The sequence below is a fragment of the Arvicola amphibius genome, chromosome 6, assembly GCF_903992535.2.
Source record: "Arvicola amphibius chromosome 6, mArvAmp1.2, whole genome shotgun sequence".
In the NCBI taxonomy this organism is placed as follows: Eukaryota; Metazoa; Chordata; class Mammalia; order Rodentia; family Cricetidae; genus Arvicola; species Arvicola amphibius.
In genome coordinates this window covers 151429200-151556646 of record NC_052052.2, presented here as the reverse complement: position 1 = coordinate 151556646, position 127447 = coordinate 151429200, and the positions used below count along the sequence as shown (strand labels likewise).

At 42.6% G+C, this 127447-nt stretch overlaps 4 protein-coding genes across 13 annotated transcripts; 2 read left to right on the top strand and 2 right to left on the bottom strand.

Moving 5' to 3' along the window:
- The first annotated feature begins 6940 nt into the window (after positions 1 to 6940).
- Mxd3 (MAX dimerization protein 3) lies at positions 6941 to 10671 on the top strand. The gene is made up of 6 exons (XM_038335199.1): positions 6941 to 7065; positions 7281 to 7386; positions 8022 to 8051; positions 8177 to 8291; positions 10041 to 10224; positions 10305 to 10671. The coding sequence occupies exons 1-6, from the start codon at positions 6996 to 6998 to the stop codon at positions 10418 to 10420; spliced, it is 621 nt and encodes a 206-aa protein (XP_038191127.1). The 5' UTR covers positions 6941 to 6995; the 3' UTR covers positions 10421 to 10671.
- A 255-nt stretch (positions 10672 to 10926) lies between these two features.
- On the bottom strand, positions 10927 to 14009 carry Prelid1 (PRELI domain containing 1). 2 transcript variants are annotated; one of them, XM_038333237.1, is made up of 5 exons: positions 13737 to 14009; positions 12935 to 13160; positions 11818 to 11931; positions 11661 to 11739; positions 10927 to 11465 (listed from the first exon to the last, which is right to left on the bottom strand). In XM_038333237.1, exons 1-5 carry the CDS (start codon positions 13826 to 13828, stop codon positions 11269 to 11271), a joined length of 708 nt encoding a protein of 235 aa, XP_038189165.1. In that variant the 5' UTR covers positions 13829 to 14009; the 3' UTR covers positions 10927 to 11268. The 2 variants fall into 2 exon arrangements, with proteins under 2 accessions (XP_038189165.1, XP_038189167.1); XM_038333239.1 differs by having other exon boundaries at positions 10927 to 11408; positions 13737 to 14006.
- A 32-nt stretch (positions 14010 to 14041) lies between these two features.
- Rab24 (RAB24, member RAS oncogene family) lies at positions 14042 to 16154 on the top strand. Its single transcript, XM_038333240.1, has 8 exons — positions 14042 to 14466; positions 14546 to 14614; positions 14824 to 14902; positions 15008 to 15075; positions 15157 to 15256; positions 15448 to 15498; positions 15625 to 15687; positions 15801 to 16154. The coding sequence occupies exons 1-8, from the start codon at positions 14350 to 14352 to the stop codon at positions 15863 to 15865; spliced, it is 612 nt and encodes a 203-aa protein (XP_038189168.1). The 5' UTR covers positions 14042 to 14349; the 3' UTR covers positions 15866 to 16154.
- A 1613-nt stretch (positions 16155 to 17767) lies between these two features.
- On the bottom strand, positions 17768 to 126610 carry Nsd1 (nuclear receptor binding SET domain protein 1). 9 transcript variants are annotated; one of them, XM_038335597.1, is made up of 24 exons: positions 126516 to 126606; positions 123221 to 123334; positions 122391 to 122480; positions 103090 to 103225; positions 96282 to 96454; positions 91915 to 94459; positions 74371 to 74495; positions 72663 to 72933; positions 70016 to 70125; positions 65514 to 65589; positions 57457 to 57575; positions 56481 to 56624; positions 51488 to 51611; positions 44359 to 44559; positions 43202 to 43381; positions 40475 to 40631; positions 38435 to 38640; positions 37371 to 37483; positions 36448 to 36717; positions 34571 to 34687; positions 32634 to 32775; positions 29163 to 29269; positions 25635 to 25839; positions 17768 to 23964 (listed from the first exon to the last, which is right to left on the bottom strand). In XM_038335597.1, the coding sequence occupies exons 2-24, from the start codon at positions 123248 to 123250 to the stop codon at positions 22361 to 22363; spliced, it is 7245 nt and encodes a 2414-aa protein (XP_038191525.1). In that variant the 5' UTR covers positions 123251 to 123334; positions 126516 to 126606; the 3' UTR covers positions 17768 to 22360. The 9 variants fall into 9 exon arrangements, with proteins under 9 accessions (XP_038191525.1, XP_038191524.1, XP_038191522.1 ...); XM_038335596.1 differs by lacking the exon at positions 126516 to 126606 and adding an exon at positions 125305 to 125411; XM_038335594.1 differs by lacking the exon at positions 126516 to 126606 and adding an exon at positions 124461 to 124641.
- Between the last annotated feature and the right edge of the window lie 837 nt (positions 126611 to 127447).

The window sequence follows — 127447 nt, the reverse complement described above, 5'->3', positions numbered from 1 at the left end:
TGTCCTTTGCAAGGCCAGCAGAGACATTTGCACACGCAGCAGGGACATGTGGGGGAGCCTGTGTTGGAAAAAGGACGTGTCTGTGGAGGGGACACTTGTAAGGTCAGAGTGGTCATCCGCCAGACGATCCAGCTAAGGGAGACGCTCTGCTGTCTGCCACTCCAGCCTCCTCCCGCCAAGGTCACATACAGTGGCAATGCCTTGTGGCAGTCATCCACAAAGACTCTTGAAAGCGCCAAGGATGAGCAAAGACCATACGGGTTCCAGACTTGCTCAGCTCACCCAAGCTGCCTGTCTTGCTTAACTTCTATTGTGAGAAGACACCAAGGCCAAGGCGACTTACAGAGAAAATGTACTGCCAGGCGTGGCGGCACACAATCAGCACCTGGGAGCTTACAGTTTCAGAAATCTACAGTCCGTGACCACCATGGCAGGAAGCAGTGCAGCAGGCATGGTGCCGGGAGCAGCAGCTCTGGTCTTGACACACAAGTATGAAGCCCAGCAAGCTGACTGGGGTTTTAAAACCTCAAAGCTCACCCCTCCCCCCGCCCCCGTGATACGCCTCCAAGGCCACGCCTCCTAATTCTCCTCCACCAGGCATTCAAATACTTGAGCCTGTGGGGGCCATTCTCCTTCAGACCGCAACACTGGCTCCACTTGAGTTTCAGGCAGGTCCTCTCTCAAAGTCAAAGTGAGCTAGGAGTTACCTTTTTTCCTTCTACACCAGAAAACCACCAGACTGCTTCAGGCTTTGCCTACAGTCTAGAGCAGCTCAGGAAAAAGCTAAGCAAGCTGAGTAAGCTTCCCCTTTCCACACAGCCCATACCCAGGTGCCCATACTCGGCCATTCACTTAGGCTAATCCGCTCAGTCTGTACTTAGGGCCTAAGAGCGGGCTGTGGGGCAAGGGAACTATAGAGCAGAATGACCTTCCCTACTGACCTTTTCCAGGTGTCTGCAGTGGAGACTCTGCCCTCTGTCACGCTTCCTCCCCGGGAAGATGATCGTCTTGTGGGGTCCAGTTTGTCCCATCTCTAGCTTAGGACTAGTGGCCTCAGCCTGCCCTGATCCTGGAGAATTCCCTCCAGCCTAAGGCATTGAGGCACCCGGTTCTTCTAGAGTCCAGTGCTTACTCCCCGTGGAGCCAAGGGCTGACTGGGGGTTCTGTGGTAGAAATATGGAAGGTCCCCTTGCTCAAAAGGAACCCTCGGTGTGCTGGATGGGTCAAGGCCACTTCCAAGTCCTTTTGCACCATCTGTAGTCTGAGATGTGACCTCGAGCAGAGGTCTTCTCGGGTTTCACATGAGAGACCTCCAGAAATGTAACTGGGTGCTGCTGGTCATCTTGGGTGAGGTCACTGAGCTCCTCTCCTGGCAGGCACAAATAGCTGGAGACTGAGCCGTGAAAGCGACGTTACCAGTTTGGAATGGAAGGACCCTAGGCCAGAGTCCATAAGCGGACAGGCGTGTGAAGAGCTCTTGGGTTCTCCCCTTCCTGCTGTTGGTCCTGTTTAGAGACCCGCCCCATGCCTTCTTGATGCCTCTCCATTGCAATGTATTCCTGAACAAGAAGCCAATGCCTTAGGAGGCCCATTTTCTTTTTCTTTTCTTTTTTTTTTTTTTTTGGGGGGGGGCGATGTGTGTTTCGAGACAGGGTTTCTCTGTAGCTTTGGAGCCTGTCCTGGCACTTGCTCTGTAGACCAGGCTGGCCTCAAACTCACAGAGATTCATCTGTCTCTGCCTCCACAATAGGAGGCCCAATTTCACTTTCCTTTTCTACCTGTCTCCCCCGACTCTCGTTCACACAGATCCCATGAGGGAGGAGGGATATTACCCCAAAAGTTGTCCTTTGAATTCCGGATGTGGCTGTGGCACCCCCATGCTTGTGTGTGTACACACACACACACACACACAGAGAGAGAGAGAGAGAGAGAGAGAGAGAGAGAGAGAGAGAGAGAGAGAGAGAGAGAGAGAGAGAGAGATTTTAAAACAAGGAAAAAAACTGTTTCACTATTGAACCTACAGCCTAATGGGAAATGAATCGGGGGGGGGGGGGGTGAATGTTAGGAATTACTGCATTTGTTGTGGATTGCAGTAGCCAAGCACGGTAAGCCTGGTGTGCCCAAAGAGCCCCGTCGCTGTCCTACGGGGAGGCTGGGCCACACCCTGCCCTTTATCTAGAGCGTGACTTTCCCTTCTAGCTTCTGCTGATTCTCCAGTCTTAGCAGTCCCTTGGCTTGCAGACACACTGATGCAGCTTCTGACCCTGCGGTCACGTATCCATCTTCCTGCATAAGTGTTTGTCTCCAGACTTCCTGTTTTGATGAAGACACCAATTATATCTAACCACACTACAGTGATTTCTTTAATTCTACACGGGCCCCATTTCCAAGACAGCGACAGCTGCTGTAGGACTGCAGCATGATCTTTTGGGAAAACACTTGAACTTGATTAGTGGTTAGAGAAGAAATTTCATGAAGGAGCTCAGAAGATGGTGAACATGGAGCAGGGAAATGATCTGGGGACTGGAGAGGTGGTTCAGCAGCTAAGAGCATTTAACTTAACTGCTCTTGCAAAGGACCTGGGTTCAGTTCCTAGCACCCACGTGGTGACTCATGACTACGTGTAACTCCAGACCCAGGAGGTTAGAACCCCTCTTCTGACCTCTGCAGGCACCAGACACACACGGTACACATGCATACATACATGCAGGCAAAACACTCTCACACATAAAACAAATACATCTAAAAATCTGCAGGGCTAGGACAACCTCTGTTCTGGTTTGAAACAAGAAATTTCAGTAGAGCTGGTCCTCCGTCCCTATCATCTTTGGATTCCGCATCTCTGCATCTGACATACTGCGGATGGTGCTGTAGGTAATTAGACCTACTGAGGCTGCATCTTCATGGGCACATGGACTTTTCCTTCCTATTTCCCCCTAAACAATACAGTATAGCAACGACCAAGTTTGCATTCCTGTTGCTGTGATAAATGTTCTGACTGACGGCAACTTGGGGAAGGTGAAAGGGGTTGCTGTCACCTCACTGGTTACAGTCACAACTGAGGGAAGACAGGGCAGGACCATGGAGGAACACGGCTGACTGGCTTGCTCTCCATGGCTCGCTCAACTGTCTTTCTTACACAGCCCAGGCACACCTGCTAAGGGATGGTACTGCCCACAGTGGGCTGGACCCTCTTACAGCAGTTAGCAATCAAAAAAATGCTTTGCAGCCTTTGCCACAGGCCAATCTGATAGAGGCACTAAATGCCGAGGAGAGCATCCCAGGCTGGGGCAGTGACGTCAGGCAGGAGGGGCTAAGGTGCTGGAGATGGGAAATGTGGGATGAGACAGGAAAGAGTTCTTTTTTTTAAGGAAAGAGTTCTTGCTGTTGTTTTCGCAGGCTGCAGATGGAACTCCTGGCCTCACACATGCTAGACAAATGCTCTAAACTAAATTCCACCCCCCACAGGAAACACTGGTTATTCTTGCTCTTCATTCATTCATTCATTCATTTTGGTTTTTTGAGACAGGGTTCCTCTGTTCTCTGGCTGTCCTGGACTTTGCTCTGTAGACCAGGCTAGCCTTGAACTCAGAGACCCGCCTGCCTCTGCCTCCCAAGTGCTGGGATTAAAGGCGTGCACCAGCACCCCAGTTATTCTTTTTTTTTTAATAGGATCTGCCTTTTTATTTATTTGTTTATTATGTGTACAGTATTCTTCCTGCAGGCCTCATTACAGATGGTTGTGAGCCACCATGTGGTTGCTGGGAATTGAACTCAGGACCTTTGGAAGAGCAGGCCATGCTCTTAACCTCTGAGCCAGCTCTCCAGCCTCCACCCCAGTTATTCTTGATATTTCAAGCTATTGGTTTGGCTCATTGGGTCAGGTCACATCTAAGAACATGTGAGGTGCCAGGTTCAGCCCCCAGCACATGCACACGCGTGTACACAGAGTCAGTGTGACTTAGGAAGTGTAACATGTAGAAATAAGACGTGACGTGCTGGGAGAAGACCGGCAGGAAGCCAACGGAAAGATGCACACATGCCTATCGAGCCATATCAATCCAAGGTAGACTGTGATAATCCAAAGATACATATTTCCTAAAGGAATCACCTAAAGGTCACTTGAAGGGGCTGGAGAGATGGAGCAGCAGTTAAGGGCACTGGGTGCTCTTCCAGAATCTGGTCTAGGTTAGATTCCCAGCACCCATATGGTGGTTTACAACTATCTGTATCTCTAGATCCAGGGACTCCGACTCTTCTGGCCGCCAGGGCACCAGGCGCACATGCATGCTGGCAAAATGCTCATACACATTAAAAGAAGAATAATAAGCCGGGCAGTGGTGCCACACACCTTTAATCCCAGCACTCAGGAGGCAGAGGTAGGTGGATCTCTGTGAGTTCAAGGCCAGCCTGGCCTATAGCATGAGTTCCAGGACAGGCTCCAAAGCTACAGAGAAACCCTGTCTCAGATTTAAAAAAAAAAAGAAGAATAAAAAAAAGTCCACTTGAAAGAGGTAAGAAGCCACATCAAGAGTCACTGTGCTGTGCCACCCTGACAGCCTGGGGTGACATTCCCAGAGGCTATAGCTGGGTGCTACTGTCCCACCAGCATGGCTGCTTGCTTTTCTCAGTACTATTCTCCTCTGGTAGAAGGGCTGACCCAAGGGATGCTGGTGTTTTTAGAGGGTGCATGGACGGAGGGAGGCCTGGACCCTTCCTGGAGGACCAGGCATCTGAGCGCAGCTGGTAGAGGCAGGGAGGCAAGGGCAGGATCTGCTGAGGTGGCAGCAGCAGGGGCACTGTCAGCTCCAGCTTGGACCCACCACAGGCTTCAGCAGGGCATCGCTTAGGCTAAGGAAGGCTGTTCCACAGCAAGGGACGGCTGGGAGGGAGTTCAGCCGCTCAGCCAGGTTCCCATACCCTGATTGCCAGCTCCTCCACCCGCAGAGAGGACAGTGCGGGGTTCTGGGGTGGAGCAGCAGGACCATCCCCTCAACTATCTGTAGGATGAGATGGAAGGCAGCCTTCCTTGAGAATCCCTGTCTTCTATCTCACCCAAGGCACAAGTCCATCGTGGACTCTAGAACCTGACAAACTGCCACAAGGGATGCCCTCCCCACTTACTGTGACTGGCAGGGCCATGGATGCCCCTGGGTAGCACAGGACCCAGCGGATCGAGGGCCAGAGGCTCTTTCTGCTGATGGATCACAATACTGGGGGTTCTGTCGGTCTGTGGCCTGCAAAGTACTTGCTGGAGCATTTTCTTATGGGAGCCTCCCAGCACCTTGCCCTTGAAGTGTTTTGCCTACCTGGTGCTGGCTGGTGGCCCTGACCCACACCCACGGGAGGCCTCAGGCCAGGCTGACCTCCACCACCGTTCGGCCATGCTGTTCCCCACAGCTCCCAGGATGAAGTGGCCGCTCGGTTCCTACTCAGTGCCCACCTTACTTACATTACCAGGTCTTCCCTCTGCTGGAACTTCTCTGGGAGAGCCGTTCCGTGTCCGTTCTGCTCAGACCACCCGAGTGCCAGATGCGTGATGAGGTTTGTGCCTGCACTGTGTGTACTGTAGACAAATGGAATTAGTGTTTGGGAGGGAGCATCAGCAGGTCATCATCTCTGGTTACACAGCAAGTTTGAAGCTAGGTTGTTGGACATGAGACCCTGTGTTAAGAGCCTCCTCACTCTTTTTTTTTTTTATTTTATTTTTTTTTTTTTATTTTTTTTTTTTTTTTGAGCCTCCTCACTCTTTACGACGTCTGATTGCTGATGGGAATTTTAGGGGCCATCCACCTGTCCCATGTCCGGGAAGCCCTTCAAGGTGTCTATCTCCACAGCTAAAATGTTTTTCTTTCAGAGTACAAACTCTTACACAGCACGGCAATTCTTAGCTAACAGTTGATTTCTCTGGCAGACTTTTAAGAGCGCCTCTTTGGAAGGGGCCTGATTGGCATGTGCCTGTGTTTCCCTAGACCATTTCATAGTCTCCCCTCTCTGCTCTAGCGGACTCTCAGAATGCCCCACCCTTCCTGACTCATAGGTGTAGTCACCCCTGGTGGTACTGCTCCAGGAGCCTTCACCGCAAGGATAGCAGTCTTGTTCTAGAAGGGCCTCCCAGGGGCGGTCTGTCTGGTTGCAATGGCTCTAATGAGAGACGGCTGCTTGGTTTCTGGGAACTACATAGGCATTAGCTCTGACCCCTCCGCAACTCTGTCTCAGGGTCCCCGAGTAGTCACACTTAGCAGTGACGGGAGAGGAGCCCGATTCTGTCACTCCAGAACCCAGGGCCAGACGGTGTGCTTCGTGCCCTGGTTTGGGAAGCTGCTACCTACCGACGTACTCACGATGACATTCGCTTCCCTGCATATGACAGACAGGAGAAACCGGAGAGATTCTCATTCCAGTCAACGGGTGGAAGCTGAGGACCCACGAGGGGCAGATGCGGGACGGACCTGACCGTGTCCTGCGCCCGCGCCCCTCCGCAGGCGCGTGCGCATCGCCGTCCCTCTCCTCTCGCCCCCGCCCTCATCGTCTGGGTTTTCAAATTTGAAACCTGCGGCTTTTCCCGCCCGAGCCGGGGCCCCGCGGCGGGAGAGGGCGGGGCCGCGCGCCAGCCAACCCCGGCTCGGAGGCTCGCGGCCCGCCCCGAGGATGCGGCCGCGCCCGCGCGCACGTGCAACCCGGACCCGAGCGACTGCGGGTGGCAGGAGTGCGGGCAGCTCGCAGCACCCAGTGTCCAGGCTGTCCGACCCGGCCGAGCGCTTGTCACCAGGCGTTGGAGCCGTGGACCGGGACAGACTGGGCGGGAAGAGGCGGGACGGGCGGGACGGGCGGGGCGGCCGCGGTTCCCAGGGGCGGGGCCAGGGCGGGGCGGCCGGGGGCGGGGCGGGCCCTGTGTTTGTGGCACCGTGTCAGTTACATTGAAACAAAAGTGGTTCGGCGGCTCCCAGGGCCAGCATCCCCGGCCCTCCCGCTCGCCGGCGGCTGTCGCCGACATGGAACCCGTGGCCAGCAACATCCAGGTCCTGCTGCAGGCGGCAGAGTTCCTGGAGAGGCGCGAGAGAGGTGAGGACAGACCCCGCGCGCGGGCTGGAGTTGGCTCCCAACTTGGACAGAGTACGGCTCGAGGGCAGCTGGCGCGCTGCCGCCAGCACATCCACAGGAGTGCGAGGGCGTCAGGGCAGGGAGTGACTGGGGAAAGGGTCCTGGCGCCAAAAACCTTTCCTTGATCACGCCGTGCCAGGGGCTCCGGCTGACGGGCTGGGTCCTCTCTCTGGCAGAGGCGGAGCATGGCTACGCGTCCCTGTGTCCACACTACAGCCCCGGGACTGTCTACAAGAGAAGGAAGCGACCCGTTCAAGCTCCTGGTGCGCTAAACAGTGGACGGTGAGCAGGGATGGGGCAGTGTGGGGAGGGGCGCTAGTTCTCAGCTGGCGCATCTAACCCTCTTCTCACTTCCTTGTTTGCCCTTTTGGGCCAGGTACCCTACTCCATCTGCCTCTGTGTGTGTGTGTGTGTGTGTGTGTGTGTGTGCGCGCGCGCGCGCGCGCGTCGCGCTCGCGCCCACTCACGGACTTCTAAAGCACCATTGATGTGGCTAGGAACTGTAACAAGACAGTTACACTTCCACTCACACTCCTGAACTCTCTCCCCTACAGGCTTCTGCTTTTCTGACCTTTTGCATATGCCGTTCCTTTTAAATGTTTTTCCATCGACTGGCTTCTCTGACAGACTTGTTTTTGGACCCAATGTCATATCTGTCCAGTCACCCCCTCTTACCTGGCTGTCAGGGGAGACCCCACAACTACCCCGGGGCAGGTGTCCTGTATCTTTCGGTGTATGTGCCTCTGATTCCTCTGTCACAGCCTGGGATTTTGGTGCCCTAGATGAGCCCGGGTTGTCACAAAAAGGCTCACTTGGCACAGATATCTGTAGTGAATTTTGAGCCGCCCAGTAACCTGGGGCTGAGGATTTGAACAGTACCAGCTGTCCCTCACTGCCTCTCCTCTTGGCATTTGCAGGTCTGTGCACAATGAGCTGGAGAAACGCAGGTGAGTTCCAGCCTGGCTCTGAGAACCAGGTCCCAAGGACCGTTTCTCTCAGACCCTCCCCCCTTGCCATCCCTCTGGCTGGTGAGGTGGGGCTGGCAATGCCCTCCAGAACTCTTTCCCTGCAGGAGGGCCCAGCTGAAGCGGTGCCTGGAGCAGCTGAGGCAGCAGATGCCCCTAGGGGTTGACTGTACCCGATATACCACACTGAGCCTGCTGCGCCGGGCCAGGATGCATATCCAGGTAAGGTGTCTCCAGTGTGCTTGTTAGACCGAATGGGATGGTGTGGTGTGGAGGGCCTGGCTGGAGCTTTGGGACCTGCCCCCATCCTGTGTGAAGTGAGACAACTGTTTCCGAATCTCTCAAGTGGGAAGGAAAGCAGACAGCTGGGCTGTTCTGAGGCCCTGTAAAGGTCCCTTTTCTTATGGTATCACTTAGGTCCTGGCTGTGAGATCTTCCACTAGTCCTGTTTAGTTCTACAGAGTATATGACTGTTGAAAATACTGTCGTGAGCCATGTGATCCAGTGGACTGTAGAGGGCTGGTACCTGCCTTCTCTCAGCAAAGGACAGAGGTGAACCACTAGCTGGTCCAACCTGGCCTTGCCACTGCTTAGGTGGGATTGCAGGCCCCCTGGTGGACAAGAGTGGGTATACAGATGCCAAGGCCCAGGCTGTGCCAGCCATGTGGGCATTTTAGAAGCTCCCTTGGAAACAAAAGAGGGTTTTCCCTGCCTTCCAGGCCCATTTGATGAGATAAAACAGATACTGCCAGACTGGAGGCACAGCAGCCGAGGCAGATTCAGGACCACAAGACTAATGCCTGTCCTGCCTTAGCAACAGTTCATTGAGCACCACCGTCGGGCTCTCGCCAAGGGCCATGGCAATCAGTGCCATCAGCAAACAAATCTTGGCTGTGGGACAGATTGTTGTCACATAGGTGCATGCTGTCACTTCCATTATTCTGGTTGTCACATAGGCTCTGATTTCTCCCATGAAGTTCCTTTGCCCTCATTTTCAGGTAGATGAAACGTGCTATTCAGGTGTTGAGTGGCACATGGCAAGCCCCGGGCGGCAGCCCTTCCTGAGTGGCATCCCTTCCCGGGCAGCATCTCCTGAGCTTCCTTCCCCTCTGGCTTGGTGTCTATCAGGCTGCTTTCAACTCTGTATGTAGACCTACCGAGGCTCATCTCCAGCTGGAAACCGTGGCAGGACAGTCTCAGTACCTATTTCCTATGAAACTCAAGCCTCTGTCTAACGCAGGCCTTGCTTTTTTGGGCTCCACAACATCATGACAGCGTTCTTAGGCTTCTCTCACTGCCTACCACAGACAAACAAAGCTTCCCAGGGTTCCTCTGCCTTGGTGGTAATCCAATGCCACATCTTAGTCTACATGAGCACACACATCCTTCTGTACCTTGTTTCGAGTGTTCTGGTTTATTCTCATTTTAAAAAGCAGAAAATCATTTGTATGGGAGGAGCAAACCCAGAGCCTTACACATGCTAGGCAAGCACCTTACCACCGAGCTGCTTGCCCAGTGAACTAGTAGCCTCTAGTCCAATAATTTAAAAGTAGTTGGCAGTGCTTCAAAGTACACTTCACATGAAAAATTTGGCTTTTTACCATTTAAATGGAGAGACTGGAAGAGCTGGCTGGGTCTGTGACCATGGACGGCAATGGGCTGCAACTTAGGCATGGCCATATCCTTTAGCCAGAGTTTTGCCTGTCAGGGTGCCAGTCTCCAAGTTTGTGCTGATATTATATTTTACTCTATTATGTGACAAGGCCCTAAAGGCATTGGAGATCCGAGTACCGTGTCAGGCACAGCCACCTAGACAGATCTTTGTACTTCAGGAGATGGCCCTGAAGGACATGAAACTAGCATGGGTTGGTCTATGTGGCTGCCTGTCTGGCATAGTCAAAGGTCCTGGTGGCCACAGAAAGGCCAGTCCCTGGGCAGCTGACCCGAGTCCCTGCCCCTGGGGTTCTGCAGAAGCTGGAGGAGCAGGAGCAGCAGGCCCAGCGGCTCAAGGAGAAGCTTCGCAGTAAACAGCAGAGCCTACAGCAGCAGTTGGAGCAGCTCCAGAGGCTGCCCTGGGGTGGAGAGAGGGACCGGCCGCGAGCGGACAGCCTGGACTCTTCCGTTCTGTCCTCTGAGCGCTCAGACTCAGACCAAGGTGAGTGCTGTGGCATGTGGGCGGGGTTCCTGCTGGACTGTGGCAAGTGGGCGGGGTTCCTGACTGGCTTCTCTCTGCAGAGGACATCGAGGTGGATGTGGAGAGCCTGGTGTTCGGGACTGAGACTGAGCTGCTTCAGAGCTTCAGCGCCGGCCAGGGGCTCAGCTACTCACACAGCACCGGTACCTGGCTATGACGTCAGCTGCCTCTCTCTCTGGACTGAGCCTGCCAGGCAGGGGAGCCCTACACAAGTCCCAACGTCTGCTTAGAGCCACTTGTTGGGAGACCACAAAGACCCTTGTGTGGGAACAGGACTCTGCACTCTGCTGCACAGCTTGAGCCTGGGCCACCTTCCCTATCCCCCAGGGCATTTTATGTAGCCCTTGGCTCCGCTTTGCTGCCCCCCACAGGGACAGGAAGCCTGTAGACCTCTTGTTCCTGGGCAAAGCCCCAGGCCCCACATACATTGCACAGTATTCTCATTAAAATCCTCTTTCATAAGTTCCCGTCCATGGCTCTGCCTGATGAGATGGAGGAAGTTCCAGCCACAACTGGAAAAGAGGAAATCAGATCGGTCGCTGCCAAACATGGTCATGTGCTGGGCAGCACACACCCAAGACAGGCGGAGGCTGCGGGGGTGCCAGGCAGTGACGCGACCTGCCTGAGGTCAAGTTCCAAACCAATGCTGTCTGACTCCACACCTGGGCCAAGCAATTCACGTGTTTATTGAGTGCCTGTTATGTGCTAAATATTGTTCAGGGTACTTGGGACACATCAGAGAATAAAACAAGGAGCCCTGCCCTCGTGGAGCGCACAGTCTATCGTGTGTCGCTGCTCCACCTATGTACTGCTTGTGACCCTGGGCAAGTCACTGCACCTCTCTGCCCAATGGGGTAAAAGGAGGCTGGGCTCAGTAGACGCTGAGCCGGGTGTACTGCAGATGCGGACCAGGACACCACCTGAACCCACCACCCAGACAGCAGAGAGGGCTGGAGGCGCATCTTTAATAATCAAGTACAGTGAGAAGGGAGAGGAAGGGAGCAGCTACACGAGCTGCTGCTGCTGCTTGGTGGCGGCCTTGTTGGCCAGGTCCTTGGCCTTCTCTGTAGCTGCCAGTGCCGTCTCCTTTGCTTTTTCTTTGGCCTCTTTGGCTGTCTCAACGAGTGTTCTGGAAGGAGCCTCCCCTGCGGCAAACAACAGGAGGCTGGCTTCAGATGATGCCTGGAAGACCCATTCGGTACCTATCCAACCAAGGCTTCTTAGGAACAGAGCCACTGTCCTGATTCTTGACCCTCCCACCCTTGCAGGCACACAAGAACCTCAGGCTCAGATCAGGGCAGTGATTGGCCCAAGGCATTGGTCAAGTTGAGGTAGGATCATCCCAGCCACTGCTAGTGAGGGTCCCTTAGTTCCCAAGCAGTGTCCAGGGCTCTCACCTTGTAGCTTGGCCAAGATGTACTCAAAGCCCTTCATCGTCTTGGTCACATTGCTTTTGAACCGGGCAAGGCCAAATTCCTGGCAGAAGAAGGAGGAGTATGGGAGAGCTGCTCAGTGACCCAGAGCCCGGCGTGGCCCAGCTCCCAAATGTCTTACCTGGACAGCTCGAGAGACACCAAATAAGCTGGAGGAGACCCAGGCTTCCCGACGGATTTCGGTCCAGCCGCTGTTGTCAGAGTTCACACAGTAAACACATCGTTCCTCCACCACCTGCACAGGGAATCCAGGAGAGCATCTTGTAGGCGTGTCCATTGCTTTGCTCACTTGCACAGACTCAGACCCTGTCTCTATTGTGCCTCCCAAGCCAGTAACACACTCCAGCACTCAATACTGGGTGAGTACTTGCCCTATGTTCTAATAGTCAGGCTGGAGAAATGGCTCAGTAGTTAAGAACACTGGCTGTTCTTCCAGAGGACCTGAGTTCAATTACCAGCACCCACATGGCAGCTCACAACTGTCTGTAACTCCAGTTCCAGGAGATCTGTCATCATCACACAGACATGCATGCAGGCAAAACACCAATAATTTTAGACAAATAATTTTAGCTGGGCAGTGGTGGCGCACACCTTTAATCCCAGCACTCGGGAGGCAGAGGCAGGCAGATCTCTGTGAGTTCGAGCCCAGCCTGGTCTACAAGAGCTAGTTCCAGGACAGGCTCCAAAGCTACAGAGAAAACTTGTCTTGAAAAAAGACCAAAAAAAGAAAAAGTCTTGGGGATCAGCTGGCATTCCAGCCTGATCCTGGGCTTTGCTTGGGGTATATAGATTCAGCCATGCACAGTGTTTCCAGTCTACCTTCTGAATTCTCCCCTTTGAGCTTACACACTTACACACACACAGCCATCTGATAATAATCACAGCTTTCATTATCAAAGTGAGTGGCAACTTCCTGAAGAACACAAAGATAGCAGTCACAAACACACCACTGTGCTGGTTATCCGTCAAGTTGCCGCCTCCTGTTCTGCCCAGCACCACTCCTGAAAGTCCACCATCTATGTATGTACTTCAAACAGTAACCTAGCGTTCTGTGTACAGCACTTGAAACAAGTTCTGAAAAGAGGTGTCTTCCCCACCATCTGAGAGCCAAGGGAGAGGCCTAGAGAGGCTGCAGACTTTGCTCATTAGTATTCCAGACCTGCTTCAGGCCACAGGGCTTCCCACAACTGCCTGAGACCTGGAGGGCAACTATTTTAAGGGACCAAAGGAGGTCTCACCATCAGCCGGGCGTGGTTGATGTTCCAGGTGAAGGTGGTCATGGTCTGGTTCTGTGGGTCCACAATCGAGTCCTCCAGGATGTACACCGAGTGAGCAACGTTGGCAGGAAAAAGTCGCTCTGCCCAACGTGGCATCCTGTTGGTCTTGGTCAGGAGTCTCCGAGACAGAAGCTTCTGGTCAGGGGTCACCTCCCGGTGTACTATGTCTTCCGTTAAGACATGTTTGCTGCGGGTGTTAAAATAAAGATGATTCTCAGAAGTCTGCTCTTGATAAACTGTCTACGGGTTCCCGTCTGGAGCCTCCAGGTTATGGTTTCCTGCAATCTTACTAAGTGATCTGTACCTGGGTTCAAAGTTAAGGGTATACTGAACCGATCCCCGGGCAAATTCCAACCCCCTCCTCCTCCCTGACCTGGTTTCAGACGTTTTTCCAATCTCCAAGATTTGTACCACTAGGGAGCGCCAAGGGCAGGTGAGCAAGCCATCGCCAGGATTCCCAAACCCCAAGGTAACTCAACTCCTGTACCGCCGCCTTTTCCAGTCTCAACACCTTGAGACCACAAAATAAAAATCTAGATCCTCATATAATCCATAGCGTATACAGTCTTCTTCGAGGACCTTGCAGGCTTGGCCTGGTCCTAATCTTAACAAGGACTTTGTGCTCTAACTGTGGCCACAGTTCCAGAGACACCACGTCGGATTCGCTGTCCTGACTTTCCCGGCTCCAATACTCAAGGACAGCCTCCACTCCAACCTTCAGATGGAGAAAGGACGGCCATTCGCTCTACCCACCGCCACGTACCTATAGGGATTCGGGTACCGTTGCCAGAAGGCAGCGAACACTTGGTCCCAGGAACTTCGGAGCACGCTCTGGCCCAGGAAATACTTCACCATCGTCCCGACCCGGACGGGCTCAGCACCCGTGCAGCATCAGGGTGAAGAGCCCGGGGGTGGGGGGCACGTGGCTCGGTGCACGCCCGCCAGGCTCGCAGCTCAGTCACCGCCGCGCCGCGCCCAAGTCCCTACGGCCGCCATGAGGGACTATAAGACTGCGCGACGCTTCCGGCGCCGACCGCGTAGGTTCGGCCACTTCCGGCGCTCGCACACGTGATCGGACGTCCCGCCCCCTGGCGTCCAGTTCCGGAGGTGCTGGCTGTAGTTAGCTGCGGGGACCCCAGTTTCAATCGGTAACCCCGGCTCGGCGGAGCCTCAGTCGCAGCAGCGTTCGCGCGGGTGAGCCGTGCAGGGCTCGGCGGCGCGGCGGAGGGCGCTATCCGCGTCCCCGCGCCGCGGCTCTGCTAGGGACGGAGTGCCCCGGCCGAAGCTCCGGGGGCCTGCGACGTGCGAGGCCCTTGGGGTTAGGGTCTGAGGCTTGCGTCCGCGGACCCTGACGTGAGTGAGGCGGCCCTGGGAGCATGAGCGGGCAGCGCGTGGACGTCAAGGTGGTTATGCTGGGCAAGGAATACGTGGGCAAGACAAGCCTGGTGGAGCGATACGTGCACGACCGCTTCTTGGTGGGCCCCTATCAGAACGTAAGTGCACCCCTCCGGGCCAGGCACGGGAAGAAGGGGGCCGGCCTGCATTCGACTCTTATCTCTTACCTGGTTGCAGACCATTGGGGCTGCCTTCGTGGCCAAGGTGATGTGCGTTGGAGACCGGACGGTGACTCTGGGTATTTGGGTAAGTCCCTTGAGGATATAGTGTTGAGCAAAACCATTTCCGAGGTTTAATGTCTTGCCTCTTAAACTAGCCAACTGGAGCCTTATAGAGGTCGTTTTTCCTTCCCCACACCCATTCAGTTATCTAAAATTTTTTTAAAAAAATGGGGGTTTGGAAGACGCGGGCCTTGTTCGTAAGACTTATGAAGGAGCTTACCTTCACCCCCCCAGGACACAGCAGGATCAGAGCGCTACGAAGCCATGAGCAGAATCTATTATCGGGGCGCCAAAGCTGCCATCGTCTGTTATGGTAAGGGGTTGGATTCTGTCCTGTTTTAAGGGTTGGGTTACAGGCCAACAACAGAGGGGGACCACTGATCCTTGATTGTGTCTCCTGTCTGACCCCTACACCAAGACCTCACCGACAGCAGCAGTTTTGAGAGAGCCAAATTCTGGGTGAAGGAGCTGCGCAGTTTAGAAGAGGTAGGTGGCCAGATCCCACAGATCGGCGTCAGGAACTCTGTTGGTCTGTGGAGATAATCTCAGCCTTGTCTTCTGCTACAGGGCTGTCAAATTTACCTGTGTGGCACTAAGAGTGACCTGCTGGAGGAAGACAGGCGGCGCCGTCGTGTAGACTTCCACGATGTCCAAGATTATGCAGACAGTAAATGTTCTAAAGCCTTTGAGGGTGGGGGGCAGAGGGTGGGTGATACCTGCTTGAGTGGATTACAAGGACAGCAGACCCTTGGCTGCTTTCTGGCCTTCTTGAACCTATGGGATCCAGGACACTGAACTGTTAAACTACATTTAGGTCCTGATTCCCAGGTATAAAGACTTAGTCACTTCTCTTTGCAGATATCAAAGCCCAGCTCTTTGAAACATCCAGCAAGACAGGCCAGAGTGTGGGTGAGTGCTGTCTTGGGGCCTGCCAGCAGAAGGCAGGACACTGAAGGAAAAAAGGTTCAGAGGGCTGGGTCACTGGGAGTTCTCAGGGCTGCTGGCACCAGGCCTCACTGATCCTTTGCTTGCCAGACGAGCTCTTCCAGAAAGTGGCAGAGGATTACGTCAGTGTGGCTGCTTTCCAGGTGATGACAGGTGTGTACTCCCCACCTATTAAGATATCCTCTAGGCTCATGGACTCTAGTCCTGCTGGTGACTATCTGAGCACCACCATAATAGTGCTGAGCGGCCACCTCTCTCTCTGACAGAGGACAAAGGTGTGGACCTGAGCCAGAAGGCAAACCCTTACTTCTACAGCTGCTGTCATCACTGAGCCACGACTCATCTGGCCTGGGAGAATTAAATGAATTCCCCCAGAGGGCTTGAACCCAATTCTTGTCTGGGCTGGCGTGGTCAAGTGTCTGAGCTACTCCAGGTCCCCATGGCAGCAGAGGTGGCACCTGCCTGTGCTGGCCCATGGAACGGAGGCAGTATTGGGCAGATTGTGGGCATGAAGAGGGATAAGGGCTGATTTGACTCCCAGGCTTGTGTCCTGGACAGAACTTCTGTCCACAGATTATTTAACTAGCTTCTGAACTGTAAATAAAATTGATGCACTGTGACTCACAGCCCCTTCCCTGTTGTGTGCACTGGGTGCCAGAACACCTAGTTGTTCTGGGGCTGCCTGCCTGGCCTCACTTCCTCTAAGATAGCATTTGGAAACCAAATAGCTAGTCACCGAAATCATGGAGAAGCAATGGGCTCTTACGTTCCGTGTGTGTGTGTGTGTGTGTGTGTGCGCGCGCGTCTGCGCGTGCATGCGTGCGTGCGTGCATATAGAGCAAACCCCCAAGGCTTCTAACATACCAGTCAGGAACTTTATCACTGACTGATAATAGCAGTTTCTTTTCTCTTATGGGGATGAAATAGGCTTAGAGGCTGGGATGGAGGAATACAAACTCTTTTAAGAGCAAGGAAAGCACATAAGTTATACCCACAGGTGAAAGGCTCAAAGTTTGGCCAGCTCAACTTCTTGTGTCATGTCTAGACCTGTGGCTCAGGGCTGTGACTCAGTCCTAAGCTTCCCAGGATTGCCCTGTAAAATATTTAACAAGAGGCAATCCATAGTTCTGCAAGTTAAAAAGACTTTATGGATGCAATTTAGCTTTTAATTAAAAAAAGAAAAAAAAAAAAGGACTTGAAACTGGGTGGTGGTGGTGCTCACCTTTAATCCCAGCGCTAGGGAGACAGTCAGGTGGATCTGAGTTTGAGGCCAGCCTGGTCTATAAATTGAGTTCCAGGACAGTGATAACACAGAGAAACCCTGTTTTGAAAAATAAACGAAAATACCCACACACACCATTAAAAAAAAAAAAACTAAAAACAAAGCAAAAACAACAAAACACAAAAAACGAAACCAAAAGGATTTGAAGACAGAGTGATGGCTTGTCTTTAATCCCAGTACTCAGGAGGCAGATGGGCCTCTGAGTTCCAGGCCACCACAGCTACACAGTAAAATTCCCACCCCCTGTAAAAAAACAAAACAATATAAGAACCCACAAAACCCTAAGTAAATAAGTAAAAAGAGAAAAAGAAAATTGAGACAACTGCTAATTTGTTCAGGATCAGAAATACACTGAAAAGCTAGATGGTAATGTAAAAAGGGCTAACACTTCCTGTTTAAACAGAAGGAAGTGTATTGCAGCCCTTTCCAGTTAAGTGTGAGGGTGTGACGCCAGTTCAGGGCCCCTCTGCCTTTGAAGATTTCAGAAATACCAACCTGGTCCTATTCCTGCCCAGAAGGCATTTTGGGACCATTTTTCTGACATCTAAGCACTAACTGGGCAGTCAGGAGACAGACTAGTTTGAGGTGAGTCTGGACTGCACAGCATAGTGAGACTGCCTCTAAACAACCCAGTGCACCGGTTTTATTTCTCTTTAATTCCTCAAAATGCCCTTGAGAGTGGTGGTGGCCTTTACTTGCAGCACTTGGTATAGTTCAAGGCCAGCCTGGTCTGCAGATTGAGTTCCAGGACAGCCAAGGGCTACACAGAAATATCTTGCAACTCCCAATGGAAAGGAAGGATATTAGGTAGCCAGTGGAACTTGGGAGGTCAATTTTCAAGTTCTTGAAGGCCTCAGGCTCAGGTTGGCTCCAGCTCTTACCCCAAACCAGTCAGTCCTCTGTCTTATGCTACATCTCCCCAGAGACAATAAAAACACAGGGCAAGGGCCATAAGAGTAAAGTTAAACTTTACTTTACAGTAATTTTTTCTATATACAAAGAATTACAGTACATGTTTATGGGGACTCCTAGCACAGGGTTCCCCTCTTTTTCACTAGGAGGTTCACTTCCAGCTGACAGTCTGTTGGGGGGGGGGGGGGAGAGAACACAGTGATGGACCTTGGCTGAACCCTTTTCCCCATTTAAAAAATAGAGCTTTCTAGTCAGCTTTCTTCGCCAAGACCTAAATAAAAAGCTGCTTTTCCATGAGCTCCTAGGTGCTGTACTCACCCAACTTCCACACTCACCTACATACATAAGGCGGCACCACCACAGCCTGGAGACCACCTCTTCTGTCCACCCTGGAATGAGACACCAGGACTCTCCTTGGTTTCTCTGCTCTGCTCCCTGTGTCTACCTGTCAAGCTGTGCTGAGCTCCCAGAGGAACTCCTGGAGCCCCTCATAGTCTGATGTTCTTAAAGTCACAGGAAGGCTACTCTAGGGTAAAGACCACAAAAGAGTTTTTGTTTTGCTTATGTTGGTAAGAAAACATCTCTTTTGAGGTTGTAGTTGTCTAAATAAAATAAACTCTCCCAATGTTCTTAAGAGACATTGCCCTTATAAGCAATTGAGATCCTGCCACGAGAGGGGAAGAGGTAGAGAAGCAGAAGGTAGTGGATACTCCACACCCATAGTTCTCTTCTAAACTGTCCTAGGCAGGATGGGACAAAGGTGACCCTAGCCCTAAGAAACTCAGTGGCCATCATCTGGATTTGGGATCATCTCTTCACCTCTGGATCGTACTAAAAACTCCAGGGTTGGGTTGGCAGGCATCAATGACACTGCCTGCCGCCTATCTCTCATAGAGCTGAAAGGAACCTACATAAATTATCTTCCCAGACGGGAACCGGGTTTCTCATGTCACCACTTCCCCAACCCTTGGCAGTGCTTATTTAAACCATGAGATTAGCACCATCATTACATTGTTTTGTGTACAAAGCAATTATTTGTATTTCAATTTACACTATAGAACTGCACTGACCTAGGAAGCTCAGCTGAAAACAAACTGGTCATAGCCAATCAAAGCTCCTGCAAAAGCTACCTAGGTCTAAATGACTTGGGATACTTTTAACATTAATCACTCAATTTTAACAACAGGAAATTCCTGCTGCTGTTCCTGTCCTCTGATCTAGGAGGTGAGGACACTGGGCCTCTTTTCATTCAATGACAACATCCCCAAGAGGATAACAATATCCTGACAATTTTTAGAAAACTTAATTTTTTGGAGCCGGGGCAAGACCCATCTGATTGAATGCTCTCCTGATTGCCCTGCATGGACAACCTAGACATCCTTCCTGTCAGCTGAGGAACAACACTGGGATACAGTCTCAAAGTTCAGCTTCAGTGATCTGACAGTGCAGAGCCACGAAGGCTCACTACTACTGCACTTCAAGCCCAGACTGTGTATGTGGGATAGAGGATATAAATACCAAAGATGCAGAATTCGCTAAGAAAAATTGACACAGTTATGTAAATAATTTCAAACTCAGTAATTTTAGGGAAGCAGACACCTAAAAAATTTGGGGGGGTTGTAAATGGTGGCTGCCTTCTATTAAAATGGGTTGGCTCCAACAGGAAGAACAAATGAAGATGCAAATTTCAACAATTCCCCCCTTTTCCTCCTTGAACTAAACAAGAAGTGTAGTCACTACCTAGGAGCATTTCTGCCTTTGGCTTGTCCCTGGAAAGAACTTCCTAGGTGCTGTCTTCACAGGTAGACTCTCTGGCAATCCAAATTTCAAGCACTCAGCCAAATGCCAATGCCAAAATACCACCTGTCCAATGATCAGAAGTTTCTAATAAGATTTTCTGTGCTGCCAATTCACACCCTCAAAGAAAGGGTTATTACAGGATTCAAACGCAGCCCAGAAGAACTGCAAGGTCACCCTCTTTCCACCATCACACTTAAGTCCCTGCTCCCTAAGCACTTGTTACTGAAGGACAGTAACCAATACCCAATTTTAACACGACTCATGCTGTTAGCTGTGGGTCTCTGCTCAAATGTCTAGTTCCTACTCAACAACCTGAGAATCTTTCAGTGGCCCTGGATAAAACGTGCCTGTCATTAGAAGGGTTGTTTCTCACCCATGCCCCTCACTCCCTCCACTCCACAAGTACACAGCTCAGATGTTTTCCCAGCAGGTCTGGAAGGAAGGCTCCAAAGAATGGCGGTGAATGAAAATATCGTAACAAACACAAGTGGCCAATCATGACCCCATCCCTCCCTCCTGTTCTGTGAGATGCTTCTAGACAGCTGTCAAAGCCAATTAACTACTGAAACCTATTTTAGAGAAGTTAAGTCAAGACTAAACTTCACTTAAAATTTTTACATAGCCTGCACCCCCCACCCCCCAATTCACAGTTTATTTCATGAAACAGAGCTACGGTAATCAAACACACAACATAGTGAACGGAGACTCTGACAGTGCAGTGCAGACATCTGTTTCTGATCACAACTACAGATGGCAGGAGAGCAAAGGGCACAGGACTGGCACCAAGCGAACCTACGCACACAACCTAAGAAATCAGGCAAGGGGCCTACTAGCTGCAGTTATATACTTACATTCTCACACATGATAAATATGCAATATAGTGAACTTTAATGTCCTGGGTGAATTTCTTTAAAAATATTTTTTTCATGGTTTAAAAATTTTTTAAAAGAAAATAAGATGCTTTATGTTTTCTCTTCCTTTTGAACACAGAGCTTTTCTTACTCTGATGATGTGGAAAGAGAGAAGGAAAGGGGAGAACTAGGCAGGCGTAATTCAGAGAGGAGATTCTGAGGTCTCAGAGAGGTGCAGGGACTAGCCCCCAAACTCGGGCCAGCCCTGTCCTAGCCTCATCCCTCTGCCTGAGTTCAAGGGTTTTTACCCCAGAGACAGACTTGGGGAAATAAAAGCAGACACTACTCTCAATTTTTATATAAAGTACAAATGCTTCCGTAACCACTACTGTTCTTTCCTTTTGAAAAGTGATGGGAGCTAACCTCAACAGGAACTTAGGAGGAACCTGGGGCAAACAGAATCCTGTTGAGGGTATAAAAGCTGTAACTGGGACAGAAAGGCCAGATGTTTTGACTAGGAGATGCCATTTATTAGCTAAAGATACTAAGTTGGCAAAGCAGACAGGTAAACAAACACATGGTCTGAGGACAAGGGGCAGGGTAAGTGTGAGAGAACTAGCCAAACAGCACTTTCTGTTGGCAGTTTGTGAGCTGGGGAAATGGAAGGGCAGGGTAGCACCAACAGATTCCCAGCCCTTGGGCCCCAGCTCAGGGCAGCAGTAACAGATAATCAGCAGTTATGAGGAGTTGTCTTAGATCGGACACTGCTCCAAACACGTCTCTCCAGTCTTGGGGAAGGGATCTGGCTTGCCATTGAGCTAAGTGACCAGGCATGTGCTCTCTGTAACAGAAAGCACAACAATTTGCAGGGAGGTGGAGAGGGTTCCCTCCCTTCAGGTAGGAGGGCATGAGACTGGGAGAAAACTTCCATCAGTATCTGACACTCTTCTTGAAGGTGGTATGTCTTGCTAGGAGTTTGCCAGAAATTCCCTATGTCCACTGCCCGAGACTGAAATCTGAAAGCACCTGAGTGTTTGAGGAAATGCGGATGGGGTAGGTTCTTAGAAAAGGATTATTGGTAGAAAAGAAAGGTAAGCTTGCCAATTTCCTTTGTCCACTTCTGGGATACTACATTCTCAGAAACCAGCTCCCTCTAACCTGATGCTCTTCCAAGAACAAATCTTCAGACTGCAATACACAGGTAAAGAGTCCCAGTCAATAGCTCGTCTTGGCCTTGATGTAGCACCCTTCCATTTACAGAAAAGAGCTTTGCAGGCACGCACATGCATGCACGGTCCAACCAGGAAACATATTCAATACAGACACATTCTGGGCCACACACGCACACATACACACAAAAATATTTGAGAACAAACCTGGAAACCCATGGCCTAGCAGTACTTTCTGTTGTTTCCTGGTCAGAGGTCCTTGAATCTGCTTGGGGACCCAAGTAGGCAAGTCAGGCTCATTGGGATCAGGCTTTATATAATTCTGTCTTACACAATGACTAGCCTCCTGACCTAGCATACAGCAATACTCAGAAAACTGCCAGTGATTTGAATGAGCATCAGATCCTCCTAAAGGTTTATCAGGTGTTCTCAACGGGGCACTGCTGGGCCAGGGAAGTAGCTTTGTGAGCCTCTATACTTTCCAACTTGACCAGTGGAATTGAATTCCATGCTTGATTCCAGAGTGGACTTTTTATTTTAAGTTGACCATATGTAAAAGTTAGGGCAAAGAGACTCAAGTCTGTCTGTCTCCTTGACCGGGGCCCGACGATTTCCATACATGGTTCACACAACCACAAGTCCCCATGGGCTAATGCCATGAGAATTCTGAGTGTTGGGATATAAGGAAAGAAGAACAGTGGAAGTATTGGGCATATGTCTGTTTTTTAAGAAGGAAAAGGAAAGAAGGATTATCCCCCCAACCCCAACGGCACCCTGGGGACAGCTTGCCTGGTTATGTGATATTTACTGCATTATTTCTGTTCTGACTCTGCACATTTGCGACTAGAAGGAGCCTGGTTAAGAGCTTGAATTGTATTTTGCTCTGGTTTTGGGTCTTGCCCTCTTCCAAGGGACCAACAAGTTTGTGCCAATGTCTGTGTGCCCCCAGTAGACCAGCAAGCTTGGGCTAGTGTTTGTCCAGCCACTATGGGCCAGAGCCCTGCCCCTGGTGAGGCTTTTCCCAGGCCCCAGGGACTCTGTTCTGTGGTTGTCAACTTCTTCTCTTCATTGGGGAGAGAAGCTGGGATCTTCCCAAGAGACCTGAAGGACTGCCCACTCTTGGCAGTAAGTCCTCTAGATAGCTGCTTTCCCTGTTTAATGAGGCTGGGTGCTGTGCTGGGAGGTCCTGGGGTCTGCTCAGCTCCCACAGGAGCTCTTCCTGAGGCTTGAGTTGCTGATTCATATAAAAAAGCCTTGGCAGAAGGTGGAGAAAGAAGTCTGGCCTGGGTGAGTGACTTAACAGCTTGCCAAGGGTGTTCTGAAGGAGCTGCTGCTTTCCCAGCTGGCGGAAGGGACTCTGACACGCTGCTTTTCTCCATAGCTCGTGGCATGTGCCCCAGACCTTTGCTAGATGGCCATGAGCTTGACTCCAGCACTGGCATCTTTTCATCAGCCTGTGGTGTGACTTCATGCGGAGAACCAGCCCTCTCCTTTTGGCGAGGAGTTAGGTCTATGAGATCCATCACTAGAGCAGGTCTGTGCTTTGACTGAGTGTTCTGGTCCACAGGCCTCAGTGCTTTTTCTTTAGCTACCAGAGACTGGACCACAGCTGATAGTACTTTCTCAGGAGGAGGAAGTCTCTGGGTCAAAGAGGCATGGGATTTGTCTGGGGGCTTATCAGAAATCTGGGGTTTGGGACTGCTGGTAGTCAACAGTCTGTCTGGTGGTGAAAGTCTCAGGCCAGTGGCGGCTGGGGATTTCTCCACTGACTGGGACTTTGGGCTGGCAGCACCTATGGATTTATCCAGCCTTGGGTCAATCATTCCCAGAGGTCTTTCCAGTGGCAGGGACCTGACTGAGGGTGAGGAGCTTGGCTTGGTCATTGAAGAGGCTTTGTCAGATGGTTGAGGTCTTGGTCCTTCTTTAGCAGGTGGTCTGTCCTGTGGCCTCTGGTTGGATACCAAGGATTTGGTCCCTGACCCAGCAAGGTCTCTAACCCTATCTAAAAAGTGGGAGCTAGACTCAGTTCTCTCAGGTCTTTCAGGTAGCAGGGCCCTCTGACAAGTCCCTGTCAGGGCTTTTTTGGAGACTGGCAGCGTCTGGGTGGCGTCAGTAGGTGGCTGATCAGGCATCTTGGGTCCCTGAGTAGCCATTCCTGATGACTGCTCTGTCAGATGAGTGCTGGGGCTGGGAGGCAGTTGCCCTGGAGGCGGCACATACTCACGGATCTCCCCTGGTTCCAGAGGGTTGGGCCCACAGGGATCATGTTCAGTACAAGACAGACGCCCATCGAGCTTGGAAATGAAAAGCATCCCTTCTCGATGCTGCTTGCAAAAGGAGCTGGGACACATCTCACAAAAGGAGGCTGCTTCCTTCCCACATACGTCACACTGGTGCCAAGGACATTCCCACTTCCCTGAAAACAAGAGTGAAGAGAAGCTTAGGGAAAATAGATGCAGGTGAGATGAGCCGCGGCTCTGAGACTGGTCCACAGCAGTGGCTGCAAAGCCTCCTCAAACTGCCACATCTTCAGAGTTTGTGCCACTCACCTGCCATTACTCCTTCCCCAGAATTTCAGCTTCCTCTTCTGCACAAAACAATATATAAAATAACAGCAAAGAATCAAGGTTGAGTAACTAAGTATCAACTAAACACAAGCAAGAGACTATTTCTAGCATGAGCTGTACAGGGGGGGAAACCAAATAAACCCCAAAGTTCCTCTTAAAAGAAACAGTCATTACTACTTCCACATTTTTTTCCCAAATTCTGGTTGTTTTGTATTATTTGAGACAGGGTCTCACTATGTAGCCCAGGATTGCCTTAACTTACAATTCAAGGTATATATATCACAATGCCCAGATCTAGACAGCTTTTAAAAATACAACTCAAAGAGGAACATTCCAGCTTTTTAACATTCTTGCTTATTTTGTTTTCAACAGAAATAGGGTAAATTTACACATTACATAAGTAATAAGGGAAGCTGACTCACCTTTGCTGAATTCTAAGTCTTGAAACCAGCAAGAAACTTTATCTGGATTGTCCATGTAGAAACAAGGGAAAAGACCTAAAACTGACCTAAAACTAACCTTGTATCTACTTACTTATAAGGCATGTAAGTGTTCCCATCTCCAAATAAATTATGCTAGAACTCACTGATGGAACACAAGCAAAATCATGACCTGTGCCATGAAACAAGGTGATCCTGAAAAAGATTTACTTCTATTTCCTGGTACTAACATTTCAACACAAAGGCTCTGACCTTATTCTACTTGACTTTCTGTTCTATCATGACCCTGGACTACACAACAGGAAGGAAAATCAATTTAGATTTTCACACACCACTGACTTCTACCCTAGAGCTCTCCACTCGGCATACTGTGGAAGCAAGTATTAGTGATGTGTTAGCATCCCTTTAAACAGCTTCATTTGCATCTGTTGTTTGTATTGTATTTCACCAGAGCCAGCCTGACCAAATGGCTACAATCCTAAGACCCAGTCACTGCCCAAAGGATATTAACTTTTCCCAACACAAACTCCTAATTACCCCATCTACCTTAGCAGTTGTCTCATGTGTAAATTTATACAACTACTTCATCTATACAGAAAAAGTCTACATTGTAAGGTAGACTCTGGCAGAGTTGAGAGAAACTGTGGGTAAAAGCTGTTGACAAATCTTTCATTGATCCGAATATCTAAAGTCTCTACTATGCCTCACTCTCCCTTTGGCAGGGAAAGGTGATTTAGTGGCCTTGGGGTCAGAACACCTGTCTTTGAATTATCAGCAACAAGTAATCTCAATCTTCATTTGCATTTTCCCCATGCACATGTGGACAGAAAACAATCTTTATGAGTTGCTGGGAAGATGAAATAATGTAAATGGAAATAAAACACAACACATTTCTGTTTTCTTTCCTATAATCTAGGACTCTAGGCCTTTGTTGTTCCTTTATCACCAAAGAACATGGACAGCCAACAGCGGGCTTGCGCTCAACAACAGTGTCCTCTGTCACACCGAAACAAGTGGCATCAGATCCTGAAAACTCTGACAGAGAACAAGGAGTGCTGCGAATGGACTTTGGCACCAACCTGCTGGTCGCTTGGTCAGATTGAGACAGTCAGCATGGTAAACTTTCGGGCAGCCTGGCTTCTTGCAGGAGACGAGCTGACCAGCATCCCCACAGCTGAAACACTCATCCTCTCTCTCCTTTGTAACTTCACCCTGGCTCCTGCGCTTCCCGTGCTGCTTCTTCCTGAATTTCCTGGACTTTTCTTCAGTGACAATGGGTTGATTCTGGAGGTCAGATATTGATCAGTCAACACCCTGACAACAACTCAGGTATGTACTCTTCACTAGATTAACTGTCCTTTCAACCCCAGCTTCTCCTCTGGAAAAGATAACACTCAAGAGACTGCTGTAAAGATAGAGAAGATACAGGAAGGCATGCCCTATTCATGTTAGCTTTGACCGCAATCTTAAAAACCAAACAGTACGGGGGCTGAAGAGGTGACTCCTCAGCAGTTAAGAGTCCTTTGCTCTTTCAAAGGACTTAGGTGTGATTTCAATCATCCACACTGCAGCTCACACCCATCTCTAACTCCTAAATCCAGGGGATCAGATACCCTCTGCTGGCCTCTAAGGGCACCAGGCATGCAAGCCTTGCATAGACACACATGCAAGTAAAACACCCATCACATAAAATTAAATAAAATTTAAAATGTATATATTATAATAACTTTGTGTTTTAAAAATTGTCAAGCTTTGACCGTTGGGAATGTTTCTCAATTGGCTCTATCCTTGTGATACAGGCCTATCTCTGTGTATTTTAGCATTTCTTTGATTAAAAAAAAATTTTTTTTATTTTGAAACAGGATATCTGTCATGTAGTCCTAGCTATCCTGGTATTTGCTATGTTGATCAGGATGGCCCCCAAACTCAAAGAGATCTACCTGCTACCCACCCACCTGCCCAGCTGCCCTTCCCTATATAATCTAACCATTTTGGTTACCAGGCCATTTCATCTGCTCCCTGTTCCCCTCCCTTCCCTCTCCCAGATGTTCCTGCTTCTGACTACGCTCTCCTTTTTATCTATAATAAACTTCCTTGTCCACCGTATCTAGGAGCAGTCTTATAGCCTTTCTTATTTTTTTCATTCACCACCCTGATAAGATGTTCAATCAGCCAAATTCCTACATAACAAAAAAAAAAAAAAAAAATCCACACCCAGAAAGAAAGAAACGCCCCAGCCTTGCAGTTTTGGGGCTATAAAATAAAACATTTCTCCTGTGTTTGGGGCTATTCTCTCAAACCCCGTTTTAGGGGAGATAGCGCCGACAGAAAATAAAGCTTGCTTAATATAAATAACCAGAGAGAGAGAGAGAGAGAAAGAGAGAGAGAGAGAGAGAGAGAGAGAGAGAGAGATTGCGAAATTGAGATCACCTGCATCTGACTCAAAAGTGTAGGGATTAAAGGTACATATGAATATGCCCAACATTTTGGTTTTTTATTGTTTGACATAAAAATATTTATGTCAAAGCTGGGCAGTGGTTGCTTGCCTTTAATCTCAGCACTCAGGAGGCAGAGGCAGGAGGATCTCTGTGAGTTCAAGGCCACCCTGGGCTATACAGAGGGAGTTCCAGTACAGCCACCAAAGCTACAGAGAAACCCTGTCTCAAAAAACCAAAAATCTTAACTCCATCCACTTAGTGTGTGTGTGTGTGTGTGTGTGTGTGTGTAGGTCAGAGGATAACCTGGAAGGACTCGGTTCCCAACTTCCACCTTTAGGTCTTTGGAGACTGAATTTAGATCATTAGGCTTGGCAGCCAGGCATGGTAGTGCACACCTTAATCTCACCATTTGGGAGGCAGAGGCCGGTGCATCTTTTTGAGTTTGAGGCTACTCTAATCTACATAGTGAGTTCCAGACCCTACATAGTGAAATCATGTTGCAAAAAACAAAACAAACAAAAAACCCTTCACGAAATGAAAAGGAAACCATCAGGGTCCTGAGAGATGGCTCCACAGGTAAAGGCAATGGTCTCCAAGCCTGCGCACAAATGACTCCTATAGGTTGTAGTCCTCTGAGCACCCTATAGCACTCATACACACACAAGATCAATAAATCTAAGAGAAAAACAAATGAACAAACAAACAAGCAAACAACGACAACAAAAACCCTCTAACAGAAAACAGCAGCCAGGGATGGGTTTGCACACCTGTAATCCCATCATGGAAGTGGCAGGCAAAGAGAAGACAGACTCAAGTTTAAGGCTATGCTGAAAAAGACAGTGAAAGTCTCTTCTAAAAAAGAAAGATGGGGCTGGAAAGGTGGCTCAGTGGTTAAGAGCACTGGCTGCTCTTCCAGAAGTCCTGAGTTCAATTCCCAGCACCCACATGGTGGCTACAACCATCTATAATAGGATCTGATGCCCTCTCTGGCATACAGAGCACACATAAACAAACAAACAAACAAACAAACAAATAAAATTTTGCCAGGTGGTAGTAGCGTACACCTTTAATCACAGCACTTGGGAGGCAGAGACAGGTGTATCTCTGTTGTTCGAGGCCAGCCTGGTATACAAGAGCTAGTTCCAAAGCTACAGAGAACCCTGTCTTGGGCTGGAGAGATGGCTCAGAGGTTAAGAGCATTGCCTGCTCTTCCAATGGTCCTGAGTTCAATTCCCAGCAACCACTTGGTGGCTCACAACCATCTGTAATGAGGTCTGGTGCCCTCTTCTGGCCTGCAGATATACACACAGAATATTGTGTACATAATAAATAAATATTAAAAAAAAAAGGAACCCTGTCTCAAAAACCAAAAACAAACAAAAAGAGAAAGAGGGCAGGAGGCACTGAAGATAAGCACTGGCAATTCTTACAGAGGACTTGGGTTTGATTCTAAATGGCCACAAGGAGATTCACAACCATTTTTAGTTCTACTTTCTAGGGAGGGGCTCCAATGACCTTTGGTGACCTCTCTGAGTATTAAATGCATGTGATATAGACATCTATACAGGCAAAACATACATACACATAACATAAAAGACAAATCTCCTTAACAATTACAGCATTGTAACTCAGTTAAATGTACATAAATAAGCACAGAAAGACAAAATAATATTTATATTTTGTTAATCTCTATATTTTTTGGTGGTAAACCCACGGCTCAGCATGGGCCAGAAAGCATTCTACCACAGAGCTACATCATCAGTCTAGAATTCTATTTTTATATATGGTATTATAGTGTAGTAAATTTTGCTAATACCTGTAGGAAGCAAAAAGAAGACAACTACATACCCAGGGAAATCTAGGTAGCTTCCTGGAAGGTGTGGGGTGAGCAGAGACCAAAGTAACCTATTTCACTGTTTTAATTTGGTAGACTTTTTTTTTGGTTGGGGGGAGCTAGAAAAACACTTTTAAGTCAAAATTGGTAAAAACACTACAGCAACATCAACTAGATCATGAGACTGCTCAGTAAACTGTTAGTGGCACTACTAATAATCAATCCCATTATTTCAAAGCAAAGCTTCTTGAAATACTCATCCCTAGCACTGCACCTAACAATGCTACAGGAGAGACACATCATTGCTGCTAACAGAGAAGTTTTGAAATTGGTACCTTTGGCCGCACACCCAGGAAGCCACTGCAGTTCGGGGCTCCACATTTGCAGACAGTTTTTCCATTCCCAAGACATTCTAGGTTGTAATTGAAGGTAAGTTCAGTGCCTGCATAAAGACCACAAGAATATTAACATATATAGTTATATTATTTCTTAATTATAAATGACAATAATGTCTAATAGAATAATTTTATTTTATTTTTATTTTTTGTTCAAAAAGGGTCTCTATGTAGTCCAGGCTGTCCTGAACTCAGAGATCTTCCTGCCTCTGCCTCCTGAGTACTAGTATTAAAGGTGTACACTACCACACCAGGATGAGAGTAATTTTAAGAGAAAATTTTAAATCTGTGTTATTCATTAGCTAATGTGACAGAATTTATTTTATTTTGTTGGTTTTCTGAGACAGGGTTTCCCTGTGTAACAGCACTGGCTATCTTAGAACTCGCACTAAACTAGGCTGGCCCAAAACTCACTGAGATCTGCCTTCCACCTCTACCTCCCAAGTGCTGGGATTAAAGGCGTGCACCACTACAGACAGTATGTAACATAAATTTAAACAGTAAGTGATATTTAAAATAAATTTTTTTTTTTTTTTTGGTTTTTTGAGACAGGGTTTCTCTGTGGCTTTGGAGTCTGTCCTGGAACTAGCTCTTGTAGACCAGGCTGGTCTTGAACTCACATGGTTCCAGGAATCCAACTCAGGTTATCAGGCTTGGTCAGCAAGCTTTTACTTACTTAACCATCTTGTCAGCCCTGATATACATTCTAACAGTGAGACCAAGAGAGGTTTTCATTAGATGCTGGAAATCATTACTTCTTTCTTTAGCTGAACAGAATATAAAGCCAAGTGACTTACAATTAATACACATATTGCAGGATTAAGAATCATCTGTATTTACATCACTGAGAGGCTAGAAACAAAACGAAACAAACAACCCCACACAAACTAAGACCAACCAGGGTTAACAGCAAGCAAGGCCGTAGTTCCTACCTCACACTCCTATAGAATTATTGGTCCAATAATAATGAGTGATGCCACTTATCTTATTTTCATCTAAAAATTTACGAGTAGAGGGCAGTGGTGCGGCACAGCGCAGTATAAATGAGCCACAATGCAAGGAGGACATGGCGCTTAGATCTTTAATCCCAGCACTGGAAGACAGAGGCAGACCTCCAAGTTCAAGGGTCTAAACAGTAAGTCTACACAGAGCCACTAACCAACCAACCCAAAATACAAAAGAAGACTGGAGAGATGGCGGTTAAAAATGTTTAATGCTCTTTCAGAGGTCCTGAGTTCAGTTCCCAGATTACACCTCTAGCAGACCACAGCCACTTCTAACTCTGGCACCCCTTCTGAATTCCGTCAGCAACCACACACACTTACAGATATAAACACATACATGTATAAATTTAAATAAATAAAAATTTTAAATAAATTAAAAAATTTAATCTTAAAAACAATACAACAATAAACCGCCTAAGCTAGTCTGCTATCATATCCCTAGAAAATTTTGTTTTGAAAAATCATGTATTCTGTACATTTAAGAACTACCATACAAGCGCTGGAGAAATGGCTCAATGGTTAAGAGCACTGGCTGCTCTTCCAGGGGTCCTGAGTTCAATTCCCAGCAACTACATGGTGGCTCACAACCATCTGTGATGAGATCTATTGTCCTATTCTGGCCTGCAGACATACATGCAGCCAGAACACAATATATATAATAAATAAATAAATCTAAAAGAAAGAAGAAAGAAAAAAACTACCATACAAGTGATGATAGAGGGATTGTTTAAATATTAGGCCCAAATAAATGCCCGTTTCCACATACCTTAAGTCATCTCTCAGTGATGGTCATACAACAAAAAAATGACTGATAGGGAAAACATTCATCATCTAAATATACCACCCAACTATTCATTCACAACAGATTTACACACAATTGAGTATCTCAATACTTACTCGGGTTAAATCACCTCACTACTACATTCTTTTTTTTTTTTTTTTAAAGATTTATTTATTGCTGGGAGGTGGTGGTGCACGCCTTTAATCCCAGCACTCGGGAGGCAGAGGCAGGCAGATCTCTGTGAGTTTGAGGCCAACCTGGGCTACAAGAGCTAGTTCCAGGACAGGCTCCAAAAGCTACAGAAGAAACCCTGTCTCGAAAAACCAAAGATTTATTTATTATGTGTACAGTATTCTCAGTATTCTGTCTGCATGTATGCCTGCAGGCCAGAAGAGGGCACCAGATCTCATTACAGATGGTTGTGAGCCACTGGATGTGTGGCTGGGAATTGAACTCAGGGACTTTGGAAGAGCACATAGTGCTCTTAACTGCTGAGCCGTCTCTCCAGCCCCTCACTCCTACACTCTCACAGAGAAGGAGCATGACACAACTGAGTAATGCCCAGACCACCACTTTCTGGGTATCTCAGAAATCAGTGGTTTTATAACATAACCTTGTGGGGGTTGACGAGAAGTTCTTTGGCAAGATGCTTGTCCAGAACACTGATTCCCAACCGCATGACTTGAGCCTATCACACCCCCTTAAAATATGGAGATAGATGATAGAAAATTCTTTGGTTACATAGTAAGATTTTGGAAAATGTGGAAGGCAAGGTGAAAGGGGAGACTACAAGTTTCTAAGGCAGGACAATTTAAGGGGACTTCAGGAAGCAGAGGCTATGAGTTCAAGGGCAGCCTGGTCTACATAGAAATTTCTAGGCCAGCCAAGGCTACACAGTGAGACCCTGCCTCAAATTAAATAAAAAAGTTAAAGGCCTAGATTTTTTTTTTTTTTACCTTAAAGTCATTAGGTTAGTTCAATTCCCAGTACCCAACCCACATGGCAGCTCTGTTTCTAACTCCAGTTTGCTAGCAAAACACCAGTGCACAGAAAATCACTAAAAATTTGCCAGGCGATGGTGGTGCATGCCTTTAATGCCAGCGCTTGGGAGGCAGGGGCAGGAGTATCTCTGTGAGTTTGAGGCCAGTTTGGTCTACAAAAAAGTTTGTTCCAGGACAGGCTTCAAAGCTATAGAGAAACCCTGTCTCGGGGGTGGGGGGAGGGAATAAAACATCCCAGTCAAATTCAGAGATAGAATTTTGTGAGTTATTAGAAGACAGAAAAACAGAAGAGTTTCAGCTTGGAAGAATGGAAGTCTTCCAGGGCAGAAGTCAACCGCTGCCCAAATAGGACTGTACAGCAAAGATGGTTACAATTATAAATGACATCTCTATCAGATTGAAAAACACTGAAAAATGAAAAAATTAAAAAGATCAACCTGCCTGTCTCCCAAGTAGTGGTGTGTGCCACCACTATGCCTGGTACCACCTGGAAAGGCTTTACATGTCTCCGTACCCTTGACTATTGGAAGACTTTCTTTACAAGCGGAGGACAAAGAAGATTTTTAGATAGTAAAAAACGAACTTGAAACTCAGGCCTTATTTCCTGAGTCTTTATTGACCTTACCTGCTTTAATGTCACTCAAAGCAAAAAGACCAACACGCGTGTCCCCGTTCACAGACCACTTCTGTGTTTCGCAGTTAGGCTGGCAGCAGTGGTTCATGAACCGAGCATAGTTTCCTTTAGGTCCAGCATCAATAATTCGATCCTAGAATTTCAAGAAAAGTGACCTGTCAGATTTCCTGAGACTCTACTATGTAGAAAACTAACTATTCTCTCTAATAAGATGAAATGTGCTACTGGTCTTGCATTGTTTTATTAAAACACTGCTTGACCTGTACCCCGGCAGAAGTATAGGCAGGGCAACCAGAACATGACAATTCTGGGAAGAGTCTGTAGCTGTCACAGAGGAAGTCAGGCACAGGCAAAGCAAAATAAGAATGCCTTGCTGATAATAGGTACCAAGCCACGTGGCTGATACAGACAAGAATTATGGGTTAATGTAGGATGTAATCGTTGATAAGAAGCCTGAGCTAATAGGCCAACCAGTTTAGGATTAACGTAGACCTCTGTGTATTTCTTTGGGACTGAAAGGCTGCGGGACCAGGCGGGACAGAAACCTGTCAACAGAAGTGGATGCTTTTAAAATCAAAGTTTCTCAGAGCAGGAGTTCTATGTAAGTCACATATGGACCAGTATCACCACCAACTCCACTTGGAAGGCTGTGCTTCAAATATACTAAAGAGGAAACTCTATGCAGGTTTAGCAATGTGTTGTTATGAGAAGCCCGCCTATGGGATTCTGGTCTACACTGGTTTATGAACCACTGCCCCAGAGAAGCAGCAGTTTATTGCATTTTCTAATCAGGAAGTTTACAGATCAGAGGCATATTAGAAATCATTTATTGAAATTTCACTACTTAATCCAATTCTTTACCCAAAGTATAATCAGAATGTCTGTCAATAAAGACTCACAAACACACAAACACAACTGAAGAAGTATTTACAAAGGTAGATGCCAGGAAAAGAGCTGTCAGTCTAAGCACGAGGGCCAATGTAATCCCAAGTACTGAGAATGCTAGGGTAGGGCTCGAGAAGATGGCTCACTGGAGTCAGGACAACTGCAACTTCTAGGCTGGCCAAGGAAACTTAGTAAGATTCTGATTCAAATTCAACTGTAATAAGCTAATGCAACTAACATGTAATAACAAAGCATAAAATAAAAAGTAAATGATATAACATAAATCAACCAAAGTAAAATAAGCTAAAGACATACTTCAGTTGTACAATGTTTGACTACAGAGCATAGGTTTCACGGTTCAATTCTCTTATTAGCAAAGGGAGAATTCCAAAACCATAGTACAGGGAAAAAAATGTACTGGAATCTAATTTCCAAGCACAAAGAATTGCAGATATAAGAAACAGACACAATGGGAAATTTCTTCTGAAATATAATCCAATGACCCCAAAATAAAACTTAAAATAACAAAACAAAACGAATACTTGATATCTTGAGTTTTTTAATTTTCATACACCTACGGGTCATGACCCCAAGAAGATCACCCGAAAATACAGATATTTACATTACAATTCATAACAGTAGCAAAATTACTGGTGATTGGAGTCACCACAACATGAGGAACTGTATTAAAGCATTGCAGCACTAGGAGGGTTGAGAACCACTGAGTTATATGATCATAACTACACACCAGTTAAACATGAACAAATTAGTCAAGTTTATAAAATTAAGGGATAAAAGATTAACTCTTGTGATCTTTTTTTATATGATTTTACAGCATTAAAAAAATCCCAACTTAGATCACTCAAAAAAAAAAATACTAAAAGTAGCTTTACTGTTTTTGGTTATGGGTAAAGAGCCAAAAATGAGCAATTTGACCCTCTCCAGAATCAAGATCAAGAAAATGCTCATGTGTATGGACAAAATCTAGAACTTGGGTCTATGACAAACACATTTTCAAATACAAAATAATTTATATTACTTACTTTATCTAGAGTGAGCATATAGAAATTAGTGATATCGTGTTCCTGTGCATAACGGATTCGTGCTCTGCACTCTTCTTCATCTATTAGCTCACCCACATACTCATTCACAAACTCACCCTAGAATGGAAACAGCTCATAACTTAATGGTAAAAGAACACTGGTATTTACAAGTGCAATTTGTATTTTAAAATAATATAGATGATTCTCAAAAGTAGACTATGTGAATTTTTTTATTTATGCTGCCTTAATGACTTAATGAAGAAAATCACTTCCTCATTCCCACTAGCAGAAAAGCCCCAGGATAAGGCACACAGTACCAGAATTGAAGACTGAGAAACAGTAATGAAGAAACAAGTCAATCCTGTTACCTGTCTGATGGCCTGAAATCCAGCTTCAACTACACTCTCTGTCTTGGAGCTTGCCCCATGTTTACCGCCCTTCTACATTTCACATCACTGTACACCCTACTCTGCACAGCACAATTAAACTGTCTTTCACAAATAACATGGGAGACTTTAATCCTAACCCTACCTTGCAAACAAGATAAATATTTGGTAATTGGCTTCCTAGAAACCTCAACAACATTTTTTTAATGTTTAAATTTTTATCTATCTATCTATCTATCTATCTATCTATCTATCTATCTATCTATCTATCTATCTATCTATTGTGCATCGATGGTTTCCCTGAACGTATGCCTGTTTGAGAATTCTGGATTCCCTGGAACTGGAATTACAGACAGCTGTTTGCTGCCACGTGGGTGCAGGGAATTGAACCAGGTTCTCTTCGAAGAACAGCCAGTGCTCTTAACCACAAAATTCTTTAGAAATTATGAAGATAAGCTTTGTTACTAAACTGTCAAATAAGACTTATTTTTCTATCCAGAATGTATAATATTATCTGTTAAAAACTTCAAGAACAGCCAGGTGTGGCGGTGTATTCTGGAGACAGAGGCAGGTGGATCTCTGAGTTTGATGTCAGGACAGTCTGGGCAACATAGTGAAACCCTGTGTCAAAATACCAAAAACTCAACCAAACAAGTGACAAATGTCTGGATTCCTTTCTATACACTTTTCTCAAAATTCTAGAGCTCTAAAAATTCTATTAAAGAGACTAGAGAGATGGGCAGGTAAAAGCACTGACTGTTCTTCCAGAGACGGGGTTCAATTCCCAGCCACCACATGGCAGTTCACAATTGCCTGTAATTCCAGTCCCATGCATGCAATCAAAAAACAAAACCAAACAAAATCTCTTAATGAACCTAATAAACCCGTTGTTGCCTTCAAGAAGGAGGTTAGCAGAGGCCCTCCACATTTCATGTTGAAGATTCCCTGCATTTTCATTGTGAAAAGCTCAATACAGCTCATCACTCTTGATAACCCCAAACTATTTCTCCTGAATAAATCCTTTATTAAAATACTATAACTGCTGGGCGGTAGTGGTGCACACCTTTAATCCCAGCAATTGGGAGGCAAAGACAGGTGGATCTTTGTGAGTTCAAGACCAGCCTGATACACCAAGTGAGTTCTAGGACAGGCTCCAAAACTACAGAGAAACCTGTCTCAATACAACAAAAAAGAAACAAACAAAATACTGTAATCATCCTTCTTTCATTTTTACTACTTGCTCTAAAACTGTCATAAAGTATAAAGAATCTCATAACATTCTTATGAATTTCTCCCTATATTGTTATATAGAAGCAAATTTGATGACAAGATCATCCACTATCAAGCCTCTACACCTTGGGGTTTATAATAATTCCTAACTATGTGTCCTCTATGTACTAATTCTCATATTCATCAAGAAGAACCAGTTATATCAAGCAGTAAAAACAAAACAAAACAAAAGCCTAACAAAACCTCTTAATTTATCTTTACCTTTTTAATATCTGTTTTTGTCCGGAGACCCCAGCCCCTCTGTAATGTGCGGAAAATTTCGACGTCTGGATACTGGCGCTTGCTGAAGCACTGGTTTTGACAGCGCCCTCCAGCAGGACACACTGTGGGATGGCACTCATAGAGCAGCATTCGGTTGATGCACTCTGAATCTATCCCACAGGGATTCTCATCAGTAGCTTTACAGTTGCAACGGGGAATTTCTGACAAGTCTGCAGTGAAGATCTGTACCCTACCAATAGGTCGGTTCACCTGGAAAAGCACATTGTATTGTATCAGATAAATCAACATAAAGCAATTCAGTATCTATAACAGACAAGTATCACATCCTTCAAGTTATATGACAACATTTTACATGATTTGAAGAAATCAAGACTGAGACTATTCATATTAATAATAAAGCCACAGCTGATACATTAAATGTAAATTTCAAGCCAGCTATATTGGAATATGTCTTTAATTCTGCTTTTTCTAGAGACTAAGACAGGAGCCCAGACAAATGGAACACCATCATCAGATTAAAAAGGGGTGGGGATGGAAGACTATAGTTTGGTGGTAGAGTGCTTGCTTATAACCTATAGCACTAGAGGGAAAAAAAAAATCAATTTAAAAGTTGCTACGCTCAAAGAATTTAAAAGCAGGTCCTGGCATAAGATGATGTTATGTAAGCTAATATAGACAAATAGTCACTTTGGTAAGAACACTAGAGGGGGCAGTGAGACGGCTCAGCAGGTCCGGGAGCTGCTGACAAGCTGACAAGGAGAGGACTGACGACCACAACTGTGTTAGAAAGAAAAAACCAACTACTCTTTTTATGCTCTTAACTCTCAATTTTTAAATTTTTACCATGAGTAAGAAAGGAAAAGGAGCCATACAGTGTTATTCTACTACACAGTCCCCACTACCTTTATATGTTTATAAGGTGGTGGCTTCTTGTCATTCTTTCGATCTTCCTGCAGTTGTCTTAGCTCTTTTTGGGCCTTTAACTCTTCAAATCTAGCTGCAGCTTCCTGAAGAGCTGAAAAAACAAAACAAAATCACGAGAAAAAAAAAAAAAAAAAACACCCTCTGGGTATATATATATTTTTTTTTAAAGATTATTTATTTATTATGTATACAACATTTCTTGTAGGCCAGAAGAGGGCGCCAGACCTCATTACAGAGGGCTGTGAGCCACCATGTGGTTGCTGGGAATTGAACTCAGGACCTCTGGAAGAGCAGTCAGTGCTCTTAACCGCTGAGCCATCTCTCCAGCCCCACCCTCTGGGTATATTTATTTTACCCTATCACCCTCTTTAAGCTGAAGAAAGCCCATGTCCTGCTGGTCAGTGGTGGCGCACGCCTTTAACCCCAGCACTCAGGAGGCAGAGGCAGGCGGATCTCTGTGAGTTTGAGGCCAGCCATACCTGCCCCCTGCCTTTTTTTGGACAGGGAGGGAGAAGCAGTGTCTTTCTACTCAGTAGCGGAGGCTGGCCTCAAATTTATGATCCTGCAAGCCACTGAAATCACAGGTGTGTATCAGCATGGAACCTAAATTTGAAAACTGTTTTAAGTGTTGGAGAGCAATCCATGACTTTACAGATGCTAGGCAAACCCTGTACCTTTAAACTCCATCTTTAATCCCAGCCAATTTTGTTTTGTTGAGATGGTCTCATAAGGCATAGGCCACTGAACGTGGGCTCCCCAACCCAAGAACTGAAATTACAAGCGTGTGCTAAGACACTTTTGTTTTCTCTTTTTCTTTTTGAGACACAGCTTCAATGTGTAGCAAAAATCATCCTGGAACTCACTATGTAATCTAGGGTAGTCTTGACGCTGTGGTTCGTTTGCCTTAGCCTCGAGTCTTACAATTACAAGCAGGCATCACAATATTTCAGACAACTTGAACCATTATATAAACTTGAACACAGAGCAGATACTGAGCTATGGAAATCTCTGCTTGCCTGAAAAATCATAAGGGTAAAGTTACCTTTTTTATATGTTCCATCCACTCCCTTTCCCATTTTATCCTTGCTGCTCACATCTCCTTCCATATAAGGGAAAACTCGGGCCTGATGAGTCCACAGATAGTCATTAGACCCAAAGAAGAGAACAGGGAACTCTCCCACATCATGTCTCATTTTATCAATGTTAGAGGGTACAGCTCGAGGATGGCAGATCTCAGCTGGCCACCACCTGGGAAAGGTACAAATAAGAGAAGAAACCTCTACAAGGCTGCAAAGGCACTGGGAAAATAACATACTTAAGGTTTTGTTGTTGGTCTTTCTGCATGTGTGTATACATAGTATGTACATGTATATAGGCACAAACTGAAAACAAATGTTTCCCTGGTTACTGTCCACTCTGTTTAACTGAGGCAGGTTCTCGAGGTGAACCTCGAGTTCACTAGTGCTTTCTAGCCTAGCTAGTCAGTTTATCCTGAGGAACCTTATCTTTGCCGCCCAAGCTCTAAGACTGCATACATGTATGAGGTGCTAGGTTCAGAACACTAGTCTTCATATTTGGGTACCAAGCACTTTCTTCATTTAGCTGTATCCTTAAGTAGAATGTTACACAAGGCTAAAATAAACATTCACAAACATAAATAATTTCTTAGAAACAGTTACTTTGCTTCAAGGAAATTATGATACATGAATATTTATAATGTCCACTGAAGAATTTTCTTCAACAATGAAATGAAAATCTGACTGGAGAATTGGCATAGTGACTTAAGAGCCCATGCTGTACAGAACTCTGTTCCATTCTCAGCACCCTTGTCAGGGGGCTCCAGCCATCTGCATTATTTAGTTCCACAGAACTCCATGCTTCTAGTCTCAGAGATTACTTGTGCTCACACACACATATCCACATTAAGACACACACAAAATTAAGTTTATTAAAAGTAATTAAAACAAGAGAAATGAAGATGTGACAATGACAAGGAAAACAATCTTCATCATTAAGGGTTTCAACAGTAGTGTACCAGACAATTTGGACTGTAAAAAACTTCCAGCTAGGCTAGAGGTCATGTATTTCTAATTCCAGGAGTGATTTAAACTCAGGAAGCAGAGGCAGTTTCAGGCCAGTCTGGTCTATATACCAAACTATATATTGGATATCAAGTTTGAGGTCAGCCAGGATACATAGTTAAGACCTTAACTCAAAAGCAAAAACTAAAAAAGAAACTCCCAGTAATTATCTAACCAAGATAATCAATATTTCCATCTTCTAACATCTATCATCTCTTGGTGTTAACAGCTTTTAAACTTTAGTAGACTTTTTTTGCTTGCTATAGATGTAGGGTCTTGCTATATAGCAAGAACTTGTCATGAACTTATGATCATCCTGCCTCAGGCTCCCAAGTGCTGGGAATACAGGGTACACCAACACTCATAGCTAGTAATTCATAAAATATGTAATTATAGTGTGTCATCCTATGTTGAAATCATTCATGTTAGCTGGGTAAGTAACTGGAAACAGAGGCAGGAAGGAATCCGAGTCTGAGGCCAGCCAGGGCTATATAATGAAGCCTTGTTTAAAAATCTAACAAACTACATTTATGTTGTATACTTTTATGCATTCCCAGTTCAATTAAAACTTCAAGACCAAAACCAAAATGAACAATTGTGGGGACACTATGGACAATTATCGGGTGGAGAAGAATATTCCTGTGCATGTTTGCGAGTAAATACTTTGAAATGATAATAATGAATTTTCCTTGTTTATGAGATTATGTGCTTATTCAGTAAATAATTTGCTACAGTACAGATACTATATGCCTAGAACTGAAAAATCGGTATTTAACTTTTTCTAATAGAGAAAAATTGATAGGAGTTTAGAGTACTATGCCTAATCATGAAGTACATTTAAGAAGTTAATTACCAGCCCGGTGGTGGTAATGCACGCTTTTAAACCCCAGGACTACACAGAGAAACTGTGTTTGGGAAAACAAAACCAAAAAGTTATCTTGCAGAAGCCAAGAAACAGGATGATAAAAGAAATGAGTGCCATTCTTTGTCATGTTACTCACCTGTATCGACCAACCTTCACCCAGACAATCTCCCTATAGTGTGGTTTTTTGCCAGCCTTACAGTCATTGCAATACCAATTTCCTTCAGGAATATCAATGTTTAGGCACTCACGATGGAAAGCAGCAGGACAGGAGTCACAGCACAGAAGACTTCCTCCTACAGGAATAGGAAAACCTCGCATTAGACCACAAGAGTCCATAAAAAGTAAGTCCCAGCAGAAATGGCTTTTGCTCAGCTCCTAGTCAATTATTTCTAACTCTAGCTGAGGGCTTAATAAAACACACACAGAAAGACTACTCTGTAACAATATGCCTTTTCTAATATTCCTGAGCTCCAAACTCACATAAAAAATTTCATATTAGGATAATAAATAGTATATTTTCTACCAAAATTAGTTATGATAACAAGGTGGTATGTGCATAAATATCAATAGAAACATTTTCCTTATTCCAGCACTTGAGAGGCAGAGGCAGACAGACTCAGTTAGTTAGAGGCCAGCCTGATCAACAGAATGAGTTCCAGGATACCCAAGAACGTTTCAGAGATACCCTATCTCGAAAAACAAAAAATGAAAAGAAAAAAGAGAGAGAGAAAAAAAAGAACGTTAGCAAGGCAATAGTGGCACATGCCTTTAATCACAGCACTCAGGAGGAAGAAACAGGTGGATCTCTGAGTTCAAGGCTGGCCTGGGTCTACAGAGTGAGTTTCAGGACAGCCAAGGCTGTTACACAGAGAAACCCTATTTCAAAAAAATTAACAAAATAAAACAACAAAAACAAAACCAACCAACCAACAACAACAAAACAAAAAATCACCAAACCAAACCCTAACAACAAAAACATTTTCCTTCCCTTCTAAGACTATTTATAGCAAATAGAGGCCACAGTATACCAAACACACAATTAGGGGCTGGAGAAATGACTCCGAGGTTAAGCGTATTAACTACTCTTCCAGAGGGCCTGAGTTCTGTTCCCAACAACTACATGGAGGCTGACAATCATTTATAATGACATAGGATACCCTCTTCTGGCAAGCATGAAAACATACAGATAGAACACTTAATAAATATACATCTTTAAAAAAAACAAGGCACAATTAAATTTTGTGTATGTAGCTTGTGTGTTTGCATGCACATGGAGGTCAGAGGTTGGTGTTAGATGGATTCTTCATCACTTTCTACCTTATTTTTTATGACAAGGTCTACTGAACCTAGAGCTCACCCATTCTGCTAAGATTGTTGGCTAGCCAAAGAACTCATGCCTGTCTCTACCCTAACAATACCATGTTATGGGAATGTACCTTGTTTCTACATGAGTAAGGGAATCTGGACTCTGTCATGGCTGGGATTTTTAATAATAAACCATACCTGCAACCTGAAAAATCGATTCAGCTGGTGACAGGAAGGTCTTGAAGTCCTAAGACCATATCACTTCAGGAATTCACTTTCCTTAGAGATCTAACTTTCCCAGTAGAAACATTTATAATTTTATAATGAGCAATAGTCGCTCTTGAGAACTCAGCTAACAAACACATCACCCAGCAGCACATGACGCACAGACAGCACCTCCATTTGCGTAGCTGTTTCACTTCCCCCCTCCCCCAACAATAACTTTTCAGAACTTGGCAGTTTCAGACACGGAGTTAAGAAGTGCTTGTAAGCAGGGTGTTTGACATCCCTATTGAATAGCTACCTGAGTTTCTTGGTTCGTAACTTATAGTCTCCATTTGCTATCACACTTATTAAAATTGTTTAAATCAAGTGTGGTTATAGACTTAGCACAATGAGAAAATTTTAGGTGATCTCTGGACTTGTTTTGAACTTTTATGACTGAACCTCCTTCATAGGCTATGCTATTTCATTTTTCCTCTGTATTGTTCTAGAAATTTTTTTCAGGTTGGGCATGGTGGTGAATGCCTTTAATAGAGGCACACTGGAGGCGGAAGCATGTGGACCTCTCGGAGTTTACGATTAGTTTGGCATACAAAGCCAAGTACATAAACCCTGTTGTAAAAAGAAATACATATATAAAAATAAAAACTTTCTTCAGAAGTTGGAAAGATGGCTCAGTGGGATCCAAAGCATGTGCTACTACTCTGGTAGAGGACCAGGGTTTGATTCCCCAGCAACCACATGGTTACTAACAAACAACCTTCTATAACTCTAGTTTCAGGGGATATGACTCCCTCTTCTGGCCTACTCTGGCACTGAATTCATGTGATGTACAGACATACAGGGTAAAGATTATAGGTATGCCCCATCACATCAATTTATGTAAAATCCAATGCTTTGGGCATGATAGGCTAAGCAAGCACTATTCCCAGCCTCAAGTATTATAAATTAAAAAGGATACATGAGGGACTGGAGAGATTTATCAGTGGGTCAGTCATAATGGGCTTGCTACAAAGTATGAGGCCTCAAAGTTAGGATTCCCATAACCCAGAGAAGCTAGCCTGTAACCCCAGCACTGAGTACTTGAGACAAGCAGATCCTAGGGACTCAACAGCACACCAGTCTAGCCAAAACAGATTGACTGAGAGATCTCATTTCAGGGTCAGAGAGATGAGCCAAGTCTGAAGATCTAAGCTTAATATCTAGGATCCATACGGCAAGAGGAAGAGAAATAACTCCTGTAAGTTGTCCATATATTCACTGCAATATACATTAAAATATAAAACACTTGATAATCCCTTTGAAACCACTCATAAAGTTAGAAGTCACATCTTACCTTCTGAGCACACAAAACACCAGCTGACATTAACATGCTCATGATTTCGGCAGCCCCGCCTAGGGGTGAAGTGATTAGGGCAGATGATACTATTAGATGCAAGGATTTTTGACCCAGCGGCAAGACAAAAGTCATTAGCATGGTAGGCCACAGGACATCGGACACAACGCATCAGACGACCTACATTTAAGGGAAGGAGAGAAATGGGGGAGAAGCAAGAGAAAAAAATTACATATGGAAACAAAGTGCATTATGAAAGTCTATTTGCCAGCAGGGAGAAACATGGCTCTTAAACATGCAATTCACTATTAAGATGAAGAGGGGAGGGGCTGGAGAGATGGCTTAGTGGTTAAGGGCATTGCCTGCTCTTCCAAAGGTCCTGAGTTCAATTCCCAGCAACCACATGGTGGCTCACAACCATCTGTTATGAGGTCTGGTCAGAAAGAATATTGTATACATAATAAATAAATACATAAATAAAAAAAAAAAAGATGAAGAGGGGAGGTCTGTGCTAGTCCCCAGTGGAAATAGGACTGCACAACTGTAAATACACCTGCATCTGCAAGGAGACCATGATCTACGATCCAGATGACTGCCTCAAATCCTGTAACATCTGAAATAAGTAAATTAAAAGGAGAGGACTTGGGAGGCAGAGGCTGGTGGATCTCTGTTGAGTCTGAGGCCAGTCTGGTCTACAGAGTATTCCAGGACAGCCAGGGCTACACAGGGAAACCCTGTCTTTTAAAAAAAAAAAAAAAGAAGAAGACAAAAACAATTGAACAGTGGAACTGGTCTTTGCTTATTACTTTATGAAGCTTATTTCCCAGATGGATCTCCTAATATACGTCAGCAACTAAAAAAAAACCAGGATCCAACTACTTAAATCTATATGGGAGGAGCAACTAAAAGGGATATAAAGTGTATTGAATAGATGTTTTCAAACAAAATCTCTAATGATATCTAAATATTTTAAGCCGTCAGCTGGAAATTCCACAGAACAGAGCATGGTATCCATGGGAATTCATTATTCTACTTGGCCACAATGTTGCTACTTTACCAAACTGACAAGCAGGATGCTTCAGATTGTACTTGAAAATAAGTAATACCCAAGAAATCGAAGTCTTACAATTAGATTTACATTTAAAAAAAATCCATACCTTTAGAAGCAGATACATTGGCCGGATTAGCAGCATGGCAAGTTATACAGATGTGCAGGGGGCACCGGAAGCCCTTGTTCTGCGTGACAGTTGGTGGGTATTTCTGGACACATTCTTCATGGTAAAACTTTCCACATAAGGGCAGAAGGCACCTTTTCACATCTTCTCCACTCTGTTTACATACAAAACAGGTATGGATTCCTGGAAAAGGAAAGAGGCAACAGATTAATAATAGAAGAATCTATCCCAATCTAAGTCGTTAGGAATAAGTTAGTGAAGAACTTTATAAAATTTACCAAACTGACAGAATCTGACTATGCACAACTTTCAAGTGGGCAATCTGGGCAGGCGGTGGCAACGCACGCCTTTAATCCCAGCACTTGGGAGGCAGAGGTAGGTGAATCTGAGTTTGGGACCAGCATGGGTTACTGAGAAAGTCCCAGGATAGGCCTCAAAGCTACACAGAGAAACCCTGCCTCAAAAAAAACTAAACAAAACAAAAAAGGTGGGCAATCTGATCTGATATGTGCATATTGGTATGATATAACAAGGTGCCACATTATACTGACTACAACACATTTCTCTCAAAGAAAATCCAGCCTCTAGATCCAACTGCATTGTAGGTGATAAAGAAAACACAGGAACAATGTGGACATTAAATGCTTTCTCTCAAGCCTTATTCCTGGCTTATATGACAAAAATCCATGACAACGGGCAATGGTGGCGCATGCCTTTAATCGGAGCACCTTGGAGGAGTCAGAGGCAGGCAGATCTCTGTGAGTTCGAGGCCAGCCTGGTCTACAAGAGTTTGTTCCACAACAGACTCAAACTACAGTGAAACTCTGTCTCAAAAAAAAAATATATAAAAAAAAAAAAAGGCGGCGGGGAGGGGGGCATGACAAAGCAAGCTATAGAAGAAATGGTCTATTTTAGCTTACAATTTCAGATTATGGTCTATCACGGCAGCAAGGTGGCAGCAGCTTGACGCAGTCAATGTTGTCCAGTCAGGAGCAGACAGTTGGAATACATGTGATGCACTTTTAGACTGAATTTTGCCACATCAATGAACTTAGGGCATTTTCCTATATATATGCCCATGGGTCAAGGAGATTTAGACAATTTTCTGTAAAGTTTTCTGGGGAATTCTGGGATCTGAACTTAAGAAATCCACTTGCTTCTCTCTGTCTCTCAAGTGCTAGAATTAAAGGCTGTACCACTGTGTTCAATACAATTCTTATCTCTTCTCAGATAATTCAACATTGTGTCAAGTTGACAAAACTATCACAGATTGTTTTAAAAGTTTTATTTATTTATTTAGATTTATTTGTTTTGTATACAGTGTTCTACCTGCATGCATGCCAGGAGGGGGCACATCTCACTGCGGATGGTTATGAGTCACTATGTGGTCGCTGAGAATTGAACTCAGGACCTGTAGAACAGTCAGTGCTCTTAACCTAAGTCACCTCTCCAGCCTTCTTTTAAAAAATACTTTTGAGACAAATGGAAAAAAATCTAAAAATAAAACCAGGAATACTATAACTCTTGAAAATATATTGGATTTTCTTTTCAAATTTCTGTTAGAAGACTTCAATGAACACTTATAGATTCTTAGTGTATGTACATGTTTGTAAGTGCAAGTTAAGGTTGACATGGGAGGTATCCCTCAGCCATTCCTACCTTTTATTTTTATTCGTTTGTTTTTTGAGACTGGGTTTCTCTGTGTTTAACAGCTCTAGCTATCCTGAAACTCACTTTGTAGACCAGGCTGGCCTCAAACTCACAGAGATTCACCTGTCTCTGCCTCCACCTCCCGAGTGCTGGGATTAAAGGCATGAGCCACCACTGCCCAGTCTCTACCTTTTAGTTTTTTTTAAAAGATTTATTTGTGAGTATGTGTGTTTGTGTGAGGCCAGAAGAGGATGCTGGATCCCCTGGAACTTGAGTTTCAGGCAGCTGTGTGCTTCCCAATATGGTGCAGGGGAATGAAGTCAGGTTCTGTGAAAATGCACCAAGTGCCAGCCCCGCCCCCTCTTGTTTTCTGAGATAATGGCTCATATGTCATCAATATGACATTGCTGCTCATATGGTGGCTAGTGAGCTCCAGAAACCTACCTGTCTGTCTCCCAGTATCTGGTATTACAGATACACACAGCCATGCCTGACCTTTTACATAGATTCTGGGAATCTAAACTCAGGTCCTTACGCTTGTATGCAATTATTTTACTGATTGAGCCACCTTCCTACTTGAACACATGCAAACTTTTTGTTCCACCATTATCCATGTACACAATGAAAAGTTAAGGAAAGAAAGAAGGGGGAAGGGAGGGAGAGACCCTGCTTTGGAGATATAGCGGAAGGGAACAGGCCAGCACTGAAAAGCAAACCTGAAATGATCCCCTATTACAGTAGAGCAGGGAGAGTCATGAAGTAAGAAAACATCTTCTTACTTTTTATCTGTCTGAAAGCAGGTAAAATATCTTAGGAGAAAAAAAAAAGACTTATTTATGAGTGCTCTATCTGCATGTACACCGTTATGCCTGTAGAGGGTTGCTGGGAATTGACCTCAGGTCCGCATGTCTTCTGGAAGAGCAGCCAGGGAGTGCTCTTAAGCACTCAGTCATCTTGCCAGCCCCTCACCCCAAAATATCTTCTACAGTCTCAGGCTGAGGATACAATGATACACTGATTGCTGAGCCTACATAAGACTCTGGATCTAACTTTCAGGCCTAGAAAAAATAAAAATGGAAAATTCTCTATACTTCAAATCACACATACAAGTTACTTTGAAATAGATCATACACATAAATATGAAGACAGAAACTTTAAAAATCATGGAAGTTATACTGGAAAAAAGTGACACCGAGTTAAGCTGTATTTCTTAAACATGACATAAAATAATACAAATGAAAGTTGATCAACCAGGGACCAAAGACGGCAGTGTTAAGAGCACATTGACTTCTCTTCCAGAAGGCCAAGGTTCAATTCCCAGCATCTATAATATGGCATCTTAAAATCACCTGTAACTCCAACTCTGGGGAACCAATGTCCTCTCCTAGTCATTGAGGACAACAGGCCTACAGGCATACAACATGTATGTATGTATGTATGTATGTATGTGACGTGACAGCAGGCAGGCAAAACCTAATACACATAACATAAAACCTTTCTAGAAGTTGACAAACTAGACTTCTATCAAAACTTAAAATGTCTGCTCCTTTGAAGACATTAGGAAAATGAATCTAAAGATAGGCATGTTAGTGCACACTTTAAATCCTGAGTCTGAGCAAGTAAATCTCTGATTTCAAGGCTAGCCAGAGTTAGACCTTGTTTCTCGTTCTTTCCTTTCCTTCCTTCCTCTTTCTTTCTTTCTTTCTTTCTTTCTTTCTTTCTTTCTTTCTTTCTTTCTTTCTTTCTTTCTTCTCTCTCTCTCCTCTCCCCCCCTCCCTCCCCTCCCTCCCTCCCTCTCTCTCTCTTTCTTAAGTTTTTCAAGACAGGGTTTCTCTGTAGCTTTCAAGCCTGTCCTGGAACTAGCTCTTGTAGAGCAGGCTGGCACCTGCCTCTGCCTCCCAAATGCTGGGATTAAAGGCATGCACCACCACCGCCAGGCAGACCTTGTTTCAAAAACAAAAAAGACAATGAACCTACCAGAGAACTACAAATAAAAATCCTGAGCCAAGAATAATGGTGTATGCTTGTAATACCAACAATAATTAGGTGTCCTGGAGAACTGAGAATTCTGCAGCCAGCCTGAGATCATGTCTCACAAGACAGATGAACACATCTCAGTGGTAGAGCTGGTCTACTATGCACAAAAACCCAGATTCTGCTCCCCATGACCATAAAATAAACCAAAGTTCCAAAGACTGCCAAAAGACGGCAAAAACTAATATAATCGATGGAGCAACATGCAAAGGATGAGGAAGGCAAGAGTTCAAGGTCAGCCTGGACACCACAGTAAACCACCAACCGAAAACAAAAACAAAACAAAACAAAACAAACAAACAAAAAAAACAACCAGAGGATTGAAACAAGTTTAAGGGCAAAGAGACCACATGGTCAGGGAAAGGACATTTTGGATGTGACCCTAACAATAGAAAACAAACAAAACAGGCAAATGTAGCACAAATTCTAATTGGTATTAATAATAAAAACACAGAGTCAGATATTAGGGGATGAAAGCTGAAGGATCAGAGAAGTAAAGTGGGCAGCCGCTAGAGAGGGTTTTTTTTTTTTACCTCTTTACCAATGCTCGGACCGAAGGGGCGATCCTGTCCACAGACTGCACTGAGCTTCTGTCTGTTCCCGCTTTATATTCCTCTCTCGGCCCAGCCATATCACTCCTGCCTCCACCTCCCTCGTGCTGGGACTAAAAGTGTGGGATCCTAAGTGCTGGGATCACCTTTGTGTGAGCTGTTTCTCTTTTAGACAGATTCAATCTTGTGTAGCCCAGGGTGGTCTTAACTAACAGAGATTCCTCTGCCTCTGTCTCCTGAGTCCTGGAATCAAAGGTGTGAGCCACCACTGCCTAGCCTCTAGTGGCTTAGCTCTGTACCCTGATCATCAGGCAAGCTTTGTTAAAATACAAATGAAATATCAATACAGGCAAATCAGATTTTAACACAATAAAAAAGCTAGTCATGGTGGCCCATACCTATAATCTTAGCATTTGGGAGGCTGAGGCAGAAGGATTATATTCAGAAACATTTACTGAGTTTAAGAACAGGTAAACTGCAAAATGACTGTCTCAGGAAAAAACAAACAGACAAAAAAGGTAAAAATAAAAAACCCCAAACGCCTAAAAAGAAACAGTGAACACAGGGAAAAAGAAACAGTTTGTAAACTGTACATTAACAAAGAAACATATATGTATATATATGTACATATATGTATATATATGTATATATAGATACACTTAATAAGTGTCAGCAGCACTGGAGCTATAATGGCTTCCCAGGGAAAGGCAGAATGAGAGGGGGAACTGTAAGGTAAGGGCAGGATCAAGAGGAAAAAGAGGGAGGGAGACAGTTCCAGGGAGCATAGAAAGAACTGTGCTTTAGGCATGGTAGCAGTTATCCATCAGCTGCTTTTTTGTTACACTATCCCTACCTCAATCCTTCCCCTCATCCCTAGCTATGGATGGTCAGATAGGACCTCCACTGACCACACCAGAAAAAGGAGAACAGTGGAACATTCTGACAGTGGTCGATTGGCATGAGATACACAAAACTAAGACACAGTAGAAAAAAAAAAAAAAACCAGTTTATTGCTACTAAGACGTCAGAAAAAAGCATGTGATCAAGCTCAGAGGAGGTAATGAATGAAATACCCCCAAAATTTACAAATGCAGGAAAGTGACTAATTTCCAATGGCTTGATAGAATAATTATGGCCCAATGTAATTTCGAAATGTTTTTCATTAAAAATGATCTTGCAGGACAACCTAAAGATCATTTTCTTTTGATTGAACCTCCACTGAATATTCAAAAAAGGAAATATATAGTTAATTAAAATAACATTTGAATCTTTCAATGTTTCAGCTGTGTATTATTGTACAAGTTATTCCTGCCTCATCTGTATAATGGACCTCAAGACAAACTGGACACTGACTGTTAAGGTAATAAGATCATAGAGTCCTTGCCATTCATGTAATTCCTGTAGCTGAAAGTATGCATTCTGCAGCTATATTAAACATACTCCAACCATAAGACAAGACACAGCATTTTGTTCGGCAGCCACTGAGATGGGAGATAAGAAGACCTCCTTAAATCCCTGGAATCTGCTAATGCAGTAAAGATGGCTAGCCATAGTTTTGTCTGCCTAAACTTAGTTAAAGTCTGAGCAGGTGTGAAACAGATGGGTCAAGTGGATTAACACTGTTCAGGAATCAGGAAGATCAAAGAGAATTTTCCACTGAGGGAGGTTTTTTTTTTTTTTTTTTTTTTTTTTTTTTTTTTTTAAAAGAGATTCTTGGGATCTGAAACTCATTTTCTGAGACAGGGTTTCTCTGTAGCTTTGGAGCCTGTCATAGAACTCGCTCTGTAGACCAGGCTGGCCTTGAACTGATCCACCTGCCTCTCTGCTCTGCATCCTGAGGGCTGGGATTAAAGGTGTGTGTACCACCACTGCCTGGGTTTTTCCATCCCCACCCCCCAAGAGAGCATCTCAAGGAATTGGAGCAATGGCTCAGCAGTTAAGAGCACTAACTGCTCTTTCTGAGGATACAATTTTAATTCCCAGCATCCACAAGGTAGCTCACAATTATGCTTAAATTCCAATTCCAGTGGATATGTATCTTCTAGCCCACTCATACACCAGGCATAAGTGATTCATAGCCAGGCATATATGCAAAACCCTCATAAACTTCAAAATTTAATAGTAACAAAAGAATACACACAGACATAAACACAATATCACACACAATCAAACAAAAGGATCTTGTTAGGTGTTTTGACACATGCCTTTAGTCTCAGAACTTAGAAGGTAGAGACAGGCACCTCTTTTTGAGTTTGAGGTCAGCCTGGTCTCCTTCAGGGTTATGGAGAAACCCTGTCTCAAGGAAAAGAAAAGAAAAAAGGATCTAATACTGTAAGCCCATAGAGGTCTTAAGTTCATAATCTGCCTGATTACATGTGCAAGCTTAGTGTATGCTATATACACCTCAACACAGGTATTTTAAGAAAGAATAAGCTAGACAGAAATGTTTGCTTATACCTACAATCCCAACACTCAGGAGATCAAAGCAAGCCTGGGCTATGGTATGAGGAAGAGGGAGAGGGGAGTGGAGAAGGAAGGGAAGAAAGATGATCTACTGACATACCCTTTTAAACACAGATGGTTCTCAAAGACATTACCACATTCGAGCCACACAGAAAGTACTACATACTGTTTGATTTATATGCAACTCTTAAAACATAGCTTTACCTTGGGATCAGTTATTCAGAGTTCATTTCAGAATGATAAAGATAACAAGGCAATTCTATTATTCTGTAAGATTCCCTGAGGGTTGGGACCTCACAGTACCCACATCTGCATGTACAATAAGCTCCCTGTTGTCAGAAAGCAGCATCTTCAATACACCTTTGTCCTAAAAAAAAAAAAAAAAACTAAAATTCGGACGTCATCTACTTTACCTGTGCGACACTCATTGCAGATAAATTTTCCTCGCGGCATCTCAGTTAGGCCAAGGCACTCCAGGTGGAAAGCCCCACAGCACTGAGCCTCACATAGTAACAGCTCACCCAGTTTTTCACAATTCTGTAAAGGAATAGAGATTTGTCTGTAGAAAAACTTTAGAAAACTCCCAAATAAAGAGTCCTCATAAGATCAACGGCAAAGAAATATCTTTGTAAAATCTGTGAAATTCTACCACTTATTCAACTAATATTAATAATTACCTTCTATATGCCAAACACAAGAAGTTCTCTGGTTTTTATTGGGACAGATGACACAAACAAATGAAAACAATAGTTGTCTTAGTTACTGTTCTTGTTGCTTTGATAAAACACTCCAACAAAAGCAATTTAAGGGAGAAAGGTTTGGTCTGGCTCATAGTTCAAGATATGGTCTACTCTGGTGGAGAGGTCAAGGTAGCAGGAGCTTGATGCAGCTGGTCAACATCGTCCACAATGAGAAATCAGAGAGCAATGAACTGCTTTAGCCTGGGTCACAGTCTAGAACCTCAGCCAAGGGAATGACACCATTCACAGTGGGCAAATTTCTCCACTTCAATTAATTAAGCTAATCAAGATAATCCCTTAGAGATAAGACCACAGAATAAACAATCCCTCACAGGTGTACCTGGAGGTGATTTCAAATCCTGCCAAGTTGGTAATTAACACTAATAATAATAACACAGGAAAGAGTTCAGAAAATGATCTATTAGTATAAGGAAGAGAATTCAAATAGCTAACTTGGCTTTGTTTATGAGGATGACATCTTAGGTCAGGGTCTGAAAGTTCACAGTAGGCTGTGACAAAGGAAGATAGCAAGTAAAAAGCCCACAGGGAGGAAAATGTGACTGAAAGACACTTACTTTATGGAAGTGAAGACAGGTCATAACTGGCAGTAAATGACATAAAAAAGGGAGGGGGCCTATAATTTCAGATTTTAATCTAATCATTGGAGAGCTTTGCCAAATGAGGGTTGAACTCAGATGTTCATTTTTAAAAAGATTCCTACAACTGGTTACTGGAAAACGAACTCAAGAACAAAGCAGACAGTTGTGCAGGATGCAATACCAGGCTTGGGTCCTAACAGTATCAAAATAAGAGCCCTTTGAGACATATATCAAATTACTTCATTAAAAAAAATAACCCTTCTCACCCCTTATCTTTTTGTCCCTCTCAGTGGGAACTAAACACAAAGCTTTGGGCCCACCAGGAAGAGGGACATCACATCACTGACATAGACAGTCTCATGAAGACATGGTATCACTAAAAGGAAAAAGAGCCTTATGAAATGAGGATATTATATCTAATTATGAAAACCTTGGAAATTCCCATGTTACTTTTTATCCCATTTGTATCTACACAATGATTCATAACAAAAGAGAAAAAATTAGATTTATACCATCAACTAGGAAACCCCCATACCAAATCTGTGAATACCCATGTCCTTCATACAACGAAAACTACATATTGTATACACAATCCTCTTGTATACTTGAAAACACTTATCAACTCTAATCTCTTATAGCATACATGCTGTGTAAATAGTTGTTCCTTGAAAAACAGAGTAATGAGGCTGAGGAGATGGCTCAGTCAGTGAAGAGCTTGCTCTGCAAGCATGAGCAAACAAGCGCACGCCCCAAACCTATGTAAAAAGCTAGGCATGGTGGTGCACACTGCAAATCCACGCTGGATTTCTTGATCCTGCTGGCCAGCCTGCCTACCTAAACATCAAGTTCTGGATTCCAGTAAGAGACCCTGCCTCAAAAATCAAAATGGACAGACTGAGCATGGTGGTGCACAGACCGAATCCCAATACAGAGAAGCAGAGGCAGAGGGATCTCAAGTGAGTTCCAGGATAGCTAGAGTTTCAGGTCAGCCAGGGTTACATAAAGAGACCTTGTCTCAAAGGGGGGAAAACACCCTACTTTCGACTTATGGCTTCCACCATGCATAGGCATGTATACTCATGTACACAGTCATGAAATACAAACACCTGAACATAGACTCATATGTATACCCCTCCAAATAAATCTATATTCAGTACAGACCCAACTATTAACTATTACATAACAATATAAACAAGCTTTCCCAAAGTATTTTTTCATCTATACAGTTGATTTAGTTCACAGAAACCAAAATCTACTATCTATAAAAAAAAAAAAAATCAAAAGAAACATGCAGAATGGTTGAGCACGCCTCTAATCCCAGTACAAGGGAGGCAGAGACAGGTGGATCTCTAGTTCTAGGCCAGCCTGGTCTACAAGTGGTTGGGGGAATCAAGGAAACAAAAGGTCTTGGTCACCTAAATAAACAAGTAGGAAAATGTTAGGGAGATAGGCAGAGCTTATCTTTCTTACCTTGACTTTCCTATTATCTATTACTCACAAATAAAAACTAAAAAAAATTGTTTTGTATATGTACATACATAGAGGGCCAATGAACACGTTCAGTTTAAAACATGAAAATGTCAATTACAGTACAAACTGAATATGTTTTTCAAATTAACTACATGGTTTACCATAACTGCTTAGTTCCGACACTTGACAAAGAAGTGCCACAAATAGTTTATATCAGGATCTGTATGTCCTAATATACATGCATGCACACAATATCAATACAGCAAGCCTGGACCACAGAGCTACCCTTTGTACCTACTGTCCCCATATGTGGCTTAAAATGGCCATGAACGTCATTCTGTCTATATCTCCCTCCCAAATGCTGGAATTATAAGAGATGGGTGTAATCACACCAAGCTTTTTTTTTTTTTTAATTAAAAAAAAAAGGCAAGGGTCTCACTGTATAGTACCTCAATGGCTTGGAACTCACTATGAAGACTACCAGACTGGTTCGGTCTTCTGAGTGCTAGGACTAAACATGAATCCCATCTAAAGTGACAAACATTGTCTTTTAATGACCTGTGTAAAATGCATTTACAATCTGACTTGTTTTTATCAATAATTAATGAGCAGAGCTGTTTTTCAGGATCAATACTGCATTTGGGAATTAGTCCAAATATGGAAAGCCCCACTCCACCCCCATTCCAAAGAGACAGGTGTTGTCTGTCTACACCAGGTTGGCCTTGAACTCAGAGATCTGCCTGTCTCTGTCTCTGGACTGGCAGAGATAGACATATCTTTCAAAAAAAAGTTTTATTTATTTATTTATTTATTTATTTATTAATTATTTATTTATTTATTATGTATACAGCATTCTTCCTCCATGTATGCCTGCACGCCAGAAGAGGGCGACAGATCTCATTACAGATGGCTCTGAGCCACCATGAGGTTGCTGGGAATTGAACTCAGGACCTCTGGAAGAGCAGCCAGCGCTCTTAACCATCTCTCCACCCCTAGATTTTCTTCATGTAACAGAGAAAATTGCAATGAAAGACAATGGGATAAAACTGCATCTATCACAGCAACATAGCCTGGGCTTGGTTTACTTTTTAGTTGTTTCAATTAAAAACAATAGTGCCCAGACAGCAGGGAGCCCAAAGGAAGCAGACCTCTATGAATTTGAGCCCAGCTTGGTCAACACACGAAGTTCCAGGCCAGCTACGGCTACTAAGTGAGATTTCTTTTTTTTTTTTTTTTTTTTTTTTTGGGGGTTTTTTGAGACAGGGTTTCCCTGTAGTTTCTAGAGCCTGTCCTGGAACTAGCTCTTGTAGACCAGGCTGGCCTCGAACTCAGAGATCCACCTGCCTCTGCCTCCCGAGTGCTGGGATTAAAGGTGTGCGCCACCACCGCCCGGCTCTAAGTGAGATTTCATCTCAAAAAGAAAAGAAAAACCTAACAACAAATAAATACAGCAGCAAAAAAAGTTAATTAATCACTAACACGCTTGACTTGCAAGCAAGAGACCTGAGTTCAAATTCAAGCAGCCCACACAGAAATTCAAGCATGCAGTGTGTTTGTACCCAGCAGTGGTGAGACGTGAGAAATGACACGCAGACCCATTCTCTGGATGCTCATGGTTGAGTCAGCACGGCCAGTGTCTAAGTTCCAGGCCAAATGACAGGCTCCATTTCAAACAAAAAGTGTTGGTCACCTGAGGATCTCCACTCAAAGCTGTCCTCTGACCTCCATATGTTATGCCCACATGCACCTGCACATCCAGCCATACGTACACACACATACACCAAGCATCAGGTTTTCATTATGTCAGATTTTAAGAATTTACAAAGGTAAACCAAGGAACTGATAACTCACAAAGCCACAGAAACACCTCACAAATAATCAGCACAACAGTTAGGACTCAAAACAATTAGGTCTGATTCCACATGCAACTGACTTAATCTCTTGTGTAATTCAGTTTCTCATATGTTGAATAGAGAAAATTAAAAAATACCTTTAAAGATTGTTAGGATGACTGAATGATGTAATGTTTGTAAATTAAGCCAGATACTGAATACTGTACAAATATTCACTAAATAAAAGAAAAAAACTGAGACCTACAACAACCCGTGAAACATCTCTAATTAAAGAAAAAAAATCAATTGAGTATGGGGATATATGCCTAAACCTCCAGTATTTGAGAGGCAAAAGGACACAGGAGTTTAGGGCTAGACTGGGCTATGTGAGACGTTCTCAAAAACTAGAAACCAACCAAACAAAATCCCCAAAATCCCAGAGAGGAAAAGTGGAAGAAGAGGAGGAGGAGACTCACACTATGACAAGTAGAGGACAAGAAAATTATTTCTCACTGAGTCAAACAGATCTCGCTCTGGAGATCTCTGCTTTTGGAGGTATATACTCATAGGCCACACGGACAGACTGTAACCAATATTCAACTAATTCCTTCTCTTTGCTTTTCAAGAGACAAAAGAATTATAGCCTTACAAAAACTCAGGAATCATCCATAACCATTTTCTCTAACCAACATAAGGTCTTTTAAGAGATAAAGGGGGTTTCTCAAAAAGTACACATGCAACAAAAATGAGACAAACATTCCCCACCTGACAAACATTCTCCTTGAGTGCTGCTCCTCCACCGCGTTCAACCTGCAATTTTTTGGATGCAGACATCCCAGGATCATGTTCTACACCATCTTCAAGAATCTCCTTGGGGCTGGAAGCAGTCCTGTGGATCATCAGTTCTCCCTTGCAGAGAAAAAAAATAATACCCCACATCTGTATTATTGATGTCTCCTCCATATAACCCCCTCCACCCTCTGGGCTGCTATTTGTCTAGCCATCAAGCACTTACAGATGTTCAGCCAATCACGCGGGCGGACTGCATGCAATGTTAGTTCTAACCCTGCTGTGATTGGACGGGTAGTGGGCGCCTCATGCCCTGCCACTAACTGCTCTGAGGCTTTTCCACTGGAACTTTTTGAGCTGTTCCACTTAAAGGTTTCACTAAGGGAGAGAAAACATTCTTAAGTTTATTTGATTACTTATTTGTCCTCCAGATCCGTGTTTCCTAGGCAATGCCCCCTTGGGCATTCTATTCAAATTAGAAAGAAAACACTCAGCAGCAGCATCTGTGATGCTCACAAACTGGATCTAATTCTATTTTTAACTTGAATTCAAAAGCTCTGTAAAGACAGCTTTTAAATGCTTTTCAAGAGCTGATGTTTATAAACATCCCAAACTAAGCAACTGATGGTCAATAAATAAGAATATGGAATTTCCCCCTACCTACAGCAGTCTGAACTTTTATGGGGCACTATCTAGGTTCATTCATATTATTTGGTTACTTAGACTGTACTCTCCAGTTTTAGAACAACTTCACTTATTAAGACAACACTTATATATAATGTATCTGCTATCTCAAGCAAAGGGGCCATTATCCACAGTTGCAATTTATACTTTGCTAGAACTGGGCTCTCCATAAGTCAAGATTCTTTAAACCTTCAAGGGGGAGGATAGGTCGTCTAGTGTGGAAGGTGATTCTCTGTGGAAGGTGGAAAGGTGAGGAACTGAATGATACCTCCGAGCGTGGAGCCTCTTTTGAGGAGCCGTCCTTTCTCACTTTTTTATAGTGTACTCTGGCTGTAACATGCCTTTGTCGTTTTCGCTTCCTTGGTTTATCAAATATCTTGGTTGTGCCTACAAAAGGAAAACAAATGTTACCTAATAGCTAGCTACTCAAATATATGTCCAGCAACTTTTATCCTTAAATTAAGGATCCTTAAAAACTATGGTAAAGTAAAGTAACACCTAACTCAGAATCTACTTATAACTGAAGTGTCTAGAATACTGAAACAGATGTAAATAAATCAATTACTTATTGGTTTATTTTTGGGAGACAGACTCTCTCTTGGCTGTGGTCCAGGCTGGCCATGAATTCAAAGAGATCCACTTGCCTTTACTGAGATTAAGGTGTGTACCATCATCCCCAGCAGTAATAGGTTTTATCTTATTAAAAAAAACTATTACTTGAGACATAAAGCTAAAATCTAGCATTTATTTTCAACAACTATAGCTATGGTTGTATTGTAACTTAATTACAATAACAAAAGAAAAGTCCAAGAAAGGAAGAAATAGCAATAAAACATAATAACTTTCAAAAATATAAAATATGTTTATGTATACCTGAGTATTTGTACATGTAGTGCCTAGGGAGGCCAGAAAAGGATGAATTTTCCTGGCGCTAAAATTATATGCAATTGTAAATGGTGCTAGGAACCTATCTCATCCTCTTGTAAGAGCAGCAAGAAGTCTTAACCACTGACCCATCTCTCTAGCCTAAAAGGATGTTCTTAAAGTCTATAAAATGTTGCTGATGTATGTTGAATCAATTTTCTTTTTATAAGAAATTATTTTCATTTTATGTGCATCAGTATTTTGCCTGTATGTATATTTGTATGAGGGTGTCATTTCTTGAAGTTATAGACAGTTGTAAGCTGCCATGTGCATGGTGGGAATTGAACCATGGTATTCTGGAAGAACAGTCAGGGCTCTTAACCACTGAGCAATCTCTCCAGCCCTTGAATCAATTTTCATGTTACAAATACTTCAATTGAAATTGTTTGTCAATATACTGTCCTACATAAAGATTTTCTCTAAAGTGAAAAAAAGAAGTTTCTGCCAGGGAGTGGTAATACACCTTTGATCCCAGCACTTGGGAGGCTGAAGCAGGTAAATCTCTCTGAGTTTGAGGCCAGCCTGGTCTACAGAGTGAGTTCCAGGACAGTGAGGGCTACACAGAGAAACTCTGACCTCAAGAAAACAAAAGTAAATAAATTTAAAATAGATTTCATTTAATTTTACATAATAGTAGGGGAACTTAGCAGGGCCTGACATGAATAGCAAAGGTATAGGTCATAAAACAAAATTAGGGCCAGAGAGATGACTCACTGATTAACACTAGCCTTTAAATCAACATGGTAAAAGGACAGAATCAACTCCAATGAGTTATCCCCTGAGGTGCACATATAAATAAGTAAATGTTGTATCAGTGCTTACAAAATTAAAGCAATCTCAAGCAAGGCATACTGACACATTTCTAAAACCCCATCACTTGAGAAACAAAAGAATCAGGAGTGCACAGATCATCCTGACCTGCAGCCTGGGTCACATAAGGCAACCTCTAAAAGAGAAGTGTGTTGTGTGTGTACACACACGCGCCATGCATGATGGTGCACACCTTTAATCCTAGTATTCTGGAGGCAGAGGCAACAAAAAAGGACAACCATGTCTATACAGATAAACCCTGTCTCAAAAAACTGTGCACTCACACGAGGATGGGCTGAGAGCTGGCGCAGACGGGGGAGAGGGAACGGCGATGGAAGAAGAGACTTCATGTACATATAAAAATGCAGGCAAAACATGCATACATACAAACACAAATAAATCTTTCATCAAAAGTAACTGCATTTTATAACAAGATGTAGAGGAAATGCACTTACCATGCAGGGAAAAATTCTAGTCCCTAGGTTCTAGATTGGAAAAAACAACTTATTTTTTTTTTAATATAAACAGGTTAAGAACTAAGATGAGGACCGGGGGAATAGCTCAGTCAGTAAAATATCTGTCTTGTTTGCATGATGACCTGAGTTCAATCCTCAGAACCCATGTAAAAGATGATGGGTACAGTGGCATGAATTTGTAATGCCAGCAAATTAAGGTGGGAGACAGAAATAGTGGTTTACACATGTAAACCAAGTACTCAAGGAGGCTAAAAAAAAAGATTTTCTATGTGTTTATAACCAGACTCAGCCAGGTACATAGTAAGTTCTAGATAAGCCCAGACTTTAAGCATAAAACATTGTCATAAAAAAAGCAGAAAATAAGTAAAAAAAAATTCAGATGGAAACAGGTAAGATTAAATTTTGTCTCATGGAGGTACGAAAGTGATCTCCCTACATTTTGTGACTTAAATTAGGATTATCATTGAGTGATAGTATACCTTTTAACATTCAACAATTACAGTGAATATATAATCTCACCCAGCAGAACAAGACAAAAAATTCCAGTTTCTTATTTAAATTCTTTGTTATAGAAACTCTAAGGGCAGGCATTTCATAAGATGTTCTATGATATTTACCACATAAGCTAAATCTTCAATATGCAAGATCACTTTTCTAACATGAATTCAGCAAATACTTGATGGATCTTAAAAATAGAGCCTAAGGGCATCAAGTAAACTAGAATTACTGCCTGAGTTTACTACCATCCTTTTCTATACCATTTTTGTACTTCATTTTGAGGTAGTGGTATCTTCTTCAGTTATTTTTAGCAAAGCCAAACAAAACCTTGTCCATGTTTGATATATACTAAGTATCTTAATATTTAATAATGTTGATATATTAACACTAAAATTTTCTCCTGTAACTAGCTGTCCTAAGGAAGCAAGGTGTTAGAACTAAGTAAATCTTTCCACTTCCCATGCTAACCTTGGAGCCTACCTCACTGGGGGAAAGTGTCCCGGCTGCTCCAGGCTTTCTCAGAGATATCTCCCTGGTCTCATACTCGGCTCCAAAAGCTTCTAAAGAATCATAAAGAACTCTGAAAAACACTCTTGAGTCCTGGCTTTGGCAATACTCAGGGCATGTAGCTTGCTTCATGGAGAGTCATGCCCAGCTTTGGTCCATTTCATTTTGGAATGAATCCACTATTTTCTTATTTAAATTTTTTTTTTTTTTTTTTTGAGAAAGGGACTCATATGTCGTTAGTTAGCTTAGAACTTGATAAGTAGACTAGGCTGGCCTTTAACTAACAGAAATTCATCTGTCTCTGTCTCTTAAGGACTATGCTTAGAAACATGAACCATCATACCCATCCTTTCTATTTGTGTGTGCAGATACTCACTGAAGACAAACAGAGGTACTGGATGTGAAAGTGTTGGTACAGGATCTCACAGAGTATAAATGCTCTCACTTATAAAATTTACTACTTCTCCAACCACTATTTTCACCATTTTAAATAACTTTCCTCTAATTTTAAAGTACTCAGGCCCAGAATCATAAAATGCAAAAAAAAATTCCCATAATCTTTTACTTTAAAACTCATCTGTATGAGTATATTATTATAGACTTTTAAAATGGAAACGTGGTCAGCTTTTGCTATCTAAAGTATGTTTTAAACTCATGTACTATACAATATTCCTTCCTTAGCCGTACCCGTGTGAACCCTGTTATGTCGTCTCATTTTCTTCTACTGTAATTAGTGCCACAGTTGCATAGTTTATCCTCTTATCATTAGAAGAATTTTTTTCTGATGTTCTAGAACAGGGTTTTACTCTGTGGCTCAGGCTAACATCAGACTAATGGCACTCCTTCTTGCTAAATCTTCCAGAAGCTGAGATCATAGGCATGTGCCAGCACACTTTGTGATGCTTCATGCACATTAGTCAAGCACTCTACCTGCAGTCCCTAAGCCTAGTGTCTTAACACTGACCAGGACTTACACATAATAGGTCTCTCCTTAAAGGGGGATCTGCCTGCCTACTCAAGGAGATCCTTAGACACTGATCCCATGTTGGGAGCAGTGAGGCCCCAGATCCTGAATTTCTTGTAATCCCCTGATCTGAGTGACTACAGCTGCTCTGAGCACGAGAACCTTCAGGAGTTCCTGATGGCAGGAGAGTGGTTAATGGTGGGTTTGGCTGGGGCGTGGCTATCTCTATATAATCTGCCCCTGAACACAATAAAGGGGGCATTCTTGGGGAATTCAAGGATGACCCGTGTCTCTGTCTCTCTCTGTGTGTGTGTATGTCTGTGTATTTTAACCTCCTGCCCCTTGCCCGAATCTCACGAACTGGGTGCCAGCACACTGAACACAGACACGGGGGCTCGGTAGGCGAAAATCCCAGGAATCAAGGGTGTTGTTAGAATTAATGACCTCGCGCTCTCTGGTATAGTCTATAACTGGCATTCTTCATTTAGTAAGACAAAAAAATAGATTTGAAAATGTTAACCTATACTTATACCTATGAGTAATTTAATAAGCATTTTAGACTAATGTCTACTTTAGGATCTGATAGTGAAATTTGTTCGGATATCATATAATTTTAATAGCAATGTTGTATGCAGTACTTAAAAGTGATCTGTATCTTCAAAAACACTCTATCATCTGGTCAGAAATGGTGCGTGTGTGCATGTGTAGGCAAGGACACGCTAAAGCACAGAGAACATAGAGTCCTAGCAACCAAACTAAGATTATAAAGACACGCAGAAAGTGCCTTTAGCCTCTAAAGACATTTTTCCCACCCCTGATTTGCAATCTTAATTCAGCTAAAAAACAGTTTATACTTCAAAAGAACAAACACTTGGTATTAAAATCACCACCTAGTGGATTTGCCAAAAAAAAAAAAAAAAAACCCATTACATAGTAGAAAGTATGATGGGTTTAAGTCAAATGGGTGTAGACTGTCTGTAAAGAACACTTAACTAGCCCTGCATGGTAGCACATTCATTTAATCCCAGCATCTGGGAGGCAAAGACTGATTTCCGTGAAGTTTGAGGCCATTCAGGTCTATCAACTAAGTTGCACTCCGGTCAAAGCTACACATGGAGATCTTCTTTTAAAAAAGAAATTCACTGTCTAGTTTGTATATACTGTTCAGTTCTTGATTCTGCACAATGGGGATTCCAATCTGGCTGTAAATAATTAGTTTAAAGAGAAAAACTCTGGTTGCGGACAGCAAAACTTCATCTTATCATTTCTGCTTCACATTCTTGATATTGTTTTTGTTTATTTTATTTTTGGTTTTTCTAGACAGAGTTTCCTGGAACTTGCTCTGTGGACCCAGCTGGGCTTGAACTCACTAGGCCTTTGTGTTTAACCTTTATGTGCTCTTAAAATCTACTTTAAAGTACTAAAAACTGGAGTGGGAGGAATCTTTTTTTTTTTTGGTTTTTCGAGACAGGGTTTCTCTGTGGCTTTGGAGCCTGTCCTGGAACTAGCTCTTGTAGACCAGGCTGGTCTCGAACTCACAGAGATCCGCCTGCCTCTGCCTCCCGAGTGCTGGGATTAAAGGCGTGCGCCACCACCGCCCGGCGGGAGGAATCTTTTTAAAAAATAAAAAGTTCCAAGACATTTGTGCTAGTTAACCAATGACGCTATTATCAACGCTACTGTTTCTGACTGTTTTATGGGGATAAGACTTTACTAGAGTTAGTAATATTCAAGACTAAGAGAAGAGTTAACGTAGAGTTCTTTTTACTTGAAGGTGCTAAGAAGAGAACTCATGTCTCATGCATGCTGGGTAAATGCTCTATCGTGAGTTAAGGGTTTCTGGAAACTGTATCCAAGAAAAAAGAAAATATTTGTTTTTTTGTTTGTTTGTTTTGATTTCTCTTATTATGTAGTTATGGCTGGCCTGGAATGCACTATAGAAACCAGGCTGGCCTTTAACTCACAGAAATTCCCGTTTCATCTTAACAAGTAGTGGGATCACAGGTGTGCACTACCTTGCCCAGCTATAGATATAAAATCCTCATGCGCTCATCATGTAAATGAAATTCGCAAAGGACAAAGTTTATAAGTTTATTTATTTACTTATTTTCTAGTGTGCATTGATGTTTTGCCCGAATGTACGTCTGGGTGAGGGTGTAGGATTTCCTGGAATTATAATTAAAGATAGTTGTGAGCTGCCATATGGGTGCTGGGAATTGACCCAGGTCCTCTGGAAGAGCAATCCATGCTGTTAAACAATGAGCTAGTTGACATTATCTCTAAGCCTTTTTTTTAAAGCAAGCAAACTGATGCACAGGTGTTTCTAACTGCCCATGACTAAAATCAACCAACATGTATGATAATACACTTAACAATCATGGATCATGGTATCAGAAATGCACATCTAAGATTTTGCCAATAGACCATATCTAGTGCTATGTGCTCAATTTTGAAGTGATATTTCAATAATGATTCTAAAACCGGAATAGTCTGTGGAATTTCAAATAAAAGAAAATCAAGCCCTTAAAAGTCACTACGGGGAACAGGCCCGGTGATCCACCCCTTCAATTCCAGCATTTGGGAGGCAGAGGCAGGCAGATCTCTGTGATGTCAGTTTCATCAGTTTCAGTACAGCCAGGGCTATATAAAGAGACCCTGTCAGCTCTATCTAACAAGAGGAAGGAAGGAACGAGGGAACAAGCAAACACACACACTACAGCCTGGTCTATAAAGTGGGTTCAAGGCCAGTCAGGGCTACAAACAATTCAACTAAAGGGTCAGGAAATTGAGGATTCAAATTGGAACTGAGTGGTAAGCTTCCTCCACGTTAGCCAGCTTTCATCATGCTAAAAGGTCCCATTAGAGTGCTAGGGAAGCTATAAACCTGACAAACAAGATACGTCCACTGGAGCAACAGTCACTTTCTGAATGGATCTGAGGCCTGCTCCATTGGATTGCATTCATAATTGGTACTGTGAAGCTAATCAAAAGCCTTTGACTAAGAAGGTCACAGGCCTAGGAAGGGAGGAGGGGAACACCTGGTTTATTTCTGTATGACATGTTGCCAAGCTACTTTCTAAATGTCTATGTTTATATCTATAGATTAATGCTGCTTTCAGCCTTGAGCAGAGATTTTTTCTTGCATTAGGCAGTGGTTAAAAAAGGCAATTATAACAGGTCAAAGTGCTGAAAATAGGTGGCTTTTCAGTACCCAGGCCTAAACAGTACATCTACATCAACCCCACTAAAGGTTGGGGAGCACTGTGAAATAAAGAACAGAATGACTGTAAGAGCCAGGAAAGGAAGAGTGCTGTTAGACTGTCTCCTAGAGATGGCACGGCCATTCTCTTCATGAATTCATAGTAGCTGTGCATAGGAGACAAATGGATTCTGTCAACAATTCATTATGAACTAGGGGACATACAAGACCTCGCCTTTCCCTACGGAACCAGTGAAAAGACATCACAGCTGAGAGGAAAGGGAGAGAGTAGTTTTCTCTAGGAGTACAGTTACTAGTAACTTCCCATCTCCACTCAATGACACCCCACGTATGTCAATGCAGGAAGCACACTGAAATCACTGTGTTATGGAAAACAGACAATAAAAGAAGGTGAAGGCAGCTGTGGTTTATAGGGAAGAAGCATTACAGTGGGCACAGAAAAGAATGGAAGACAACTACAACAGAGAAGATCAAGCACACGCTAGCTGATAGTCACATTTATACCCAAAGAAACTAAAGTCAATTTAGATGTTATAAAAAACAAGCTAAACAATTTGTGTAGGACAACTCAGATAATTTACGATTTTCCTCTCAAACTACACTGGACATTTTCTACCACAGAAATCAAAACTTGATCAACGCTATGAAATTAATGGTACAACCTGGAGAGTTAGACTACTTGAGGAAATTAAGGAGGAACTGATATTTCACAATTGGTCCAAATATTCTCATACTAAAAACTTTAACTTCATTTAACTGGTAACAGTGTAAGACTAAATAGATTCCTATGGATTTCAGAAAGCATGCCTAGAAAGTCTCAAAACTATAATTGTATGGGTTCATCATTTTAAACAAGAAATTAACATTCTAGTCAAAGTGCTTAAAATTTGTCTGCTTTATATTTTCTCAACATCAAAAATACTTACCTCCACGATACTCTTTCAAATGAGATGTAGCACGTGAGTCAATGATGCCATTCTCCAAAGAACCCACTTCAAAGCACTGTAAATAGGCAGAAAGTAATAAGATTTACCAGGTAAAGAAAACCATTCTTTAGCACTGTATGTGCTACAGCCATAGCAACAATGGCAATTTCTACTATCAATACAGTAATTTAAGCACCCGGGAAGTTGAAGCAGAAGGACTACAATTTGTAGTTGGAGACTGGATAATAAGACCTAAGCTTGCTCCAGCTAAGCAAGGACAGAAATCCAAAAACTATGACATTTATTTTCATTTATTTATTTACTTACTTATTTCTGGTTTTTTGAGACATGGTTTCTCGTGTAATAGCTCTGGCTTTCCTGGAGCTCACTTTGTAGATCAGGCTGGCTTCAAACTCACTGAGATCCACCTGCCTCTGCCTCTCAAGTGCTGGATTAAAGGCGCCGAGTCAACACCAATGACTAGGAATCACTATGATTTTATAGTATTGTTTATTTTCCTTTTCAAGATTGATCAAAAAATACCTTTTATATTCAGTTATTTTGTGTTATTGGAGAGGAATATGTGCATAATGGGGATTGAGGAGGTCAGAGGACAACTTAGAGGAGTTGGTTCTTTCTTTTCATCGTGTGGCTCGGGAATCAGATTAAGGTTATCAGGCTTGGAGATAAGTCCTTTACTCTCCAAGTCGCCTCTCTAGCCAGATTTCTAAAGAACCAACTCTATTTTGATAAAAGAATTAACTTTCTACTTCTGTGTACCATTTAATAATACTGGACTTTTCACTGTTAGTGAAAAGCAAATCTGTAACTGCAAAATCATGATTTCAAATATTTGAACTTTAATCCCAGGACTCCAGAGACAGAGGCAGAGCAATCTCTGTTAGTTCAAGCCCACCCTGGGCTACACAAGATTGAATCTGTCTAAAAGAGAAACAGAGCTCACACAAAGGTAATCTCAGCACAAGAGAAGTGGAGACAGGAGTGATATGGCTGGGAAGACCGACAGGAATATAATGCAAAAGGAGTCAAGCTCAGTGCAGTCTGAGGACAGAATCACGCCTTCAGCCTGCGCATTGGTAGAGGTAAAAGAACTCTCTAGTGGCTGGCCTCTCCGCTTCTCTGATCTTCAGCATTAACCCTTATATCTGACTCTGGGTTTTTATTATTTTTTTTTAAGATTTATTTATTTATTACATATACAGTGTTCTGCTTGCATGTATGCTTGGAGGCCAGCAGAGGGCACCAAATCTCATTACAGATGGTTGTGAGCCACCATGTGGTTGCTGGGAATTGAACTCAGGACCTCTGGAAGAGCAGTCAGTGCTCTTAACCTCTGAGCCATCTCTCCAGCCCCCTGGGTTTTTATTATTAAGACCATCTAGAATTCATGCTAAAAACAACACAAATCAGGTTAAAAGGTTTTAAGTTTTAAAAATATTGTGCAAGCCGGCCATGGCTTCTCATGCCAGGGACTCTTAACAGTTGAGAGGTTGACAAAAGAAGCACAAATATGGGACCAGACTACCATATATACAGTAAATGCCAATACACACTAAAACTGAGCAAGAATCTGCCTTAAAGTAAATAAATAACAACTAGCACCAACTTTATCATAAAAACGTATTTCACTTGTAAAGAAAATCTCAGTCTGGTAATATAGCCTAAAATGAAGGCTGCTGGGGAGATAAAGGCAGGAGATTTTTTGAGAATTTGATTCCAGGTCTGCCAGTAAGCCCAAGTGTAAATGTGCTTCTGTTTCCCAGCCACCCAGACCTGAATAATCACACAAAAACTATATTAATCACAATACTGTTTGGCCAGTGGCTCAGGCATATTTCTAGCTAGCTCTTACATTTTAAATTAACCCATTTCTATAAGGCTCATGGTTTGTTACCTCTTACTTCTTGGGCAGCTACATGGTGTCTCCCTGACTCCACCTTCTTTCCTCCTCTATCTCTGCTTGGATTTCTCCCCCTTGCTATATATAAATCACCTTGACTGGCTTCACATTTACTTGGGTGATGTGGAATTCCTCTCTGTGTTTTATTACCACTGGTTAATAAAGAAGCTGCTTTGGCCTATGGCAGAGCACAAATGTTATGAGAATAACCAACAACCTTTATTTTTTTTAAAGACTTATTTATTATGTATACAATGTTCCTCCTGCATGTACACCTCTATGCCAGAAGAGGGCACCAGACCTCATTACAGATGGTTATGAGCCATTCTGTGGTTGCTGGGAATTGAACTCAGGACCTCTGGAAGAACACCCAGTGTTCGTAACCTCTGAGCCATCTCTCCAAACCCCCAACAACCTTTTAAATTAGATTTAAGGACTAATCCATGAGCTGGAACCCATAGCTGACACTGTCAACAAGAGCAAGAAGCCAAGGGTAGTTAAGTCATTGAACAGTATTTTCCAGACAATCAAACATATCCTGACGGCATGCACAAATTCAAATCAGACAAAATCCTAGCAAAGAGGAGAGGAGGTAGACATGAGGTCCTACCACTAGTCATGGAGTTATTGCATTTGACTAAGAGAAAATTAGTTTTAGCAATGTAGTAACACTTGGTATGTCAACCACATTCTAAGAAAACAACACTGACAGAGATAGTTGGTCAACACAAACCAGATTCCAAGATTTTTTGTTCTTTATTTCTGAAATTATTTATTTATCTGTTTACGGGAGACAGGAAGAGAGAACATGAATGTGAATGGGGAGGGAAGGAAGGCGAGAGCTAGGGGAATTAGAAAGGGGGAATGAATTTAGTCAACATACACTGCATGAAATTCTCAAAGAATAAACAAAAACATGATTCAGAAGGGAAGGGAAGGAGGAATCTATCTCAGAATGCATGCTGAGCATCTGTGAGCTCTAGGCTTAATTTCTAATACTGTCAAAAGGAAGGAAAGAAAGAACAAAACAAACACCTGAAGTCAGCTCACATCAAAGCATGTACTGCAAAACAGTTTTTAAATATAAGATCTCACATAGATCAAGGACGAATACTAAAACTATAATTTCTATACACACTGGCATACATTGTCCCCACCTCTACCCTGCCACAAGGGAAATATTTGAGAACTTTCTTTTGGATTCTTGAAAATACACATACTACACATAGTCCTACATATAGCATAACATAATAAACCTGAATTTTTAATTAGGCACAAGACAAAACTATAAAGCATAAAAGTATACCATAATAAATTACATGAATGTGGTTTCCTTTCTTCTCTTTCTTAAAATATCTCATGTACCCTTACATACCAGAGTTCATGTCCTCTTCATAATCTATCTTATGCATAAGGCAGTCCCTCCTTTGCACTTTTATGAATACATTTTACTGGATCTCTTCTTCTAAAAAGGCACATCTTTATCACATGTAAATTTGTTTTCCATAGTAGTTCTCATTAATCAACGTCTCCAACTCTGCTAAAAAGGTGGCAGTCACTTCTGCAACAGCAGACAATGCTTCTCTAGTAGTTTTTAGATATTGCAGTTCAACTCTATTCCTAATATCTATGTAGCTAAATTTCATTTGCATAGCTTTGTATTACTTTTTCTGAGGTTTTTATAATGATTCGATCCTTTTTTAAAATTAATTTATTTACTTATTTGGTTTTTTGAGACAAGGTTTCCCAGTAGCTATGGGGCCAGTCCTGGAACTCACACTGTATAACACACTGGCCTCGAACTCAAAGAGATCCTCTTGCCTCTGCCTCCTGGAGTGCTGGGAATAAAGGTGTGTAACACAACCATCAGGCAACGACTCAATTCTTCAGACACACCTCTATGCCATCAATTGGAACACAGTTTCTAGTTTATGTGTTCCACCCACAAATGCAATGACCTTTCCATTTTAACTGGGCACTTATTAAACACTTCTGATTGTAATTTCTGTAGCTTGAAGAAGAATATCAAAAGTTTCACAAATTTCTGTCGTCATAATTTAATGGGACGATGGCTCATTCTTAATAGACTTCTCAGCAAGCTCAACATATAGTTTTATTTCCTTATTAACACAAGAACATTTACTTTTCCACTTAAAGAAGGCACTTACCAGACTCTTTAGCATATTCAAGCTGCCAGCATCAACTCGCACTTTAGAATCCTAACAGGTCAAAAGCATCACTTCAAAGCAAACAGTGTCATACCATGAATTAACCCAGTAACCCACACAACGCTATAGATAGCCTGGGCAAAGAATAAGTCACACACATGCATCTTAAATATGAATTGTGTATTTCTTGAATTTGCCATTAAATACTTATAGTTAATAGGGTATAGTTATTAGTTAATTGGAACTGTGGAAAGTGAAACCACAATTAAAAAAGGATGACTATGCACATCAATGTTAGAAATACTACTGACAAATGCAATTTTTAATCATGTTTTTCATTTAAATTAAAATTTAAACCTATTTTACATTTGACAAAAAAAAAAAAACAACAACAACAACAAAAAAAACCATACCTTTCTAGAAAGGCCAAGATCACCCTTCTTGGGCATAAATCCAGGGTCTAAATCATTGGACTCAAGAAGTTTCTTAGTTGGTTTTCTTTGACGCTTACTTTCATAATTTCCTGAAATGCACATAATTTTCCTTAGATGCTTTGAAAACTCAGCACAAGCTGATTTTGAAAAATAAAAACTTATATTAATATAAGTCACAATCTTGTTTACATTTTTTCATTATGTTATAAGAAAGGGAACAGTAGGAATGTATTATTCTAAAATAGTGCTTACTAAAATACACTAAATTTTACATAATGAAGGCACACATTAATGCATGATGACTGTGTGCATATGTGAACCATAGAATAAGGGCACAATCAAAAGGGCAATCATAGCAGTCAACTGATGGTGAGGATAAATAAAGTAGAGCTGGAGTCTGGGCACAAATAGACCTTCAAAACAAGTAAAACAAAGCCAGGTAGAGGTAGCACACACCTTTAACCACAGCACTTGGAGGGCAGAGGCAGGAGAACCCCTATTAGGCCAGCCTGGACTACAACGTGAACAGTCAGGACTACATACAGAGAAATCCTGTTGGGGAGGGGAATCAAGCCTCCACCCGCATCACCAAAAAAGACAAAAGAAACAAAACAAAAATGTAAAACAAGCTAGGTGTGGTAGTGCACCCCTTTAATCCCAGCAGTCCAGAGACAGAAATGGGCAGATCTCTGTGGATGAAAAGACCAGCCTGTTCTAAAGTGAGTACCAAGTACAGCTAGGGCTATAAACACTCTCAAAATAGAAAAATAGTAAAACAAATAATCTTACAATATAAATGCACATGCACACATGCACATACACATATGTTTGTGTGATACAGTAAGCACTTATTCCTGTTCCCTAAAACATACCTTTCAGTTAGGCCAGATGGCATAGTGTATAAAATCACTTTGTGCCAAGCCTGACAAGTTTGATCCCAGAACAAACATGATAGAAGAAAACTTTCTCTCTGAAAGTTGTTCTCTGAACTCCACAAATATGTGGTGACGTGCTCACACACTTGTGCATGTATACAAACACACACAAATAATTGTAATTTTAAAAATCTTTTAGGAGTTGGACATATAGTCCAATGTCAAGGCACTTGCTTAACATGTATGAATCCCTAGGAGCGATCCCTGGCATGGCAAAAATTAAAACATAACATAAAATGAAACCAAAATCTTTTAAGATTCTGTTTTACTGCAGTAAGAATAACTAGAATTTTAAGAAAAAATACCAGTAACTAATGTTGGGGATGTATAGATACTTATTATCTAAATAGAAAGACAAATAAGAGTCCTTGACAGACTAAAGCAGCACCCAATAACACCAAATGATATGAATAGCACTTTTAGATTTAATTCTCCCCAGGTGAAATAGCAAATAATGAAATGAGAACCAGCTGGAAATGAACTTCAAGGGAATACTAAAACTTACTAGATGCTTAATTTGTTTGCAAAATTCTAATGTTTCACACTGATTCCTCTTGTGCTGTTGGAGTGTACCCGCAGAATTCTAATGTTTCACACTGATTCCTCTTGTGCTGTTGGAGTGTACCCGCAGAATTCTAATGTTACACACTGACTCCTCTTATGCTGTTGGAGTGTACCCGCAGAATTCTAATGTTTCACACTGATTCCTCTTGTGCTGTTGGAGTGTACCCGCAGAATTCTAATGTTACACACTGATTCCTCTTATGCTGTTGGAGTGTACCCGCAGAATTCTAATGTTTCACACTGATTCCTCTTGTGCTGTTGGAGTGTACCCACAGAGGCCAGAGCTCAACTTTGAAAGGTGTTCCTCAGAGCCCATCCACCTTGTTTTCACTGGGCCCAGGGCTTACAGGCTGCCTCTGACTGGCATTCCCAACATGCACCACTACACCTAGAATTTTAATGTAGGTACTGGGGACTGAACTGCAGCAATCATTTCATCAACTGAGCTATTTTTCCAGCTGAGCTATTTTTCCAACTCCTATTATAGCCAGTTTATACATGATGAAACAACTTTAGAGATTTTTTTGAGTTCAAGGTCAGCCTGATCTACTGAGGGAGTTCCAGGACAGCCAGGGCTATATAATGAACCACCTTGAAGAAGGAGGGTGGAATAAATAAATAAATAAAAGCGCCACCCAGACACCAAAAAGTTTAAGGTTTTTTTTTTTTTTAAAGATTCTTATTTATTTGTTATGCATATAGTATTATACCTGCATGTATGCCTGCAAGCCAGAGAGGGCACCACATTTCATTGGTTGTGAACTACCATGTGGTTGCTGAGAATTGAACTCAGGACCTCTAGAAGAGCAGCCAATGCTCTTAATTTCTGAGCCATCTCTCCAGCCCACCTGTGTGCAGCGTTCCTACTTGTTTGCTAGTTCACACTGCAGCTGACCAATAATCATGAAAGGACAATAAAACAGGATAGTTTCTAAAACATCTCCTTCACAGTACTCCACAGATTCATTTGTGGTCAGAAGCTATATCAAATTAGCCACTATTTTAGGAATTTCCTTGAACAAAACGTAAACAGTAAAAGATGTTAGCTTTACAACAACACATAGAAGAAAGTTCCTGCTACATCCAATCACATCTGCTTATACACTGAGACCCCAGCCCCACCTTACCTGGTGTCTTAACAAGCAATTCCTCAGACTCAAGGGCAGGCTGCGGAGAGACTTCTGGAGCCACAGGAACAGATAAGGTCAGCTGTGGCAACTCAGCATGTCCAACTCCAAGATCTGACTGAGCCAAGGGCCCTTCCAAAAATGGAGCCTCTCTTTCAAGAACTGGAGGCTCTTCTTTAGTTGAAATCAAAGAATTCTCATCCACCTGCTTGTTCTGAGCACTAGAGCGACATCGGGCAAGAAGGCTTTCGTCTTCACAGCGGGAACTTACCTAAACATAGTAGGCATAAATAGAATACACAAGCCAAAATTATTAGAATTTACCAAAAGGGGGAAAAAAAGGGCAATTAAAAACACAAAACATAGGCCGGGCGGCGGTGGCGCACACCTTTAATCCCAGCACTCGGGAGGCAGAGGCAGGCTGATCTCTGAGTTCGAGGCCAGCCTGGTCTACAAGAGCTAGTTCCAGGACAGGCTCTAGAAACTACAGGGAAACCCTGTCTCGAAAAACCAAAAAACACAAAACATGAAGGACCTAAAGGTGGTAGCTCACACCTTTAATCTCGGCATGGGCACTCTGGAGGCAGAGGCAGGCAGATTTGTGAGTTCAAGGCCAATCTGGTCTACAAATCAGTTCTAGGACAGCCAAGGCTACAACAGAGAAACCCTGTCTCAGAAAACAAAAGCAAACAACCCCCCCAAACAAAACATACCAAAAAACCACAAGAGATTCTGATACTTGCTATTTCATAAATTAAGCTTGAGGCCATTATGCTAAGGGAAACAGTTCAAAGTAGTACAAAACTCTACTAGTTGAATCTGGAAGAATCAAACTCAGAGATTTAAAAAAAATGGAAATGATAGAAAGGAGAATTATTTGCCCAATAAGTTTAAGAAAATAAATATTTCTAAAGATGAACGATACTTATGACTGTATAATAGCACAACTACTCTAACTTGTAGAACTGTATGCTTAAAATAGCTACTATAATAGACTTTGTGAAATATTTTAGCAAAATTAAAAAGAAAAATGTTTAACATTGACACTTTATAATGTAAAACCAAAGAGAGAGGGAGGGAAAAAAAACCAAAGTTCCTCCTAATATTACCAATTAAAACTAAACCCCTTGATTAAAAGAAACAATTATTTTACTTTTAAAGAACTTTAAAGTTTAATAAAAAAGACTGAGCTTAATGTAGAGAAAGATGAAAGAAAATCTTTAAGTCTTTTTATGTTATAGCCACTAATAAAATTAACAGATAAGGGTCTTCACTTTTTTTAAACCACAGAGCAATGGCTAACAAAGTACAGGACATTCCTTTGCTACTAATTACATACATACTGTTAATTCACAAAGGTGTAAAAGAAAAGTAAAGAGATTAGTTAGCATTATGAGAACTTTAGTTCACTAAAAAAAAGTTAGGGCAAAACTATGTATTTTCATTTCATTATCCAGGCTGTTAATGTTTCATCATAAGAACCTTCCTAAGTACTAAAACACTCTTCAAAAGCAGAGGGTAAACCAGAGAGAAACTTGTTGATTCCCTCACACACCTTCTGAATAACTAACACAGGTATGCAGACGCTGTGCTAGAAGATAATAGTAAACAAAACAAACACCAGAGAAGGACCCCAGTTTAATGGTCTTCTGAAGATAAAATATGATACTACAGGTAAACCGCCATCTTCTAAAATGTTGCTGCATACCTTATGCACTTGTTCCTGTACCTTCTTTTGTTTTTTCTTAGGAGCAAATATCTGGTCATATTCTTCTGAATATTCCAGAAGCCACTTGCTTGGCTTCCTAAGACGTTTCTTCTCTGACCGAATAGCTACAAGAGAAAATAACTTCAATATTAATTAATGGATTTAATTAATTATTTAAACCCACTCTGTCAGCAAGGCGTCTGTGAGCAGTGGTGGCACACGCCTTTCATCCAGCACTCAGGAGGCAGAGTCAGGCAGATCTCTGTGCCTTTGAGGTCAGCCTGGTCTAAAGAGCAATTTCTAGGACAGCCAGGGCTACACAGAGAAAGCCTGTCTTGAAAAACCAAAATAATAGGCAGGCTCAAAACAATTTTAAAAGATATAAAAGGATTCTGGCTTGAACCGTAAGAAGCTTGATACTATTTGCTATGGATTGTCAAAAACAAAAGTTGGGAGTTTTTTGGGTTTTTTTTTAACTCCTCATATACACAATTCTCTATTAGTAAGGAAATGATTAAACTGAAGCCGGCATTCTGTATACCAATACAAAGTTAGCATATACCTAAAATATATAAATTTAATATATATAAATATATATATAAAAATAAAAACACAGATTACTAACTGGCTAAACAGGAGCAAGTATCTGATATTCTTCTGAGTAAGAAACACCTTGAGAATTGGACATGACCGCTGAGGCTACAGAATTGTTTCATGTCAGCCTGGGCATAAAACTTTGTCTCAAAAACAAGCAAACAAAATAACAAACACAAAAACACAAACACCTTAGGAAGCCAAGTTCATGACTTCTAGAAGGATATACAACCTAACAGGGTCAGATAATTGCTCCATTTCTTCTACTCAGTTCCACACTGTCCCAGTTTTAAAACATGTACGCTGTTACAATGTAGCACACTGAAGCCCCTTTAGGACTAGAGGCTAACACCTACACAATAAAGTAGGGTCTGTTTAGGAGGTGGAAGCTGTTCCTACCTCAGTTGAATATAGTATTGCTGTTTTTGATGAAATGGAAAGCAATTAGAAACTAGTTCTATAGTGCATATCTTTAATCCCAGCACTCATGAGGCAGAGGTAGGAGGGTCTCTGTGAATTTGAAGCCAGCTTGGTCTACACAGAGAGTTCTAGGGCTATACAGTGATACCATCTCAAATAAACAAACAACAAATAAATGTATTAATCCAGGAAAGCCAGCCTGAAACCATAGGAGGAACATATCTCAAAAAAAGGAAGGGAGGGGGGAACAACTAAATGTTGAGGTCAAATATTAAAAGGCTAAAATAGTTATTAAACGTATAAGCCTACATTGCTACCTATATAATTATGCAGCTACTCAAAGTATAAAAAAAAAAAATCAATGGGATTTTTCTTATTGTTCCATGTTAGATAATATATCTATAAATGAACCAAAGAGGAGCATTTTCCAAGCATGTGAAAAGTTTTCTTGAGTTCCTGCCAGCATGACAATGTTTCTTCTACTTCTGAAACAGACCATACCCTAGAGTCTGGGAAATCTTGTTTTTGGTTTTGTTTTTTTTTTAAAAGCCAAAACATAACTTGGAATAAATATACACATTTGTATCCATGACTTTGTGCTCCGAGGAAAACTATAATAGATTATAATCTAATAATTTCCTCATCAGACATTCAAGTTTTGCAACACATTACACTTATTTCTAATGGGAAGGAACACCAAAAAAATGTTAAGAAACAACGGGTTTATTATTTCCAATCACCTCACATTCAAAGACCTCTGATCTTCAGTTCAACATGCCAGGCAGAAAATGGCATCTCCATTTTATAAATAATAATAAAATGGGGATAAAAAAGGGAAAGTGGTTTATCAAACTCACTATGTAATTATAAGTCAATTATTGAGGTAGGACAGCCATGATAATAATCAAAATCTCTAAAAGCGTGAGTGGTTTTAATTAAAGTGAGCTCCTGTGTTTGTTAGTTAGTATTGTATCTGTCCCCTCATTCCTAAACAAAGTTTCAATCCTAGGTTTCAAGACTGTCTTGTTCCCTTCTTGAGGTTGCTGTTCCCATTAGATAGTGGCAATTTAGCTTTCTCAGAAAATACTCAGGCCAAGCTTCAGTTTTCTGGCTATTTCTTTGAGGCAAACAAAGAAGCCAGCGGAGTACAAAGAAGTAGATAGCAGAGTGAGATAAATCTGTATTCAGTGATCACATGCATTGCTCCTCGCCAAAATCATGTAGAACACACTAAAAGTTTAGGACCTCAGTTGGGTGTAATAGTGAACACGTTTAGTCCCAACGAGGCAGGTATCTGAAGTCAGCCTGGTCTACAAAATGAATTCTACAGCAGCAAGGGCTACATACAGAGAAACCTTGTCTCAAATCTGTCCCTACCCCAAATTAGGGCCTGATAAACTATTACATTAGACTTTTGGGGGTAACATTTTATTGGAGTATAGAGTCACACTATTCATTTCTATATGGTCTATGGCTTTTTTTTGCCACCAAGGCAAAGGTTAGTAGTTAGAGAGGCTATACGGTTCTTAATGCCTAAAACATTTACTTTTAGGAAAAAATTACCAGCACATTCCTTAAATAGTGTAACAAACTGTAAAGTGAAAATAACTAGTAACAGTTAAATGACTTAAAAGACAGAAGATACGTTCTTTTTCTTTCTTTTTCCCATTTACAATACCTCAACTCTCACCTACCTTCTTCCCAGATTGCCCAAACAGTCACAACATGGAACAGTTGGAAGAGTGGAAAGAATTTCCCTAATCCATTTCCTCCTTTTTTAAAAATTAATTTACTTTTTGTTTTCAGAGAAAGAGCTTTTCTGTATAGCCTTAGTTTCCTTGATGCAAGTGGCCAACATTAAAACAAGTTATGAAAAAGGACAATCAAAAAAAAGATGAATATAACACAAGCTTTGAATGCTGGAGGGCAACAGGAAGAATGAATGACAATCAAATGAGCAAATGGTAGATCGTGCAAGCATTTACACAGGCTGAGCAGCAGCAGTGGACAAACCGGGAGCTAAAACTCATCACCACTGAAATTCTCAGAAAAGAAACAAGCTCTTATTCCCATTTTACAAGTATAAACTTTCAAAAATGAACACAATGTATTGTGGAGAATAGACGTCAACTTCTTATGCTGGTAGATTACAGTTCAGAGAGCACACACACCAGCTAAAATAATAAAATAGCCATAACACCAAAACATGCCAAATGGTGACCAACTAAGGAAAGAAAAATGGGATGTGTATATATAACTATGCTAAATACTACTTAGCAGTATAAACAAGTTATTGCTACATGTTACCACATATGATCACATGCAAGTCAGATGAGATCCAGTGTGCTTATGACAAGCCAAAATATATAAGGTGAAAAGCAAAGCTTAGAGACTATATACTACATTATCACACTAATATGAAATGACAAGAAAAGTAAATCTTGAACAAAAATTGGATTAGTGGTTGTTTGAGCCGTTGAGAAGCAAAGAGTGAAAATTATATACACAGACTATAGTGCTCTTGCTGGTATGACAGACTATTCTAGAGTTTATGGAAATGAGTGCACATCTCACTAAATTTATTATGTTGAACATCCTATCACTCAATTATTACAACAAAATGTACAAAATTTGTAGTATAGATTGTTATTCTGAATATTATTCTGAATAAAGTTAATTTTTCAAAATAAAGTTCCAAGGCCAGGCGGTGGTGGCGCACACCTTTAATCCCAGCACTTGGAGAACAGAGGCAGGTGGATCTTTTTGAGTTCGAGGCCAGCCTGGTCTACAAGAGCTAGTTCCAGGACAGGCTCCAAAGCCACAGAGAAGCCCTGTCTCAAAAAACCAAAAATCAAACCAAACCAAAAAACACAAAATAAAGTTCCAAAAAGAAGTAGTACCTAAAATTCCTTGAAATCTCTACCCATTGCTAAAATAAATATTGTTCCCCTTTTACCCTCCCCCCACCCCATCTCTCTTTTATTCTAAAGTCAAGACGTGACAAGTTGATTGGCATTTTTACTCTCATTTCTATTTCTGGCCAAGAATAAAAGTTTCCAGTTACAATTCATTATTAAGCAAAATTAGGGTAGGAACTCAAGGCAAAAACGCAATACAAAAACCAGATGTTCACTGCTCGCTGGCTCACTGGCTTTAGCAAACTATCTTACAAAGCATACCCACTCTTAGGGAATGGTAATGCCATAGACAGTCTCAAAAGCCATCTGATCTAAGCAATTCCTCCATAGGGGCTTTCTTCTGAGATGGGTCAAGTTGTCAATTTAAAGCTAGGAGATTTGGGTGTTTTGTTTGTTTTTGAGACTGGATGGAACTCCTGTAGTCCGGGCTAGCCTCAAACTCCCTATGTAGCTGAGGCTAGTTTGAACTCCTGATCTTTCCTTCAACTCTCAAGTACTTGCGACTACAGCATGTAACACGATGTCCAGCTTTTAAATTATTTTCAAATGTTTTCCAGACAATATTCATCATCTATTTTACACAGGGTAGGGAGCACAAGCTGAGATAGGGCCCCATCATGCAGTTCTGATTACTACTAGGGCTACAGATTCTTGTTTTGTTTTTTTTTTCCTAAATATTTATTTATTTATTATGTATACAATATTCTGCATGTATGCCTGCACGCCAGAAGAGGGCACCAGACCCCATTACAGATGGTTGTGAGCCACCATGTGGTTGCCGGGAATTGAACTCAGGACCTTTGGAAGAGCAGGCAATGCTCTTAACCTCTGAGCCATCTCTCCAGCCCTCTTGTTTTGTTTTTTGAGACAGGGTTGCTCAGTAGCTATGGAGCCAGTCCTGGAACTCACTTTGTAGACCAGGCTGGCCTCAAACTCAGAGATTCACCTGCTTCTGCCTCCTGAGAGCTGATATTAAAGGTATTCGACACTACCGCTGAGCTCTTATTTATCTTTTTAAAACGGTAAAATACTTCTGTCACATATAATGGTATTTGTCCAGGAAAAGGAAGCTATTGAACTCTATCCTTTCCCTGTCTCATCTTCATAAGTTTTGTTTGGTTTTGCTTTTTGTATTTTGACACAGGGACTCAGGTTTAGGACAGGCTGGCTTTGAACTTGTGGCACTCTTCTCCCTTAGCATCCCAAGTGCTGAGATTTAGGCATAAGCTACTGCACCCAGTTGCTATCACAAATTTGATAGGCCTCTATAAACTAGACAAACACACTGAAAATTCCAATAAACAAGGTCAACATTGAGCCTATGTAAAGTCTTACTCAAGACTGAGTGAGAGATTTTGTTAGCATGTACACAGAGTTCCTTTATAAAAGTAGACTCTAATTTCAATGGCAACAGGTTTGCCATGGAAAGGACAGCTAGGGTGGAGTTTAGAGAAGTGCTGACTGGGCGCAGCTCACTCTCCTGCATCGCTTACACGAGTGTATGACGTAACAACTACAAAGCACAACTTAGATCCGAGAGGTGGTGACCCAGTAGGAGGGCAATAAACAATTTATGCTCCCAATTCTAAAAAGAAGAAAAATCATTTTAAGGCTACTAACCATAGGATGCTAAACTGCCAAAACTGTACACTAATAAAGGGCAGAGTTAACAAATTACAGCAAGCTATAAGAAAAATAGTGTAAAATTTAATAAGGCTATTATTACTAGTATGACAGCAAAAATCATGAGACAAATCTGAAAAACAGATTGATTGTTGAAGGATACAGCTGGAAGGAATATCAACCTTTAGTGCTTTTTAAATGCTGAATTATGCCAATATGTTACCATATTTCATCTTTCAAAAGTTTGAGGATTGATCTGGAGAGATGGCTCAGAGGTTAAGAGCATTGCCTTCTCTTCCAGAGGTCCTGAGTTCAATTCCCAGCAGCCACATAGTGGCTCACAACCATCTATAATGAGATCTGATGCCCTCTTCTGGTCTGATGGCATACATGCAGACAGAACACTATATACATAATAAATAAATCTTTTTAAAAAAGTTTGAGGATTGAAGATTTATTTATCTCAATTGACAATGCGATTGCCTAGCACTGAGTTCAACCCCCCGCACCACAAAAACTTAGGTATGGTGGCAATTCCTGTAATTTTGAGACTCAAAGATTAAAATTTCAAGGCCATTCTTAGCTATATGAAAAGTCTGAAGTCGGCTTAGGCTACATGATGCCATGACTCAACAACAAAAACACTTAAATTCGGCAAAACCAAAAATTATATGTAATCATAAAATATGACACTGAAATACTAATAAACAAAATACTCTTATAAATAAACTCCTGTTTCTTAGTCATTTAAAAATATACAGGAAAGGATTATTTCTAGTGCCCCTGTGACTTTATTTGCTGACAATGCAATGAAACGAGGTAAGAACATTGGGGGAAAAGTTTCTGAGTGGGGTAATAGCCAAGGACGGATGGTACAGAAGGCTAATTAACATTGCCAGAAGCTTCAAATGAAAAATTCTAGCCAAAGCCAAAGAAATGTAGGCCACATCAAGACAGACTTAAACTAAATATAAAGCTAAATGTAGAGCAGTTACAGCCTAGCCGGTTCCAGCCTCAACCCCAGAATCAGATTGAGTTCAGCCCAACATTAAAGTTGTTCCATGGTTTTGTTAAGTTCCTCTATAACTCCTCCCATTCCACACCTTTTCTGATGGCTGATGTCCACACAAGCAAAAAACAAACAACAAGCAGCTGGAAAGGCCAGGAAGGAGAGGGGGACGAAGCATGAAGGCTAGACTAAAAGTTGCCAGGAGAGTGGTCCAGAACTTCTGGCTCACTATGGGTGTCCCAAAGTACTTCTCCAAGGGCCCCTGGGTTCTCCAGCCTCCAGCTACCATTATGACAGAGGCAGAAGAGGACTTTCAGCCTGTTTCTTTCCTAGCAGAGATCATTACCATGTGCAAGGATATAACATTCAACACAACAAAAGAAGAAAAAAAGATAAAATAATTGAATGAGTTTATATCACAAGATCAGTATTACTGAGATTAAAAACTCTCTTACTTTTAGGATGTGGCAGTGCATATCTATGAAATTCAGTGCTTAGTGGAGAAAGAAGAATAAAAATTCAAGGTCTCTTTCCACTAAGTGAGGGCAGCATGGACTACATGAGACCCTGCCTTAAACAAACAAAATCCTGGACAGGAGAGTTGGGTCATGGTGTAAGGGTGCTTGCTGCCAAACTTGAAAAGCTGAAATCTATCCCTGGCCCCACAAGGTGGGAGGGATGAAAAGACTCTACCAAGCTGTCCTCCTGACCTCATTTGTGTTGCACATGCCTAAACACACATTACAACCAGCACACACAAATTCCATGCAAAATTTCTTTAAAGAATGTTTTAAAAAATTCCATTAAAAATAAACAAAACCCCAGAAAGATCTTCTTGTCAACAAAGAAAAAGAGCTGATTCTAACTAATCATTCCTTTTTAAATTATGCTTAAGCTGAAGTATAACTGAAGGGAACAAACACATAAAAAAAAAAAAAAAAAAAAAACACAAGCCAGACCAACTCCTGCTATATACACTAAATATCTAAACCTCCACTTTGAGCATGTGAGTTTACCTTCCCTAGTAGAAACCAATTTTGAACAGCAATGTACTTGATCAAGAACTAGAAGTAACCTGGGTAGTGGGTGCACACACCTTTAATTCCAGCACCTGGGAGGCAGAGGCAGGCAGATCTCTGAGTCTGAGGCCAGCCTGGTCTATTGAGCAAGTTCAAAGACAGGGACAGATGGACGGAAGGAAGGGGAAAAAAAATAGAAAAAGAAAGAACCAGAAGTAATAATCTGGAACGAGAAGTAAATCTACCATAAGCTTGCCTTTAAAAAAAAAAAACAGAAAGAATGAAAAGAAAGAAAGAAGGTCTGGAGAGATGGCTCAGAGGTTAAGAGCACTGGCTGCTCTTCCAGAGGTCCTGAGTTCAATTCCTGCAACCATATGGTCATAACCATCTATAATGAGATCTGGTGCCCTCTTCTGGCATGTAGGCAGAACACTGCACACATAACAACCCTAAAAGAGAAAGAGAAGAAAAAGAAATACTTGGGGGTGGGAGGGTGGGGTTTGGGAACATGCCTCCATTTCCATCACTTTGGAGGATTTTTAGTTGGAGGGTAACTTGAGCTACATAGTAAGCAAGACACACACTTCCTACTTCAGACTACCAAAAAAAAAAAAAAAAACAAACAAACAAAAACAAAACAAAACAAAAAACCCGGGAATACAGCTCACCAGTAGAACACAGATTTGTATTCAGTCACTAACAGCACCAACAAAACAAAACCAGGCATAATGGCACAGACTCAATCCCAGCTACTCCAGAGATCCAGAGACAAAGGCAGAATCTGGACCACAAGTTCAAGGCCTGCCAAGATACTGTACAGTAAGTTCAGTTCCAGTCTAAACAACTTAATGAGACCCTTTCTCAATATAAAAAGTCAAAAAATGGCTGAGGATATAGCCCAGATATAGAGTTCACCTAGCATATATGAGGCCCTAAACTTAATACCCATTAAGACAAAAACAACTCACTCCATGAGGCCATTACTACCTCAATACTAAAACTAGACAAAGATTATCACAAAAAAAGCAAACCAAACCTAGCAATTAAAAAAAAAATACTATATACCACAACCAAGTGCAAGTGACACTAACCCTAAGACTACAAAGCACGTTTAATACACACTGGTAGATAAAGGGAGGAAAGAACCAAATAAGCGCCAAACTGTCTGACAAATTAATGAAGTATAGAATGATGGTTAATCTTAATTGTAATTTTATTAAATAGAAGAACCATGGAGATCAGGTAAGAAGAGTGCTGGCTTTATTGGCACATGCACACGCAGGGCTGGGAGGGTGCGTTTCCAGAAAGGAAAAACTAGAGAAAAGAGACCAACCTGAATGTGGATGGCACGACACAAAAGGCTGGTTAACCAGCAGGAGGAAGAAACCAGTTAGCTTAGACATGGCTCTCTATTTCTTGTCTGCCATGATGTGAGCTGTTCTGCTCTGTAACAGAACAGCTGTCCTCACCACCATGGACAGAAAGCTCTAAAAGCTTTAAGTCAAAACAATGAGAAACTTACTAACACACAGGGGTAAGAGGGAATTCCTCAATGTCAAAATCACCACTAAAACAGTGATATAATGAAAACACCAAATGGTTTTCTGACAATTGGGAATGTCTGTTGCTCTTTCGACATCTGTGCATCATCACTACATTTGCAGATATGTGCACTGAAAATCTATCTGAACTAATGAACAAGTTAAACAAATTTTAATATCAATATGCTAGGCTGTGAAGCTGGCTCATGCTCTTCCAGAGGACCCAAGTTTGATTCCCAGTACCCACATGGTGGCTCACAACCATCTGTGATTCTGCAGGCACAGTACACATTATAAAGATGTATAGGCAAAAAAATCTATACACATAAAAAATAATTTTTTTAAAAAAAATTAATATACAAAATCAACTATATTTATGAATAAGCAATCTGATGAAACCTGAAATACAGTTTTATTTTAATAGAATAAAAAGTATTTAGGGTCAGCATGGCTCAATGGATGTGGGTACTGATGACCTGAGTTAAACCCTGGAACCTACATAAAGTAGGAGAAAATCAACTCCGACAAATTGGTCTATAACTTCTAAAATGTACATGCATACACACATAAACATGTCAATAAATAAATGTTAAAATTAAGCTGTGGACACATTAGCAAATGTATGAGACTTATAAACTGAAAATTACAAAACAATATTGAAAGAAATGAAAGTACAACTTAGATGTTATTCCATATTGATAGACTGAAAGCCAGAACAGAGCAACACTGCCTGAAGTAGCCTATAACTTTCAACACATTCTCTATGAAAATTCTAAGGGAGGACACTGAAGAAATTAACAAATCTAATATGAAATACAGAAGATCCATAGAAGTCTAAATCATCTTGGAAAAGTACAAATTTTAAACATTCACATTCTAATTTCAAAGATAAAGCAATTAAACACTAGCAAACTACTGTTCTAAGAACTATGATATGGATAACTTCTTCTGAGATGGACACTGGAAGTGGAGAAAATGGGGAAGAAATACTCCTGAGGCTGACCAGCCTACCTAAACTGCTGAGCTCCAGGTTCACTGAGACATCCTAGCTCAAAAAGGTGGCGATCAACTGAAGACACCTGATGTCACCCTTACATATTTGCTGCTAATTTTTTTAAAAAAAAAAAAAACAACATGTGTCAACAAGACCACAGAATAAAAAAAAAAATACTTTTTCTAAGGGAACAGGGTCACTCTGTAGCCCAAGCTGTCTCCAAACACTCAGTCATCATCCTGATTTATTTTAGCAAGTGCTAGGATTATAAGCATGAACTACCACACACAGCTAGTAACAAGTCTTTTCAATACTATAACTGAGTCAAAAAGATACCAACATGTAAAGGAGTAACGTTGAGTAGCTTAACTCATACCATTATTTTAAAAACATTGCATTAAAGGCTCTAGAAAAAAAAGATTTTATCAAATTTTTTAAAAATTTTGTACTTTAACCCTGTCTCGAAAAACCAAAAAAAAAAAAAAAAAAATTTTGTACTTTAAAAGGTTATGATCAAGGTCAGGCAATAGTTCCCAGCACTTGGGAGGCGAGGCAGGTAGTTCTCAATGAGTTCAAAGTCAGCCTGGTCTGCAAGGTTCCAGGACATCCAGGACTGGGAAACCCTGTCTCGAAAAACAAGAAAACAAATCACAACAAAACACCAAAAAAGGTTATGATCAAGAAAGCATAAATACAGCCCAAAGATCAGTTCAGAATACTTGTGCATCATATGTACTACTAATATCTAGAACGAGGAATGCTTACAATTGAAAGACAAAGAGCTCAATTACAATCATGAGAAGGCTCAAGGGTAGAACGCTCATCTAGCATGCACTAGGACCTTGGTTTATCCCCAAGACCACAAAAGAAAACATAGCAATAATATAACCAAAAACTAGATAAGACATTTTTCCAACAAAAGTATGTATGTATGTATGTATGTATGTATGTATGTATGATGTACACACACACACACAACCAAATAAGTACATGAAAAATACACAAATCACTAATCATGAAATTTTTTTTTTGTATTTTTGCAATTTCAGACCACTCCATACTCACTAGAACGGCTACAACCAAATAAGTGCTAATGGGTATCTGGAGAAACAGAAAAACTCTCATAATGCTACTGGGAACATAAAATTAGATAAAAAGCAACTTTTCTAGTAATTCCTGAAAGGTCTAAACACAAAATTACTAAATCACTTAGCAATTCCATTCCTAGGTATATAAAGTCCTAAGTGTAATCCACCAACCGATGAAAATAAAATTAATAAACCCACACAATGTAATATTGTTAGCACTAAAGACTTAAAATAAGAGAACAGTTCTTAAAAACCAGAATAAGCGGCCTTGTTACTCCCAGAAATGCTAACACTTACGGTAACTCTATAAACATTGCAATCCCAGGGATAATCATAATATAAAGGGTAAGAAGAACCTTTTACTTTCTCAGATACTTCCACTCACCAAACCAGTTCAGCTCAGATCCACTGGCAGCTTCAGTTTGTGAGGTAGAGAAAGACCAGGGCTGGAGAATGGGGGTGGAATATGACCCAATATAAAACAAAGGAGGGGGAAATTTCTCCACATATGAACTCCAAAAAGCACATAAAACCCAATAAAGAATTCATTGTCTAAGAAACTCAATTGTCTATAACGTAATAAACAATTAAAAATAAAATTCAATCAATGCATGAGCAAAATTAAAATATCACAGGGAAATTCCAAACAGCAAAAACTCTGAGGTGAGAGAACAGAACTGAAATGAAAAATTTTTTCTTCCCTGGCTGTCCTGAAACTCACTCTGTAGACCAGGCTGGCCTCAAATTCAGAGACCTGTCTGCCTCTGCCTCACCAGTGCTGGTGTTAAAAGCTTGCACCACCACCGCCCAGCCTGAAATTAAATTTACTAGAGGACTAAAACAGAACTAGAGGAATTCAACAGAAAATGTGATCAAGTAGAAAAAAGAAAACTGGCAAACGCCAAAGAGAATTCCAAGGGCTGGGAGTCCAGCTCTTAGCAAATACTGGGGGGCCCAGTGTTTGCTGCCCAGCACCTACCACATCCTGTGCTTTCTTTTCTTACTGCTGTAAGAAAACACAACAACAAAAAGATTTAAGGGAAGAGCTTTAAAATACTTGCAGTTCAAGGCAGCAGGAGCTGAAGCAGTTAGCTACATTCCATCCAGTCAGAAGAGAGAGATGGATCAATGTACGCAGGGAAGGGCTGAGCTTGCTCTCTTTACCTTTACCGCCCAGGTCCCAGAGTCTTCCTTCTCATGCCAATTAAAGTAATTAAGGAAATCCCGCACAGGCACGTTCAGAAGCCCATCTCCCACGTGATTGTAGATCTTGCTAAATTTAAAACACTTAACCATTGCACCCTTCCAAAAGCAAAAAAAACAACCAAACAAAAAACCACCCAGGTAATTAAAAACTATGCACTCAAAAGAATAAAAAAAAAAAGGTGTGAATAAAATATAAAAACAAGAAATCACCAAGTGCACCAATAGACTACATCATGTTTCAAGAAAAAAAGGAACAGAAGGTTGCTTGAAAAGACTTCCCAAACCTGAGAGGAAGACACAGAAATTCAAGTTCAAAGGACTCCAAAAAAGACTGGAAGTTGCCTAGCATCTATAAAGGTCCAGAATATAGAAGACCATACTGTGATACATCAAAATTGTTGAAAATCAAAGAACACAGAGAATATTAAAGCCACCAAGAAAATCAACTAATCACATACAAGGGAACTCCCGTTATATTTTTCACAGATTTCTTAAATCTTACATACTAGATGGAAATAAATACATTCAAAGTGCTGAAGAGAAAACTGCAAGCCAATATTTATCCAGCAAAACTTCCCTTCAAAACTGAAGGAGAAGCTGGGCAATAATGGCACGTGCCTTTCATCTCAGTGCTTGGGAAGAGGCAAATTGAGTTTGAGGCAAGCCTGGTCTACAAAGTGAGTTCCAGGGCAGCAGAACTGTTACACAGAGAAACCCTGTCTTGAAAAAAACAAACAAAACTGGCAGGAGAGATGGCTCAGTGGATAAGAGCACTAGCCAGAGGTCCTGAGTTCAATTCCCAGCAACCACATGGTGGCTCACAATGATCCATAATGAGATCCAGCCACCATGGAAAGAAAACAGAAATCAATGACAGTAAAAAATCAGAAAAATGTATACACATATGGTAATAAAACTGTATTCTAAAATGACCAATCGGTCAAAGAAAAAATTATCAGAAAAAAATTAGGGAAATTAAGACTGTTGAGGCAAATGAAAATACTGGAGACTGAAACATGATATTCAGCAAAATTAATACTGAAGATAATTATATTATTAACTACATATGGTTTTTGTTTGCTTGTTTTAAAAGCCTGCTCTGGGACTGGAGAGATGGCTCAGCAGTTAACAGACATACTGTGCACACGTGTGTGCACGCACATGCACACAATTTTTTTTATCTTTAAAAAAAGGGGGGGGGTGGGAGGAAATCAGGCTTAGTAACATACATCTTCAATAACCCCAGTACTGAGAAAATATAGGCAGGAAGGAATATCTAACTACAAGCTGAGGGCCATCATAGCAAATTCAAGGATAACCTAAAATATGAGAAATATGCAAAAAACTTAATCCAAGGTCATCAGAAGAAAAAAAGTACAGCAGAATAAATAAAACTCAGTGTAGAGAATACAACAACAAAAATCAGAAGCTAGGAATGTGTACTGGTATTTATCTGTATTTTAATAAATAAAGCTTATTTGATGATCAGAGTGCAAAGCTAAGCCACTAGAGGCCAGGGAGTGGTGGCCTTTAATTCCAGGACTCCAGAGACAGAGGCAGATGGATCTCCATCTCCGTGAGTTCAAGGCTACCCTGGGCTACACAAAATCAATCCAGAAACAGATCCAAGTGGTGGTGCCTCACACCTTTAATCCCAGCACTAGGGAGGTGGAGACAGGAGCTATATGGCTGGGCAGAGAGAGAAATATAATGGGTAAGAGACAGGAACTCACTGGAGTGTGGAGTCTGAGGTTTGGTGGAGACACAATGCAGTCTAGGCAGTCTGAGATTGGTAGAGGTAAGAGGTCTCTCTAGTGGCTTACTGCTCTGCCTCTCTGATCTTCAGCTATAACCCCAGGGGTTTTCGTGCTATAGGTATGTACATCAGTTAAGCCTTGTCAAGGATATAGTAAGGTCTTAGGCTAAATCTCTAATATAAAAAAGGAAAATACTGGGCTGGAGAAATGGCTCAGCGGTTAAGAGCATTGCCTGCTCTTCCAAAGGTCCTGAGTTCAATTCCCAGCAACCACATGGTGGCTCACAACCATCTGTAATGAGGTCTGGAACCCTCTTCTGGCCTGCAGGCACACAAGCAGACATAATAAATAAATAAATAATATTTAAATAAAAAAGGAAAATACTGGGCTGGAGAGATGGCTTAGCGGTTAAGAGCACTGACTCTTCTTCCAGAGGTCCTGAGTTCAATTCCCAGCAACCACATGGTGGCTCACAACCATCTATAATGAGATCTGGTGCCCTCTTCAGGGGTGCAGGTACACATGCAGGCAAAGTATTGTATTTAAAATAAATAAACAAACAAACAAATAAATAAAAATACTAAGTACCAAGTGGAAAAGTTTTGAAAATTTTTGTATTTACTTTTTGATATTATAATTACATCGTTTCCCATGGACTCTTTTTTTTTTTACTGTTGTTTATACATATATTTAATTTTAAAAATTGAATCAAGTAGGGGGAGCACACAAGTTATGTGCATATGAGTGCAGATGCCTGCAGTACCAGGAGAGCTTTATACTCCCTGTAGCTGAAGGACCAAGCAGTTATGATCTGTTCTACATGCCTGCTGGGATCCTAACTCAGGTCCTCTGTAATAGGTATTTTGAAGATCCCCAACACTTTGCAAGAACAATATGCACTCTTTATTGCTGAACAATCCCCTCCAGGTCTTCAGGCTGAAGTTTTAAAAAGAAAAATATATACATACTACAAGCTCTGACAATATGGGGGGGGGGGAGGACTTAAATCTTAAAGAGACATTACAACTGAAATCATTTAGAACTGTACACCAACAAACTGGATGGACAATCTGGAAGAATGGATTCAATTCCTTGAAACAATTCAATGAGACTAAATGAAATGAGTCATTTCAAAACAAATCTAAACAAAGGAGAGCTTATGCCTTTGACTCCAGCACTTGGGAGGCAGAGGTCTACAGAGCTATCTCTAGGACAACCGGTAATGACGCTCACCTTCAAGCCCAGCACTTGGAGAACACAGGCAGGTGGATCTCTGTGAGTTCGAGGTCAGCCTGGTCTACAAGAGCTAGTTCCAGGACAGGCTCCAAAGCTACAGAGAAATCCTGTCTCAAAAAACCGTAAAAGGAAAAGAAAAGAACATCTAAAACAGACATAATAAGATTGAATAATCAAGCCGGGAGGTGGTGGCACACGCCTTTAATCCCAGCACTTGGGAAGCAGAGACAGGTGGATCTCTCTGTGAGTTTGAGGCCAGCCTGGGCTACAAGAGTGAGTTCCAGGAAGGCTCAAAAGCTACAGTGAAACCCCGTCTCGAAAAACAAAAAACAAACAAACAAACAAACAAAATTTAATAATCAAAAAACTTTCCAGGACTGGAGAAACTGCTCAGCTGGTATGAGTACTGGCTGTTCTTCCAGAGGACCCGTGCAAGCTTGGCAGCATACAACAGAAGAACTGACACCCTCTTCTAACCTCTGTTGAGCACCATACTGCGAGCAAAACCACATAGCCGGTGGTGGTGGCTCAGGCCTTTAATCCCAGCACCCAGGAGGTAGAGAGAGACAGATCTCTGTAAATTCAAGGTCAGCCTGGTCTACAAAGTGAGTTCCAGGACTGGCTCCAGAGCTACTGAAAAACCCTGTCTCAAAAAACAACAACTACTATGAAAAGAAAAGAAGAGAAGAGAAGAGAAGAGAAGAGAAGAGAAGAGAAGAGAAGAGAAGAGAAGAGAAGAGAAGAGAAGAGAAGGAAAGAAGGAAGGAAGGAAAGAGAGAGAGAGAAAGAGAGAAAGAAAGAGAGAGAGAGAGAAAAAAGAGAGAAAGAGAGAAAACCCCAGGCTGGAGAGATGGCTCAGTGGTTAAGAGCACTGCTCTTCCAGAGGTCCTGAGTTCAATTCCCAGCAACCACATGGTGGCTCACAACCACCTAAAATGAGATCTGGTGCCCTCTTCTGGCCTACAGGCAGGATACTGTATAAATAAATAAATCTTAAAAAAAGTAAAAAGAAAAAACCCATACACATAAATTAAAAGCAAAACAAATTTCCAAAAGGGCTGGGGAGATGACTCAGCAGTTAAGAGCATGTACATACAACTCTTCCAGAGAACCCAAATTCAATTCCCAACACACTATAGAGACCTGCACTCATGTGCATATCCCCCCATAATTAAAAATAATAAAAATAAAATTTAAGAACAACAGCAAAGCCCAGGAAGCCCATGGTTTACTAGAACGTTTCCCTCAAAGCAGTCCCAAGCAGTCCAGCATTCTCAAATTCTTTCAAAGCTGGGAATCTACAATCCCAGCACACAGGAAGCTAAAGTAAGATGATCTCAATGGAAAAAGTATGGTTTCTTCAACAAATGATTTTTGGAGCACTGAATATCCACATCAAAAGAATTCAGAGACGTTGACTTCGCCCATACAAAAAAAATTAGCAACAACAAAACAAAATAGGTAGAAGAAGTAAGACAACAAAACTCCTAAAATACAGGAAAGAATGTTACCACACTGGGATGGATACTTTCTTGGCTACAACACCTAATAAAAACTATTAAAAGCAAAAACAGTAGAAATCATTATGTGAGACATTAAACTTCTCTGAAAAAATTTGGCTGGCATGGTGGTGCTCCTTTAATTCCCAACCTGGGATCTCTTGAGTTTGAGGCAGCCTGGGCTACAAACCAAGTTCCAAAACACCCTGTCTCAAAACAGAAACTTAAGACAGCAGAGTGGAAAGGTAGCCCATGGCATAGGATATCTTAGCACGCCTCTCTTAGCACCTCTCAATTACCTCCTGGGTCCCAAAATGTCAGTCAACATTATAAGACAACAAGCGAGAAACGGGAGGGAAGATTGTTTTTCTTTTGAAAAAAAAAAAAAAAAAAAGTCTTCTGATTAAACACACACACACACACACACACACACACACACACAAACCAATGAGGCAACTACTGACTAGCATGCATGAGGTCTTAAACTCAACCCCCAAAGGTAGCAAAACAAAACAAAAAGTCTGAAAATACAGACACACCAGGATTAAATTTCAGTCTTTTTCAAACTGTTTCTTACTCTATCATAAAAACAACATTATCAACAAATTCTCTAATCATTTACCACCAGATACATCCTTACCTGGCTCAGGGAGCTTGGTCTGTGCTGTCAAATTGGGAATTCCTGTCTCTTTTTCCACATCACCCATGCTAACACTGGATTTATCACAAACACTTAGTCGTGGCCCAACTGAATCTGAGTGGCCAACATGATTGGGATCTGCTGCTGAGTCCTCAAGTATGCTTGTGGGAGGAGCTCTTGGTTCCAAGTAGTCATCCCGCCCCTTTGGCACAGAGTCACCAGGAAGCAAGGCTCCAAAGGCACCCTCAGAGTTTTCTTTCTCCCTAAATCTGTTAGTGCGTTTTCCAGGTTTAGGGCGCCTTTGGTTTAATCGCTGCCACCGCTTTTTAGGCACCACTTGACTAACACCATGGGGTCCATCATTCTCACCGTTCATTTCAGACCCCAGCTCTGGGCCTTTCCTGTTCTCAGAAGAGGGGTCTTTTTCAAGAATTTTATCAGGGTCAGATTGTTTAACCTTGCTATCAAAATGTACATCAGAAAAATGACCGTCTTCCTTTCTTAAATGGCCCATCTGCTGAAGAGGCTCTTCTTTACCAGGATCCTCAGCCCCACCCCTTGATGGGCCATTCACTAAGCTTCCACTTTCTTTGTCTCCCAGCAGGTTAGCGCCAATGCTCACGGCTGGAGGTCGGTTCAACTTTCTTTTCCTCTGGGTCTTTAAGGTTTTTGGGTTTATTGGGGGTTTTGCCATCTGGGCTGAAACTGCTTCTCTCAATTTGGATGATTGCTTTGCTCGGCCACAGTTACGCCTTGGAATACAGTTTGTGCGACTTCTACCACAAGCAGGGTCTCTTTTGTCAGAAGCTAAGCCAGGCAAAGAAGACAATTCTCCAGACAACGCAGAGTCACCCCCACTAGAATTCAGTCGGACAGCGTCTTGAGTACTATCTCCAGTTTTTTCAGAATTGTGTGTGGAACCTCCTAACAGCAAAACCTTTGATGTCCCTAAAGGGCTACTAGTAGAACAGTCCCCACGATCTGGAGTACGGTAGGAAGCCAGATTTTGAGCAGTCATCAACCGTTGCTCCTTAGTTTTACTATCATGCATGTCTTTCAGCATCATTAGCAATGTACTAAATTTGTAGTCTGGTTCAATAGGTATATGATTCTGACTAGAAGCAGAAGAAAACAGTAATGGCTTTGATGACTTTGATGTTCCAGAGTCGCTGGCATCCTCACTTAACGATCTGTAGGAGAGTTCCTTCAACTCTGACAGAACATGTTTCACCACCGCTGTCTCTATGTCACTTGAATCTCTGGTTTTCTCATGCATGTTATTCAGTAGTTTCCCACTTTTGGATATGCTGGCCAAAGGAGAGCCTTTGGTATCAGAAGAACAGCATTTCAAGTTGAGGTCCTCATTTGTAGCCGAGGATTCTGCATCAGCTGGGTTTTCTTTATGCTTGCATTTTATACTGCGGAACTTGGGTTGTCTGCTTTTTAAAGGTAACAGAGTTTGATTTAGAGCCCCACCCTTTGTCAAGGAGTTATCACTACAAATGCTTGGTGGTGCACTGAATTTTGAAGTAAGACTGTCATTTCTAAATTCCGGTTGGGGTTTAGGAACAGGAGTACAGACTTTAAGATCAGAAAGATCAACCTGAGACATCTCAGCAGTTCCAGGTTCCACTGTCTTGGCAGAATCCATTAAGAGATCTGTATGTGAATTAGTGATAAGGGACTTCTGTTTTTCTTTTACTCTGTTTGTGGCAGGATATTTAGAATACTTTGTTTCATTTTTGTGCATGGGTAAAGCATTCTCTGTCCTATCAAAAGCATCTGTAATCTCAACGACACGGTTATCAAATTCTGGGTTGTGTTCTATAGGATCCAGATCACTGCTCCCATCATCAGAAGTGGTACATACACTAATAGAATCACTTCGCTTTTCCTCATCACCAGCTCCAATATAGCAGAGCTGTACTTTTGAGCTGCACACCAGGCCTGGCTGGAGTTTCTTTTTCTCTACACAGTGCTTGGAGATCAAAGCCCTCTCAGACAAACCTGATAAAGAATCACAGTTTGAAGTCTCAAAATCTGCCGTACCAGCGCTCTGCACACACGAAGAAAGGAGGAAATTTCCTGGTGCAGTTTTAGACCCCGTGAGGCTGTTTGCTATCCTGGAAAGTTCATTTGAAGCCTGTTTATCAGACACACTACCAGAGATGAAGTCTAGACCAAGGTTCTCTGGAATTTTTCCTCTCCGTTCCTCTTTATGTGCTTCAAATGACAGGAGGCCCTTTTTCATACTAGTCCTTTTTATGTTATCAGAGCTTTTTCTAGCTCGAGACTTGTCACAGGGCTTTTCCTTTTCATCTGCAGAATGCTCAGAATCAAAAGCCAGAGACTTCAGGCAGCCATTAAGCAACAGGTCATGTTCCGATTCAGGGTCATTTGTGCAATCCTCAAATAGCATATCTTCTTCACTAGCCAAATTGATTGAACTGGTGACACTTTTTTGGTTCTTAGATCCTTTGGGAACATCATATTGCTCAGCAAGACCAACACTGGCTTCCCATTTGCTCAAAATTTTCTGAGGAACCTTAAAAAAGAAAAATAAGAATATCAATAATTCCAAAAAGAAAGGGGGGGAAGGAAAAACAGGGAGATAATAAGCATTTTAAATCATAAGCAACCTAGAACCTGTCCTTCAGGGTTGTTGTTCTTTTTCCATCCCTGAATCTCTATGATGTTATTTGGCAAAGTTCTACCTAACAGTTACTATTCACAAATAATTGATACTTGGAATGCTCCCCCAACGCATAAAACGTAAGGTCACTGGACAGGTAGCTTCCTCCTATAACGCACTACACTGACCATTTCACCAATTTCAGACATGACCACACATATATCTGTGCTTATGTGATCAAAGTAAATCAGGTTTCCAAAACAGGAAACCCCGAGTGAATTCTTCTAAAGATACGTAAAATAAATCTAGCCGGGCGGTGGTGGCGCACGCCTTTAATCCCAGCACTTGGGAGGCAGAGGCAGGCGGATCTCTGAGTTCGAAACCAGCCTGGTCTACAAGAGCTAGCTCCAGGACAGGCTCTAAGGCTGCAGAGAAACCCTGTCTCGAAAAACCAAAAAATAAATAAATAAATAAAAACTAAATAAATAAATAAATAAATAAATCTACACAGCTAGAATTCAACATAAAACCTGGTCTCTTCCCACAGCTGCCATGCAGGGGGGAACAGTGACAGTGTCAAAAGCAGTTAAACTCTTGCATCCTAACAACTGCATACACAAGTATTGTGAGAAGATAACCTTATATTAAGTATTTTATAATTCTAAACATTAGAATAGTTATAAAGTACAAGTTGCTATAGCATTTTAAGAGATGAAGACAGACAACTAGGCAGTGGTGGCACACAGCTTTAATCCCAGCACTCAAGAGGCAGAAGCAGGTAGATCTCTATGAGTCTGAGGCCAACACAGTCTACAGAGCAAGTTCCAGGACAGCCAGGGCCACACAGACAAACCTTGTCTCGAAGAAAAAAAAAAAAACACAACAATAAACAAAACCAACACCTTTTGGGTTGGATTTAGTGGCATGCCTCTAATCCTAGCACTCCAAGGCAAAGGTAGGTAGATAAGAGTATAAAGCCAATCTGGTCTATATATTGACTCAACAATTTCAGGACAGTAAGGGCTACACAGAGACCCTATCTCAAAAAGAAAAAAAAATTAGTTAAAGAGCAAGAAATGTTTATAAACCTAATGTGGTGTCACATGCCTGTGTTCTGAGCATTCTTGAAGACTGTGTGGCAAGAGACTGCCAAGTCTGAGACCTGCCTGGGCAACAAACAAAACAAAACAAACAAACAAAATAACCACTACACACACAAAGAGAAATGCTCATGATTAAAATATAGGTAGGTATGAAACTACAAAATTGAAAACTGGCAAAGAATAAAACTACGAAAAAGCTTTATCAAAGCTGGATGTTATGGGAACATTTCTCTAACTCCAGCACCTGGAGAGCCAGGGCAATTAGAATATTTTGTTTTTATTTTCCTGTCCAGTCCTAAAGATTAAAACAAAAAATGTATGCTTAGTAGGCAAGAGCTGTTCCAATGAGTAAGATCTTTAGCTCTAATTCTAATGACCATTTTCTTCTTTCATAAAAGATAGCCAAAAAGGTAGATAGAATTACTTCTCAAAAAACTTGGCATAAAGTTGTATGAAAACTATCCACAGCTAATCCCTTCAAAATATTTGACTTTCTAACTTTCTTCAGATAGCCTATTAACAAAAGGTCATAGGAAAGACCAATCTATATAATGCTGTTTCTTCCACTTCTTCCATAGCCAACCCATAAGAAGATAATTTCTGAGAGGTCCTTTGGCTTAGATTGTCTTTACCTTATGCCTATATCCTTTTTCTTTCTGTTTCCCTCTTCTCCTAAGGACAGGCAATTCTTCAAATTGATGCCTGCCTTCAAACATGACGATTGCTTTTCCAGCCACCCAGGCTTTTTCAGAAGGATCTCCAAAAGCCTCCACGTAGTATTCTCGATAGGGCCTCCTATTGGCGACTAGATAAGGACAAAAAAGAAAGTGTAATTACTTCAAAGATACTAGATTTCAAGATAACAGCCAAACCTCCTACTGCCATAGGAGCCTCTGGGACATTCAGATTGCTCAGCAGGTAAAGACACTTGGCACCAAACCTTACAAATTGAATTCAACTTGAGTTTGGTCTTTAGAAAGCACAGGATTAAAGAGCACTGAGTCCTGCAAGGAGTTAGAGCATTTGTTGAATATGTAAGGCCCAAAACAGATATATATCCAAGCCACGCTGAGTGGCTAGAGAGACGGCTCAGCTGTTCCAGAGGACCTAAGTTCAATTCTTAGCGCCCACATCAGGCAGCTCACAATCTCCTCTAATTCCAGTTTCAGGGAATCCAACACCCTCTTCTGCCTTCAGTGAGCATCCTCAAACACACATATGCACAAAAAAATTTTTGAAATGACTAAACATAGTTCAGCAGATCATGAAAGCTGTGCAGATCATGAAGAGGATCCGAGCACTCAAACCCTGGTGACTCCCAATTGCCTATAACTCCATCTCTGAGGAACCCAATGCTCTGATCTCCACAGACCTAGACACTCATTACCCCACTACCACCACACACACACAAACACATAATTAAATAAATCTCAAAAAAAAACCCACAAAAAAAACTTTAAAAAAAAAAATGTTGATTCCAGGACAGGAAACATGGCTCAGCCATTAAGAACATTGGCTGTTCTTCCAGAGGACCAAGATTTGATTTGTAGCATCCATGTGGTGGCTAACAACTATATCCCCAGTTCCAGGGGATCTGATACCCTTTTCTGGCTTCCACATAAAAAATACATCATAAAAAAATAGGTAGGCCAGGCACACAGTGCATACTTTTAATCTTAGTAGTTGGGAGGTAGAAGCTAGTCAATCTCTGTGAGTTAGAGGACAGCCTGGTTTACAGAGCCAGTTCCAAGTCAGCCAGGACTACAAAGTAAGACCTTATCTCAAAAACAACAAAATGAAAACCATGATGAACAAGGATGAGAAGTGTGGGTTCAATCTAAGAATGAACGATGAATAGCCCTGACGGAGGACGTGACTCAGTTGGCAAAGCTTATGCTTCATGTATGTATCCCTGAATTCAATCCCCAAGACCACCCCCCACACACACACACCGGGGTGTGGGGGACAGACACGAAGGGACTGGGGCATAACTTCAGTACAGTTAGCTTAGTAGTTCTTCAATTCCCAACACCACATACCTCCAGCACTTGGAAGGTAAAGGCACACAAGTGCCACAAGTTCAAAACCATTCTGGACGCCAAACAAAAAACAGCAAGTCAGAGAGATAAGCACCTAAGTCAAGTCGGCTGACCTGAGTTCAATCCTCAGGACCTATGTGGTAGAAAGAAGTTCCCACAGCTGTCCTATGACTGCCACACACACTGTACACACAGTGGCACATATACAATCTCTTACTAAAATATCTTTTCCCTGAGGTAAGGTCTTCCTAGGATTATCTTAAACTCAGTTTCCCCTGCCTTGGCATAAACAAAAGTGTTAGAATTTCTCAGAAGCCTACAACACCAGCATCCACATCCAGCACTAACTCCCAACTTCTACAGAGAGAACAATGACTGAAATAATTCAAACCACAAGAAGGTAGTGGCACATGCCTTTAGGCCCTGCACTAGAGCAGCAGACAGACAGGTCTCTGTGAGCTCAAGGTCAGCCTGGTCTACAGAGTGACAGCCAGGAGTACAAAGTGAAAACGTCTCAGAAAAAAGAAAGACCTTATCTAAAACTAAGTCAAGGGCTGGGTATGTGCTCTTGGGAGACAAAGGTAAGCAGATCTCTTTAAATGTAAAGCCAGCTTGGTCTATAGAAGACTTGCAGGCTAGCAGGAGCTACAGTGAAAGCCTGTCTCAAAGAAAAAGAAAAAAAAATTTTTTTAAATCCACCTAAATCAAGATTAGTGATATCTGCCTATAATCCAGAATTCACAGTAATTCTACACTACACAGTAATTCTGAGCTCAGTCTTGGCTACAAGATACTGTATCAAAAACAAGAGACGGCTCAGAGGTTAAGAGCACATACTGCTCCTGCAGAGAACTCAAGCTCAGTTCCCAGCACCCACTCTACAAGCCCAGCAGCCACCTGTAATTTTAGTTGCAGAACTCTGCCTTTCTATCTCACCCTCTGGCCCCACCAGTGCTGGTGTTAGAGAAGTTAGCACAGTGCCTGAACTTCTCTGGGTACTGAGGATTAAACTTCAGTCCTCCTGCTTTGAAAGGAAAGCACTTTACTTCCCATCCCCAGTCCCAAAATTTGTGTTTACTAAAACAATTTGAAATACTTAACCTAGGCCAAGTGGTGGTGGCACACGCCTTTAATTGCAGGACTCGGGAGGCAGAGGCAGGCGTATCTCTGTGAGTTCGAGGCCAACCTGGTCTACAGAGCGAGCTAGCTCCAGGACGGGCTCCGAAAGCTACAGAGAAACCCTGTCTCGAAAACCAAACGCAAAAAAAAAAACAAAAACAAAAACAAAAACAAGGGGCTGGAGAGATGGCTCAGTGATTAAGAGCACTGCCTGCTCTTCCAAAGGTCCTGAGTTTAATTTCCAACACCACATGGTGGCTCACAACCATCTGTAATGAGGTCTGGTGCCCCCTTCTGGACTTCAGGCATACACACAGAAAGAATATTGTATACATAATAAATAAATAAATAAATATTTAAAAACAAACAAAAACAAAAAAAGTAATACTTTGAGGGGAAAGAAAAATCACTCTTTTTATATACTGCACTTACACTACACTGTAATTTTTATACACCAACTAAGAACTGGCATAACTCTAACTGCTAAATCTAAGTATATAGTTTCATTACACTTAAATTTCCAGTAGGTTTGAAATTTTTCAAAGGAAAGTTGGAGGAAAGAACTGCACTGCTGGCTCAGGTAAAGCACTTGTGGTCAAGACTGGCCACCTGGATCCAATCATGAAGAAACAGCGAGGAGAGAGAAACATGACACCTCCAAGTCCTCTGACCTCCACACATGCCCCATGACATGTGTGCCTAATACATGTGCATACATGAATACACATACATAATTGTAAAATTAAGTGCTGCAACATCTCTCATGGGCTACTGGACAATGGTGGTAACATAAACAGTAAGCACACATAGAAAAAATGGAGCGATTACTGCAAATGTTCATTCAGTAAGGTCTTTTGAACTCAACTGATTATGGCTTGTCATGAACTACAATAACAAGAAAACAAAACTGAAAAAATAGAAATCTGGAGAAAGAAACAGGAACTAACTAGCCATGAGTTCATTTCTCTAAAATACAACAGAGATCTCAGACAATACTTTTTTGCGGGGTAGGGGTGTTTCGAGACAGAATTTCTCTGCTTAACAGTCCTGGCTGTTCTGAAACTTGCTGTGTAGACCAAGCTGGCCTCAAACTCACAGAGATCCACCTGCCTCTCTCTCTCCCAAGTACTGGGATTTAAGGCATGTGCTACGCTGCTGCCCAGCTAGAAAGTATGACTTTAAAGAGTTTTAACTCTTATACCCCTTCCCCCAATTCCCCCCCATGGTTTCTTTCTGCCAGTAAACATGCAGGCTCTTGGTTCTGATCAGAACTTTTTGTTGTTATTTTGTTTTGTTTGAGGTAGGATCTCAGACAGCCCAGACTGTCCTGAAACTCAGTATGTAATCAGGGATGGTCCTGAACTTCTGATCCCCGCCTCCTAACCCCTAAGTACAGACTTGTGCCATTTACTTAGTACTGAGGAGTATCCCGAGTGCTTCACTCATGCTAGGTGAGAACTCTACAAACTTGAGCACTACGGGCCCATAGAGTGAATTTTTAAAAATTATTTTCAAAATATTTATTAGTTTTCATAATAAACACATAGGTAAGACCTTACATTTCTTTACTCTATGAGAGGAAAACAACTAATTTTAACATTTCTAGACCAATATAAGATGCTAATTTCAGTACCATACCAACACAACAATTAAGAGTGAACTTTTGTTTTGTTTTGAGGCAAATGTAATTTTGGAACCTGTCCTGGAACTAGCTCCTGTAGACGAGGCTGGCCTTGAACTCACAGAGAACCGCCTACCTATGCCTCCCAAATGCTGGGATTAAAGGCAAGTGCTGGGATTAAAGGTGTACGCCACTACTGCCCAGTTTAGAGTGGAACTTCTTAAAAAGTTTTTTAAAACACTATCAAACTGACCCTCTTCAATGGCAGCACATTCATCCTAGACTATTACACAGAACTTTTTTATGAACATTACAGGCACTGAATGATTTGCTACCTTCAAACTCTCAGGAGCAAAAAACATGCCGCTTTCTGTTCCTAAAGCAAATCACTTCCACCCAAAGTAGCGGCATGTTTTATTCTAGGAGCTCTGCCATTAGGAGGACTTGTTGCTCTAACACAGAACTTGAGTTTGACTCCCAGCACCACATGGTAGCTTACAACCAGTCATGACTCCAGGTCCCAAGGATCCAGTGCCCTCTTCTGGCCTCCACAGGCACTTGGCATGAACATGGTACAAAACACATAAGAGGAAAATAAAAATAAATCCTATGAAAAAAAAAAACAAGCAAACAAAAAACCCTGTAGGGGCGGGCTGGGCTGCAGAGATGACTGCTCTTCAAGAAAATATAGGTTTAATTCCCAGCAACCACATCGGTTAACCACTGTAACACCAGATCTAGGAATTCCAACCCCTTGCATACATGTAGGCAAACCACCCACACACATAAAAATAAGTAAATCATAAAAATACCCAAACTGAGTCAGGTGCAAAGGTGCATAACTTTAATCCCAGCACTTGAAGGCAAAGGCAGATGGATCTCTGTGAGTTTGAGGCTAACCTGGTCTACATAGTGACTTCAAGGCCAGCGAAGGCTATATAGAGACCCTGTCTCAAAAAAGGAAAAAAGGTTTTCTTAAATAAAAACTTTAAACTATAAAATCAATCTCAGCAATCTCACTTTTCCTTTTTGGGGGTTGGAAGTGGGTGGGGATGTATTTGTTGGTCTTTGGGACAGTGTAATTCTGCAATAGAAGCAGGATAGTCACTAGTTTGAAGTCAAACTGGTCTACACAGCAAGTTCCAGACCAAGAATACATAACATCCTAGTCTTTTCAAAATATAAAAATAGGCATCTGCAGAGATGGCTAAACCATAAAGAGCACTTACTGCTCTTCTAGTACCAGACAGAGTTCGAGCCCCAGAACCTACAGCTCACAAATGCCTGTAACTCCAGCTCAAGGGATACAACGCTGCTGGCCTTGAGTACTTGCCCTCACTTACACATACATAACTACAAATTATAAAAATAAGTAAGTAAATCAAGTTTTAGACTTTAGCTTTAAGGAAAAATATCTTAGATAAACCAAGTGTGGTAGTTTGAATGTAATTCCCACACGGAGGAAGTGTGTCGCTGCTGTAAGGATGGGCTTTGCGGTCTCCTATGCTCAGGTTACACCTAGTTCAGTTCAATTCCTGTTGCGTTCAGATAAAGATGTAGAACTCTCAGCTCCTTCTCCAGCACCATGTCTGTCTGCATGTTGCCATGTCCCGCCATGATGATAATGAACTAAACCTCTGAAACTCTAAGCCACCCAATTAAATGTTTTCCTTTATAAGAAATGCCATGGTCATGAGGTCTCTTCACAGAAATAGAGACCCTGAGACACCAAGTAAGAAAAACAAATCACAATAATCAAAGAAAAATATTCCAAATCAAGATTCTGTCACACTTGTTGAGGCAGAGTCTCATGTACCCCATATTGGCCTCGAGCTCACTGTGCAGACAAAGAAAAGCTAGAAATCCTTAGTCTCCTGCTTCCAATACCCTAAAAGTCAGCAATTCTCAACCTATGGTTTATGACCCCTTTTGGGGTTGAATGACCCTTTCACAGGGGTCCCGGGCTAGATCATAACACCACATAAACTAGGTGGCACACACCTATATAATGCTCATGGAAGATAGAGGAAGATCAGATGATCAGTTCAAAGCCACCCTGGGATACATGAAATCCCATCTCCAACAAGTAAGAAGAGTGTAAAGGGGCTGGGAACACATATTAATTGATAAAGCTAAATTGCCATTTCCATTTTCCATTCTATACACACAGAATAGCTGAGAACTTTTATTTAAAACATAGTCTCAGGGCTGGATGAAGATGGCTCAGCAGTTAAAGAGCATTGGCTGCTCTTCCAAAGGTCCTGAGTTTAATTTCCAGCAAATATATGGTGACTCACAACCATCTATAATGAGATCTGATGACTTTTCTGTATACAGAATGCTGTATACATAGTAACAATAAAAAAATAACAACAAAACCATAGTCTCATTATATAGTTTTCCTCAAATTCATGACTCCTGCCTCAATCTTTCAAACCCTGAGATTAACAGGCAAGTACCAAACATGCCTAATCTAACAACTTTTAAATCTCAGAGTGCATAAACAAAAAAAAAACCTGAAAAGAGGAAATTTGTTAACAATTCATAACAATGAATTATTTATTGCTAAAGTAACAAAACTCCTGAATTACACTGAAAGCAGCTGCAAACCTATGATTACACATTGCATTTTATCACAAATTATCAGCTATAAATGATTACCTTTCATTTTTGAGTGTGTATTAATCAATGGATCGGCACAAATCCTGCAGGGCCACCATGGGCGTCTCTTGAATTTTGCCCAAATGAGATCTCCAACTTCATATTTCAGTGGTGTAGACCTTTTCTTCGGTTGACACTTTAGACAGACAAAACATGGGGAATCAGTAAGAATAGAAAACCTTCAAAGCATTACAATCCAACTAGAACTCTGAAAAGCCAATGCCTAAAAAATACAAAAGGAAAACCCAGCCAGACCTAGCAAGATGGCTCTATGGCACCTGCCACAAAGTCTGACAACTTTAATTTGATCCCTGGAACTCAGTGCCGAGAACAAACCCTCATATATTACCCTCTCCAAATTAGCTGTGGCACACAGCACCCACTCACATCTACAATAAATATTTCTAATGTTGATAGATTAAAAATCCAGCACAAATTGGCCTGAGTTAATTGTTCACAGTATAGTCTTTTAGAGTAATTTTCAATTAATATTCTATATTCTCATTAATATTCATAATGAAAAAGATCCTAAAAGTACACAGAATATGGTGGTACAAGTCTTTAACTCTAGTATTTGGGAGGCAGAGGTAAGCATAGATCTCTGGAAGTTCAAGGCCAGCCTGGTCCACATAGTTCCAGATAGCTAGGACTACATAGTGAGACTCAGTCTCAAACAAAACAAAATCAAATCCTAGAAGTATAGGTCATAGCCATACTATTATACTCATGCCAATGCACCCAACCCTAAATTATCCCCATGATATACAAGGAAGATATACTAAATACTACACAGCACAACTCGGAACAACATTCAAATAGAATATAGTATAAATATAAATGAAGCTCTTAGGAACTGTTTACTGCAGAAGCCCAGGCCACATCCTTTCTCCAAAAATAACATGCTTGATTGACCTGGTATCTAACTGCCCCATCCCAGCTCCCAGGTCCATGTCTCTAAACAGCACAAACTTCCTGCCTTCAGAGGAAACATTTTTTTCACAAGTCTGTGCTTTTATAATCTTGTAAAATACAAAAATATATTTTTATTAAATTAAAATTTACATATATGTATATATATATATAAATGTATACATCTTGTATAATACAAAAAAACACTAAGTATTTTGCAGAGGCCAAAGTACCTAGGCTACAAGGACTATGAGCAACCTCCTCTGTCTCGGCTTAAGTCAAGGAGACACAAAATAGTATCATTTTGCCCTGAGGGCCATGTCTTTCAAAATGCACTTAGAGAGCTCATCTGTCAGACTGCATTTTACTTCCTCCATGCCTGAAACTATCCACATGGAGCTCAAGTGGTCAAGAAAGGACTCACTGAAATAATTCAAGTGGGGAATAATGCCCCTACTCAAAAGATACCAAAGGATGTGGCTCAGTCCAATACGTAAATTATCTCTTAACCTTAAGATTGCTTTCACACGGGGCTGGAAAGGAAGCTCAATTAGGAGCATGCATACTCTTCCAGAGGACGGTAGTTTCACTGCCAACACACAGGGTAGCTTACAATCATCGGTAATTCTAGCTCCCCTGGCTTCAAATGCCCTCTTCTGCTGGTCCATGCTGCCACCAAACAAACTGGTACACAGACATACATGTAGGAAAAACCCCCATTAACATTAAAAAAAAAACTGAGTAAGACTTATTTCACATGACGGATGTAAAATAGAATGACCCAGGATGCTTCAAAATACTCATATATGTAAGTAAAATTCAAGAGAAAATAATACACTTACTTTTCCATTTTTATAGTCACTCAGGAGTGAGGAAAGAAATATAGCATTTCCTTTTTAAAAGCCCTCGAGATTCATTTTGCCAATCAAATAAGAAAGACTGTAACGTTAAAATTTGTTGATTGAAATTTCAAAGCCTGAATGAAAACCTGTATGGTAGCAGAGGCCTTTAATCCCAACACTCAGGAGACGGAGGCAGGCAGATCCTGTGAGTTTAAGGCCACATGGTCCACAGAGCTAGTTCCAGGACAGCCAGGGCTACAGAAAGAAACTCTTGGGGGGTGGGGGAGGGAGCAAAGAAAAAAAAAAACAAAGAATAATTTGCCAATCATTGATAAATATTATTCAAGTCATAAATCTAAGTAATACTTATTCAGTATTTCTGATGTGTCAAGCACAATGATCCTCCTTTAATTCTCATAAGACATATATTTTCACACGTATTTATTACATGCCTAATAGTAATAGTTGTTTAGTAAAAGGCAGAGCCAGGATTCAAAGTTGGATAGCACAACTGAAGTTCAAACTATTAATGAGTGTATTCATTATCCACTGAGTAAAACTTTAGTTACTTTAACTACTTATGATAAATCTAACCATAACTGAAGACATGGAATTAGTTCTACCTTCTCTTTATATACCAATTACAAATTGATTACATTGCATTATCAGACACAATGCTAAAAAATAAACGTGCTAAGTTGTGAAGGAAATGCAAATCAAAATCACCAGCAAAATAACAAGTATTGATGAAGAAAAGTATGAGGGTGACTTTAGTACAGCCCTGTTAAGAGATCAAAAGATCCAGGCTGGAGAGATGGTTCAGAATACAGAGAACCCAGGTTTGATTCCCAACACCCACATCCATTAATTCCAGTTCTAGGGGATCTAACACTCTCTTCTGACCTCAGGGAGCACCTGGCATTCACATAGTAAAGACGCATGCATGTGGGCAAAATTCATGTGGATAAAATAAATCTAAACAAAAACTTTCTAAGAAATTAAAATATTTAAGATAGCATAATAACCACATATCCGAGCCGGGCGGTGGTGGCGCACGCCTTTAACCCCAGCACTCCAGGCCAGAAGAGAGCACCAGACCCCATTACAGATGGTTGTGAGCCACCATGTGGTTGCTGGGAATTGAACTCAGGACCTTTGGAAGAGCAGGCAATGCTCTTAACCTCTGAGCCATCTCTCTAGCCCCCTAAAAACAAAATTTTGCGAGCACTTCTGGGGATCAAACCCAAAGCTCGCCACTGAGCAACATCCCAGCTCCAAAAAGTTTATTAAACAGCTGTTGCTCATATTAATCTCTGACTTATGTCTTAAAAAAACAAATATTAGAACATCTGTCCTAGCAATTTTACTTAAAGCCATTATTTTTTCTGTCTCTTTTCCTCCCTCTCTATTCTCCCCTTAAGAGACAAGATCTCACTACAACAGCCCAGGCTAGATCCAGAACTCATGATCCTCTTATACTAAGTACTATAATTAATTACAGGTATGTAACATGTCAATCTTCTCTCTACTGTCTTAATATCTTAATATGATTATTTTCCCATCCCTCTCATATAATGGAAGCACCCAGATCTGTGGCACAGTCTATGGCTCTCTACAATACTAAGTATAAACAAATCCTTACTTACCACTGGCTAACTATAAATTCAAACAAGTTACTTAACTTACCTAAGTCAAGACAACCCTTTTATTTATAAAATGAAAAAAATGTGGCTGGGCAGTGGTGGCGCATGCCTTTAATCCCAGCACTTGGGAAGCAGAGGCAGGCTGATTTCTATCAGTTTGAGGACAGCTTGGTCTATAGAGCTAGTGCCAGGACAGGCTCCAAGGCTACACAGAGAGACCGTGTCTCAAAATAAAAAAAAAAAAAAGAAAAAGAAAGAAAAAATTAAAAAATGTGAAGAACAGGGGCTGGAGAGATGGCTCAGAGGTTAAGAGCATTGCCTGCTCTTCCAAAGGTCATGAGTTCAATTCCCAGCGACCACATGGTGGCTCACAACCATCTGTAATGGGGTCTGGTGCCCTCTTCTGGCCTGCAGGCATACACACGGACAGAATATTGTATACATAATAAATAAATAAATAAATAAATAAATAAATAAATAAAAAAATGTGAAGAACAGAAAAAAATTTCACCAAGGCTAGAGAGATGGGCCAATGGTTAAGAGTGGTTGCTGCTGCTGGGTGGTGGTGGCGCATGCCTTTAATCCCAGCACTCGGGAGGCAGAGGCAGGCGGATCTCTGAGTTCGAGGCCAGCCTGGTCTACAAGAGCTAGTTCCAGGACAGGCTCTAGAAACTACAGGGAAACCCTGTCTCGAAAAACCAAAAAGGAGTGGTTGCTGCTCTTGCAGAGAACCCATTTAGTCCCCAAGCACCCACAACCACTTCAGGGGATCCAACAAGCTCTTGACTGGCCTCCTTGGATAACTACATACATATGCACATATTTACAGAATATAAACAAATAAATGAAATAATTAAAAATACACCTAAAAAAATAAAAATGAAGGGTGGTGCTATGGTGTGGTTGGTAAAGGTGATCCTCAGGACACACAAGATGAAAGGAAAGGAAACTCCCAGAAGTTGTACTGTAACCTCCATGTGTGCCATGGGACAGGAACACCCCACCCTTCACACTTGCATAAATAAATAAATGTAATAAAATGTCTTTAAAATAAGACAGCAAGGTTTAGGAGCTAGTGACACATAACTTTATTCCCAACACACAGAAGGCAGAGTGAGGCAAGAACACAAGTTGAAGACCAAGTGAGGCTACACAGTATCAGAAATGTATTCTGAAGACTGGCACAAAACAGGCAATGTGAGACAATCATTAGCCTAGAATGATGAAGTGATGACTACCCTTGAAATTCACCAAAGCTCAAGATTCAAATAACCAGTACTCAACTTTAAGTAAATTTATTGCTTGACAGTTTACTAACTGACCTCTCCCAGGCCTCTATAGCCTCTAGAGCTGTTCTACACCACTTACTGCCTCAGCAGAAAGAAAACCATGAAAGCACACCATTCACAGAAAGAATCTGCTGTGTTCTGAATTTGTTGGATGGGCTGGCTGGCTGAGATAGGCTCTCAGGCACCACGTGCTAACCTTAAATTTAAACGTATCACATAGCCAAAGATGAACTTGTTACAATCCTATGTTCATATTCAAAGTACAGGGATTATGTACCAATTATGTAGGTACTATCACACCTGGTTTATGCAGTGGTGGGATGAAAGTACAGGTTAGTGCAAGGCTTAGTACAAGTTAAGCAAGCAATGTACCTACTGAGCTCTAAAGGCCATGTGTTAGGGATTCTTTTATGACCCCAACTAAAACAAAGCTGTAAAACTTCACCTTCATTCACTCATGCAACACTTACTAGGCCAGTCTAGACCGTCAGCTATGAATACGTGAGATACAATTTCTCTGTCAAATAACCAAGTCAAAGACCAGCAAGATTGCTCAGCAGTAAAGATGTCAGGCCTGACACACTCAACTTCAATCCCCAGAACTCATACAGTGAAATGAGAAAACCAACTCTCACAAAGTTGTTCTCTGACCTACATAAGAGCACCATGACAAATGCATACATTAAGTTAATCTCTTTAAGTTTAATTTTTTTAAGGCTCGGAGACATGGTGCAAATAGTACCAAGTACCCAATTTTGATTCCCAGTACCCACCTGGTATCTCACAACCATCTGTAACTCTAGTTACAGGGTACCCAATGCCCTCTCTTTCTGGCCTTTGCAGGCACAGGCACATATTCAGTAAATAAATATACATGCAGCCAAACATTCATACACATAAAAGATTTTGTTCTGTTTTTTTTTTAAAAAAAAAAAACAAAAAAAAAAAAACTAAGTTGAAAGCACTCAGGAGGCAGAGGCAAGCAATCTCTGAATTTGAGGCCAAACTGGTTGATAGAGCAAGTACTGAGACAGCCAGGGCTAAAGTACGGCAAGTGCTGGGCTTTATCTGCACATTCAAGGTCCTGACTTCGACCATCAGCACTGAAAACAAACAAACAAACAAAAATTATAAAGTATAACAAAGACCAAATTAGGGGCCAGAAAACAGCCCAGCTGATAAAAGTATCTGTCAGGCAAAATTGACAACCAAGTTCACTACCTGAAACTTTGGTAGGAGAAAACCAACTCCAAAATATTGTCCTGTTACCTCCATTTATGCTTCCATGCCACGCACGCGCACACAAATAATTTCAGGTTTTGTTTAAAAGACCAGTATAAGCCACAAGGGATGGCTCACATTTGTTATCTCAATGACTTAGAAGGCTGAGGCAGGAGAACCGTTCAGTTCAGTTCAGGGCCAGCCTAGCCTACATAAGATTCAGCGTCAAGCAGCCTGACTCTACTTTACCCAGTCATGACTCTAACTACTAACCATAACAACATAGCACTTTTAAAACATAAGCACCTACTACAAAGTCAAAAACCCATCTACTGGCCAAACACTATCATGGTCTAACTTAAAGCAGTAACACTACCTGACATGCTCAAAGTCCTGGGTTTAATCACTGCTATCACAAGCATATACACAAACACGAATACATACACACAAACCCTCAGTGTCTCATTTGGGTGGGGGTTGTTATTATAATTGCTAGATTTGTTTTTATTTTTATGTTTTGTGTGCTTCTTATGTAGGCATGAATCAGCAAGTATGCATGCAGGGTCCGTTCTAGCCTTTCAGCATGTGGGATCCAGGGACTGAACTCAAATCAGGTTTAGTGACAAGGTCTTTAACCCACTCAGGAAAATAGTCAGCATTTTCCTATGTTCTTTTTTAAGGCTGTTATCATTTTTAAGTGTGTGTGTGTGTGTGTGTGTGTGTGTGAGAGAGAGAGAGAGAATGATTATGAGAACATACATATAGGCGCAAATGCCTGAGAAGGCAGCTAGATCTTCATGAGGCTGGAGCTATAGGAGCTGTGAGGTATCTGAAGTACCTCCTGAGAACTAAGAACACAGGTACTCTGGAGAGAAGTGCACACTCTTAACTGCTGAGCCAATGTTCTAATTTCTTCTTCTTCTTTTTTTTGGCTTATTTGTTTTTTTGTTTTTAAATATAGGGTCTCCCATGTATAACCCAAGGTGACCTAGAACTCACAACATATAGCATGAGCTAGATTCAAACTCTAGGTAATCCAGCCATATGTTATTGGCTTGGTTTCTGAGACAGGATCTCACAATGGTGTCCAGGCTGCCCTCAAATTCTCAATCCACCTGCTTCAGCTTCCTGAGGGCTACAATTTCAGGTTTGTGTTATAATATCCAGACTATGTTATCCTTAGATACCTACATTTTTAGCCATGCAATGAGATACAGGACTCAATTATTGCAGAACTTACATTAGCAAAATACTAAAAACAAACTTAATGCTCATCAAAAATTAATTGTAGTACATTCAAACAATATGAAGGCTGAAGAGATGGCTCAGCAGTTCAGAGTTGAGTTCCCAGTACCCACATGACAGCTCACATGGACTGCAGTTCCAGTTCCAGGGGAAATCTAACGCCCTCTCTGGCCTTCCAGGGCACTGCACACATATGTTACACATACATAACAGGCAAACATTTATAAACATGAAATATAAATAAAATCTGTTAATAAAAAGGATGTTATGTGTTTATATTGTGTATGTATGTGAGTGCACATGTGTACGAACACAAGTAGATGGGGAAGAAAAAGGATAATTTGTGGAAATTGGTTTTCTACCTCTATATGGGTTCCAAGATCAGATGATCAGGCATGGTGGCAAGTGCATTTACCTGGTGAGCCATCTTGCTGCCCCCCCTCTTTATTTTGAGACAGGATGTTATGTAGCCCAGACTTGCCTCCAACTCACAGCGTAAACCAAGACAACACTGAGCTCTGGTTTGGCCTCTAAACACCAACGACTGGAATTACTGTTACGCACCACCACACCTGACAGCTCTTTATGTAAATGCAGAATATAGTTGCTCACATCACAGATAAAATATAATAAGATACAGACAGTACAGAAGAGCTATCAAGGTTTTTTGTTTTCTCAAATGTGTAGGTGGGTATATAGGCCAAATGATATATACTTCTTAGTCTCAGTTCCTTAGGAAGGCAAGACAGAAGGATTGCCTGATCCCAAAGTTATAAGGTGAAACTGAGGAACACAAGAATGTCCTGAGGAAGAAAGACAAAATAAAGTATTTTGTAAGAAAAATATTGTTTTAAGTATTATTCATATGGGCATTCTGCATTCATGTCTGTGTACTACAAGCATGCCTGGTGCCCATGGGGTTCAAAAACAAGGTATTAGAAGCCGGGCGGTGGTGGTGCACGCCTTTAATCACAGCACTCAAGAGGCAGAGGCAGGCGGATCTCTGAGTTCGAGGCCAGCCTGGTCTACAAGAGCTAGTTCCAGGACAGGCTCTAGAAACTACAGGGAAACCTTGTCTCGGAAAAACAAAAAACAAACAAACAAACAAACAAACAAAAAAAAAAACCAAGGTATTAGATGTCCTAGAACTAGAGTTACAAATGATTGTGAGCCGCCATGTGGGTGCTAGGAATTAAACCCCAGTCATCTGAAGAGCAGGCTCCTATTCAGTGAGCCATCTCTCTGGCCCCCAAATGAAAATTTTTATCTTCTACTTTACTCCTTGAGACATAAAGCAACTTTAAATTACTGAAGGAAGTAAAACAGCATAAAATGTAAACGGAACACATATAAATAGAAACCTTTACACGCTCACAAAGCATCTGAAGTCTAATTCGATTTGGGAATCTAGGACTGCTTAGGAGAAACAGGTACGAAAAAGCCCTTGGGAAAAAAACTGTTAGCAGTTGCTAAGAGGAAACCAATGTAAATGAAGGACTGCAAAAAGCTGAAGTTATGGCAACTTAAAGGCCAGCCGAGTCTGCGAAACAAGAAAAGAAGTACCTTAGATCACCACGAGACTATAAATGCAATGAAATTATAAGGACCTCCAAAATAACATACTTTATAAAAATGGATCTTTCTAGATTTTAACTGTACTGCCAGGAAATGTAATGACAAAAAACCAATTTTAACATTTCTGGTAAATATATACTCAATAGTGGATATACAATTGTTAAAAAATAATAACCCTGGGGCTCAAGAGATGGCTCAGAGGTTAAGAACACTTACTGTTCTTCCAGAGGACCAGAGTTCAATTCCCAGCACCCACATAGCAGTTCACAACTATCTATAATTCCATTTCCCAGTGATCCAACACCCATGGTAAAACACCAACGCACATAGGTGTACAAAGTGAGTTCCAGGTCAGTTACAGAGAAACACTGTCTGGGAGAGACTGTAATATTAACTGCTTGCAAAAGAATAACCTCTGCATACTTTGAAATGTTATAACTTTATTTTTTCCTTTTCTTTTTTTTTTTTTTGTTTTGTTTTGTTTTGTTTTTCGAGACAGGGTTTCCCTGTAGTTTCTAGAGCCTGTCCTGGAACTAGCTCTTGTAGGTCAGGCTGGCCTCAAACTCACAGAGATCTGCCTGCATCGGCCTCTTGAGTGCTGGGATTAAAGGCATGCACCACCACCCAGTCTCTACTTATTTATTTTTTTAATTTACTATTAAGATAAAATTACCATTATATAGCCCTAGTTGGCTTAGAACTCACAAGAGATCGTCCTGCCTCTACCCCACAATGTGCTGCAGTTAGTGGTATGTGCCCCCTCCTGTTTATACAGAACACTGGAACTGAATTTAGAACACTCTCCCATGTATGTAAACACTAGGTTTACATACCCAGATAGATTTACTTTTCTAAATTACAAATTTAACCAGCCCAATAGTACATGTCTGTGATTCCAACATTTGCTCGGAAGGCTGAAACAGGTGAGTTCTATGCCAATCTGACAACATAGGGAAAGTAAAATAAAATGAAAGGACTAGAACATATATAATCTATTAAGGGATAAAAGATTCAAGTACATTACCCGTAACGTGCTATTAAGCAGTGGGAAGGAGACAGTAACTGGAGATGCTAAGTAAGCAGGCACAGCACTGCAGCAAAGTTCTAAAATTCTTCACTACATGTCTATTTGAAAATTAAGCTTGAGAGATATCAAAATGGTTCCATGGGTGAAAGCACTTGCTGTTAGACCTGACTGTGTGAGTTCAATCCCTGGAACCCATAGAGTACAAGGAGAGAACCTGCTCCATCAAGTTGTTCCCTGCCTTCCACATGTACACTGTAGCAGGCATATGTATACACAAAGGTTAAATTTTTTTCTGATGAGTACAGTGGTGCGTGCCTTTAATCCTAGGTAAGTGGGATTACAGTGCTACATAGAAAAATCCTGACTTGGGGGCTAGAGAGATGGCTCAGAGGTTAAGAACATTGCCTGCTCTTCCAAAGGTCCTGAGTTCAATTCCCAGCAACCACCTGGTGGCTCACAACCATCTATAATGGGGTCTGGTGCCCTCTTCTGGCCTGCAGGCATACACACAGACAGAATATTGTATACATAATAAATAAATAAATGTTTTTTTTTTTTAAAAAAAAAAAAAGAAAAATCCTGACTCAAAAAAAAAGAAAAGAAAAAGAAAAAAAGCCCTAGGTTATGGCAGTGCATGACTTTAATCCCAGCACTTGGGAGACAGAGGCAGGCAGATCTCTGTGAGTTTAAGACCAGCCTAGTCTACAGAGCAAGTTCCAAGACAGACCTCTAGAAAAAAAATAACAAGGCTGGGCAGTGGTGGTGCACACCTTTAATCCCAGCAATCTGGAAGCAGAGGCAGGCTGATCTCTGCTGAGTTCAAGGCCAGTCTGGTCTAAGAGAGCTAGTTCAAGGACAGGCTCCAAAGCTACAGAGAAACCCCATCTTGAACCCCTCCCCCAAATAACAACAAAAAAGTAATAGCTCAACCACTGAGCCATCTCTCCAGCACCCAAATTGTTACAATTCTTTATGGAAATCAATGCAGATGTAAGCCTATCAAGAACTATTAAAGTTATCTTTGTCATAATTCTGTCAGTTACCCTCAGGAAATAATGTCATACATATTATAAAACTGACAAAGTACCTAGTATCAAGACTTCTCTTACCCAGGCAGTAGTGACGCACACCTTTAATAGCAGCACTTGGGAAGCACAGGCAAGTGGATCTCTGAGTTTGAGGCCATCCTGGTCTACAATGTGAGTTCCAGGACAGCTAGGACTGTTACACAAAGAAAGGCTGTCTCAAAACAACTTTAAAAAATAAATAAATAAACCGGGTGGTGGTGGGCACGCCTTTAATCCCAGCACTCGGGAGGTAGAGGCAGGCGGATCTCTGCGAGTTCGAGGCCAGCCTGGTCTACAAGAGATACAAAATAAAAAAAAAAAAACTTCACTTACAGGTAGGTATAGTTGCTCGTGCCTATAATCCTAGTGAGAGACAAAGCTAGAGGAAGCCTAAGCTACAAAGTGAAATCTTATGCAAAACACGAAGACTCTACTATCACCTCTAACAAAGACCTGATATTACTTGTTTATACAGTAACACTTCTACCCTTAAGATGTTTGCAGACATTTCAAATCAGTTGTGACAGAACACACCTGTGATTCTAAAACTCTTCAGTTTATGGTTGGTTTGAACTATACAGCCCTCAGCTCTTCTAACCAAAATCACTTTAAACTCAGAATCTTATTATCCTTTAATTGTTCTGCAATTCTTGCAGATTATGCCAGAGTAGGACTCCTTATTTAAAACACACCATATTATATATGGTGTACTAATCATAAAACACATAAGTTTAAGAGTATAGAGGGATTCCCTCCTATGAACAAGGCTGTGGGTCCTAAAATTGACAAGAAAATACTAATTTTTAACAGGGAGGAACCTTGAAGCAGATTCTCACTCCAATACAGGCTATCTCATAATTTAAACTCAAAAGCCCCACCTAACTAAGCCTCCTGAATACTATGACTACAACAAGCTTAAGCTATCATGTGCCCAGACCTAGTTTTGGTTTTCTGAGACAAGATTTTTCATATCCCAGTCTTTCTGTCCCAGCCCCTGAACACTAACATTATAGACATGTCCCACAAAACATAGATCTTTAATACATTTTATAAAGAAGTATGGATGGTCTTTTATTGCTTTTTATACGTGATCTTCTTATGTAACCCTGACTAGTCTAGAACTTACACTGATCCGCCAGTCTGTGCTTCCCAATGTGCTGGGATTAATGGCGTGTGCCACCACTCCTCGGCTACAATAAAAATTTAAAGATGTGACAAATAAATAAACAAACAGGTGCTTTGGGTATAAAATGTCAGTAACAATGAGTATGACATTAATGTCCACTGACAGCAAAGCCATACAGCATGGAAAGAATTAGAGATGACATAGGAGTACACCTTCTTAACTTAGAGCAACTTCTTTTAGACTGTTCCTGGTAGATAAGGGATATCACATAACCAGTCATTACTTTTAACAATATCTAATATATTAAAACAATTCATCCTTCAAAATGTATTTTATCCTTCTAGTGCCCTTACCACTTTTTGAGAAAGGGTCTCACTCTGTAGCCCTGGCTGGCACTCACCACCACATTCAGCCTTCCAGCACTCTTTTACAAGTATTGAAGGGGTTTGCAATGCAGCTCAGTTGTTGCCAGATGATCAGATGCTTGCCCAGGCTCTACAGAGCCCTAGGTTCTATTCTCCACTACCTGCATATACCAGTTATAGTAGTACATGCTATTGAAGAGGTAGATGGAAAACTATGTATGAAGTTCACAGACATCTTCCAACAGAAAAGGAGTTCAAGAATACCCTGGAGCGGGCGTAGTAGTGCACGCCTTTAATCCCAGCACTCAGGAGGCAGAGGCAGGTGGATCTCTGTTGAGTTGGAGACCAGTCTGGTCTACAGAGAGAGTTCCAGGACAGACTCCAAAGGTACAGAGAAACCCTGTCTTGAAAAAACAAAAAAACAAACTAAAAAACAAAATACCCTGGGATACTATTTTTTAAAAAGGAAAAATTATATTTATGGTTAGGCATGACAATGCATGCTTTTAATCCCAGCACTTGGGAGACAGAGACAAGTGGATCTCTTTGAGTTTGAGACCAGCCTGGTCTATAGAGTGAGCTCCAGGACAGTCAGGACTACACAGAGACCTGTCTCAAAATATAAACATAAACAGTAGATGGATGGATGGATGAAGTCACATTTGTGTGTGTATGCGTGCACGCACGTGCACGCGCATGTGTGTGCACATGTATGTAGAATCAGAGAACAGCTTACAAGGGTCAGTCCTCTCCTTCCACCATGTGGGTCCCAGGAATTAAAGTTATTAGGCTTGGAAGCAAGTGCTTTTTACAGACCAAAAACAAAAAGAACAAAAAGGCCTTTATAATTTCATGTAACAGCAGCAAACACAAAAACCTGATGTAATATGTAAGTATTACATGCATATACGTCAACTTATTGATTCTCCAATTTGTAAACGATGGGATCACCAAATTTAAGCAGACACTGCAGCATATGCCTACAGTTTTAGTACCTTGGAGGTGAAAAAATGTTAGGGATTCAAGATCATTTTAAAAACTGAGTCTTGGGCTGGAGAGATGGCTCAGAGGTTAAGAGCACTGGCTGCTCTTCCAGAGGTCCTGAGTTCAATTCCCAGCAACCACATGGTGGCTTACAACCATCTGTACCGAGATCTGGCGCCCTCCTCTGGCGTGCTGGCATACATTGAGGCAGAATGTTGTATACATAATAAATAAATAAATATTTAAAAAAAAAAAAACTGAGTCTTATAGCATAGGGCTATTCCTAATACTCAGTAGGCTCAAATGGGAAGATAGTAAATTCAAAGCCATGTCAGGCAACTTAGCAAGAATTCTGTCTCAAAAGAAGATGTAAAAAAAGGATATGTGTGTATGAGCATTTATGTATATACATATATCAGTGGCAGAGCCTACAATGTATGAAAACCTAAATACAATTCCCACATTAGCAACCCCCACAAAGAAATCTCTGAAGATAAATGTCTAAACACGTGGTAGGCTAAAGCAGGAGGGCCCAGGAGTATAAGTCACCTGGACTATACTAGTAAAATGGTTATCATCATCACCGACAATGCAACTACCACCGAATAATTTAACTTGAAAACAAAAAAATATATTAATATATTAAGCAAAGACAAAATACAAATAGCAGGGACTAGAGAGATGGCAGAGCGGTTAAGAGCACTGGCTATTCTTCCAGAAGTCCTGAATTCATCAACTCCCAGCAACTACATGGTGGTTCACAATCATCAATAGTAGGATCTGATGCCCTCTTCTGGCATAAAGTCAAAAGAGCACTCATATACATAAGATAAATAAACCTAAAAAAAAAGCAGGGCTGGAGAGATGGCTCAGTGGTTAAGAGCATTGCCTGCCCTTCCAAAGGTCATGAGTTCAATTCCCAACAACCACATGGTGGCTCACAACCATCTGTAATGAGGTCTGGTGCCCTCTTCTGGCCTGCAGACACACAGACAGAATATTATATACGTTAAAAAAAAGCAAATAAGTAAACATAGGACTGGGCAGATGGCTCAGAGGTTCAGAGTACTGATTGTTCTTCCATAGAACTTGGATTCAATTCCCAGTATCCATATGGCAACTCGCAACCATTGGTAAGCTAAGTTCCAAAAGGTCAGGTGCCCACTTCTAGCCTCCAAGGACACCATGCACAACTACTATATCCACACACAAAAATCATTTTTGAAAAAAGCATTCATTAAACTATCACAAAAATCATTTTTGAAAAAAGCATGCATTAAACTATCACAAAAATCATTTTTGAAAAAAGCATGCATTAAACTATCACAAAAATCATTTTTGAAAAAAGCATGCATTAAAATATCAGCAAAAATATAAGTTAAAACAACAATGAAGGAGCCAGGTGGTGGTAGCACGTGCCTTTAATCGCAGCACTCGCGAGACAGAGGAAGGGGAATTTCTGAGGTCAAGCCAGGCCAGCCTGGTCTACGAAGTAAGTTCCAGGAAAGCCAAGGAAAATACATAAAGAAACTGTCTCCAACCACCCCAAGCCAAAAAAGAAAAATGAAAGAAAAAACATAATGAAGGGACCTGGCAGACAGTTTAGAAGGTAAAATCACTAGCCTGCCAAGCCTGACCACAAACTCTATGCCCATAATCCACAAAACACCAGATGCAGTAGTATGTACTTGTAATCCCAGCACTCCTAAAGCAAGAGAGATAGACAGAAGGAAGAGCCAGGAGATCTACCTGGAAACTCGTGGACCAGATAGCCTAGAGTACAGTCAATAAAGCCTAAGAAGTGCAAAGAGAGCCTGGTGGTGGAGGCAAATGCCTTTAATCCCAGCACCGAGGGGTAGACAGGCAGATCTCCGTGAGTTCAAAGCCAGATTGGTCAACAGAGCAAGTTCCAGGACAGGCTCCAAAGCTAGAGAAACCTGTCTCGAAAAACAAAAACAAAAACAAAAACAAAAAAAAGTACAAGGAGATAACTAAGTCTGGGACCCACTTAGTAAAGAAACCTGACTTTCACAAATTGTCCTCTAACCTCCTTATGCATGCTGGGTAATAAAAGGGTTAAGTTCAAATCATAAATACTCCCTCATTTTGTTTTCATGTGGAACCTAGAACCCTATGTACAGGATATACAGCTACTGGGTTACAACTCCAGCTGCTGTTATCTGTTTGGAATTTGACCCTGTTGTTTTGGGGTTTTTGTTTTTTTGGTTTTTTTTTTTGTTTTTTTTTTTTTGGTATATGTATGAGAGAGAGTATGTGCCTATGAACCCAGGCAGCTCTTGAATGTACTATGTAACCCAATCTGACCTGGAGCTCACCATGTTTTATTTATCCTTCAGAGTGTTGCCACTACAGGCACGAGTAACTCCACCGTCCTATTTTGTTTAAATTTATTCCAAGATTTTTGTATTTACTTTTTTTCATTTTATTTCATGTACAGGCATTTCTGTCTGCATGTATATCCTGGATCTGGAGTTATGGAGGATTATGAGCACTATGTGGGTGCTAGGAACCAAACCTGAGTCCTCTGGAGGATACTCTTCAACTGCTGAGCCATCTATCCAGCCTCTCAAGATTGATATTTTGAAGTTTGTGTGTGTGTGTGTGTGTGTGTGTGTGTGTGAGTGAGTGAGAGAGAGACCATGAAGACAAGATGAGATCTCCCTGGATCTGGAGGTACAGGCACTGTGAGCTGCCTGATACAGATGCTGGGAATCAAAACTGGGTCCTCTAGAAGAGGAGTAGGCACACTTAAATGCTGAGTTGTCAACCTAGCACACAAACCTTTTTTGAACAGTATTTTATTGTGTATCCATGGCTAACCTTGAACTCTATATGTAGACCAGACTAGCCTGGAACCCATTGATACACCAGCCTTTAAAGATCAAAAGTGTGTGCAACATCCAGCATTTAAATCTCATTCTGTAACTCAGACTGGCTTCAAATTCAAATCCTGCCTTCAGCCTCCCAAGTGCTGTGATTACTGACATGTGCCGTGACATCCAGTTTAATATTGCATTTTAAGTGACTATGATATAAGGTGAAAGGATCAGTTTGCAATCAAGTTTTCTTAAAGTTCCAAAGTCACCAACTTCACACAGTGAAGTTGTAGCTAAGTAAATCAATGCAAGCAGATGAGTAATCATTGTAACACATGACTATAATAATAACAGGGGGAATTTGAGGCCAGTCTACACTACTCAGAAAGAAAAACCAGGTGTGGTCAGGTAGCAGTGGCGCATGCCTTTAATCCCAGAACTCAGAAGGCAGAGGCAGTCAGATCTCTGAGTTCAAGGTCAGCCTGGTATACAGAGCTAGTTCCAGGACAGCCAGAACTACACAGAAAAATAAAAAGAAAAAAGAAAAAGAAAAACCAAGTGTGCGGGGCTGGAGAAATGGCTCAGTGGTTAAGAGCATTGCCTGCTCTTCCAAAGGTCCTGAGTTCAATTTCCCAGCAACCACGTGGTGGCTCACAACAATCTGTAATCAGGTCTGGTGCCCTGTTCTGGTCTTCAGGCAGAGAGAATATTGTATACATAATAAATAAATAAATATATTTTAAAAACCTTATTAAAAAAAAAAAAGAAAAACCAAGTGTGGTAAAGCATCTGTAACTCCACCTTTTGAGAGGTAGAAGGAGGACATTCAAGGTCATTCTCTACTATATATAAAGTTCAAGAACAGTCTACGTTACATGATTCCCTGTCTCAAAAATATATACAAAGGGCTGGTGAGATGACGCTGCACATAAAGGAGCTTGCCGCCAAGCCTGATTATCTGAGTTTAATCCCAGGACCCATGAAGTAGAAGTCCAGAACTAACTCCCATACGCTGTCCTTTGACCTCCACATTCCTGCCACACCATGTGAATGGATAGGCTCAAAACCACATGGCAAATAATAAATGTAAAAGTTTAAAATACAAACAAATCTGCAAAGAGAAAATTAGGAGTTACTTCAGAGAGACTTGTAAATCACTAAGGAAAGATGGCTGTACTCAATCCTGACTGAAATGGTCAAGTACCATAAAGACTGACCCATAGTTCAGGTTGGCCTCAAACTCAAGGTAACCATTTCTGCCTCAGTTTCTTGAGTGGTAAGAAATAGGCGTGAGTCAGCACATCTGGCTCACTTTCTTTTATGACATCTATTTTACAACAAGGCTATGAAGACCCACTCAGTGAAACAGTATAAAGCAATTAATAATAAATCATTGTCTGTTCAAAGTGTTGAGATCTAATCTTTTTTTTTTTTTAAAGATGTCACCTAATATGTAAAATGTATACAGGTTTGTACCAAGAAAAAGAAGTAAATAAAATTTTCTGTATCTATACAAATTTGTCAACTATCTTGTTAGATACACAATATTCTCAAAAGGTTCATTTTTTAAGACAAAGTCTCAGACTGTAGAGCAGGCTGACTTAGAACTCACGATGTAACCCAGGTGAGCCTCAGACTCACGAGTGCTCACCCTCAAGAGTGTTAAGAGTATAGGTGTGAACCACTGTACCAGCTCTGGTGCAGTCTTAACAGGACCAATACTAGACCACAGATACTTGAAGAGAACTACAGGTTTACATTTCTTTGTTTCTATTCAATCTATCTCTACACTCAAATCTAATGCATTTATGAAAACAAAGACAAAACTATACACATGTATAATAAATATCAACATGAACCCAAGAAAAGCTTTGTCCCACCTGCCAGTAGGTTTTCAAAATAAACTATATACTCTAATAAACATCCAGGACAACAGAAATTCAAGATATCCACCACAGCAATTTAAGCTAAGAAACAAAAGTATCAATCTTAGCTGATATTAATCAGCTGATATCCACCACAGCAATTTAAGCTAAGAAACAAAAGTATCAATCTTAGCTGATATTAATCAGCAGAAACAAAGGTGACACACCCACGTTCTCTCTCTGCAACTTTCAAGATAGAGGAATGGAGTTAAATAAACTTTTAATATCCTCAAAACAATCATCTATATGCTATAAAAAATTCTTATGAAATCTATGTTGTATTTTCAGGCATCTGTTGACTCCCAACAAAAATATAATCCTCTTTGGTGACATTATCAGTGGCCATGACAAGACAGGGTTAGAGCAGAAACAAGAATCAAATGTGTAAAGCTTAGAGATCTTTCACACAGCAAGTACTTTTAATTTCAGAAGTGATGAGACCGGGGCTAAGAGAGCTCAACTGTCATTAACTAGTCAAGAAATGCTAGGTTCTTAAGAACTAGAACTTTATCTCTTACCGCCCTCCTGCAATAGGACATGACACTATGGGACTCGTGCGTTCCTCTCCATTTCTACACACGTGTGCATGCTTGCACACAAGACCTATCTACCCATACACTTCAAATTTTAAAACTAGAAAAGCTTATCAAGTCCAACTCAGTGGCTGCGGTTATCAAAGGCATAGACTGCTACAATGTTACAAGTAGTTCAGAAAAAAAATTAACCTAATTTAAATTTTGAGTGCTGGCCAAGAAAGTTTCTCATCTTAGAGCCAAGCTAAATCTGTGCCCAAAATGCACTTCAACTTGGAGCAAGTCTGGCCCCCAAGAAAACAAGTCACACTTTATACAGTAACAGGACCTCACGTCACACATTGGTTCCCCTAAGCTAATAATGGCATCAGCAGACCAAATGTCTTTGGTTTTGTTGTTGTTGCTTTGTTTCTTAAAGATAATCAAATGTATACCTACCTGCATTTTGAAAATGTAAACCTGACCTCAGTCTAATGCCTTCACAGCCTTAACACTTAGCCAATCCTCAATGGAGCAATCTGGGATAAACTATAAAGAACCAAACTCACACAATAGAGATAAGGTTTAAAAATCAAGGAAAAATTCCCCAAGAAGCTCATTATTAGCTTCCAGCTATGAACTGGCAAGAAAAACAAATTATTTTAAGTTTCCCTTTAAGTGGCCTGTATATATACACCGAAGTATATATTTAAGTTGTACCAAAAACTGCTTACAAATGGCAATTCCTGTGAAGTGGATGATGATGAGGTTCCGGGTAATTCTAGCATGTTTCCTAATGTACTGGTACTGGAGTCTGGATCATCCTGAAAAGATAAATTTATTGAGTTAAATTGCTCTTCTATGGTAATGTTTGTATCTCCTAGTGAAATGGGGGCTGGGAGGAGGGCTGTTTTCTCATTGCTTCCGTCCACTTCACTTCTTTGTTTATTTTTCTGTTTTTCAGTTTCAGGAGCTAAAGGCAAGAATGGCCGTTTGGCTGCACCATGTCTACTCTCTGGTGAGCTGTCTTGTTCACGTCTCACAGCCATTTCTACACCGGTTTCTGATTTGGGCTCATTATTGCAGGTGGCATTGGTCTGAGTCTCCTCAAAGATCTCCTCTATACTCTCATCCTCTGTGACTGGCTGTTCTGGGTCCATTTCAGAATCTACATCTGCATCGTCCACACAAGTAAAATTCTCAAAGTGCAGAAAGCCATTCTTGGTCGTCTCTGTTACTCTCAACTGGAGTTCGGGGGAGTTATTACAAGAGGGATCCTCTTTCATAGCAAGTGCTGTTGGACCACCAGGACTCAAGGAAGTGCGAACAACTGGCGACTGAGCTCTTGAATCGCTTTTTGCAGGGTCTTGAAAGGACTCTGATCCATCAGCAGACCCACTTAAATACTCTACATTGATCATGGAGGCCAAATCCTGTAGTCTCCGCAGTGGAATGTAACAAGATGGAGAATCTTGTCCATAAGCATTTTGGGATGTTCCACTGGCAGTCGGTAACTGCATAGTACACCCTTTAAGTGGCTCAGAAAAATTGGATTGACCATTACCGAAAGGGCTGTCCTTGTCTTCGGGGGCATCTAAATTCACTGGATTAGAAAAGGACAGCAGACAATTCCTTCTAGAGAGTTCGCAAGTCTGATCCATACTGTGCCCGCATCAACCTGGAATCCAAAAGACACAGCAATTAATCTGAGTTAACAGACCATCTGACTCTTCTCTTCAAAATGGCAGCCACTTCTGAAGGCCTAGTGGCCTTTCTGCTGCACTTCCAAGGACGGAAAAAGTTCTCCAGGCTGACGACAGGAAAATGGCCTCAGTGAGTCTCCGCAAACTACATCTTCCCGGAGCTGGGCAAATCCTGCCACATGGAAACAGCCCGGTCCTCTTCCCTGCACTGCAGGCTGCTGGACACTGGGGCTGAACTAAAATTAAAACCCTTTGGCAGTCAAAATTCCCAGATCTCAAGCGAGAACCTCATCCTCCCCACGCCCAAGGTCCGGCAGCCAAATCTCTTCAAAGAGAAGGGGCTGCGGGTCTCGGGGGCAGCTTCTGGACGCTGCACAAAAAGGTACCCCCTCCTCCTCAGCAAGCTGGGCGCAGCGGTCACAATAGCGCTGCACCCCGCGCCCAGTCGGCGCCGGAGCCTTTGCAGCTACCGTGCGCAGGCCTCAAGCAAGTTGGCCGAGGCGGGTGTGCCCCGGAGCTTGCCTTCCTGGCGGCAAACATCCTGGGTTCACAGCTGCAAGGGCCTCGAGACCGGGACACGGCCGGGAGAGAAGCCGAGGCAGCCGGCAAAGCCGAGGCCGGGTAGCAGCAGCTGCTACGAGCTTGACAAACATGGCTGCTGCCGACGCCAACGCCGCCTGCCCGGGCCGCGCTCCTTCCCACCGCCGCGGCAGCGCTTCCCGGTCGGCGCCGTTGGCACTCATCAACACTCAGCAGCAAGCAAAGTTTGCTGCGGGAGGGCGGCCGTCCCCGCGCCCCCCGTCCAGCCAGCTACCTGAGGGGACGCAGAGGCCGAGGTGCGCGCGGCGGGGGACGGCCGGCGATGCACGGGCCGCGTTTGGAGGAAGTTCGCCGCAGCCCCGGCCGGCTAGGCCTTGAGGCCGGCTGGTAGTGATGGAGGCGGGGGAGGGAGCCGCGCTGCAGCGCCGCCAGCCACCAGCCCTGGCTTGGCCACCGGCCCTCCGACCGAGTCCCTCAGCCCACGGCCACCACCATCTTCCCGGCCCCGGCTGTCTCCTCCCTCCTCCTCCCGCCCGTCGCCCACCCCTGCGCACTAGTTACCGTGCCCCGCGCCCCCTCCCGGGACAGCTGGGGGGAGGGGGTGACCCTCATTACACTGGGGCGCGAGCGGAGCGGAGGGCAGAGAGAGGAGCCGCTCGCCGCACCCCCCTCCCCCCCCCCCTGCGTCTCTCTTCGGGCAAGAAGGCAGCGAAGGCGACCTGCCCCGGCCTATTCCTCCTCCGCCGCCGCCGCCACCTCCTCCTCCTCACACCCCCACCGCGCGCGCGCCCCCGCGCCGGCGCGTGCTACATAGAGCGCCTCGCACTGGCCCGCGTGTGCGACGGGAGCCCCGGGCGCGCGCGCAACCCCCTCCCTGCCCCCCCACCACCCTCGCGCGCGCGCCCGCGCGCGATCCCGCGCCTCACTCTTCGGGGTTCAGGGCGGGTGAAGTCGGGCTCGCGAGCGGGCGGCCCAATCAGCGGCGCGGCGGCTGCCGCCCCCTCCCCTCCCCCTGTGCGCCCGCTCTGGGCCGGGGCCTACGGGCTGGCCCTGGCTGCCCGGGCGGGGCCGGAGGCAGGCTCCCTGGGGGCCTCGCGCGCCTCCGGGGAGTGGCGGGGCCTGCGGGCGTCGTGGGTGGCATCTCGAGCCCTTCACCTACCTCGGGGCTCGGCCTCGGCCCCTGGTCGCACACGGCTCCCGCACCCTCCTCCCAGTCCTGCTGCACCCCAACCCCGGAGACACCTGGCCTGGCTGAGGCCTGTCCTGCCGGCCCTGCTCAGGCCCGCGTCAGCCCCGGCCTCCATCTTAGGTTACAGCCCGGGCTCCCCATCCACTGGGCACCTGCCCTCAGCCCGCTGCTTTCGAGCCGAGGCCAAGGCTACCCCCCTCTTGCCGTAGGGCTCACCTGGGGGCTGGAGCTAGGGTCTTCGAGGCCTCAGGCCCCGAGCCGACGTGGCCGCAGGTGAACCCCCTTGCCCAGCCGCACCCCAAACCCACACCACCACCACCACCACCACCACCACCACGACAGACCAAGCTGAACAGGAAACAAAATGGAGGCAGCAGCTCGGGTCTGCCTCCCCGAGCCAAGCCTGTCCAGCCCTGGGGCTCCCTCCTGCCGCAGGCTCGACGCCCGCGAGGCAGGGGGCTGGCTCCTCCCGGGAGCCTCGGGCTGCCGCCCTAGAGCAGCGCAGGCGGGCCCGGGACTCGGCCCTGCGCTCCCCACGGCCCCTCACCCACCCCCCTTTCCCTTCCCCCTTTCCTCGTTCCTCTCCCTCCCCGGGCCGGGCCGTGCGGGGTGAGCGGCTCCGGGGAGCAAGGTCGGGTTACTCGCCTGGGCACTGGCCGCAGGACCGTGGCCTAAGCCGAGGGTGGAGGCCGTGAGCCCCCTCCAGCTCTGAGCCCACGCCCCGCACCCCGACCGGGATGCAACCCCACAGCGCGCCCGCACCTCGGCCTGCCGCTGTGCAGCCCCCGCCCCGTGAGGCCGAGTCCCTAGTCCAGACAGACACCGCGGGGACGAAGCTCCTTGGTCACCCTCGGGCCCAGGGGTCTTCGCTGCCCCGGGCGGGGCGAGGGGAGCCCTGGGGGGAGGGGTCCACTAATCCCTGCACCGCCTCCCGCGCCTAGGCTGGGTCTGGGCCTGGCACGGCGGCCCGGGCTGCGGGCGCTGGCGGCCTTGGCTAGGTGCGGTCGCGCGGGGCTAGGGCCCGGGAGGGGCAGCGCCTCGCACAGCGGACGCTGCAGTTCTCCGCACCCAGGCAGATGGCCCTCTCGAGCGCGCCTCACCCCTGAGGCCCAGGCATCGGGACCCCTGCGGGACTGCACGGGGAAGGCGGACAGGCTAGCTGGTCCGGCCAAGCCTGAAAGACACGAGCCCCCGGCCTAGGGGCAACTCTACATGAGGATGACGGGAACCACCGAGCGTGCACTCAGCACCAGGGCCCCCGCAGCACCGGTCTCGTAGGGCTGTGGAGCGTCCATTCCTCAAAGACAGTGGAAAGACAGGTCAGGGAACCCAAGCCAGGCCTGGTCCCGCAATTCCAGTCCCCTGAGGCTCTTCTCCCTTCCCGGACCCCGCTGCTTCCTGGGCTTGCTTCACAGCAAGAAGCTCACCTCAGGCATTACTTGGACCCTAGAGCGTTAAGCGCATCCTTGTAAGAAAGCCATATTGGACCGCCAAAGAATTTCCGCCTCTTCCAGAAAGCCTTCTGTGATTTGGAGTTCATTTTAAAGCTGAGGGCGCCGCCCTCGATGGCCACGTGACCACCATTCCTCCAGAGGCTTAGTAAATGTGCATAGTTGTTGCCCCAGTAGAGTGTTTACCGGGGGCCCTCTGGTAACTAGACCCCACTAGGGAGAACAGCCACTTTTAGTATTCTCCTGCCGGGTATCTGTACCGGTCGCGCGTCTGTAATGAGTGAGCCAAACTCCAGCCTCCCTTTTCTTCACCTGGTGGTCAGGTCCAGCAAGCAGCAGCTCAGGATGCTTCTGGCTGTTTGCTGTCCAAGACCCACAATCCATTAAAAGAAGCTCAAAAATAAGCTTTTAGCATACCTTCAGTAAGTGCTGGAAGTCTGGCCCTGCCAAGAGAGCGAGTTTCCTTAAAGAGCGCCCCGTGGAACCAAGAGCACTGAGGGTACTGTGACCTGAGAGGTTCCTCCGGTTGAAGACCAAAATACTAGTTTCCAAATGCAAAGTTGATTGGCAGTTTTCCCTGTGCGAGAACTGGCCAGCGAGAAGCTGAGGCATAACTCAGGGGCCTCCCCCATGGGGACCCGCCTTTTGTTCTTCTGAGGAGTCGCTCCTGCTAACTCCATCAGGCGGTCCATAGCAAAGCACTGGCTCCTTTTCACAACTCATAATTTGAGCCTGTCATTTCTAACTGGCAGTTACCCCCAATGCTCATCACTCCAATCAAAACCCTTCCCCAGTGCGTAGCCATTTTGACATACTTGGAACTGCCACTGGACGGCCTTGGAGAAATTATTTTTCAGCCCCCCACCCCACGCCTCAGTTTCCCCACGTGTGGCCTCCAAGTCGCAGGC

Bases quoted from the DNA above. Each gene is read 5' to 3' on its own strand.
- Rab24 (XM_038333240.1), top strand. From the start codon at position 14,350: ATGAGCGGGCAGCGCGTGGACGTCAAGGTGGTTATGCTGGGCAAGGAA. The intron at 14,467-14,545 runs GTAAGTGCACCC...ACCTGGTTGCAG, and splicing joins TGGTGGGCCCCTATCAGAAC to ACCATTGGGGCTGCCTTCGT. The intron at 15,688-15,800 runs GTGTGTACTCCC...TCTCTCTGACAG, and splicing joins TGCTTTCCAGGTGATGACAG to AGGACAAAGGTGTGGACCTG.
- Nsd1 (XM_038335593.1), bottom strand. From the start codon at position 123,317: ATGGATCAGACTTGCGAACTCTCTAGAAGGAATTGTCTGCTGTCCTTT. The intron at 96,455-103,089 runs GTAATCATTTAT...GTCCTTATCTAG, and splicing joins TACACACTCAAAAATGAAAG to TCGCCAATAGGAGGCCCTAT. The intron at 34,688-36,447 runs GTAAAGATAAAT...TTTCCATTCTAG, and splicing joins CAAAAACAGATATTAAAAAG to GGTGAGTTTGTGAATGAGTA.
- Prelid1 (XM_038333237.1), bottom strand. From the start codon at position 13,828: ATGGTGAAGTATTTCCTGGGCCAGAGCGTGCTCCGAAGTTCCTGGGAC. The intron at 13,161-13,736 runs GTACGTGGCGGT...TAACACCCGCAG, and splicing joins CGGTACCCGAATCCCTATAG to CAAACATGTCTTAACGGAAG. The intron at 11,466-11,660 runs GTGAGAGCCCTG...TTGGTTGGATAG, and splicing joins CATCTTGGCCAAGCTACAAG to GTACCGAATGGGTCTTCCAG.
- Mxd3 (XM_038335199.1), top strand. From the start codon at position 6,996: ATGGAACCCGTGGCCAGCAACATCCAGGTCCTGCTGCAGGCGGCAGAG. The intron at 7,066-7,280 runs GTGAGGACAGAC...TCTCTCTGGCAG, and splicing joins CCTGGAGAGGCGCGAGAGAG to AGGCGGAGCATGGCTACGCG. The intron at 7,387-8,021 runs GTGAGCAGGGAT...TGGCATTTGCAG, and splicing joins GGTGCGCTAAACAGTGGACG to GTCTGTGCACAATGAGCTGG.